Raw genomic sequence first — 144,179 nt, 5'->3', positions numbered from 1 at the left:
AGCACTTACAATTTCAAATTAATAACATTTTTTTCCAGTCCGCTAAATATTTTCACCTAAGTACAGGTAGAGTACACGACACTAGCCACCTGACGCAAAGTGAACCTTTGACAACAGACGTTGCTAATGCTAGGGGCATTCGGTTGGCCCCTAAACCCAGCAATATTACTAAAGCGCTACCGACCGTGAGACATGGGACATAATGCCCCTCCTGCCTGTAATTACTGACTCACCCTTTAATAATGGAACACAATTACACGTACACGATCATACATCCAGGATTTAATTTTTTTCGATTCTCATAAAATTGAGGTCACGCAATATGTAAGAGCTTGGGAACCGATACAAGGGAAATTGAATTAGGAAAGTGAAAATTAGTTTGAATCGGCAAACAGTTAAACAGCGCTGAGTTGAAAAGGACATTAATATCAAAGAAATTGTCGAGATTATATTAAATATAAAAACTCCACGCTTTCTTATCTTATATATTATTTTTACTGAGCCTAATATGCCTTAATTATTAATGTTTTATTAACACAATTTGAATTTAGTTAGTTACAAAATAAAATTTATTTGCGCCTTTATCACAATAAAAAATTCTTTGCCACAGAATACGGCATAGTTATCACAATAATTATTTGGCTTTAAGTTTTTTTTATTTTCACTCAACTTTATAATAACCCATTACTATAAAATATAGATTATAATAACTAAATAACACACTATTGTTACAGTAATGTACGAAACTCATTAAATCTAAGCCCAACCTTGACGGGCTCGCATTACAGAGTTTCACTTTCCACTGACTACATCAAATCAACACGATGGGACCAAATTAATGACGTAGTCATATAAATAACATACACTTGAAAATTTTTGAATCAATATTATAATAATAAAGTTTCATGAAGATTAATTGCAAAGAGATAATATAAAATAAAATGATGCAATAATAAAACCGAACATTCTTTATATACATATAGCAAAATAGGTACCTGAGCCCTTATTGCCAAACGGCGAGAGATAACTAGAATTATTCGGTGCCTCCAAAGCATTCCCTTCATGGAGCGACTTTCTCACGAACCCTTTAACAAGATTAATTTATTGAAATTTTTCCACCGTCTCCAAAGATTCTGCTCCATAAGCAAAAAGAACGGGTTTTTAGATTATCATCTTGAAGGGTAGGAAGGGGACGAACGACGTTGAAACATTTGAATAAACCTCACGGATAATTTTATTTCGTGTTTTCTCAAGCAATGATAAAACGACCCTTTGATAGAATTGGAGTTCTTTCATTTGAGACTTTTGGACATGAAAAGAATATAATAAGACAAAGACCGAACTATCCATCACGCTAAGTGAATGCATTTAATTTATATTTTAGTGTTCGCATAAATGGGGACAGCTGATTTATTTATAAAGACATATTGTGTTTATATATAGCAGAGCTTATATCCTTATAGCTTATTATCCCATATAGATTTTCACCTCTTTCAACAACAATTTGCCAATTTCGAGAAGAGAGAATTTATTGAATTAAAAATCGAATCTTCAACAACTGCAGTTAACCAGCCAGTAAGTACATAGATATTCGTAGATAATATTTAATATTATTATAAATGTTTGGTATATATATATATATATAATTCTATAGTACGTCGGTAGGTACCCTTACTATGTTCCCCTACCATTTGATATAAAATATAATACTATTTACGCACGCTGTATTGGAGTCAAAAACTCCACACATATCGCCATGAACCGGAGAAAAGCTATTTAATAATTTACTATAGAGGGTCGTCAATGTATGACGGCGCCGACAGAATAACTCTGGCTAGTTTATCGATCCCCGCTCTCCCCGGGGGTCCGATTGACCCTTTTCTCCTCATTCCTATTTATTCCCGGGGTTAGGTTTCTTCGCCCCATGGTTGTGTTGTTGGTCTGTTGTTTGCGATGCGATTGTGCGACAGTAAGTTGCCTTTTGTTGTTTTTTAAACCCTTCAGACTTCAAGGGCCGTCACTTGTCAATTAAAGCAGACATAAAGAACGGGAAGGTCTCAACTATTCTTATAAATTAAAAACAACAATGAGGACGCTCGGCTTGTTATGGAAAATGATTTAGTTATGATATTGTAGAGCGCGGAAATGTTTTAACGAGCAGGAGAAAATATGCAAAGTTTTAAAAATCTCATTACACTTTGTTTTTACAAGCTTTTATTCTTCATCTGATAATATGTTTGAGTTAAATCTTACAATTTATTTTAAGCAATTTTCATTCATCCGATTGATCTGTAATAGGATGCTTTTCGACTGATAGATAATGATATAGTACATGTCATAATTTTTTCAAAGTAACTGCTATAGAAAAGCATTAAAATGGGTTTAATATCTCTTAACTTATTTAATTAAAGTGTTATTTGTATGAAATGTTTTTATTCAATTATAACCGTGAAATGCTATAAAAGATTTCAAATTTCACAGAATCGGAAATGTGATTCAGCAAAAATGCTGCTAACAATCGTGCCACCATTCCGAGCGGTCATTATTTAACTAGAAGTTAAATTTATACGTCGGCATTAAAAATAAAAATGTATCTTGTTCAAAAACTTATTGTACAATTTAAGAGCCGAGGCTCAGTGGCTAGGACACTTGTATCTAAGCCGAAGAGTGCGGGTTCAAACCTTAGCAAGTAGCACTGAGTTTTCATGTAAATATAATTTATTTGGAGCTAACCGACAGTGGACGGTGACGACTGCCTGTGTCGGATGAAATTTTGCTACATGCGTATCACCCGCCCTCATTGGAGCTTTATGGCGAAATCAATCAATCAATCAATGAAATCAACTCAAGAGGAGAGGTTTCCTCTGTTCGCAGCGGTCGCCAGCAGAGGGACATTTATACCCTGTGTAATATTTTAAATCAAACAATATATTTAGTTGTTGTTGAAGAAAGTTCAATTTTCTTATATCTCTGAAATAAGTTGGAGTTAAGGAATGTTTTTAGATTCTGTTTTATATCACAGTTAATATAACGTAAACATTTTTATTTTTCTAAATAATGTATGTAATGTATTTTCTAAATATGTAATAATAGAAGGTTTCTTTCAGACGACGACAGTTGATAAGAAACTTCACGTCAGTCAACCTTAATCATTGCACGAATTATATTGTTATTTTGTGACTCATTTGATTTTATGATTCGACTTTTTCATAATAAATTTCTTATCGCATTTCTAAACTCCAATCGTTTACGGCCCCGTTTGTCGTGTTTTGTTACATTTTATTGACATAAGCCTGTAAATGAACGATTGTAAAAAAAGTCGTTAACCTACTTCAATAACAAGCTTTATGTTCAATAATTTTTTTATTATTTATTTAACTTCAATATTGTATTTTACAGTCTTGCTAAATAAATGTTTTGTAAGTTCCGACTCTCTGATTAAACAACAATAATTTTAATAATTGGCTTAAATGAAACAACCATCCGCTTCGTTGGTCTATCGTTGGTCTCCTACGTACCCGGAGCCGCGAAAATGTTATTTAGATTTTCCGTCAGCAAGCTCTCAGTAGCAGCTAGGTATGTAACTACGTACATAATGCCTGGTCCTCCCCTCGGGTGCAAATAATGGATTTATATTTGCACACACACACATATATATATATAACAAGTGTGAGTGCGCAAATAGCCCGTCTATTATAATTTCGATCAGGAGAACATTATTCTCTAGCTGAGTGATGTCTCGATCAACATGCTTATAAAAAATTTATAACATAAAAGATAGATAATTAGGTAGAATATCCCATATTTTTCTTTATGCAGTTTTATTATGTGGAAGGCAGTCGAGTTCTCCAGATCGGTCTCTGCGTTTTCACAAACGTCGCTCAATCAAGACATGCGTCACTGTTATTATAATATTAGAGAGATATATTAGTGTTAGAAACGAGCTTATCGAGTTACAGTATCACCAGTCACGTAGATACGCGAACAATACGGGTCTCGGCGTGGGCGACTAATTGGTCCATTCATAGTCACAGGCTCCGGATCACGTGTGATGTTTGTATCGAATATCTAAATAATACACTAATGGGTAACTCTTACATGAATGATCAAGGGTATAAAACACATTTGGTGTGTCCCTTTAAATTTCACATGTTACTCTCATGTGTTACCTGTAATAATGTAATGATTATGTATCAATCAACAGCCAATCGTTGTCCACTGCTGAACATAGGCCTCTCCCAAGGTGCGCCAAAGCTCCCTGTCCTCCGCCTTCCGCATCCAGTTGGTGCCCGCCACCTTCTTAAGGTCGTCGGTCCACCTGGCTGGAGGGCGCCCTACGCTGCGCTTGCCGATTCGCGGTCTCCACTCTAGGACTCGTCTGCTCCAACGGCCATCGGTCCTACGATGATTATGATGATTATGTATGTATTATACTTATTCTAATAAACTTTGTATTTAAAGATAAATTAAGCATATGAATTTAGAGGTGCCTGGGTTTGAACTCAAAAACTTATTGATAAGTCATAGAAATGTATAATAGTAGTTTTTGACCGCGGTTTCGTACTCGTTTTGGGGGTGAGCAGATGTTAGGTTTAAATAAGTAGCGCAGCGTTGTAAAGTTTTATCAAAATCAATTTAGTGGTTCAGCTGTGACGTAACAGAGAGACAGTTCCTTTCGCATTTATATTAATAGTATTCATAGAGAATTTGTAAGGAAATGAGACATAGCCAACATCCTACCTTTCAAGTATTTGTCAAAGCTTGACAAGTGTCGGGTAGAAGAAAGAAGCTACGTCAGAGTGATCACGACATCCTCAAGCTCACTTTTGTGCGGGCGGTTGCGAGCGGCAGTCGTTAGATAGTTGCTTTTACAATATTCATGGTCGTTTTTATTTTATCATTAATTATAATAGTTTCATAATTCGTAATAAGTGCCTAGTTCTAATTAGTTAAACAGTTGTGATGGTTAGATGTGTCCATATTGGTTATAGTAAGTGTAAGATAAGAAATTATTAATTTAGGATTGACTGCGATATTATTTTAATTAAGCCGAGATGGTCCTGTGGTAAGAACGCGTGAATCTTAACCGATGATCGTGGGTTCAAACCCGGGCAAGCACCACTGAATTTTCATGTGCTTAATTTGTGATTATAATTCATCTCGTGCTTTACGGTGAAGGAAAACACCATGAAACCTGCATGTGTCTAATTTCACTGAAATTCTGCCACATGTGAATTCTACCAACCCGCATTGGAGCAGCGTGGTGGAATAAGCTCCAAACCTTCTCCTCAAAAAGAGGAGAGGAGGCCTTTAGTACCAACACCCTCCTCAGCTCATTGGCTTGTAAATTGGACAGTCACTTCTGGGAACACTGGAATGGTGTACATGTGAAGCGGGTCTAATTCTAGGATTAAGTACTAACATAGTTTAAGCATTCGTTACTAATCTATTTAATTTTAATTATTTATTTTAATTTATTTGTTATTATTTTTTAATTTTATTTGAATTTAATGTTAATTTTAATTTAATATGGATTGTTTAATCTGAAATAAAGTATTATTATTATTATTATTAGCCCAGCAGTGGGACATTCACAGGCTGTTACGGTTATTATTTTAATTATTTAATGGTTAATGCTTAATAAAGGTGCATTTATAATTTTGAATTATAAAAAGGAGAGTAGTTGAGTGTTGTTAATTTTTTTTTTAATTAGTCTAGCTCTGGTTTTTAATAATATATATAGAAAAAATTAAAATATATGATATATAAACACAGAATAATGAAATCTCCACAGGTGTGTTCCACATGTCTTTGGTGTATCGTTGTATTTGTTCAATCTGTTCGATAGTTTGATGTTCCTCCATGTTTTTATTTCCATATAACATCACAATATAAAGATGATTTTATTATTTTAAGAAAGTTTATCTGTGCAAGTGAATAAACTTAATTAAAATTATATACTATATATCCAAAGCTTACGTGAGATCCGTCATAGTAACACGTTTATCACGTAGGCATTTAGATATATGCTAAATTATTTTAATAAAATAATATGTTAAAACTGATAAAAAGTAACCAAATAAAATAATTTGGTTGCACATGTTTGGACACAGCTTTACAGACGATTCCGAGTCAGCTTCACTTCCGCATCGCTGGCTCGCGTGAATATTGTCAACTCTTTCAGTCGCACTTAGAACTTAATAATAATTATAATCGATATGAAAATTTGTAAAAGAAACCATTACCTTTATCTTCGTTATGTACTCGTATAAATTAATTTATGAGTGATAAGGCTTTGTGCAGCACGTCTGGGTGGGCACTACCCAACTACCAATTATTGTACCGTCAAAGGCAAGCGAGTCAATGTAATTACAGGCATAAGGGATAACGGTTGGCGGTACTGTGATGGTGTAGATAGCGGTATACACTTTACAGTGCATATGTCTCTAAGGGAGGTGCATTAAACAACAGGAATTCGGTAGTTCATTTTCTCATCTACCATTCTATAATAAATTAAAAAGAAATATTGTTTTTTTTCGTAATATTTCATACGTCCGTTCATTTAATTCAAACCGCGTCTCAAAATTCGGAACGACACTGAAGTATTCCTTTGTTATTGTCAATATACGTTCCTAAAAGCACTGAAAAGAAATGAAAAATCGATTTACGGAATAACAATCTACCCTCGATTATTTTACGTCACATTGTAGAATAAAATCCATCCTGTTTTGTACTCTATTACCAAACGATAAGGGTTCGTTTTCGCTCAGCTGAAGTCAGCTTTAGGCAAATAGGCCACTTCAACTTGTTCATTGTTATTGCACCTTTCGTGGGGAGAAGTAAACGTTTTGTTCGTATGTATTGTCGATATCAGATAAAAATATATTTCAGTCATTTAAGGTTCGAATTTATTTTTTATGGAACTAATCTCGCTTCAATGGCATTAGCACGGTTGTATGAAGAGAATAGATGCTATATAAAAGCTTTGTTTCAATCTATGAATTATAAATTGTGTAATGTACTCGTAAGTTGCATAATTATATTCGCCTTTTATTTAACAAAACATTATTAATCTTTATTTAGGAATACATGGACTGATGAATGATATGCAGTCATTTTTATAATCGTCGATTTTAATTCTCATGTACATTAAAACAGTCATTATCGGATTTGGCACATTGGAATGTAAATAATATGTATTACAAAGTAACCAAAAAACAACATTTAAATAAGTAATGTGATGTTAAAAACTACATTTAAATATGTATACAGTCTGTTAATTTTCCATTTGCGAGCAAAGTTCTTTCTATATAGTATAAAAAAAACTTGTTATTCAACGCCATATGAATCTCTTCAATGCAAGTTGCCGGATACGTATGTCTCAGAGTTTCATTCTAACATATGCAGGTTTCCTCGCGATATTTTCTTACAATCGATCTCGATATGAATTATAAACAATCGGAACCCGAACAAATAATAAGCAACAATTGCAAAATTTTAAACAACACGATAAATTCTCGATTCCTCTGTTTCCGCGGCGCAGTCCCACGTTACTGCTGTAATAAATACCTATATGCTATAAAGAACAGCAGTTTCACCATATAAGTTATCCCATTACATCGCCAACAATGCAGACGCTAATAAATGTTCGCCTCATTGTTTGTTCACGAGCATTTGCGAAGGCCGACAAGCTAGTGTCTTATAACAATAGATAAACCATTTTTTTCGCGTTGCGCTACACAATAAACTAACGATTTGATAATGTCCTATTGGTTACTAACACTAGGTTACTGTCGCCGCCAAGTCGATCCGGATCGAATATTTTTTAGCGAATATTTTTAGCTTTTCTACAAATCTCAAGTTAAAATGCTACCTATGTGAAAACATTCCGAACACATTTCTCGATCTTTCAACACAACTGTCACAGCCAAATTCCAGACTCCAAGCTGCTACTGGGAATTTCTGAACTCAAAAAAATATTTTTTTACTAGCTCGACCAGGGTCTTGAACCTAGGAGAATTTGCGGTTTACGCTAGCCTAGATGACAGAAGCAGTTAAACTAATATAGAAAATAAGCAATATAAAGCTTTAATGAATAACAAAAAAAAAACGTTACGAACCATTTTTTTGTCAACTATAGACTAGAAATCTTAGTCGGCTTACTGACTACATATATTTGGGGAATGACACATAACATGAGACAATACAAAAACAAAACAAATGCTTTTAGTTTTGCAATCAAAAAAGAAACCCTCATAATATTGTTATCTCTTTCTATAACGATGCTTCAGATTGTTTTACGATAATGTAAAAAAAAATGTTTTTTGTCCCTTTATCTATATACACCTATGAAGAACAACAAATCAAATTTAGGGGATCTGTCTTGCACGTACTTAATCAAAATTGATTGATAAAAAATGTTTTTTAAAATCAATTTAACTTTTTCCTATTATTGAAAATGATTCAATAAAAAATAAATATATTACAATTGAATAATTTTAAAATCAACCGAACGAATGTATTGTTCGCATAATTGTTTGTTTAACGCGATTCTGAATGATGCATTTATTTGCATATAGACACTCACCCTAATTGTAAAACGTTGCATTACAATAGTCGCTTTTATTCCAGCTATTCAGTCGTGTACTCTTATCCGCTCCTCCTTTGTATTTGACAGTTGAATCTTTATCCATCAGTCGTCAATTGAAACGATGTTTTACAATCGAACTATCTCGCTGAATCGGCAACAGCAATCAAATAGAAAGCCACAGCTGACTACGGTCTACAGCTTCGTCAATCGTTTACGTAGCATCAATATATTTGTACCTTGTGCTTACTCACACAAACATGGAATAGAGCACACATAGTTATTATCTTATTTGTAGATTCAACGAATAATATAAAATTATAGCTATGATTAACTAGAGCCATTTTAAATTAGTCGCATTGCAGGATCAACGGATTTTAATACTGCGGGCTTAGATTCGTTGCAATCGTTAAAATTATTATCGAAGCAATAGAAAACTTGCTTGCGAATAAACAATTCACAATTGTCATGTCATATACTCCGATTACAGTTGATCACGTGACATATCGCATACAGATATCGGTTCCATACATTTTGCTATAATTGATAAACTAATTCGTCATGTGACTTCGCCTGGAATCGTTGCTGCTGTTTTAGTCTGTGAGCTGATATAAAGTTTTATGTATCGTCAAAGCGAAGTCGTTAGTCGAGTTTTTAATTGTTGGTCGTAAAAGCGGGCATAAAGTCATTGTGGCTCTTGCCAGTCGGGATGGAGCCTAACATCTTACTATTGTTTTACGATTTGCTTGCAAAGAACCTATTTCATAGTACCAGTTACTCACGGTATTCTCACACAAAGACTGCCCATAAACATAACTATATGGCCAGTCCTAATACTTTTAAAGTTTAATTACTAGTATAACGTTAGTCTTAAGTGTTTTCAAAGGTAACAAAGAGTTTATAATTGGGTATATATAAGCCGATGTAATATTTATACCTGAATGTATGGAACAGCCCGTAAATGCTGGTGCTGAGTGCGGAATTCGTACCATTTTGTACTCACAAGTTATCAAACTAACAAATAAATTTAAGGTAATAATTAAAAATATACTTTTACTTAATGAAAAACACGGAATAATTCAAACGAGCACAACCAATTAGTTCTGAATATTGTTGATAATCTACTGGTTGTGTCTGGGTGATTATTTCTTGAGATAAAAAGCGTAAGCGTATTTATTATATTAGGTAAATAGACAGGAAGGGGGCAACCTGATAGTAAGTGATGACTACCGCCTATAGACATTGGTATTGAGACAAATATTAACTATCATTTACTTCTCCAATGCGCCATTAACCTTGGGAATTAAGACATTATGTCTCAGGCATGAGAAAACACATTGGCTCACTCACCCTTCAAACCGGAAAAAAATAATACTTAGTATTCCTGCTTGGCAGTAGAATGTCCAATAAGTGGGTGGTACTTTCCAGAATGGCTTTCACAAAGCCCTACCACCATATATATTACATTACATTACATAGCTTACATAATGTAAAAATCCTGCATCGATGACAATGAATATTACGAGAAATTCATTTTACACTTACAACATACACACGATGCTGTGTACATAGATAGAGAGTAAGTATATATATAAATCTTCTAGTTCAGTTCAGTTCTATAATAAAACTAAAATCCCTTTTATAATAGGGCAATAACCCAGGAGCGCCTAATGACGCATTGTGACGATTTCGCACAAAAAAACATGCAATTTGCGCCCCGCGCCGGCGCTTGCGGGACGCGGCTTTGTTGCCGTTCACGGGGTGCCATTTACGATATAGGGTTCCGCAATCTTTTTAAATATATTGGGCAATAGAAATTTTTCTTTTAAGCGTTCTTTTGTCGAACTAAAATGACTGACGAATCGGAAATGGTATTGTAATAATATGAACATTATTTTTATTACTTTAAAGTGCAGCTAGCGGAACGTCAGTTTTGAAATTGCTTCGACTATAAGAAAATAAAAACCTTGTAATTTACAGAAATGAACACATAATTAGAAAACAAAAGGTGAGTAAAGACAAATTTATAAAATTTGATTTCTAAACATATAACAAGTCAGCTTCATATGAACACGTCCAGTCCACTATGATAGAACCAAAGTCTTCTCGTAGCATAACATTTTTCTGTATGAAGTCCTCATTCGTTAAATTTATGTAGATATAATTTTTTTTTTTAAATATTGTCCGTCTGGTTATATACACGAATACGTCGTACTATCTGGCTTCTTTATGATATACTGAATTAACTTTTATTCAGAACGATATAGCGAAAGTATATAATATTTGTACCTCCATTTTATTTGAATGGAAAAATATTATAAAATATAACCATATTGTATCTAAAATATCAAATTTAAAACCCCTGTTTTAATATTGTTGCATTGGAACCCTCAGTCAGAATAGACTATGAAATCATTTTTTATCCGAAGTCCAAGAGCAGAGCAGAGCAATGTGTTCGGGAGCATCAATTGTCATAACGTTTCATAGTTTTTTATACAATAAGACAATAAATTATTCTTTTGCTCGATTCTCATATTTCACGGAATTCTGTAAAGGTTGTGAGCAGCTGTCTCGTCGCTTATTTGAAAGTAGGTCGGTGAAAGATTTATGGATTTTCAGGTATTAGATTAGATTAATGTTACGAGAATTGTGTTAGCAACTAGAATTTTAATCGATATTTTTATTTATAGCCTTGCTTATAAAACAATCTGTCTTTGTAGCACGAAAATTACATTGAAAACAAATGAAACTAAAAATAATAATAAATGCCACAAAGGGCACAATCCTTGTTTTTGTTTTCAACGTATTTGAGAAAAACACTTGACATGTTTGTCACTTTTGCCAATAGACTGACAAGTACACACCTTTTTATACCGCAATGCGCTGCCAATCGCGAACCATGAGAGACAGGATGATCACATTTACTTTATTGTTTGGCGGTAGAATATTTAGTGAGTCGGTACAAACCCACACCGACAACCTCCTGAGAGGTGTTATGGTTTATTGTATTGAATCTTGTATTGTTTAAAATATAATTAACAAAATCAATGTAGCCGCAACAGCCATGTGCTCCATATCCGTAGCGGTACGCCGGCCGTCTATTTTCTCATCTCACACCGACCTAGTAACAATACAAATCCATGTTATGGTTCTCACATATTTTTTACGTAACAAAGTTTATATATTTTAAAAACCTGCCAGAACCTTGCTTATATTCTACTAATAGACTATTTTAATCATACACCATAAACTCGTTAACTACGAATAGAAAATTAAAAACTCTTTATAATGTATTTAAAATGATATACGCTTTGACGTAAATAGAAATATTCTATACTTATATTTGAATAATGGGATCGTTACTCAGTGAAACTCATTCCATTCATCAACCGTTCTTTGAACGTTTCTGAATGTATGAATCGACACATAATGCTTTATATAATCAAAGAACTGTTCCTGAATGAATTTATTTATAACTAATAGAATTGCAAAAAGAGGCTATATGCAGCTTAACTTTATAACTCATTAAATTACATTCGAGAAAGCTTTTGTATTCACTTGTGTGGTGTTAAACATATAGTATATAATTATAATTGTGTTATATGATACTCAAGATATATTACACACTCAGGAGTCGTTATATAAACTCCTATACCCGACTTCCTACTACTATTGTCGAAGCTTGGGAATAAATTCATAAATAAAATAAAGTCGCAGCTAAGTTGGTCTTATACAAAAATTAAACAACACAATAAAAATTAAGTAAAACTGTAATATATTCATGTATATTATAATTAAAGATTCTTCCACCACACCTGTTTGTATGTATGCTCGCACTAGTTTCAGGAACAACTGTGTGAACTTTCGTTCCATTTTCATGAACTGACATGTTGGCTCGAGTTTCAGTATATAGTTTCCTAATATTTTGTACATATATTGTATGCGCTATTTGCGGTTATTGTGTAAGCCGGTGAAATTATATGAAAATAATGCATAGTGGAATTGTGTCTTTCAAAACAGTTTTCTAACGTCTTCTTCGTATTCATGCAACTATTATTTATCTTAGAACACGCTACGTTTCCACAGCCAGCGGAAAAAAATCTGACGAGTACTTGTGTTTTGTATTCGTAGTGGAAATAACTACCTCGTCAACACACGGCGCGTCTAACGACCGAATAATGCGTCACAAATTATAATATACCTGTAAGTTACTAGTTTTTTATATAGAATAGGTAGGCAGACGGGCATATGGGCCACCTGATGGTAAGTGGTCACCAACGCCTATAGACATTGGCATTGTAAGAAATGTTAACCATCGCTTACATCGCCAATGCGCCACCAACCTTGGGAACTAAGATGTTATGTCCCTTGTGCCTGTAATTACGCTGGCTCACTCGTCACTAATATGTATACAGTAACAGTAACAGCCTGTGAATGTCCCACTGCTAGGCTAAGGCCTCTCCCTTTTTAAGGAGAAGGTTTGGAGCTTATTCCACCACGCTGCAATGCGGGTTGGTGGTATACACATGTGGCAGAATTTCAGTGAAATTAGACACATGCAGGTATCCTCACGATGTTTTCCTTCACCGTCAAGCACGAGGTGAATTATAATTAGAAATTAAAAATTCAGTGGTGCTTGCCCGGGTTTGAACCCACGATTATCGGTTAAGATTCACGCGTTCTTACCACTGGGCCATCTCGGCTTATTCCATTCCCATATGTATATCTATATTATCTACTCTTTAGATATATTAATGTAAGCAGATAATAAAAATATATTTTGATTCATTTGTATTTTGTAATCTCGCAGACGACGTAATTACAAGAAATAGGAAATATTAGACTTTTTTTTATGGTGCAAAATGCGGTGTCTTTTGCTATTAAAGCAATTTAAACCAGGTAACCTTTGGATAGGTGACTTAATAATATAATGAAATGTTTGCGGCTCCTAGCCGACGGTGTAGGAATGTTAATCAAGATAACTTAAATTGTAGAATAACATACTAAGTATAGTGACAGTGGACTTGTATGGGATGGTCGTCATCAATGTACATATATTCACACGACATGCTGGCAGACGATGGGCTGATGACTAGGGACTGTTATCCATAAACATAAAATACTACAATAAAAAATTATAATGAATACGAAATTAAATTAAATATTCCTTTTACTTGTCCCTTGTCCCTCTAATTATACTTGCGTTTCTAAACACAGTAATAGGAAGCATTAACAGACTTGTCTTACCGTCATTTTTTACGTCACAACCAAGCTCGGAAGTAGTATGCGGGACGTGATGGCCAAGTTTTTAGAACACGTTAATCAACCGATTATTACGGGTTCAAACCGTGTGTTTTCAATGCGTGCCGTCGGCGGCAAAGAACAACACCGTGGGGAGACCCGCGTGTGTTCGACATATATTTGCAGCACATTTGAGAAAATCTATTGGCTATTTTTTTAATATAATAAAATATGATGTTGTCGTCGTGTTGTCAGTCCTGATTCTGGCTATGCTTGTGAAACAACAATTTAATTATTTTTGTCCGTTCGATTGTAACCAACAGTTAAACTATTAGCCCCGGGCCGATATATATTTGTAACTATTTATTCTTGCGGTACAAACATCCAAAATTATGGTGAAAAGCGTATCAAAATCCAAGAAAATCGTAAAAAGCGACTTTCGGTTTTACATTACAACTTTCTCTAATATTGTGTTAATTTTTGATGACAACTTATCTACGTTGCCAACTCGTGTTGGCTCAACTCACTCAAACTCACAAGTTGGAATTATTTTCTTATGTGAAGATGCCTGAACAAAAAGAATATCAAAGTAAGTTACAACACCTCGTTCTAGACGCCGAGGTATCGGGGTCAGGCCGGAGGCGACGTGTTTAATTAACTTAATACGTTCGGGTACTATTATCTAAAAGATAATTAGTCTCATAATTCAAGCCTACTTTGCTTCAAGCAAGCAATTGTGTGCAATATATCTACGCACAGACAGCTACTAGGAGTAAATTAACTTTAAATGTAATATTCATCAACACATTATGTATTTTAAATCTTAATTAATTCGAAATAATTGCTGAGTTTGTCAATTCTTTTTGCTAGATTTCAACAACCAGCTTCCTATCCTTATAAGAGCCTACTTAAATAAAACATATTTCAATTATACATACATACTAACTAACATATTTTAATTTAGTTCTCCAGTGATCGCAACGAGCGCCGAATCTTGAAAATGCCTAATGCACATAAATAGCACACGTTTGCGTTCGTCTGTAATGATATTAATGTGCGACACAATAGTCGCATATATGAAAAAGCTCTTTGAATGCGAACTTTGAAGCCTTTGTTGCTATTAACGCACGTAGTGAACGCATGAAAAGGTAACAGTGAGCGTTCATACTGTAATAGCAGCAGAACTAGTTTCACGCAGATAAAACAACAAGAAACAAGAATTAAAAGCTTTTGATTTATGTAAGTATTTTTTTACATATTGAATATAAGTTATGTACGCAAATTTATCGATATAACTAAGCAATCCAGCATAAAACGAAACGTAATTTTAGTTAACGCCCATTTGTTATGAAGCCCTTTATATGCTGCTTTTGAAATTTGATTCTTCTTGGCATTTGTTTCTTGCAAAAAGGGTTTATTGTTGTCATTATTATTCATTAAATAGGAACTGAGCTGCAAGCCGACTTTACGAAACACGATTGTATAACTGTGTAAATTGAAATAACGACTACTTAAGGTATTATATATATTAAGCCTGTAGAGTTATTCTACAAACCATTGAAGGTTTAAAAGAATATGATACGCACAGAGAACAGACGCTCATTTTTGTGTGGGCTTTTTTACCATATTGTATAAAAAGTCACTTGTTACATTACTCGTGTTAAGATATTACCTAAACTCGGTAACAATGAAGTAACTGAAACTGATATCGATGCAAAATATTAGATGTCAACGTGACGAATCCGCATAAAAGAATATTTATTCCCTTTTCTTCGAACAAGAATAAGTTTAATCAAAAAGAAAGTTGTTTAAATAAAAGCCGAAGCCGGAGACAACATCGCGAAGAGCCATGCCGAGAACACTAGACATTCAAAATGCACCAAATGAAACTTTTGAAGCGCAGACCCTTTCAACAAACAGACAAGTAACTCGTAATAACAGACCGTAATAAAAAGCTGAACGTCAATCCGAGATGAAAGCGGTTTTTTTTAATTTTATTTCTCTATAAGCCTTTGTGAGAACCGACCTGTCTCGCCGGCTGCTAGCATTGTGCTGTTGAATTGAAACGCTCTTGTACATTACATTGTACACTCAACGACCTCGTTACAATTTAAAAAAGTTTCACACCATTGTGTACCTTCTTAACACGCACTTATTATCAAAATTGCTTGTACAGTTTTCCCTTTAATATTGGATGGTTGAATGGTGGCTTGTACATAATTATGTAGTAGTGGTGAAACAATCCACTTGCCTGGTACCTCGACACGACTTGCGCAGATGTTACGACGTCACGGCACGTTTATGCGACCCAATATCGTGATACTCCATAATAGTTACCCTGGCGACTATGCAAAAAAACGCTGAGCGTAGATTATTCTGATAAATGAACGAAGCATAATCAGATAACTCATAACCATAGAAAACACTACAATAACAAAGCCATTAAATTTACAAGTACTTAGTTATTTCGGTTATTTATTATTTCAAAGATGTCGTTGATCCAATGGCTAACTTATAAGGCTGCAAATCTCGGAGTTCTATGTTTAAATGCCAAGAAAGCACTCGTAGCTTTAATGGCTTGGTCAGGTTGGGGACGGGGTGGAACGGCGCTGTTGACGTACTTGATATTCATCGTCTTCCCATCCCACCCGATGTCTGACCATATCATTAATCTCATCGCTGTTCCATCGAATATCCGTAATCTGATTGATTGAATAAGTAGAATAAATAAGTGCATCTGTGTTCGCACATACCAACACACAGATACACACTATAATATATCTTGCGCAGTTGGCTAGTCTCCATATAAAATGACTGTTATGTATGAATATTTTATGCAAGCTGTGCCCTGCGGCTTCATCCGCCTTTAATTAAGATATACAGGACTGTTACATATACTTAATGAGTTCATTCCGTGTATCCGTGTTAAGGAGGTGCCTTAACTATCAGAACTATTGCCAGATCGGTGACGTTGACGGCAACACCTGGCGGTTGTAGTGTGATGTTATACAAACAATTTTAGCGTTAATGCGCTTTCATAGATAGATAGATTCTAACTTTTCACCTTTGTTACGTACACAAAGATTATGGTGTATAATTTTACGAAATATTTCCAAAAAATAAAGACATGTTTACACATCTGATAAGGCCTTGGAAACATACAGGTTTCCTTCAATATGATATAAGTTGTAATTACACACAAAATGCATAACAGACTGAATGCATACTCGGATTTTAGCCCTACGTATTTATTCTATTGAGCCTCAGCTGTAATACGGGAAAAGCTAATGAGAAGTATTTAAAAACGCGCGTTACAAAGAACGTATTGAGACAAAACGTCATAAAATAAGTAGACAGACGGAAGAATGTCTTCACTGGTAAAATATCAATTTTTCTGGTTCCCAGCAGTGACATTCTGAATAAACTCACACATTCGACTTATGTTGATATACTATTTTGATGCGTGTATTCTTGAATTTTTATAATTATTATGGTCAATGTCGCATTTCACTTTCAGTAATTTCACGACCGTTTTCTGTGGAGCGTCTCGAGTTTGTTCATATAGATTAGTAACAGCCTGTGAATGTCCCACTGTTGGGCCTCCTCTCCTTTTTTTTTGAGGAGAAGGTTTTGAAGCTTATTCCACAACTCTGCTCCAGCGCGGGTTGGTGGAATGCACAGTTGACAGAACTTCAGTAAAATTAGACACATGCAGGTTTCCTTACGATGTTTTCCTTCACCGTCAAGCACGAGATGAATTATAACACAAATTAAATACCTGAAAATTAAGTGGTGCTTGCCCGGGTTTGAACCCACGATCATCGGTAAAGATTCACGTGTTCTTACCACTGGACCATCCCGGCTGCATTAGCCCTACATTATTGTGATACACTGGCGATGCATGATATAACTAACTACCTGAACCCCCGACTACGTTAACTTTGAGTATTATTATTTTGTAGTAATAATGTCTATTTAAATTTTAGATATAAAATATTAAAATGATTATTTCATCTTGGTCTTAACTTTTTCTTTCGGCATGTTTTACAAACATCACTATTTCAATTTGAAATCATATAATTACTGAAATAAAATATAATCTATATTACATTTAAATATTTTAGCTAGCTTTCAAATGGTGAAAGAATTATGTAAATTTATTCACTAGTTACTGAGTTTAATACAAACAAACAAATCTTTCGTCTTTATAATATTAGTATAAGATTTTATAATAAGAGTAAAGATACGAAACTCTGAAAATATATTGACCCTTAATTTTTTCATATAAAAAGTATTTTATTTATATCATCAGCAATAAAGAATGAGAGGTCGATGAAATAAGCTTTGTATTCAAATTGAGTCGTATTTAGAGTAATCAAATACAGTGTGTACGATAAATACGTAACGTCAATAGTACATTGACCCGAGTCGAAGGAATTACTGCTTGCTATTGACGTGTGCAGAGGTCAGATGGTAAACACTCCCTACACTCGCATACTGTAACACATACTATGTTTATATGAAATAGAAGCTGTCTCGACTTTGGTTCTCGGATGATTGATGTGAGAATACCGCTTGTGTTACTATCTGCTGAGTATCATGACTATGTTATTAAATAATGTAACTAGCCGCGATAGTAGAGTGGATAGAACAATCTTAGCGGGTTCACATCCAAGAAACATTTCAATTGATTAATTTATATACGCAGAGTAACTTGTTGGAAGAAGCTCCTAGCCCTCTCCCTTACACTAGGAGACGTCTCTCCATAGCAATGGGACAATTAATTATGTTATTTTTACATGTAACATGTTCACTCCTTATGATTATTATATTCTTGTCTTGTTGTTGTAGAATTGGCCAATGTCCGCTTACAAAGCCTCTTTAAGTAAAAAGAAATACATTTGTTAACTTATCTCACAACGGTATTTGCCGTTTATGAAAAATTCATCATTTTTCCTCAGTTTTTCGCCTTTACGAACGGGATTTTAACTTGAAATTTAAATATCGATATTCTAAATATATAATCTATTCATTAAAATTATCAATGAAGATGGGAAATATATAATATTGTAGAGTAATGAGTACATATTTTTTCAACCAACATTTAGATCATTCAGTTCGATCAAAAATTTAACGATACGACAAACGCGCAATCTACCAATAACAAAATGTACAAAGTTTCAACAATTCAACAACCGAATGAACGGAATGAATCAAAACCAGCATTACCGATTTGTGAAGAGCATAATTAATTTTATAAGTTTAATAGAAATAATATCAACGTTTAACAAAAGCAGCCAGATCTCTGTACTTTATAATTGCGATAACGTAATACAATTTAACGAATGCATTATGCATTTATATTACTCATAAAGAGCAATATATTAACATTATGTATAATAATATATTGCTATAGTATATTATGCAGTCGGCCCACACAGCATGCGCCGCAGGCAAGCCACAGTCGTGATGAAAGGTTTGTTTTTCGATGGGGAACAGCTTATACGATCCCCAAAACTATTAAAGCATGGGCTTCTATGCGTGTCATCTGTGGATGACGGCTTGTAATAGAAAAACTTACTTCAGGATATTTGGTTGGATTATATTTACTTAAGCCCACCCTTTCTGTTTCCGTGTTATTGAACGCATTTCGTGCGCTTGTCATGTGGATGACGTACATTTCTCTGTTTGTCTTCACATCTCAATATTATATACATATATATATATACACTAGCGTAAAGTGGCATTGGGTAAAGAAAAATATAAGGATCTCAGGGTTAGTTGTGAGTAGAACAACACAATACATCTTTGTATGTATGATCGTGGTATGTCTATTCGTGATCGTTGACATGTGAACGGTGGAAGTCATATTCACACATTATATTGGCTTCAGCGTGAAGATGTTTCTTAGCTATGCTAAGATCCGACAGACAGCGCTTTATACAAGTAATTAACGAATTCTCATCAAACAAAGTTACTTACACTCACATTGTGTGTGTTTTATTCGTTATAAATTAAATTTCGGTAGAATTCTCTCTGTTTCTTAGGATCCGATAAGAGTTATGCAAATTTTAAACGATTTCTATAATTATAAACCACAATGACCCGTATTGTCATTGTAATATGATCGTTTATTGCAAAGAAAGAATAAGTATGTCCGTAAGAAAATCCTTCCTTTAATTTATATTGCTTTTTTAACTTTTTATTAAGTAGTCTTACCTCAGTCGAGATGGCCCTGTGGTAAGAACGCGTGAATCTTAACCGATGATTGTAGGTTCAAGTCCGGGCAAGCACCACTGAATTTTCATGTGCTTAATTTGTGATTATAATTCATCTCGTGCTTTATGCTCAAGGAAAACATCGTGAGGAAACCTGCATGTGTCTAATTTCGTCAAAATTCTGCCACATGTGTATTCCACCAACCCGCATTGGAGCAGCGTAGTGGAATAAGCTCCAAACCTTCTCCTCTAAAAGGGAGAGTAGGCCTTAGCCCAGCAGTGGGACATTTACAGGCTGTTACTTACTAGTCTTACCTTCGTGGCCCATTTAGTGGAGAATATATGATGAATGGGTGGTATCTACCCAGAAGGGATCTCACAAAGTCCACTACACTACACTACCACCAAGTAAAAAAAATGAAACACATAAGAATACATAAGGATGATTTAAAAATATATGTACTTACATATAAATTTACAATATTTCTATTGCAATAAGCACAATGAAATACTACGCGTCGTGTTAATCCGTTATACTTAATTTAATATTTTATACGGTTTAAAAAAATTGTATGAATCCTTACACAATATGGGCTATTTATACTTTTACAATAAATTCACATAAAGGCAGCCCCACACTAATCCTGCTATAATTGAGTGTAGAGGGCACCTCGACATATTTCATCGCAGGAATCCACCCCACGGCCCATTTGTATGCATCCCATGCTCCATGACGTGACTGGTTTTTTAATTATGAAATTTATTTAATTTAAATATATTGAAGTCAACAAAGCGATATTAGGCGTCTTAAAAGTGACACGTGAGGTTTAGTAATAATAAGTTGTTTTAACGTCAGCGGTCGCAGGTTGGATTCCTTCTCGTAACACGACACTCGATCCGTTATAGATCATGCTGGATGTATTCGTTTAAACTACCCGCTTAAGGCAAAACTTTTGTTCACATTTTACAATGTTACATTAATTAAAGTATTTTTAATTATTGTTTTTATAAAAGTTTTTTGTGTGATTTATTATCGCCATACTTATCTTAATTGAAATAAGAGAGCAGTTTGCCAAGAAACTGTATTGCAATTTGGCATAGTAAGTTAAAAGCAATAAAAAATACCCAATTAAACTTAAATAAATAATTAAACCAATTAACACACATAATGAAAAAAAGTAACCGTTGAGGAGAAGAATTGGATGCTATTCCACCACGCGGGTTGGTGTATACAGATGTGGGAGATCTTCAGTCAAAACATCATCATCATTTGGAATGATCAAATTGTAATTCACATTAAATAAACAATAGTTTTTAATACATGTAAAGTTTCAAAACAATTTTAGCACGCTTATTATTTTAAGCACATATAACCAAAACTTTACATGTTTCTTGTTATTGCCTTTATAACAATAATAAAACAGTGTTTCTAGGCCGCCAATGTAACAGTATTCTTTTATAATTTTAGTTCAAATTGCAAAATACTTCACATAAACTTCTACATTATTTCTTGTTCAATAATTACCGCGTTCTCTTTGTTATAACAACCGTTAACAATAAAAGTTTTCACGTCCATAAAATAATAACGAAAAAGCAATAAATAGGCAACTTTCATTGTGCGCATGCGATATCAGTGAGTTTTGTAACAGTTGATCGATTATGATTTCTAGTTAATAGTATTTTACACAACACAAGGGACCAACCTTTCATCTGAGCACGAATCAATGCACAAAGAATTAAATCAACACAAAATTTTCTTTATTGAAGTAAATTTTTATCAGCAGTTTGATACGGAATGCAGATTCTATCGGAATATATGCATTCGTTACTCAGTCACGCTTAAATGGACCGGAGGGATTTATCCATAAAAGCCGATTTTATCTTGGAATAGAAAAAGAATTTATTTTCACTAAGCAAAACAGGCTTAACAGCTAGTTTTATTATAAAACAAAAACTTACCAACACAGGACGCCGCATGGTTCGGCAATTTTTTTTTTTCAAAAATATTTTTTGATATTCTGTTCTATATTCGAATGTGAATTGCAGCCAGTATGACATCGCGACAGTGCGGAGTCGCTTTTATTTAAAAACACTTTTAAAACGTTCGAACAATAACTTTTAATTGTTAATACGTAACGACTACTATTTCATTTTAACTTATTTAAATAATACAATTGTATAAATATTCAACGTTCAAAAACACTTTAACAATAATTTAAATAAATGTTCCAGATTATAAATAAAAGAAAAATATAAAAGGGAATTAGGAATTTAGGCTCCAATATTTTACAATACAAATACTCTTTATTGTACACCAATAAACAAAGACATAAATTACATACAAGAAATATGTGCAAGAGGCGGCCTTATCGCTAAAAGAGCGATCTCTTCTAGGCAACCTTAAGGTAGAGGATCGAAACAAAGGAAAGATAGGGTTGTACATAGCATACATAAACGTAATGTATATATACATTATAATTAAGTTACAATAACTCTTTATGCAGATAGACATACATACTTGTATGTATATTGTTAGATACAATCAATGTATCTTAATATTAATCTTATTCTCGCAAAGCTCTAGAAAACAAGACAGTGTTGTTTTAATATTTTTTTTAAATCGACGTCACCGAATCGCTTACGCATACAACTGCGAGTTGCTGAGTTAATAATGATTTGATTTGATGCTGCACTGGAACAAACAGAAAATATAAAAATAATGATATTCGATATTCGCAAGGACAGTATCACAAATGCGCACTACATCGGAAAAGGCCAACGGCGCAATGTAACCTGAATCTGCTCCAAAGTACATAAGATAGATAAGTAAGTAAGTAAGCCATCTATCAGTATATCATATAGCTATACTAACTTATCGCAACACGTAATTCAACAAACATCAGAACGTAAATTTCATCACGATTTTTGCATTTACATACATACATTAAATATAACCACAAGTTTTGTCATAAATAAGTCAAGTAGTACTTTCCCGGATTTGAACCCGCGACCTTCGACTGCACTACTGCAACTCGTTTATGCAAATCGCACGGAAAACAGCCATTGTATGTTATCTGACAATGTGTCTTTTTACTGTTGTCATAAGCCAATAACAGCGTTATATAATACATATAACTAGCTAAGGTTCTTCAAGCCATTTTATCAAACTCAATCTGTACTGATCCAATGATTGAATGATTTTGTCCACGCGAGCTGGTTCTCGATGTCACCGCCTAACTGTGACATCAATTCCATCGCGCACAAAGAAATTTGGCAACTCCTTTCTTTGTCGCACTACCAAAGAATGGAATTCCTTACCAGCTCACGTGTTCCCCTCCTCTTACAACCCGGGTTCCTTCAAACGAGGCGTGAAGAGGCATCTTGCGGGCCGGCAAGGCGGGGACGGCTAGTACAGAACATTCTTCCCGACTGTACTGGCCGTCGTCGCGTTTGGACTCTACTACCACTTACCATCAGGTGAAGTAGAGTCATTTGCCATCCCGGGGCATAAAAAAAAAAAAAAAAAAAACAAAAAAAAAACCACTCGTAGGTCGTAAAGTGATGTTTTTATTTATTTAGTTATTTCTCAATAAATAGGTCATCTACTAAAAAATACACACGTAGTAATCGTGCGTGCAACTGCAACGAGGCTGCAGATCCATAAAAGTATTTCCCATATTTTTTTGTACTATCGCGTCACAGCAAAAGCTGTAATTATTATTCAAACGCGTCTGACGACGACACTTTTGCTCAAGATAAGATTGTAATATTAAAATGGCAATAAAAAATACAGACTTAAAGACACCCGACGCACTTTCCTGAAGCTAAGGGGGCGACAATTACATTGCAAAACACATGTTGCTTAGTATCCACAGCTGCTCAATATATATTTGTAGAAATAAGAATGTACTATGATATATAGTTGTAGTTAATGTCTAAAATTTAACCATAAATCGAATTAAATACTAACATGAATGTTAGTTAGTTGTTGAAAGACAGCGGATGTGCTGAGTACAATATAATAGTTATTTAGTTTGAGTTTTAAATCGGAGCAGACATTTAATACACCGTACGTCGTTCATAATATAGTCGAGACGTCACAACGAATAGAACACGTAGCTCCGATGACAGCTGACGTTTGACGTGATTGATTTCTTAAAATTTATCTCATGCTGCCTCCGAACCCAAAGGATTATGAGAAATCTTTGCAAACGGAAGCAATTTCACTGTATACTCAATACCTGCTCAAGAGTGTTCAGAATTTCCGAATCGTTTCGTAACGAAAGGTTACGCTTTTATCCAGTAACGTAACATTTACGACGTTGTGAGTTTTTTTTTTTTATAGAATAGCTATTTATTCTATAAAACACAGACGGGCAAATGGATCACCTAAATAAACCTGGTAAATAGACACCACCGCCTATAGACTTTATATATAAATATACGTACTTTGCCAATTTAAAGATCATTTATATTTCCTTTAATTGAATGCGTGATGAGTGATTGACGTTTGACGGATTTGAAATTGATTTATATTTACGACAATAATAATGTTTCGCACATTGTTATCAAACATAAAACCAAATACTATTTTAATGAAACTGTACACGATCCTCAATAGTCAGATATTAAAGAACTTTCCAGGGAATACTCAAATTGTAAATAAATGTCATTTTTCAAACGTTTCCAATTACAGAGCGTCCGCGCCGGAGCTAACAGCCGCTAGTTTTAATTGCGCCGCCAACACGAAACCAGATTTGATTGGATTTTTAACGACAATCGAAATGAACGCTTTGTGACGTACCATTCATAATTTTATGTTTGTAATTGCGTGGTTTTAGTGCGTTAAAAAAACTGTAACGAATGTTGTGCGGTGCCATAGGGGTGAGTATCCACTAAGGGATTTTTGCTTGGAATGTTAGAAATAGAAGTTCGATCGTCGATATATGCATGTAATGCTTTGTACTGTTGTCCAGATTTAAAGGGTGAGTGAGCTGATATAATTACAGGACATAACATCCCAAGTTATTGGTGCATTGAAAATTTAAGGAATGGTTAATATTTCTTACAGTGCCAATGTTTATGGGCGGAAGTAGCGACATACCAGGTGGCAAATATGCACGTCCGCCTAAAGTAACACTAACAGTTACAGCCTGTTAATGTCGCACTGCTGGGCTAAGGCCTCCTCTCCCTTTTTGAGGAGAAGGTTTAGAGCTTATTCCACCACGCTGCTCCAATGCGGGTTGGTAGAATACACATGTGACATAATTTGAATGAAATTAGACACATGCAGGTTTCCTCACGATGTTTTCCTTCATCATCAAGCACGAGATGAATTTTAATCACAAATTAAGCACATGAAAATTCAGTGGTGCTTACCCGGGTTTGAACCCACGATCATCGGTTAAGATTCACGCGTTCTAACCACTAAGCCATCACGTCCGCCTACTGATTTAATAAAAAAAACCAACCGCTTATAATGTAATTGAAGATTCTACCAAGAATAGACAGAAAGTAATACTTTTTTCCAGTAGTTACTTTTTTTGTTAAACCAAATTAAAATGATAAATTTGAATAATTTAAATATAGCTAAATAATTTCTACGCGATATCCAACAAGCGATAATAAAATAAATCCTTGCATTGCATCAAAGGTGCACTTTCGGATGAATAAAAGCATACATTGATTGTCCCATGTCATTTTTATGTGTATTGTATTCATAAAAAATATATTAAAGTCCAAAAGTGACAAGCTCAACGGTACAAAAGCTGCATAGCGATGAGAAAGATGCAGGTTCGGTCCCGACCTTTGGGCTATTGTCGTCAACTATTTACACAGGCTTTATATTTTTTAATAATCTTTTTAAAAAAAAACCCATTTTAATCCGTCCGTATCGTGTTACATTACCCCCGTACTCACTACTCAATTTGTAGCATTACAAGTGTGCACACTAATATGCGCAGTTATGTTGTATTTACGGATGTAATGCTCGTTTTTGAGAGTTATTTTATTACGAAATAGAATATAGTAACGAAGATCAAAACACATTGAATGTTCTATTGTGAGATTACAGGAACGTAATCGTTAGTAAATAGTTTTCGAAATGCAATAACTAATGTATAGGGAACATTGATTCCATTTTATCTGCCCTGATCTCAAAACTCATTTCTGTGGGATTTAGTCTATTTATTCCGAGCTGCGAGCTGAGAGCTCGCACAATGGCGCAATCAAAGACCATATCGGCCGACACGACTCACATAGAGCAGGGTTTCATTCCTATAATGAACAAAAATAGGAGACTTACGTTGTACATATATACATATATACCTACTCACTACTTGTTAAGTGAACATATACTTTTAACGCAGTCTTCGCGTTTAGAAGTGATACTGTATTTTATTTCACTCCTCGTAACGATAAATTTGTAAAACAAAGTTTTCGACTTCGGAAAGTCAATACATCCATCCTGGAGCAAGATTTCAATAAAATTCCCGCATCATTCTATGTTTACCATTAAATATAAATATATATATACATATTATATAAGATATATTATATTTTATAGTATAGTATAGTTTTCGTTGATTTTCATACAGGTTATATAAATTTAATTGTAATCATAATTACACGTATTTATAGTATATTCAAACCACAGGAAATAAATAAACAACTTTGACATTGAAGCGATATCAGTTTAATAGATTATATTATCTATGGATTCGCAAAACAATGGCGTCTTGAATGTCTTCGAAGTTATTATCGGAATTTGGAAGTACAATTAAAGTGGATATATATAATTATCTTGAATAATGTCATGTTATAAATAAAGATATATTATTGAAAAAGCGTCTGTAGTACATAACATATCAGAGATATTATCATATTTATTAGCAAATCGCATGGAAGATGTGAATCAAGTGTTTCTTTATATCTACACTTCCTCAATTCGAATATGCTAAACAATGTGATTGGTGAAAAAGAGTAAAAACCTTTGTTTCGTGTCGGTTATTATTAGTAGAATCAACATTACGAAACGGTGGCTTACTTTTTTAATATTGTAAAATTGCGAATTAAACGTGCATGTAAGATTCTATTTGAATAAAGTATATTTCGATTTTGAAACTAAGCCAATCTAACTTAACATATAACAATATGGTGAAGATTAGGATAACTTATCATTATATTGCTAGGAATGTCTTCTGACGGGGCGTAGCCTAGCGGCTCGACTTGATCACGTGATAGTCATCGTGGTGGGGACCGGCCCTGCCGAGCTCATCGGCCGGTCAGGGTGGCTTCAGACACTTCTGCTTGGACTCTCGGTTGTGGCGGATATCTCATAAATAATATTTCAGTTGCTCAGTCTTGATTCCTTTGTTCTATTTGTGTGTGTAAATTGTACGTGTCGGTCTACGTTTACTTTATTGTTGTATAGTTGTATTGATTTCTAATATTATATATATATATATATATATTTCTATATCATAAGGAACTGCATATAAATTTCACGTAGATGACAATTGTCTTTAAGGGATCTTCTACTATAAGGATAAGGACAAGCGAATGATCACGAAGGTTCTCTCATATAAAATTATCTATACATATAACAATACATAAAATTTGTTTGTTTGAATGCGCCAATCACGATCTACCGATTCGGTTTGTAACGATTGTTGTATTGATAAACAATTTTTTTATAAATATACGAGTATATACGAGATCACGCTACGATCCACGAGGGTTGTTCAGTAACGTCTATCATATCTACTATAAATATTAGAGTGAAAGTTATGTAAAACATTTTCACGAATACTATTAAAACCGTTACAGAAATTTGCAACGTAAATCCTTTAAAATATCATAAGTTAATATAAGAGTACCCTCACAGTCGCAGCCCCATTACGTGCTCATGAAACAACATAGTGCAGTAATAAAGCAGTGCTATGATAGCTCGTAAACAGCACTAAGCCTGCAATCACGAGCTTGCACAAAGGGCTTTGATGTCCCCGGCTGAGACACCCCAGCCCGGCGGCGAGACCTTTGTAAACAATATATAATTAAATGCCATTGCACGGTACATGAAACGGATTTTAAAGTAATGCGTTTATTGCTCAGAAAAATCAATGAAACCGAGCTACTTCGTACTGTGAGTAAATATTTGTAGCTCATTTTAAACTGCCAACATTTATATACTTAAGATATTTTTTCTTGTCTTAGGATTTTTTTTCTACTGCACCTATTTACAGTATACCTAAGTCTATTCACATCGCAATAGAAATGGAAATCATTCAGAATCACCAAAAGCTAGAACAATATAAGGGATATAAACGATTCTTATCTAAGAAGCACAGCTATTCATTTCATTACCTAAAGGTGTAGAACGTGTAAACGTTTTTAGCGTTACTGTGTATATATACGTTATTACTTACATACGTTTTTTTTAATTATTTGATTTTCCTAATACTAAGTGAAGCATATTCTTTTTTGGAACTAAAATATATTTAAGCCTTTGTCTTTGACAAAATAGAAATTTAGTAGCTGTAGCTGGTCGAAGACGTAATTTACATAGGGTATTTATGTATTGGAAAATGAAAGGGGTTTTATAAGGGGAGCATAGACTTCATTCAGGGGAATTATCATATCAATTGCACTGACGGACTCACTCTACAAATCCAATCGAAGCAATTTAATAAATATTTAGAAACATTTCCTATTAATATATTTAAAAATTTTATAAATTATATTTAAAAATCAAATCGTCACATAATTCCAGATACATTTTAAAGGTACCTTTCGCTATCCAAAGCTTTATTTTGTTGTTAATGCATTTTGCTTTGCAGGTACCCGGCAAAGATTCCAAAGAATACGTAATAAATATTTCAATACAATGTTAAAATAAATCATGTAACAGCTGTTAAACATATCTTTTTGTAATTCTTTGAAGTATTAAGGAAGAATACATGCCCGTTACATTTGAATGGAAATTTAAAAAATCACCGACGCCGTTTGAATATACTAAATCTTTAGGCGGATTACAGACTTAACACACGACAGCTCTCGATAGTGAACTGACAAACAATTTGCAGTCGAATGTTTTACGTGCACGTTTACGTGGCCGAATATCAAAAATTCGGTAAAAGCTCTCCTGCTATATTCAGCTAAAAATGTATGCATTTTGTATTGAGCGGATTATATACATACAAAATAAGATAACGATAAAAGGTCTATTGCATTTTAAATTTATTTTTTGCAAACTAGACAGAGTTTTATACATTTTTAAAGTATTAAAATAAAAAAACTACACTCTCTCCGTTATAAAATTATTAGTAACAGCGGTAATATTGCAGTGAAAGGTTTTCGAAAGATTGTATTATTTATATGTATATAATGTATGTATAATAATTATAGATATAATAAATCAGAAGTCAATATATACTTAATTAAGACTATGTAATTAAGTATATTTTAACTTCTGATTTATTTATAATAAACTTGACTATTATAATATACATAACTATATAACTTAACTATTATATATAATTAGGTACTATTGAATCGTCAATTTACAAGATTGTTTTAAATATATTCTACCGAGAACAACTGGTAAGAAACTCATACGTATCTTTTTTCACCAATTAAATAACGTTTTAGCTTAACGATGACTTTCAACAGTAGTCGCTGGCACGGCAAGAAGTATGAGGTTGATGTACTCCTGATCGATTTCTGTCACGTCGGCCTTTGAGGGTTTAGCCGACTGCGCAGCACATATTATAGTGTACAAGTGTGCGAGCTATACAAACACGACGATAGATGGCAAATTCGGCACGACCAAAAACAGTTCAGGCGAGAGTGTACGCGTTTCCAACTTTCAGACTTCGAGCTGCTATGGAATATTTTTCGTCAGAAAAACCTAAAACCGAAACACAGCAGTGCATATTGATTTTTGTTGGAAGAATAAGTGATCATATTGGCGACACAAAACCAACTTAAGCTAAACTAGACTTCTAGACAAAAGTCAAAGTCATATGGATCTTTAATTCTCAAACATAAATATATAATCGATATTGTATATTTAAAAAGGCATATATTATGTAATATTGTACTTTCGAGAACGCCTACGATTACTTCTTCAAACAAAAAATTTAATAAAGTTTTTATACGTCTGTCTTACTTTAATTCCACGCTTATCTCAGGGTTGTCACAACTCATAACACCAATTATTAAGATTGTATTGAAAAATATATCAGAAACCCTTAATTTTATAATGACTCGAAAGGTGTTTTAAAAATTGTACCATTTTTAAGTTGTTGAGTATAAAAATAACACAAATAAACAGATATTTTTGATATATAGTAAGCCCTTTCAAACATAATTGTACTGGCCTTTCCGCGATAATGTTCTGATCTTAAAGCGAAGATGGCAACCCTACTTAACTTAATACTCTTCAAATGAACGAATGGAATTGCCATCGGAATGAGCTTATCGTGAGATTTGTCTTCGGAACTGAACAGCCGCGTCTCAGTAATTATAAGTTTTAGAAATAAAAAACCAATACGAATCACTATTTTTTTTATCGATGAAGTAACTTTTAATCCGCTTTTTATCACTGGGAATAAAGAATTGAGTTTCTTTTGTTAACCGAAGTAAGATGCGATCCGTTACTTACTTGTTAAGTTTATCCAACTTTATCCAACTTTGCTGAAAGAGGACTGTGCTCGTTACATAAGCTTAAATTAATAAATAATAATCAATCTTACATTCAGATATTGAAAGACAAAATAACCTATTCTAATAATTGTTGGTGTCAACTACATTTCATATTTTTTTAATTCAATACTTTATTCTTTATCTTTATTTATTATTCAATATGATGCATCACATTAGGAGTCGGTCAGTATGTTATTTGATTATGATATACCTATGCATTCTCACTTATAACAACGTCGGTAGTACAGTAACAGCCTGTTAATGTCCCCCTGCTGGGCTAAGGCCTCCTCTCCCTTTTGAGGAGAAGGTTTGGAGCGTATTCCACCACGCTGCTCCAATGCGGGTTGGTAGAATACACATGTGCCAGAATTTCAATGAAATCAGACACATTCAGTTATCCTCACGATGTTTTTCTTCACCGTCAAGCACGAGATGAATTATAAACAAAAATTAAGCACATGAAAATTCAGTGGTGCATGCCCGGGTTTGAACTAACGATCGTCGGTTAAGATTCACGCGTTCTAACCACTAGGCCATCTCGAATAGTAACGTCGGTAGATCTAACACTAAATCTTGAAACATCAAAATTGGTCTAGCCGTTTTAGATCGATGAACATACTTTAACAAACGAAAAATACACGCGCAAAACATAAATGGTCCCTTTTCAAAATTAGAATTTCACAAAAAACTTTTTAAATGTAAAACGTTAAAACCTATAAAACGAAGGTCTGAAGCCTCTGTGCCTTATACTCTTGTGCGATGGTAATCACTCATATAATATAAGGACATTCCCTTTATAGCCGATTTGTATGGGAGGAGTAAAGATACATAAACTACTTTGATCTTGAATTAATATGTCATGACGTATTTGGTTAGTTATTCGAGAATAAATAGAATTTTGAATGTGGCGTTGTTGTTTTTGATCGTTTAGAAGAAGTAAAACTAAAGTAGAAACAAGTAGTAGAGAGTAATAACGATGCGCTATAAATTAAGTTATATTATATTAATTATCATTCAAGAACTGTTTGTAGCGTCGCTTTTATTTATATTACTGAATATGTATTTATTAAAATATACAAACAAATTAAATATTTAATAACAAAAGTAAATAACTAAAACATTCTTTCCATAAAGATATTTATAATTCCATATGTAGAGCCGAAATGGCCCAGTGGTTAGAACATGTGAATCTTAACATGTTTCGGGTTCAAATCCAGGCAAGCACCTCATGTTCTGAATTTGTGTGGCTGAAATTCTGCCAAATATGTATTCTCTTGGTGGATACTTCAGCCCAACAGTGAGGCATTTACATTTTGTTACTACTTTATATATTTCCATTAAAATAATTGGCAATAATTGCCGTCACACCATCTTAAATAGTCGCTTATAAAACCTTAGTAAAACAATATAATTATAAAGCTTTGTGTGCCGGCTATTCGTCGTAACATTTTAATGACCTCTTCAAAGCGAAGGCCAAATTCACAGCCGCCAATAAACTTATTTGCTTTCCATTTAACATTTGTATTACGTTTGTTAGTTTACAACTTTTCTTCATAATAGCTCTCATTGTTAACTAAGTTTGAATGGCTAAGTTTCAAAACATACGACCCCTTGTTGTGTGTCTAATGGTTGTGTATGTGTGTGTATGTGGTAGCCTCCAGTCTGAGTTTCCTCGGATTTGTCCTGTTTGTACATTTATACAACATCTGGTGTGTATTCTCGGGTTGTGTTAACAAGGTACCGGCAAGATCACTATCAAGTTTAAATTGAAAGCCTAATTGGGACTAAAAAATGTGTGTAATCGTATGTTAGCAGATGTATCTTATATTTTATTTTCGGTGTGCGTTTAAAAATTAAAAAGGTTTTGGACTCAATGTGATATGATTATTTTATATTCCCGGTCCGTCTTGCTCCTTCCATGAAATAGATAAATATTATTTTATTCATAATTCTGAACTAATAGTTTTGAGATATATATACATAAATAAATTAAAAAACATAAATAATATTTTTTACTTTTTTACTTAACGATAATCAATTAAAGTAAAAAAAAGCAGAAAAACAGCCAGATGTCGTAAGTTGAATACGTTAAGTGCGCGATAAATGATTAATGAATAGATAAAAAAACGCAGCGATTGAGTACAAGATACCGCCACGTGTATATCTGACGGGCTTGAAGCAAATCAATTGTCTCGAGACTGCAGTGACTCAGTGTTCACTGTTCCTCGAACAGTTCGCGTAATTGACGATCACTTATCAATTTCTTTAACATAATTACATATCTATTGTTAGCTTTTATTACAACTGTAAGCGCTTATCTTTTTAAATAAGATGGATCATTATGTATTTTTTTCTTGTAATTATCGAGTAGGCCTCGGGGGACGGACTTTATACCTGGTTATACTTGAGACGTAGCCTGATTGAGACTCGAGATGCTTCGCTTGAAATCATGCAAGGTTGTTTAAGTAAACTCCAGGGGTTAAATAAGTTTAGATTGGAGAACACTGAAACTATACGGCAGTATTATCGAGTACATGATTTCAGTATCAAAATATATTTTAACGAAGTAAGCGTACGAGCACTTTTGAGTCGTCAATTAACAAGAAAACCAGTTTCGAAATGTAGAATCTGCAAATAATTATTTCAAGAAACTCAGTAGTTAGTTATTGATGAATCGTATTTCAATATTATTAATTTTTGAATGTAATGGGACTTGTTAGCCAAAATGTTAACAGAATGTTATCATTATCTAATGAAAACGAGTTCGCTTTTTAGTTACATTAGGTTCTTTTGATTAAAAATTATTACTTATTAAAAATAATTCTCAAGTGATTACGATTTACATCGAAATTAAAATTAACGAGGCTCAATGGAAAAATACAATCTTTTTATTACTTAAACACATTTAATTTCATAGTGAAGTAGAAAAGGTGAATGGCAGAAAGACTTTTAGACTATTTATAATTGTAGCCATCATTACATTTTTTATGTGATAAAACGGATTTAATTATAAATTTAATTTGGCAATCTTATAAGTTACTGATTTCTAAAATTTTAAATAATGTAGGATCGGAGTTATGTTGAAGGGAATTCCCATATATTAAGGCTTGTCGACACATTAACTACTGTTCTAACAACACTCGCCCAAGCTTCAATTTAAACTTATAATGGACTCGCAGATTGTTCCAATTTCCCTAATGCCCTTAATATTCCGGTTGATCATTGATGCTCTCGGTTATAATTATTTAATATAGTTTTAATGACAACAGTTCTTTTTAACTTATCAAAACACAGCGCAGAATGTTTTATGTACTCGTAGCATATAATCGTCATGTTATTAACTCGCCTTCAGCTTTAAATACATATTTTTATACTATTTTGAACAATTTTACTCTTTATCTATGTAAAATCCCTGTGGCTTGGGATGTAGATTCTCTGAACTACATAGACAAGATTATAGAATCGTAAATGTCAGTTTGATTATGTTTTAATAAAAAAAGGCGAAAGCCGTCATATTATACAGCCTATAATAAAATCACCCGTACATCAGCTTTTTTTATTAGAGGAGATCTTGTCGTAGGGGATTAGTCTTGTAGCGCTCTTATAATGTAACAACTATTTATTTTTTGAATACAAAATTTATATTATCAACGAAAGCAAAAATTTTCGCACGATACCTCTCGACCAATTTTATTTTGAGAATACGTTTCTTTAAATAGAAACATAAGATTTTCTATACAAGATCTATACTCGTTTTAATGTCACATATACATAAAGCCGATATTCTTATGGTTTGCTCCGCTTCTTCCGTCTGTCTTCATTCGAATAGTTGATGTTAGAATTCTTCTTCTGAGTCCGTGTTTCCTTAACTATTTAATTTAGGTTCTTTCGTGACCAAGATTCTTAATTCTCTGAAAACCCAGATAAGTTTTTTACAATGGCAAAAATATCATCTTATTGCGTTTCATTTTATTTTGTATATATGCAGCTATACTATAGTACATAGTATACTCTTCACGGGCTACTCTCACGCAGGGTAGCGTTTCTTGATATTACTTGATAATATATTATTGTCACAGTACATAAGCCCTTGTGTGCTGCAAAAACACAATAGAATATTTAAGAAAATGTTTTGATAATCGCCCAATGATCAAATCAATGATCAAGTCAAATCCACATACTTCAATTTTGTTGCATTTACATGAATATCTGATATAATCTGATTTATTTTGCGTACGGGTGGTAAAATTGTCGATAATTAATAACCGGGCATTAATAAGTACCAATTAATCTCAACAGATTAGAAGTTTGTGACGAGGGTGTATGAAGTCTAGGCTCCAAATTATATTTATTTCTGAGACGGTAATACGACACTCAGAACTAGATGGGACAGTGAAATTAAATAGAATACTCCGCTTCTACCTTTGTTCTGAATCGCCTTTGAGGGCTTAGGGCGAAAGTTTTCCGATCCGGCAAACTCGACAGTCGACATTTACACAATGTCCCATTGTCGTTTTTAGCGTAGAATATTATTTTTACAGTTCTTTGTCGTAACAAAAGCTTAGAATACATTTTTACTTGTCTGTCTGTTTGGTGTATTCTGAAGCTTAACCAAATCGCTGCCCACGATAAAGTTCTTACGAAACTAAACAATAATAAAAGTAAAATAGAATCACGAAATCTCCATGGTATAGCTTAAGCGTATCAAAAATCATAGGCTATGGAAAACCTTACTTCTTCGTCTTGGAAATAAAACGATCGCCTCTTGATTATTTATTTCTTGTATTGAAAATAGGAAACGATTTAAAAATTTGGATAAAAGTGAATAGAAACCGCAATGTTTCTTTCTTCTAAGATCTGTGTATTTTGATTTTCTGAAACTGTGATAGTTTTTACTTTAATTATCAAAATGGAAGGTAATTGTAAGAAAATTAAAGTGAACGAATTAAAAAGCATACGGAAACTCCCCGCCGAAGAAATAAATAACGTAGTGACGTAATGCTGTTTATTTATCCAATATAAATGGATGATTTAACTCCTTGCCCCTTTAGTAACGATCACATGAGTGATTAGCGCCTCTCCTCTAAGTACTTAGATTAAATAAAAGAATATAAAAAAGATAAATCACAAATCGCATTACTGAAATTTAAATTATTGTCCCTTTCACCGACAGATTAATCATCATACTAATTTGTTTTAAATTAATATTTAGAAAAGCAGAGCTGGCCCAGTGGTAAGAACGCGTAAATCTTACCGATGATCGTGGGTTCAAACCCGGGCAAGCACCACTGAATTTTCATGTGCTTAATTTGTGATTATAATTCATCTCGTGCTTTACGCTCAAGGAAAACATCTTTAGGAAACCTGCATGTTAATCGTAGATTGATTATAAGAAAACCAGCAACTGCTTTTGGACTGTGTAGGTAACTCTGGAAAACTTCGCTGTAACCATTTTTATCATAACGTATTTTATAACTCAAAAATGTCAAATGATATACTTATAACGAAAACTTTAAGGACAATTAAAGGTGTTAGTAGACTAATTAATAACAATTTATGTGAATTCAAAACAATATTCAACCTAATGGCAATCAGCATAAGATTCAAAATAAACAAGAATATAATCGTACCTGCAAGTTATACGGGTTACATTCGCCCACGGCCCTGTTTAAAATATTTTATGTTAATTGTAGGTGTTCAAATAAAATGCCGCTTCATTCCTACGGACCTCTATACTACACTACAATTGTCTGCCTTGCTGTTGAAATTTCAATCTTATTTGCATAACAATAAGGATCAATATTTTCTACTCTTTATGAACATTACATTTGTTAAAGAAATTGTGTTGTTCCATTTTAGGGCTTATATATAAAGTGATAAGGTCCAAGTTCTGTCGGTTCATTTTAGTGTCCATAGGATGGTAGATTTCGTTTTATACTGTTAGCTTACAAAAGTTTCACGGAAGGGTTTTAAATTGTCTTTTTTCCTTGCGTATATTATTTATAATTACTCAAAAATTTTACGTTTTTCCTAGTGAGTGATTTGTTGAGGGCATTGGCTCTTTAATCGCGATCGTAGAGCGTTAATAATGTTATTTTAAATGAAATTATTTCTTACTAGAGTACCTGACATTTTTTTATTCATGTTACAACGCCAGAAACGTTTTTGAATGAACAATTAAAGAATGTCTAAGTGTCATTAATTTGGAATGTGGATTCCATCGCGGAGATCCGGCAGCAGAAATGAAAAATGGTTTAAAGGTTCCCATTTCATTTGGCGTCGGCAATTATCTCCCAACTTTGACCATGCTATCGATCTTAGTTGTGAGTGGTACGGAACCATGTTTCTATAGTTCTCTTTGTCAAGGAGGATCGTGAAGCCGACAACAGTAATTTGTTAGCAATGGACTTTGCGAGGGTTTGAAATAAATTAGGTTATGATTACGTGTACGCGGGCGCGGAAGAGGTAGCGGTCAGCTTGTGTTTGTAACTTTGTATTTTGTACACACACTTAATTCCAAAGTTAGAAAAGTTATTTTTCACTTTGGGATTAATTTTACTCGGAAGTGCCCCAAGAGTATCGATACGATCGGATTATTTCTTTTTAATTTCCTAATGCTGCCCCTGAGCGACACGGGCCTTTTAGGCAGTTGCCTATTTAGCCTCGGGTTAAGCCGTTCCGATCACACGTGTAGGAGGGGTGATACATTACCTGCTTATTATTTAGTACTAATCAATACGTCGGCCTTCTTTTTGTAATGTGTATATAGTAATGCTATATTATATATGTATTTTTTATATAATAGGTGTGTGTTTTTATACCATTTACTTTAACAATTAATTAACAACATTGCTGATCATTTTTTTTGTACGTATTTACTTGTCAGTTTAAAAATGTATTTGTTAACGGTAAGCAAATATTTTATTTCTAAATGTAATGTATTATTATAAATGATTATATTATTTTATATTTTTAAAATTAATCAAATTTTATACTATGAAAACATACTTTGTAGTTATTCAGACGCATGTACATACATAGTTACACCTCGTACACAATACGCGATATAGATGAAGTCCTTAAGCAACGAAATATACAATACGATTATTAATAAAAATAATAATTTATTATTTCCAAGAAGAATTAATTATGCTTTATAACAAAATAAATATAACTTAGTTACCTGTGTTAAAATAAACTTAACATTCGCGTGCCCGTCCGTCGGACACTAAGATAAAAAGAAAAGAAAGAAAAGAAAAGAACTCTAACCTCTGTTATACAACTACACGTGTAAAAATAATTCATTCGAAATTTAAAATATTATATATATATTTTAGTTCTTGTAATTAAAAAAGTCGCGAGTCTCGACACAATGCCCCACTGAGTAGCTAACATTCGTGAATTCTCGTCCGCTTCCGGTCGTGCTCGGCAGCCGGTGATTACTGGCTCATTACTGTAATCACACCTTATCTCTCATATTAGGGGGACTGAGGGAAATTACACTCGTATGTCGCGCCCTCTAATACTATCTGTATCCCTTTAATGATTTAATTGATTTTAAAACTTATTTCTTTCGTATAGAGTCTAATTTACAATTCAAACTCTTTTTAAAAACATTATTTTTTAATTATTACATCTAGATCGTAATAACGAGGCATATCTATGTAATAATTGTTTTTGTATGTGTGGTTTGTAATATTGTTTCCTTACTACAAAGTAATACAAAATATTGCGCACTCTGCGCTGCGTCCTTCTCTCTCGTCATCTGTCTGTCCAAACGCGTTAAACTCAAAAACTACCAAACGAATTGTCATGCGTTTTACACCAATGAACATAGTGATTCAAGAGGAAAGTTTAGGTGTATCGTCCGCTGGTGTTTTGTGTTAAACTATGTAGTCATTTTTATTTATATATAACTAAAATTAAAATAAAAAACAAGAAAGGCCTTACAAATTTATAGAAAAACACGCCGACTAAAATACTTTCCTGTGGCATTGTACCCCAAACGCTGGCACCTCTCTGTACCGCTAGACTCAGCCTTTGGGCTAAATAAGCGCCAGCTCTTGGAACACCAGAAGTGTGGACCAGTTTACCACCTATGTTAATCAACGACAATGAAAATCAAAATATGATGTTTTCAACTAGAATCTTATAAATACTTTTCATTGATCTTGTTATATCATTTAATTAAATTTGAATCCGCCACCGTTTCGGAATGTAGATTCTACCGAGAAAATCCACCAGTAAACTTCGTAATTACTTTTTTTAAGTCAAAACAATAACATGAATATTTATTATTTATGAAAATTAAGGAATATTTACACAACGTTTTCTATATAATCTACTAAATATATTATCGAGTAATTAACTTTATTCTCCAATGTTTTTTACATGAGATTTCAATTTCTTGTTAAGCAAAGATAATTTGTAGGATATTTTTTTCTACTCTTAATTTTACTAGCTTTATAAATTTTGTATAGAATAACACGAATACACGAAATAATTAATGAATACTATCTTCATCTCCTTTTACTTTTAACTAGCAAAGTACGTTTGAAGAAATTCAAAAAGTCAATACAACTTGATACTTAATGTATTACTTAATCATAAGCTTTGTAAGTATAAAGCTGTGTATCGACAAAAGAAACATTGGAAAAAATAAAAAACATATAATTAACAACAATATATAACTATTGTGTAACTTTATAAAGAACAGAAAAATATTGCAGACACAGCAAATGCGAACTGCTTCTGCGAAAACGTACCACATACATTGGTGTATATAGTTTAGTACTCTGATATATATTTTTTTTTTATAAAATAGGAAAACGGACGAGCATATGGGCCACCTGATGGTAAGTGGTCACCAAACGCCCTTAGACATTGGCATTGTAAGAAATGTCAACCATCGCTTACATAGCCAATGCGCCACCAACCTTGGGAACTAAGATTTTATGTCCCGTGTGCCTGTAATTACACTGGCTCACTCACCCTTCAAACCGGAACTCAACAATAATAAGTACTGTTGTTTTTCGGTAGAATATCTGATGGTGGTACCTACCCAGACGAGCTTGCACAAAGCTCTACCACCAGTAATATTATATAATATTTAGTGTATAAGAAGTACTTTCTAATAATTAAGCTTACATTTACACTTATACTTCTCCTCAAAAAAGGGAGAGGAGGCCTTAGCCCAGCAGTGAGACATTCACAGGCTGTTACGGTTACACTTATAATTAAACTAAAATGTATAATAAGTGTATTTTTACAGAGCAATATTACTACCGTATCAATGGTAGTAGTAAAGTTACAAAGTATTTGATCATGTTTCTTATCTATACCTACTAATATTATAAATGCGATGAAAACTCTTGTCTGTCTAAACATGTCAGTTAAGCTTTCACGGCTAAGCCACAGAACCGAAATTGATGAAATTTGGTATGAAGCAAACTTGAACCCCCAGGAAGGACAAAGGCGTTTTTAATACCTAAAATATTAATTGACAAAATGGAGTTCATAATTTCAATTAAGCTATATTCTTTAACATACAAACTTTAAAAATTACAAACAATTTTCAATGTCTTGTTACCATATTATGTACATTCAGAAATATATTTTTTTCACGCAGTTGAAACTTTTTGAAAGGTGCCCGGGTTTCATGGGAGGAGGAGCCGGGTTCCATGGGAGGAGGAGCCGGGTTATGTGGGATTCTTACCCACTAAAACTACTGCAATGGCCGTTCTCGGCACGGATAGTAAAGGCTGAGGAATCGTGGTGACATAACGCATCTGCGGCCCCTCCAATGCTGTGCTCCGCCCCCCGCACACTTCGCTAGTGCGTACGGCAGCGCAAGGCCATCCCGGCTGCCGTCCTCCTCAAGTTCATCTGAAATAGGACACGTGAGGCCCCCACCTCACGTATCCTCGGCCCCAGAGCAACGCCCTATCTTTTAATCCCCGGGCGTCGGGGCTGTGGAATGGCCGAGAAGATGCTGACATCATCTTCGCCAAGCAGGATTGGCTCTTTCCCGTTCCCGCTCCGCCATCTCCTTCTGGACCATGACGATTTCACAGAAGGAGTATTCTCCAAAACAACCGTGACCGGTCATTACCTGCGTAAATCGGAAGGTGACTCGTCGCTTTCGTCTCGAAATATTATTCTATTCCAACCTTATAATTAAAAAAAACGAACAAAACGCTACGTTTGGAACGACACAATTAAAAACTGTTCTATTATTATAAGAAGCAAATGTTTTTTTAAGATAAGTTCTGTATAATTTTCACCCTCAAGCTCAGCCTCTCAAAACCTTTGTCATCTGATAATAGTTCTTTATATAATTTTATCTAAAACGACCCTTTACAGTTTCTTTTATAACGGGAATGATGGGGGAATTTTTTGGTGTATTTTTGTTTAATAATTTTTTTTTGCACGGAGCTTAAACGAATTAGTTCCCGCGACTTTGTTTTTGTGAACATCTGTCGAAATACTTTACTGCTTGAGTTAATTTTTGAGCTGCCTTTTTAGTTCAGTTACTTATTATTTATTTTCGATGTTCGGGATTCAAATCCTATGTCAAGCCGACAGCGGTAGTCATTAAGTTATTAATCTAAAAATTGAAGATTTCTGAAGTTAGGTGTGTAACACTTCGGTAGAAGATCTATTGCAAATCTATTATGATTAGATTGATGAAATCAACAATGTCAACGTTTAAGGTAAGCACAGCACTTACTTAGCGGTAGGGCGTTGTGCAAGCTCGTCTAGGTCCACTCACTCATCAGATATGATACCGCAAAACAGCAGTACTAAGTATTATGGTGCTCCGTTTTGAAGGGTAAGTGAAGCTTGTAGTGTAACTACAAGCACGAAGGACATGACATCTTAGTTCTCAAAGTGATTGGCGATAAAGAATGGTAAATATTCATTAGTGTCTATGTTTATGGACGGGGGTGTCACCATCAAGTGGCCTTTCCGCTTACCTATTCTATAACATAAAAGAAAACGTTTTTAAATTTTATATTATTATTATTTCTATAATTTTTCCAACATATAAAATTAAAATTTATTAAAAGAAAACCACAACAACCTGTTCGTATTATGTCCTGATTTATCCTAAATGGAATTCACAGAGCTTCAAAACGTATATCTTAACACTTGGATACTTTGGATGCTGAGACGACGTTAAAGTTATTTTATACCAGCAAATACGTGACGTGCCCTCGAGTATGTCCGAAAATAATAATGTTGAACATGAAACACCGTTGACACAGTGTATAATAAAATCTTTATCCAAGCAGTAAACTCACTGTATGAGTTTAATAATCTCCAAAATATGGTAGTTAAATTCAATACCACCAATTGGGGGACAAAAGGTGAACGAATTAAATGGAAAAAAATATCGTTTTCCGATATAATTCGGAGCGCGCAAGCCGCTAGCCGTCGTGAGTTAGTTAATACAATGCTCGCCTCGCACCGGCTCCCGGCGGGCACCGACGGTCGAGATATAAAATTGAAATGCCTGAAACGTGCTTCAAAATATAATTGAGTCTTTGTGCCTCACCCCGCTTGTGCATCGCCTTATACAGGAAATTTTATAGGGTTATCGCTCGTCATGTTACGTAACCTTGAAAATATTGTGAGTAATTTTGTATGACAACTCATTAATTAGTAAGCATATAACCCGCTTAATCACATATGCATTATGTATAAAATCGCAACATAATAAAAATTTCAAGGCGGTTGCAATGTTCATTATCCAATCACATCAACCACAATAATTATTTACATTTAAAGCAGGTATTAATTTGGTTTTAATTACGTATTCAATTTATATTAAAAAGAAATATGTAAAATAGCAAAAAAAATATCGCCAACCCTAGGCAGGTACAGACGACCAGTCGCCACGTTACTACTAACCAACTATGATCCCTATGGGAATAGTTTTAAAGTTTACAATAGGTGTAGATCGAGCGAGGACACAACATACATATGCATGCGTCCCCACTCTGTTATTCCAATACTTGTCTATTTATGTTCCATAAAAAGGTTTCTTGTGTATGGAAATACTCGGGCCGGAGTACATTTATCATCATCAATACATATTATGTAAAGTAAATATGGTTAAAGCGTGCAATGTTCAATGTCGGGAAAACTGTTTCTATAGTTAAAGTGTTACGGGGCCGTATCTGCTTAAAAGAACTATCTAAGCTGAATCACCGCTTACAAAACTAATTATACAGAAAGAAAAACACACTTTGATAATATTACGCTTTCCTTTTGGTCTTTTGTGTTTCCGAATCAAGAAAAATTACTTTTATCCCGAGTAATAAAAAGCTTCAAAGGAATTTATGAAATACCTAGTGCTTACTCGTCATAGCTTGATGCTATTTTTTTATAGTATAAGTAGACGGATGAGCAAATGGGCTACCTGATGGTAAGTGGTCACCAATGCCTATAGACATTGGCATTGTAAGAAATGTTAACCATCGCGTACATCGCTAATGCGCTACTGCTGTTTTGCGTTAAAATATCTGATGAGTGAGTGGTACCTACCCAGACGAGCTTGCAAAAAGCTCTACCACCAGTGTTAAATATATGTATGTCTACTAGTTTCCGCACGAGGGGGTCATTTATAAGATATCTTAAATCCTTTGTGGTAGCCCTGACAGCATCCATGTAAAATTTTATGATTATCGGTTCAAACAGGTTCACACTCGCTTTTATAATATTAGTAAGGGTAACTTTAATAAATGGGCTATCAAACTTAAAAAGGTTTTTCCAAATCACACTGGCAGTTCCAGTGATTAGCGCGCTCGAGAAAATAAACAAACGAATGAACAAACTCTTCAGCGATTGTAATTTCTTTCTCCACAGACTTCGGCATGAAGCATTTTGAGTTTTCTTTTTTAATATGCCTACATTATTTGATCTTTTATGTCTCCGTAATAGCCAAATACTTATTAAATTCATCAATTAAATCTTGCTTCATGTGTGCCCACCTATGTGTAATAGTCCGTAAATGTCCCAACCCCGCAGTGGAGCAGCGTGGTGGGGACATTTACGGACTATTACTAACTCCATATATAATAAAGTATGTTTTCTGTTTTTATTATACCATGTACGTACTATCTACAATCTAAACACGCTATCAGATTTTGAAGTTGTTATAAATAGTAAAAGTTAAAGGCTATCGACACGAGATATCAAAAATGGCTGTCCTTATTGACTTTACTTCATATCTTTATATAAAAATATATAATACTATCTAAGTTTGTTTTCAAGATATTACTAATATTCATATTTTCTTATATATTATAATAGCTAAAACGGCATGGAAAATCGAATATTACAACCCACGACCTTTACACCGCAAGGCCGCTCGTATGCCAATGAGCTATTGACATCTTACAACAAATATTATTATCATAAAATAATAGTTAAAGTCAATAAATTTGATTAATTACTAATTGAAGTTTAGTCTATTATTTATTGCATGAATATTATTATTACTTCACAAAGTTTAAAAGACATTTATTACTTCCATAATAAACTGAGGATACAGAGTATTATATAAGAAAAACAAGACATATCATATGTATAGCCATCATAGCTATATTATTATAATGAATTATTTATAGTCAAAATAGCAAAATGAGTAGAACACGTGACTGTGAGCTGGGTTTTAACCTAGGCACGTACAATTTAGTTTTCATGTGCTTAATTTGTGTTTATAATTAATAGATGAATACATCGTGCATGTGTCGAATTTTACTGTGCCACTTCTGTGCACGACCCGTATTTTATTAAAGTGGTAGAGTTTCGAACCTTCTAATCTAAAAGACAGGAACCTTTCATTCAGCAGTGGGATATTTGCAGGCAGTTACAACACTATTATTATAACAGTAACTATAAAGAAAATACCGAAACTTAAAAGCACAAGGATCAAATACTGGGAAGTAATGTTGAACTGTTGTTCATTAGTTTACTAACTAACGAGAAGCGCTCATTTTCAAGCAAACTCATTCATTAACAGTACTTAAGTCTGTAATCATTCAAATTGTACGTACTACTATTTATAGAGTATTGCTTTTTTATATCCAATATCGCTTTCTACTTTTGACAAATCAACTGTTACAACCTCGCATCACAGCTAATTAGAAGACTAATTAATATCAACCACAATCTGTCAAGCGGTAATCTGTAATTACAGATACAATTCGTTACGCAGATGTGCTTCCTTATAATTATGTAAATTAAACACCTTTGAGTGTCACAGAGATTAGATTATCTCTGAATATTTAGTTATGTCATTTTGTAAAGCAATTGAAAATAAAAGGCACCAGATATCTGCACCACACCTGCACAGTCATTTTATATAATAAAAAAAATAAAAAAATAAAACTAATAAAAAAAAGCAGCTCAATCGGTTGAAGATATCTGCTTCAAAATTGAGTTGCAGGATTCTACCCGAACAAACATTGCAAGTTAGGTAAATAAAAGGTCGTAAAATATGAACATAATATGATAAAAGACGATGATCTCTCCCTGTCAACCCGACTGCACAGGAACACATTCTAATGCAAAAGTGTGCGAAAACATAATTTGAGTAATTCCTCTCTTATAATCCGATAATATGGCAAATCCGACTCGATCGGAAAGATTTCAGGCGTAGATATAATATATATAGGCGATAATTTCTCAAACCTCTTTATTAGCTCTTTGAATAAAGTAAAGCTGACATATTTTTAAATATAATCTCCTTTGTAATAAAAATAGCAATATTTATCTACAGGTGAGTAATTAAATTATTTCGACAGGCTTATATCAAAAATTATAAGTTTACGATCGTTTTCGATTATTTTCGAGTTGGTTTTACCAAACTCCTGTTTGTAAAACTGTATCCTACATTAAATACTGATAACATCTTATTCATATTAATTCATTAACTAAACTATTGGCATTGGTAGCAAGTGAGTTGCTCGTACAAGAACACGATACATAGTAACTTGTTGTTTTGTCCTACTTCGGATTAAAAAACAAGAAAAACGACTATCATACCTCCGACTTTTGAATCTTTCTCTTTGTTATGCTAATCACAACTAATAATTTAAAAAAAAATTATTCAATTTTCTTTAATATATGGAAATGAAATGAATGAAAAGAATATTTAGGACAAAACCGCTTTGATTAAATAAATAATCAGCACTTTTTAAAAAGCAATAGAAATATAACAACATGTACATATAGAAGCCGACTGGTGGTAGGGCTTTGTGCAAGCTCGTCTGGGTAGGTACCACCCACTCATCAGATATTCTACCGCAAAACAGCAGTACTTGGTATTGTTGTGTTCCGGTTTGAAGGGTGAGCCAGTGTAATTACAGGGACACAAAATCTTAGTTCCCAAGGTTGGTGGCGCATTGGCTATGTAAGCGATGGTTGACATTTCTTGCAATGCCAATGTCTAAGGGCGTTTGATGACCACTTACCATCGGGTGGCCCATTTGCTCGTCCGCCTTCCTTTCTATAAAAAAAAAAAATATAGAGAATATCAACATGTACGGATCAATGTATTCATAAATAATATAAATAAAGTCGCAATCTGTTCCAAATACCCATTTGGACATAACTACCTATATATATAAACAATAATAAATAAATAATAACATTATTACAAATTTAAATAACGATTAGTAGGTACGTGTATACATAGGTAGTTATTAGGTATTAAAATTTATGTGTACTGTGCCATTTTGCTGCGGTGAATCAATATCATTCGTAATTTGAACCGACGCCAAACGAAATGGGTAAGATTTATGATCAAGCCGATCGTACCGACAGTCACACGGTCAGTCACAATGCGACAGGAAACGGTTAGACGTGCCCATAATCCGGCGAAATACTCGGATGTACCTAGCGGTGTTCGGCTCAGCGAATATTTGTGGCCGCAGTGACGGCGAGAGCTATTTTCGATATATAAATATATCAAAATCGATGGGATGATAGTGATGGGCCCTTACAGTGACCGCCACCGGCATGAATCGACGATCTGCGGCATCGTGCACATATGCATCTGCCTGCCCCATGCCGTGCTCCGCTTGTAGCTCGTTGAAACTCTTCAGGGACGTTGGTGACACATGAATGCACACGAGTATTATTTTATTTATTATTTTAAATGTTACCATTGATGTTATCTACACCTATCATTATGTGTGTTTCAAATCTTACTATTGAAAAAGTGTTGTAACACCTCCATCCAGTTGGTTGTGCCGAAATTTGCAACAGTTTGTCCTATACTGACGGTAACGATACGATCAATATAGGTTTAATATATACATATAAATATACTTAGGTTTCGCTCGTCGAGAATTTTATTTCCTCACAAAAAGGTAATCTAAGCAATATTAATAAAATATGTAATTTAATTTGCAAAATTCTCCGCTCAGTTGTTACTGTGACCACAGAGCTCTCTGGTCGCAGGCAGTGGCCCCGCCTATGATCTCGCACCATTAATCTACTGTCCGCCTGTCCTTTACACGCTCTGTGTATTTAAACTTATTCAGTACATAAGCCAGCAATATAATGCATTTTGAGCTTTATTGCTGAAGCGATAAGAGATGTACACGGATGCATCGGATGTTTCTAAAAAATATACACAAACAATAATTAATTTCGCTATTTAATACCCGATTCTGTCTAGTACATTTGACAGGCCATTACGCACTTTATAGTATGTAGGTATTTCTTAGTAAATAGTCGTAAGTTCGATGTCCGCTCGATGTCATTGTACGCCTCTTTATAGTGTTCTGGAATTTGGAGGGAGATCAGGATCAGCGAATACCTATTACAAAAGCTATATGATTTTAACAATGAATGGTCATTGTTGAGCTGTGCCAACGTCTGGTCGTTAGTGTATTTTCAGTAGAGTAGTGTGCGCACAAGTGTGTGCGCAAACACAGGTGCACTGTCTATTCTCTAAATCTCATAACTCGCTGGGACGGCTATCCGATAAGACCGGAAAGAGTTCAGATGCAGGACCAACGGCTTTACGTGCTTTCCGAGGCATGAGAGTGTAAACACTATCAACTTCCAGACTCCGGGCTGTTACTGAGAATTATCGACAGAGAATCTCAATAACATTATATTGGCCCGACCTGTGATTTGAACCCTGAACCTCCGGGTCTGCGGCCTTACACCACTGTAGCCACTACACCAATCAATAAAGTCGGTCAAAAGGTAGTCAATTAATGAAATACATACCGTAACAGCCTGTGAATGTCCCACTGCTGGGCTAAAGGCCTCCGCACTTCTTTTTGAGGAGAAGGTTTGGAGCTTATTCCACCACGCTGCTCCAATGCGGGTTGGTGGAATACACATGTGGCAGAATTTCAGTGAAATTAGACACATGCAGGTTTCCTCACGATGTTTTCCTTCACCGTCAAGCACGAGATGAATTATAATCACAAATTAAGCACATGAAAATTCAGTGGTGCTTGCCCGGGTTTGAACCCACGATCATCGGTTAAGATTCACGCGTTCTTACCACTAGGCCATCTCGGCTTGAAATACATAAGTATACAATAACTAACTAGAAATTATTATTAGAATAGATGTTGGTAATTTAACGAAATTGTCAGTCCAATATAGAGTAGAATAATAATTAATCGTAGCAAACCCGCAAGCAACCCTCAGCTTAGTCGTACCCTTACAAAGCGTCTATTACTCTGTCCGAATTCATTTTCATTTAACTTTTACGTTTGTTTCATAAGTCTTAGTCTTTTCACAAAACAGAAAACATTTTTTTGAATTAAATCTTTAATCTGAGGCGAAATTAGTATTAGAATTATTGACCTCGTGCTGGGGTGCGAAGAAAAGTAAGGCATCTCAAGTAAGCTTGTGTACCTTGTTGGAGCGGTAATGAGGTATTTGCAGCAGCGGGACATTGCCACTTATTTTAATGAATTCAATCACAAAATGAAGATTCTACATATTTCTTAATGTTTATTATGTAATAGGAAGATCAAATGGCCCACCTGACGGTATGTACCACAGACACTTAAGAAGTATTAACTAATACTCACACTATAAATGCGCGACAACAACGGGATTGAAGTATGTGACTAGTGTCTGTTATTAACACAGGTTCACTTGCCATTATAATTAAATATCAATTCATATAATTAATAGTGTTCGACGGTAGAATAATTGAGTAGTAATGTTACCACAATTCTTCGTTTATTTTGATCGGATTATTTAACATTTCATAAGTAGGTTTTATTCGATATATTAGTTGTGTTTAAGCGCCATCTAGTTTATATGTCTAGAACTATAATGAGCATTACGAATGTCATTTGTCAGAAACAAATATTAACAATTTTCAAATATTTATACCAGATGGCGACTCTTTAAAATATCTGACTTCTCCATTAGAATGGAACGTAAATGAAAGACGATTTTAATAAATACCCCCATATTATACAAAGAGAGAGAATGACGTTAAAATTTACTGGCTTATCAAAAATTCATGACTGTCGTCGTGCAGGAAGCCAGATCTCCGGTATGATGGCGATATAAGAGACTACTTTGTAAAGTACCACCCAAACAAGCTGTCAAGACTTATAGGTGCCAAGAATAAAAGTAAAGATTTCGATGTTATAAATAAATATTGGGCAAAGATCACCTCCCGCTGAACGAGACGGTTTAGAAAGTATCCCACCAAGTTGTTCCAATTTCATTGGTATATACAGAGGTGACAGTGTTTCATTCAATACATCCGAATATCTACACGATGTTCTCCATCACCACCGACCACATGAATTATGAACAAAAACTGACCATATCTAATCTTCGGTCAAACTCATCGTAGTCTATCCACTGCGTCATCTCAAGCAACGATAGGAAACGGTAGTCTGCATCTCTTTTATTAGTTTCTGGCAAAGGATTGGGCGTTGAATAAAGCCTCTCATTCCATTAGTTTATATTATTATAAATCAAACATATTAAGACAAAATACACGCCGCGGTCGTTACAGGTCAGTGTGACTACAACTTTATATTAAACCATGCGTCGCGGTATCTCCAGGTTTATTTCTTTGCTCATTTATCATATTCACGCGTAAATGTAGTAGAATCAATCAAATATAATATTTAATATCATATTGGCCGATCGTATGGCTTGACAGTCATTCTGCCGCCGTTTAGAAATACTTTGTAATATGTGTTTGAAAAGTAAGTGAGCCTATGTAATTACACGCACAAGGGACATCAAATTTTAACACCGTAATAAATGATCTATATTTCTTAAGCCAGGGTCTGCGATCGAAGGTGACGTGTTACTAATAAGTGGAGCTTCCTTTCGTTAGCCTTTCAAAAAAAGGTTTTTTTTACATATTTGTCAAATTGATGCTGCTTTTTTGTAGCATAGTAAATGTAAAGAATAATAAGATACAGAACTAATAAGATACAAGATTTACTGGTGGTAGGGCTTTGTGCCAGCTCGTCTGGGTAGGTACCACCCACTCATCAGATATTCTACCGCAAAACAGCAGTACTTGATATTGTTGTGTTCCGGTTTGAAGGGTGAGTGAGCCAGTGTAATTACAGGCACAAGGGACATAAAATCTTAGTTCCCAAGGTTGGTGGCGCATTGGCTATAAGCGATGGTTGACATTTCTTACAATGCCAATGTCTAAGGGCGTTTGGTGACCACTTACCATCAGGTGGCCCATATGCTCGTCCACCTTCCTATTCTATAAAAAAAAAAAAAAAAAATATACAGAACAATAGAGTAACAGATACACAATTTATTATCTTATTATTACGTATTAAAAATACTTCACTTGCTTCAGAATCTCCGTTTAAAATAAAATAGTTTATATAAAATTAATAATTTATTTATATAATGCATTAATATATGTGTACAATAAATACAACACAGAACGTAAAAACCAGTATATTTGTATCACAGTCAAGATTAAAACTAAAATACAATAATTATTAAAATCGCTATGTTCAATATACTTATATATAGTATATTATATATAATATATATATATATATATATATATATATATATATATATATAAGTGAGCCGACTTAATCAATGAACATACTTTTACCTATAAGTTCATAGGAATACTTTAATATCATATATGTACTCTTCCCAGGAGTATATTTAAAAAAAGGCCATTCAAGAACTACACAGCCGATTTTCATGATTTTTCCACTAAGAAAATTTATCAAAACTGAAAGTGTAGTTTTTAAGTAAAGTCGCACTCATACGAACATGATGGCCTCCGTACCGATGTTCGATTATAGTGAACAAATGTTCTATAATTGGACATCGATACTACTAAGTTGCATAATCCGATGGGACGGCAAATCCGACACGAACTGAAAGAAAGTAAGAAAGTTCAGGCACCCGTGTATGGGCACATCAGCGGCATTACATGCTTGCCGAAGCACGGTAGTGTTAATTCTGTCAACTTCCAGATTCCAGACTGCTACTGAAAATTTCTCGCCAGAAAATCCCAATAATTTTTAAAGTAGCCCAACCCAGGACTTAAACGTTCAATACTTACAAAGCAGACGACTTTGACGAATCAGAGACCCTAACTTTTAAATTCGGTTAAATAATATTCTTAGAGTATTCGACACTTTTCTTATAAGTACGTGACAAAAGTGTAAACACCATTTTAATGAGGAGTATGGTTCTGAAAGTCATGATATGAATGCTACTTGATTCATTACTTTAGAAAATGATGACTGGAAAGCAATTTTGAATTGTACCTTCCTTAATACATTACAACGGTACTACTGTACGTTTCCTAGATACTCGTTCTGATTCATATTATATTAATACTAATTGTCTATTAAATATTATAAATTTCTAGAAATTGTTTAGTAGAGAATTGAATAACTTGAAATAAAATTAAAATGTTTCCTAAAACCATCATACATCTGCTAATGAGGCTTCTCTGTCATACTCTGCATTAAACATTTTAAAAAGATGATTTATTTATTTAATTAAATTGATAAATAAACTTCTGTCATCTTGACCACCAAGTTTTTATGTCAAAAGGATTAAACACTTTAATCTTTCGCTCCACTTCTTGCGACTTGTGGAGGAACATACCGCGAATGTTTACGTTGCATTCGTATCCCACGGCGGTCTCGTTCCCACTGCAATGGTCACTGCTCAGTTCGTTCCAACTTTTGCACTTTCGTCCAATCAACGAACGTTCATTCATTACGGAAGCCGAGAAAAGTTTCCAAGACTGTGCATGATCGCATTCCAAACTAACGGCCTTCTCTCGGCACTCCGGTTGTGGAGCCGAGACACCATTGACGTATACGTCAGTGTGCCCTATAGGCTGTTCCAGTCCCAATACTCCAGCACTTGTGTGTATTACGTGAACAAATTTGGCATCGCGTTTATCGAGTCTATACTTAGATAAGTGGGTAAAACACGGCCTAGCTGGATCTAGAGCGGTAATCTTACCTATTTTCCGATTTAGGCGCCTTTGCGCAGATTTTCCCACCATTCCAGCAACATGAGCTCCTAAACTGAAGCCAATCAAATGCACTGATCCTAAGGGATAACCATCTAAATGTAGGTTCTTGATTAATTTGAAAACCTTTTGGGCAACACTTTTGACGCGCGAAACTGATGCAACGTATCCTCTACAAAAGGAAACTCGTGTGTCCAAAATAAGGATGAATGAATTTTTATGCAGTAGAGCTTTGGCTAGAGATTGTGAAGATTCGTCGGTGGGCGTGTTCCACCAGCCGGGGATGTAGATGACGAGCACTTGCGGCAGGCGGTGACGAAGGGCTACATGAGTGTTGGATAACTTGTGAGTTCTCTTGCCCTCTCGGGAGTACTCCATTATGTCCAAATCAGGGACGGATGGCCAGTCGAATATCATATCCAGTGGTAATGCGTCACCTGTAAATTAATATTTATCTTATTAAAATTTGCGTTATCAAAACAGTGACGTACAAAAAATAGCGAAAAGAAAAATATATGTAAATGTTGAATAGTAATAAAAAAGTAATAGATAATAATATGTATATATAATAAAAGCTTAACCTTATTTGGTTGACCGGTTAACTTAAAGAAAATTTTAAGCAAATGAATGAAAAGTAAAATGTGTGTTAGTCCTTATAAAAAATACATAAGAAATCGTATAATTCATATTTTTAATTTTTTAATATATATAATTTAATTTAACGTAACGACACAGTATAGCACAACCTACATTATATCTTAATTATGAATAAATTAAAGTCGCTAGTATTATTTATTTTATAAAAATATCGTGAAAAATAAGTATCGTGTTTTATAATGATTACTAACAAAGCATTTTTATTTTAAATGAACTCTTGTCACGATTATTTCATGTTAGGTTAATAATTAAATATCATTCACATCAATTAATTACATGGAACAAGATAGTCGTTCCGTGGAAGACATTTTTAAAGGTGATGACATTTGAATTTAGATTGACACGTCTGTACCTAGAAATATTGTTTAGTGAGTTATAAGTCAAACAATGTTGTGCCTTCATCTTTCGAATGACAAATATATCAGTTAAACTAAACATGTTTAGTGAGACTGATTTTAAATTTTAAACATTTATAAGAAATTTAATTTTGAACATTTATAAGAAAGTCAGGCAATAATTCTGTCCGTGCAGTGACGGAAAAAGAATACATTTCACTGCCCCTCTCTTTCCCATGGGTGTTGTAAGAGGCGACTAAGGGATATCTGAGCGACCATCTGCTCATCTGGTGGTAGGATGCTAACATCCGCCTGGCTTGTTACCACCGTACGTATGGTGAAAAACTCGTGAAGTGGCTTGCAGCCGTGTTTCGAGATCAGCCAGCGTACAGCCAGTGCCCGAGCGAGTATTGCCGCGATGGGTGTTGGTCCAGTGGAGACGGCTGTTGAACCAATGCCGGTATTGACCTGCCGGACAGGGAGACCTGAAGAAACGGCTGTTCCGCTGGCCGCCCGTGGCATAGTACAGGGGCCCGAGCGTGCCTAACCAGCTCGCGAGTCTGCCCCACCAGGCCACGCATAATCCCGGCGGCCACTTCCGGGGGGGTTCGGGGGCCCTTCCGTCCGGCGGATCAGTATATTTTCCCTTTTGGCAACCATTTGGGAAAACACGCCTCCATAATTTGCCCATCCCTATCGTGGCAATACGTCGCTCGCTTCACGTCTCTTTTCCTTATTTTTCCAAATGGTAGCGCAACTAAGAAATAACGGTCGTTCAGCGCTGCACACCCCCACCATACCCACGCTGTTTGAGGTCGAGTTCTCTAACATCCGAGGACTCCACGCTAACCTCAACGCTGTCCACCACCATCTCGAGACAGCACGGCCAGCAATGTTGTTTCTCACGGAGACGCAAATACTCCGCCCCGCCGACACCAGCTACCTTAACTATCCCGGCTACATGCTTGAAGAATCTTTCAAAGCGAAAGCCGAAGTATGTATGTTCGTCAGGGCGGATGTTTGTTGTCACCGATTGCACTGCTTAGAGGACCCCTCCTTCTCCATGTTGGTGGTACGTGTGGACCTGGTTCGTCAGAGTCGAGGTGTGCCTCTACAGATCCCACAATGGTGACTTGGAGACAAGCCGATTATTTGACCATCTTAGTCGGGTGGCAGATGCTGCGCAAGAGCAATTTCCTAACGCGGAATTGGTGTTTTTGGGGGATTTTAATGCTCAACATGAATCATGGTTGAAATCCCTCAAAACTGACCATGCGGGAAGAACTGCTCATGCTTTTGCTCTCACACACTTATATCTACCAAAGTGCCTCAGGCCAAGCTGCCGCCATCAGCGGTATGCAAACGTCGCGTTTGGCACTATAAGTCGGCAGATTGGGACGGTATGCGCGATTACTATGCGTCAGTCCCTTGGAAGGAACGTTGCTTCAGTGGGAATGACCCGACAGCTAGTGCCGCTGCTGTTGCTGATGAGATCATGTTAGGAATGGAATACTACATTCCTAGCTCAGATCTCATCAGTAGGGGTACGCGTAACCGTTGGTTCACTCGTGAATGTGCCGACGCTGTATCATCTAAGCAGGCGGCATATCGCACGTGGATCAACGGCTGCGTTAGCGGGGCATCTAACATTGACTCACTGATAGCAAACTACAATAAAAATTCCAAGTCCTGTAGGAAGGCATACACGAGAGCGGATGCACAGCGCATTGTACAGATTGGTCATGACCTTTTTCGCATCCTAGGGGCTCCCGTAGCTTCTGGCGTCTGACCAAGTCTGTGCAAAACAATTTCTGCCAACCTTCGCTGCCACCGCTCAGAAATCCGGACGGATCGCTAGCTCACAGTCCGCAGGAGAAAGCCGATCTCCTGGCTAAACCTTTGCCGACAACTCCGTGATCGATGATTGTAGTGCGCTGCCACCAACAATACCTTCATGTGGCCACACGATGCCTGACATCAAAATCAGGCAACGTGATGTGCGTGCGGAGCTGCAATCACTTGATATACGGAAAGCTAGCGGTCCCGATGGAATACCAGCCATTGTGCTAAAGAAGTGCGCGGTGGAGCTGTCTCCTGTGTTAACGCACCTGTTCCAACTTTCTCTCTCTTCGGGATGTGTGCCGGAGGCTTGGAGAAGAGCTAATGCGCAAGCGGTTCCCAAAAAAGGGGATCGGTCTGACCCGGCAAATTATCGACCAATAGCTATCACTTCAGTACTTTGTAAGGTGATGGAACGGATACTAAACAACCAACTGATCCATTACCTAGAAGATCACTGTCTAATTAATGATCGTCAGTACGGGTTTCGATCAAAACGGTCCACAGGTGATCTTCTAGCGTACGTAACACACCTCTGGGGTGAAGCTATCGACAAGCATGGAGAATCGTTGGCTGTAAGCCTCGATATCTCCAAGGCTTTCGACAGGGTCTGGCACAGAAGTCTTCTCTCCAAGCTACCGGCATATGGTCTGCCTGCTTAGCTATGCACCTGGATTGCCAGCTTCTTACACAAGCGTAGCCTTCGTGTTTTAGTAGATGGTTGCGCTTCACAATTCTATGTAGTGAATGCTGGGGTCCCCCAGGGATCTGTGCTATCTCCAACACTCTTTCTTTTGCATATCAATGATATGCTCTATCTTGGGAACATACATTGCTATGCAGGCGATAGTACAGTGCATGGTGGATACCACGGACGCGCAGTGGCTGGGCGGGCGGAAACTGAGGATAATATTCGTACCTATTTTGCCTGTTCCGATAACAAAAGGATTGCGAGATATCATCGGTAGATATCTTGAATAATTAATCTATTGTATTATGAAAAAATGGCGTTTTGAATCATAGCGAAGCTATTACCGAAACTGGAAGTAAAATTAACTTGAATATATGTAAGTAGTTAAGTAGAAAAGTGTTGTATTATAAATAAAGAATTAATCTCGATCTGTTTGTAGTGCATAATATAAAAGAGCTATTAGCATATCGCATGCAATTTGTAATCTATCTTTGTTTAGCTTTACTTCTACTTCGTTTTGTTTAGGTATAAATGATTGCGGGTTAAGATCCGTGGAACTACGTGCTTTTTTAAATTTATCCAACGCTGGGCGGCTATGGAAAACATGAAGTGTTGGGTGACATATATCATCCCGGAGCAGCGTTATATATTTAACAAGCCTTCTGATTAAACAGGAGAGGCACTTGCACAACAGTGGAACATTAACGGGCTATTTATTATACTAAAAATATCAGCCATATTATATTTATGATAGACGAGATGATGAGAGAAGTGAAGAATCATGTCATATAATTAAGTTTGACACTGGTATGTTGGCTGTAGCTTATAAGGCTGCGTGCGGCAGATCAGAGATCGAATTGAAATACTGAATCGATCCAATAAAATAATTGATTAGTAATTAATAGTTAATATTAGTTATTATTCAAAAATAAAATTACAGCTCGCAGTTAGGAAGTAAAGAAGTGGGCACATTCCACACTTACATATGTGTCTTGGAAAACACGTTTTAATGCTGTGTCTGACCTATTTCCTGTGGTGTCGAAGGGACTGTGAATGTGATGGTATAGAAAATTACACACACAGTCAATAATATTGGACAATGTGGTCGAAATTCGGTTACGAGGACATTAAATAATTTACATTCTGACAAACTACAAAATAAATCGAAATGTTCGTGTCCGTGTCATCGCGTGCGCTGCGCCCGCGCAGGTGTTGCAAAAACAAGTATAATCTGTACTGAACCTTACAACACAGCTGTCGAACTACTAAATAGCAATCATTGTAGCATTTTTACATTTATTTTGTATACTTTTTAAAGCATGCTTGTTTCTTACGTAATTTTATAAATGCGAAAATTAATTTCTTCGAATGTTTGTTGCTGGATGACGCACGAAGAACGATTTTTAATGAAATTGAATAAACTGTAGATGTCAGTCATGTCGTGAAATAGGGTTACACATTTTATTTATTTTTAGTAAGAAGCGATTGTTATAAATTATGCGGGCTTAATTTAGTACGACACGTATGGGAATGAAGTGTTATCTCTTCGGTTTCAATCCCTGCGGGTCCTATTGCTTAAAATATAACTTGTTCTGTCAGAATAATAAACCTATTTTCTTTATATTATAGGTTAGCGGACGGGCAAATGGGCCACCTACCGCCCATGGACATTGGCGATGTAACAAATATTAACCGTTCCTTGCATCGCCAATGCGCCACCAATCTTGGGAACTCAGATGTTATGTTCCTTGAGCCTTTAGTTATACTGGGTCACTCACTCTTTAAACCAGAGTACATTAATACTTAGTATTGCTGTTTAGCGGTAGAATATCTGATGAGATCTACTATACTACTGAAGTATATAATTAGAACATTATTAGGATATTATACAATAGTCAAATTTGACCTAATCAATTTTAGCTTCAGTTAGTCACGGTGGTCATTCTAACACAACACAGGAAACATTATAGTATACAAGCTATGTATATGTGCTAACAGAGGTGCATTCTCTATTCTCTAACTCTCATTGTCCGATGAGACGGAAATCCGAACTGCTGCACTGAGGGCTTCGCAAAAGAGAAACTTGAAAACATTTAATGACCCGAAATGGGATTTAACAGCAGGATCTCGAGACCTGAACGAATCATTTAAAACGATACATTTATTTATGATGAAATAAAAATTGATAGTAATAAAAAAAAAACTTATTCTAATTAGTAAGAATATAATATAAATTTTAAATATGTTTGATCTCTTCTCCGTTTTTTATTTTGTCACCATTTACATTCTACATGTTAACAAATATTCCCTTGGGTTAAAAACTTAAAATTATTATCTTTTGCTTGGCTCGATTCACAGACAGTTCGATCAAAGTTTTAAACATGTATGAATTAAAGATTTTATCCGGCTTGTAACAATTTTATATTTATTATAATTTGTATATATGCTAATCTATGCAGTTAATAGCATACTGACGTAAATATTAATCAGCTTTTTTACTCATCTTTAAAGGAAACAAAGATACAATATTATATCTCAAATATCTTAAAATGCAAGTTTTAATGTACCATAAGACCTTGGAACAGCTGACATTATTTAACCTTAATAACTACAACTTTAAAATTTAACCCTCTATAACTACATACGAAGACAATAAAACTCAGTATTGCTTGCTCGGATATGAACAAGAGAGCTTCGGTTAAAATACACGTGTTCTAACCACTGATCCGTCTCGGTTTTATTAAATGTTTACCGGTTACTAAATTAAATATAAATTTGACAAGCGATTACTCTCCCTCATTCAAATGAAAAAGTTAAAAGTTTTTTTTATTTCCTGAATTAAGAAAATATTGCATAAACAATGGCAGACTGAAATATAATCATTCCTTATTCCTTAATAGGAAAAATATTATTATTTCTTTTGTATTACGACATACGGAAATAAAACAGTAAGATATTTTTTCTGCTGTGTGCTTTTGTGACTTAAAATAATTAAGCAACCATTAATTTATTTTATTATTCAAAGGAAACAAAAAGTCAATTTAATACCAAGGTTAATAAATCAATTGTAATCCAACATATATGCAACTGCACGAAAAGTAAAAACTTAGAACTGCTACCGGAACTAGAACTAATATATTTTTATTAGATGTTGATATATATAAAGAGACAGTTCTAAAGTTGAGTATAATTTATATTAGTTCGTCTACGTTCAATGCCGCCTGGGACCCATACAAGAGATTTTATCATCGAACAACAATGCTTTGTTGTATTACAATACAGTGTGTTAGTAAGCCATGTATTTTATACAATTTACTTAAAGTGTGATGTACATAATATACAGCTCTTTCTTGCATATTTTTTAACGTATGTTATGATATAATCGTACTGTATTTGAATGGATATTTCAACTCTAAAAAGTAACAATCGCTTAAGAACTGTTGAATAAATACAGTACAATACATTTGTATGTATGCATTATTGCACACTAAGAAATACATGAAATAAATGTGAGAAACTATTTACAAAAGGCGATCTGAAGATGGCGGTAGGGTAGACTTGGAGTTGAATAAGGCGGCGAGGAGTCCATATAAATTAGTTAAATATAAACTTTTAATTTCAACTATACATAATACAATATACACAATATAAATATACACGACGTAATGTGATATACATACAAATATATAGTATTACAAATTAATTGCTTTTATATATAATTTAATTATATTTTAGTTATGTTTGTCTAATTTGTATTTTAAATTTATTATTATAAATCTATATTAAGCACATGACGAGACCTATAGAGTTGTGTATTTGAACTCGCTTTTTTCAAAAACTGCAAAGCACTACATCGGATAGGAACTAAATAGCATGTTCCAAGGATCAAACGATACAGTAAAAATAACAATAGCAAACTGCTGAAGCTGTATATTGCATAATCCAAATAATCGCAACGTACGTTTATATAATGAAAAACTAAACTATAACTTTAGACGCCAAAGCGGTTGAATAACTGATGGTGTTGTTTACATTACTCCAAAAGAGAAACATTATCGATCGACCTGCTGAGATTTAACAATTTTAAAGCTATTTTTGAAACATCTTCGGCTCTACCATTATTGTTAAGGAACAAATTATTCGACGAAGCAGGTCTCCTATTTGATGGTCATAATATTATAATTTATGAAACGAATACTATTCTCAATTTGATGGATAAGTTTAAATATCATCTACAGCCTTAATGGGATGTCACCTACATGTAGCGGACGCGACCTTAATTAGCTGATCCAGGCCATTATTGACTGGCGGCAGTAGTGCTGTCACACCTGAGAGAAGAACCGTCATTACACAGAACGATCCCATTACTAATCTGTTCATCACTCATAACGTTTTCGCTGATGAAGAAGTAAAATTCTATAACTTTTTATCGTATCAAACAACATCAAAATTAGTACATCATTTTCACTCGAATGTTTTTTTTATTTTTTTTATACATATCACAAGCTATTTGTTAAATATCTTACTAAACATTTCACAAATCATGCAGTTATAAGTCACACACATTTTTTTTTCTAAAGCACGTATTAATTAGTGGTACCACACATCACGTCTGGCAGAGCTACCACCGGTCACTATCGCTGGTCGCGTAACAACTGCGTCTAAACACAACGCAACTAACTATATAAAAATATATATAACGGTTAGAGCCTTGATCTTGAAACTGACGTGTAGCTGGTCCATTAACCTTAATAATTTCTTAACCGCTTTTTAAGGAAATGAGAAACGAAGTAAACGGTATTATTAGATGCACTAATCATCTCAATATTTTTATTATAAAAATAGCAATAAAAGAATAATAAAATTAGCGCACATTGTAAATTTATTCTGTATTTATTATAGTTGAATAATTTCTTGTGTTATAATTTAAAGAAATACTGAAAAACTATGTAGGTCATAATAAGTGGTAATGTAAAAATTCGCGTGCAGCACCGTACGGCATGTGAACCGTACGGCACCGGAAGTGAACTTTTTAAATATTATCTCTCTTTCTCCTTCTCTTTCTCTATTGCATATCTTTCTACTCTAACGATTATAGAATCACCGGCCCAGAGTTTTTCTTAATAAATATATTTATTGCACACTAAATATATAAGACAGCATGATGCAAAGGGTGGATTAATCAATAAGTAGCGATCTCATACAAGGAACTCTATATAAAGATGCTAACGAAGCATATATGTATATATGATTATAAATATATAAATAATATAATAGTATACATACAAGCTTACTCAAAGTATAAGCAGAATAAAATAATCTTATATAAGTAAATATTATTTGCATCTTTTCAAGAAAACAATATCGCTATTTTAATAAAATTATAATACATGTATATATATTCGTATTCATGTTTGGAACGAGTCAGCTATTTTTCCTGATCAATAATTTATTATGTTATTTTTCACACCTACGAGTTTTATTTTCTGCACTTCCTTAAGTTTAGGAGAACTGCGCCAGACGGCCTCCATTTATTGACCAAAAGCATGTTAATTATTCATCTGTATTTCACAAACGAATTATAAAATATATGATAATAAAACGTTAATATAAATCTTATAAAATATATGATATCGTTTATTTAAATTATAATGCGTTTATATTTAATAGTTAATTTATGTGACCTTACGCGACGCCATGTGAAATATATTTTTGTTGTACATAGGTCGCAGTGGTTATTTAAATAATAATCAACATATCTTCTTTTAAATACATACATAACAGCGCGACGCGCCGCAACATCGCCTGTGGTAATTTTAAAAAATGTATTAAATTTTAACAACAGTTTCTTTCTGAATAATATCTCATATGCTTTATAGGATGATACTTTGAAAAGTTGGGTTTTTCTGAGAACTAAGAACAAGCACGAGATTCACCGCAGAAACCGATCGTGAAAAATCAAAAAGTTATATATATATCGCATTATTGATTATTATACTTAAAACATTTCAAGAATACAAGCATCATATAGTATATCACCATAAGCCGGTTGACAACATTGCACGGGTAAGTAATGAAGTGAGTTCTTACAGACTATCAAGTTGAAAACAGAGCCCACACAGAATTACAGCTTTTTTTAAATATTTTCTTTGACCTAAAGTTTTTCATGTTTAACGTTGGTAGTATTCCAGACAGGTCTCAGTGCCCTTTAATAATATCCTGGGTCATTATTCACACACGGCTATCTGATACCACACTATGCAGAGCTTGTGCTATGAAAACCAGACAACTGATATACTACATATGCTACTTTTCTTTTGTAAATACATATTTATATAGATAATTACAGCCAGACTTAGGATAAATAGACGTGTTGATGCACACAAATGTCTGTCCTTTGTAGGAATCGAACCCACAACCTTCGGTGTGAACCAACCACGCCAACCGTCCCGTTTATACATATATATCAGCTATTGATCCAAATTCGTCGCAATGACTCTTAATTTCTTAAAATATACAATTATATAAAATAACGTCTCTCTATCTTCTTTATTTTAAAATCTTATTGCATTATTATTTAAGTATTTAAATAAAATTAAATTCTAAATAATAAATGTGATAGAAATATAAATTTAATGTATTTTTACTGCAATTATAATATGTATTTAATAATATAAAATGACTAGCACTACTCCCGCGGCTTCGCACGCGTTATAATTCAAAATGGTCCATTAATGAACAATTACCACAGCACTTTCTTAAAAAAAATAAGGATTTTCATACAAAATTACATTCCCATTATCACCACCTTAGGGGTTAAATTTTCAGAAATCCTTCTTTAGTGTTAGCCTACTATGTACAAAAAACAATATGTAAATTTTCATGATGCATGCTCTAGTAATTTGGGTTATGTGTTGATATTATTTTATATAAATTGATTCAAGTGATAAGACCCTCCACGAATAGTTTTATTTTGATCGATATGTGTGTCTGGTATCGATGGTCACCATCGATACCAGACTGTACGCGACACAATATCAAGAATTTCGCCTTGAAATTAAGCCTAAATTATTATTTTAGTAAAAAGTTTAAATATATCTCCAAAACGCGCTTCTAAGACAAACAGACAAAGTTCAATTCTAATATAGCATAAAGACGATTCTTATTCAGAATACTTTATACAAAAATGAAAAATATATCAAATTACATTTTATTTTCAAACATTCATTCGACATAAATACTGTTCAATCAGGTATGTTGATTCATATACTTTATAAAAAAAGAGGTTATAGTCACGTTTGTATTGTATTGCTTACGAATTTACAGACACGCAATGTCCGCTTCGTGATACTTTATCTATAGACCTTGCACGTTTTGGTATTTAGAGATTTGATGATTATTGTTTAAAAATGATAAAAGTTTTTTAATTAATAAACTATTGTTTCGTTTTTAATGAACAGTATTGTTGAAGGCTTAAAACACTTTGCTTGCGTTAATTGCGGTACGGAAATGACGATTATCGCCCGAGAACCAAGAATTCAAGAATGATAGAAACATTCACAAACATTGTATAAATGCGAGAAGAAAAGAGACTTGTAACTGTTATCATTCCTGGGGCAGGGAGTTCGATTCTATAGTAAATTCCCGTAATAATTTTATATCAACAAATAAATACTAGATTGTGTAAGTTTTCTTTAATTTTCATACAAGATATATAAATTTAATTGTATGTGATTATTATATGAATATCACTGATGAAAAATAGTAAGTACTGAGTTTCTTGCCGATTCCATTTATATTCTAAGCCGGTAGTTATTGCTACAGTATCTTAATAAATAATTTTCATATTTCACTTTAATGGGTAAATAAAATATAGTTATTTAAGCAAAATATAATCTTAAAATGTCTAGCATATCTTTTATTAGTAAAAAACAGTGTAAGGTGCTTGAACTAGTTAAGTTAATTTTGAATTGTTAGCTTTTTGTACTAGTAAGGCCAAGAAATTGTAAGTAACGCCTTGAGAGGTGTGAAAAATTACAAATTACACTTATGGATCGTCTAGGAGTAATTCGGTCCGGTAAAAATTCAACAGCAATATTATGTATATTGCTATAGATAGATACTACTGAAATAAGTTACTAACCTACCTTTATTTAAGGAAAGTAGAAGACTTAATGGGCTTCGTCCATAAACACCAGCACTACAAGAACACTTACTCTATCATTGCTGCCCTCAACGGTACACTGGCTCTCTTGCACTCTTTTAATCGACGAACAACAATAGAGAGTATTGATACTAGCCCATAGAATACTTCGAAAGTATCTACATAGACGGATCAAACACTGATCTGAATCGGTCCAACTATAAATCTATTAATGTATCTTCAAAGTAATAAAACTGGTAGACAGACTGGCAACTCGGCCACCTGATGGTAAGTGGTCACCACCGCCCATAGATATTGGCACTGCGAGAAATACTAACTATCCCTTACATCTCTAATGCGCCACTAACTTTGAAACTCAGATGTTATGTCCCTTGTGCCTGTAGTTACGCTGGCTCAGTCACCCTTCAAACCGGAACACAACGATATTAAGTTTTACTGATTGGCGCTAGAATATATGACCTACTTGAGTACCTACCGAGTAAGTTACACAAAATCCTTCAATACAAATTCTATATCATACAGTTCTGTAACCGTTATATATAACTTTAAATAAAGAAAACGCAAGACAAGACTACCAGTTACGTATTACCGCAATAGAAACAATCAGGCAGTATCGCCTATAACATCGAGCTGAGCTTTAGAATTTTTTGCTTTTCATTTCATATCAAGGCTATTTTTTTTTCCAAATATAATGCGTGCTCTGTTAGGTTCCTTCATCAATAATAATAAAATATTCTGGTTCTTCTCAAACCTGTTGTATTTAGAACCGATGTTATATATTTAATGATAAATCAATAATTTCGTGATTTTTTTTAATAAATTTCTTTTGATATTGACTTTGATTTGAATAAATTTGAAAGTGATATTTTATTTTAATTTGCGTCCGTTCTCGTTTCTAACTTGGTCATCTTCAATCAACACACGGATAAACACAAAAACTCACAAGACGTTTTATACAAACATAGAAACCAATACAAAACACAAGTATAGGACGTAATAAACCAAAGAGCAGCTTAAAAAGAATTTTATTTGCAAGTGACATTATTTTCGTTCCAATTACAATCGCGGATTTATCTTCACGAAGATTCGCGCCGTGCGGTCGTAGCATCGGTTATCACAACTGTCTCTGGCATTTTCACGATCGGACGCGCCTGTCTGCCGCCTCTCTGACTTCTATACATTGCAATTTGCTGTTTGATCAAATCAAAATATTTTTCTTCAAACACACTTTAACAAGTACTTTTGAATCATATAGCGTTACCAGATTGTAATTTATTTAAACTGAAAAGAACCGAAAAGATACTTAGTATTTATTTAAAGGACTCCAAAAAAGCAGTTTTAGTGTCCGATGCATATATTTTTCTTTGTTCATTGTTTACTCGGAAACAACTTGACCCATTTACAAGGTTTAAACTTTATTATTTTGATAAATGACCCCAGGTGGTCCCGAAAATATTTATTATATATATATAAGTAAATTTTAAATTCAAGAAGCATTTATTTCTGATATTTATATTCCAAGTCTAAACTTATAATATTATGATGTTATTTATTTTCTTTAAATATAGAATATTAAGCTATGTATAATTTGTACCATTTTTTATTGCATTAAAGATATTTATTATAACTCACTAACGTAATAAAGTAACGTAAATACGTTTTATCAAAAAAGTATAATTATTAGCAATACCGGTTTCGCTTACATCACTTGATGACGTAGACTTTATCTGACTTGTCATAATTTGGGAAGACCATGGTTTTCAAGAGTATGGATATACGCGTCGAAATAAGTCAAAATAAGTCAATTGACTGCGAATAGTTATCAATACGACCTTATAAATATGCGTATTTTAAAATTATCATATATTGTCTTCCTCGAACGAATAAATATGAACCACTAAAAATATTCTAATATGAATGAACAACATTGAACAGCTAGAAATTATACATGTGTGAGCGACATGCGCCAATGTACGTGTGAAATTTGGAATAGAGATAACTTACCCGGACCTAAGACATGAGGTAGTATATATATACTATATACAATGCACAGCCTGAGTCGGCAGGTTTAGCGCTCGAAGCATGAAATTTTGCACAGGATTTCATTATACATATTATTTATCTACATTACGCCATAACATTATTTTTTTAAAATGTATCCGGTAGGAGCGTTTTTTTTTAAGTTACCAACTTCCATAATTCTATTATATAATTCTATTATGGAAGTTGGTATTTAGGTTTGTTAAACATATATTCTGTCGGCTTATAATAAGAAACAAGTTTATTTTAAAGAAAGATTAAATTGACTTTTTTAATGAAGCCAAGATCAAGAGAAGCTCAAGTCACTACTAAAATTAAGAACCAGATTCTTGACTGTAACTGTACTCGATCTTAATCGGTATATGATTATATACTACAGGACGAGTATTGTTACATAATGGGTGCTGATAATTACGGTCTGATATTTTAATGAATTAACTAGAAATTATCTCCCCAGTGATTACAAAACCGCAAAAGATCTCCGTAACTGCTGAGGATAGCAGATGCGAACAGCAGCCGATGTTATTTAGTTAGAGAAATAGAGAAATACTTCAGATGTATATGTTTGGATAAATCTGGAATCGTTTTTAATTTTATTAGATCCAATCTGAAAGGAGGATTGACAAACAATTATTTAATGCGTTATAACGTCAACTGAACCGTGGGCCTTGATAATTAGAAAAAGCAAAAGTTAGATGTCTTTTAGTTTACTTTATTATGAGAATTTTTTATACAAATTACTTTAGAGTTACACTTATTTTACCTTGATATCAATATCTAGGTTTCTATACTCCAATTAAACAGCATCATGGTACAACTTTGCTTCACAAATATACGTACATTTACGAATAAAACAGCAAATAATATATCAAATAATTAAAATTAATAATTTGATTAATAACTTTTTTACGCTTTATTAGCCTTTAAGTGATAGTACGCAATTCTAAACAATCAAACTTAGAATTACAATCACATTTACATGGTAAATCGTGTTTGTTATCTAATCCTGTTTATTGTGTATCTATTTGGCATCCTATTAAATAAATGAATAATAAATTATGTATGAAACAAATAATAATAACTAAAAACCTCAAAGCTTCTCATTATACATTATAAACTAAAATAATATGACAGTTCTACGTCATTCAGATAAGTAATTTTTGCGTAAAACTGGAAAAACCAATGAAATCTAAACCCACCTCTATAATCTTAATATGATTTAACAACAGCGATGTACCCAGTCTCACGTTCGCGAGGTCAAACGATTCACCTCACTCACAGCTGCTCAGACATTTGTAAGTTTACATTACATGTTATTTATTAATCGTGGTCAAGTTCATTTCCTACATCACGTTAAATATTTCTGATTGACTTTGTGGTGGCACGCTGGATTGAACACGAGAATCTTTAACGAAAATTATGGTTTAATTATTTCAGCGAAATGTTAAAGTATTCACACTTCTAATTCGTTTATAATTAAACTCAAAGTATATACTTTACTCAACTAGGCTCTTATATCCTTTTTAAGGATATGTGTATGTAGATTCTACCAAGAAGAACCGTCGGGAAACTCAGTAGATATTCTTTCTACCAATGAAACAAAGTACATTTAAACCACTGAAACAAAATATAGAAAACAGTGAACACATCGCGAGGAAAGCTGCACGTATTGGATCTAATTCTACCTCCAGCGCATTTATATATCGCCCGCAATTTATCAGTGTACTGGCTACTACTGCGTACTGGAATAATAGTAATCTTTCAGTAATGGGATAACATTTGCTTCTAAGGATAAAATAAAAAAAGAATCGAATTAAACAAAATAGCTTTATAAATATTATCTTTTATGTATCCATCTACTACACGAATAAAATGTAGTTATTCTAAATTGTTTTGTTCTCAGCGCCAAGCGTGTGCAAAATTGGTAAATTCCATTTTCTTCAAGTTTTATTTGCAAGGTTTTAATCGAAACATAGACTAACAGATAACATTAAATAAAAGACTATAAAGACAGACTACGACTTTCAACAAACATTTTACATTTATTGATTAGAATTGTCCATACTGCTATTATTAGAATTGTCCATGCTGAGCTAATACGCAAATGCGCCGATAGAACGAGTCTCTTGAACTGATCTTAACACTCACTCACCCTTCAAAGTGTAAGACAACAATATAGATATCTTTACCAACTACCGATAGTTACCCTAACTTATACATGAATGGATTATCAGGTGATCTTGCAGTAACCCCTTTACAATAATAATAATTTGGGTATATTATATGGTATTACAATGATAATACTTTAACCTCAGTAACGCCGTTCGGTCGTATTGAAGCAAATGCTAATAAATCGTTATTGCTTCGCTAAGTCGTACAGGTATGCTTGATTTATTTATTTGGATCTCCAACAGTTGTACATAACACACATTTCAAAAATTAACACGCATTACATTAACTTAAAACTAACTATGCACAACCGATCACTGCAGAACACACCATTCCCAAACACAATTACAAAAAGTGGTAACAAAATATACAAATTAAAAATAAAATAATAACAGAAATATTTAAATAAAGAACAAAAACAAAAGGGTAGTACCTAATTAAATTTTAAAACAAATTAAAAGTTTATTTGATTTGTAAAATACACGTAAATAATACATGAAGATGCAAATGTTTAATAGAATTGACATCTTATACTTATCTGCAAATTGTTCAGAACTGAGGTCACACAGTAATTTGCGACGATCATACAAATTGACTATTAAGTTGAAATGCTTTTTTATACACTTATTTCTGGCTGATGGCCTAGAAGTTCGAGCGTATGACTCTTAGCTGAAGTCTGTGGGTTCAAGCCCAAATCAGTACAACTGAGTTTGCTTGTTCTTAATTTCTGCCGAGTTCTGTTATACAGTTACTTCCGACTTCTTTCAAGTTCGATTGATATGATGGCATTTTTTATTATAGCTTTTATTAATATAGGCAAAATATTTATACATTTTAGACAACTATTTGGACAAGACTAATCGAGTACGAAATGGAATGAAACTATCAGGAAGTCTATCTGAGTACATACATATAGATGTACATGGGATATAAGTGGTTGTATATTCATGTATTTCATCACCAGCCGAAAGACGTCCACTGCTGGACAAAGGCCTCCCCCAAGGATTTCCACGTTGGCCAATCTTGCGCTGCCCGCATCCAACGGCTTCCCGCGACTCGTTCTAAGTCGTCGGTCCACCTTGTAGGGGGCCTGCCCACGCTGCGTCTTCCGGTTCGTGGTCGCCACTCGAGAACCTTTCTGCCCCAGCGGCCGTCGGTTCTGCGAGCAATGTGCCCCGCCCACTGCCACTTCAATTTAGCAATTCTTCGGGCTATGTCGGTTACTTTGGTTCGCCTGCGGATTTCATCATTTCTGATTCGATCTCGCAGAGAAACTCCGAGCATAGCCCTCTCCATTGCCCTTTGAGTGACCTTGAGCCTTCTTATGAGGCCCATTGTGAGCGACCACGTCTCTGATCCATAAGTCATCACTGGCAACACACACTGGTCGAAGACTTTCGACTTGAGACACTGCGGTATTTGGGATGAGAAGATATCGTGTAGCTTCCCGAACGCTGCCCAGCCGAGTTGAATTCGACGATTGACCTCTTTCTCGAAGTTGGACCTACCTAGTTGGATGGTCTGACCTAGGTAGACATAGTTGTCTACAACTTCGAGTGCAGAATTTCCAACCTTGACTTGAGTGGGTGCAACATGGATGTTCGACATGATTTTCGTCTTGTCCGTGTTCATTTTTAGACCCACTTGTTGGGAAACCCTGCTGAGGTCATCGAGCATAGTGCCGAGGTCTTCCAAGGTCTCGGCCATAATTACGATGTCATCGGCAAATCGAAGATGAGTGATGTACTCGCCGTTGATATTGATGCCAAGTCCGTTCCAGTCCAGAAGCTTGAAAACATCTTCCAATGCAGCGGTAAACAGTTTCGGAGATATCACGTCTCCCTGTCTTACACCTCTTTGCAGTTGGATAGGTTTTGAGTTCCGATCCTGGAGTCGGATCGACATGGTGGCGTTCCCGTACAAGCACTTTAACACCCTGATATACCGATAATCAATTTGGCACCTTTGAAGAGAATTCAGCACGGCCCAGGTTTCGATCGAATCAAAGGCTTTCTCATAGTCCACAAACGCTAAGCAAAGTGGCTGGTTATACTCCTCAGTCTTCTGTATAACTTGCCGCAGCGTATGTATGTGGTCTATGATGCTAAAGCCTTTCCGGAATCCGGCTTGTTCGGGTGGCTGGAAGTCGTCAAGCCTTTGCTCGAGACGATTCGTAATGACTCTCGAAAACAACTTGTAAACATGACTCAGCAGTGAGATGGGCCTGTAATTCTTCAGAAGGGTTTTATCACCCTTCTTAAAGAGAAGTACCACCACACTTCTGTGCCATGCTTTTGGCGTTTGACCTTTGGCAATGACGGAGTTAAAAAGCCTCTGAAGAGCCCTGAGGATCGGTGTACCACCCGCCTTCAGAAGCTCGGCTGTAATACCATCATCACCAGGTACCTTGTTGTTTTTGAGTTGTCCGAGAGCCATTCTAATCTCGAAAAGACTGACGTCCTGAAAATCTTCAGTGTAGTGTCGGGTTAGTCTTGCTCTGGGATCTGCAGCATGACTACTGACAGGTGATTGAGCTGTCGTGTACAGCTAACCGTAGAACTTCTCAACCTCTTCCAACAGCTCAGATCTTGACGTGACTATTCTGCCATCCTCAGTTTTCAGCCTTGTCAGTTGACTCTGACCAACAGACAGATCTCTGGCGAACACTTTAGAGCCTTTGTTCCGCTCGATAGCCTCTTTAATGCGCATTGTATTAAATTGGCGAGTGTCGCGAGTTAGAGACTTTGAAATCTGTCTGTTGATCAGCCGATAGCCGGCAGCATCAGCTGGGGACGTCAGAATCATTTTCCGTCTTTCCTCCATAAGCCGTAGGGTAGAGGCAGAGATCTTTTTGGTTCCTTTTGTACGGCTGGTCTTGAAGGTCTCAGACCCAACCGTACGGACAGTTTCCACAAGCCTGTCGTTGTATGTGTCCACTTCCTCGCAGTCTGCTAGGCAATCGAATCGGTTTTGGAGTTCGAGCTGAAAGGCTTCGGGATTTCGGATTTGAAGAGGTGATGGTCGGAGCGTAGACTTCATCAGTCGGGACCTCTGGAGTTTAACATTGATATTAAACGAGCCTCTTACGAGTCTGTGATCGCTCCCAGTTTTGACTGCATTGATCACGGAGACGTCATTAAATATTTGTCTTCTCGTCGACAAGATGAAGTCTATCTCATTCTTGGTTTTCCCATCAGGGCTCACCCAGGTCCATTTACGCTGACCTGGCTTCTTGAAAAAGGAGTTCATCATAAAGAGTCCCTCCTTCTCCATAAAGTCGGCCAACATCTGGCCACGAGGGTTGCGGTCTCCAATTCCACGAGGTCCCACCTTTAACTCATCACCGAATCGTTTGCCCAGCTTCGCGTTAAAGTCCCCCATTACAACAGTGAAATGAGTCTTGTTGGTATGTATGGCTTTAGATAAATCCTCATACATGACCTCAACCTCTTCGTCGGAGTGTGTCGAAGTCGGCGCGTATACCTGTATGACCTTCAAAGAATACCGCTTGGTGATTCTGAGTATAAAGTACGCCACCCTAGCCGACACGCTCTCGATTTTCACAACGTTGTTAACGAGGTACTTGTGGACTATGAACCCGACACCACCTTGAGACAGTTGATCGCCCTCTCGGAAATAGAGAAGGTTACCGGATTGCAGGATCATCGTATCCTCCCCCTGTCTTCGGACTTCGGATAATCCGACGATATCCCAGTGTAACCTGCTCAATTCTTCCTCCAGTTCGATGATCTTCTCGTCGGTCCGCAGTGTACGCGTGTTATATGTTGCCAGGGCCAGAGGTCGTCGGTGTTGGTAACACAAAATCTGCCGGGGATTCTTAGCACCCCCTGCCCCGCCGTTACCACAGCTGTTACCAAGGCTAGGAATAGCAGGGCTGCCGGGGACTAGGGGCCGTGGTTTAGTTGCACGAATCATGAGGGGATATGCCATAATCGCCACGCTTGGCAGACGGGTTGGCGATCGCAGTAAGTTAGTCATAGTACTCAGAGAGACGCTGCTGCCCGTTCTCTGGTGTATATTCCCTCGGGTCGACTTCTACGCCCCCCACGGGATGAGGTGGGGTGGTGATATTCGTCGTCGTCACCACACGGCAAAAATAAATTCATGTATTTATTTATTTTATTTACATCTTTATTGCCCACCACAATATGTCTTTGGAACAAAAGGCAACCTTAGTGCCTGAAGGCAATCTCTGCCAGTTAACCTTTAGGCTGAAAAAAAAATCCGTAAAGGCGGTAGTTACATATGATACAAAATATAGATAGATATGTATACTTATTGTATATTATATACGATTTTTTTATTTCATTCAGAATCATCATTAACCCAAATTTCTCCACAGCTGGACATAGGACGCTCCTTTCGCGTTTGTGAAAAATTACGCTTATCTCTGCAACGGTTATCGGTTCCGCGGTAGAAGTGATTAGTCCACTGCCACATTGAGATTTTTAATTAACTGGTTTATGTTAATTACTTCAAGCGCAGGACTAACGGCTTTACGTGCTTTCCGAGGCACGGGTGTTTTCACACTTCCAACTTCCAAATTTCGGGCTGCTACTGAGTCTTTAACAGAAAAACTCGATAACTTTTTATCGGCCCGACCTAAGATTTGAACCCAATTCCCCAAGGCCGCAGAGGCCTTATTATCTAGCCACAAGACCAACGATGCAGTCCTAAGCATAATTGAGGTATTATGTTCATTGAGAATAAAATTAACTTGCAGTTGAAAATACAATTACAAACAGTTACAGCAGCTATCTACAGTCGATTACAAAATGTACAACAGGATTGTTCAGTCTCCGATCGTACTCCTCTCCGTGCTATTCATTGTCTCGGCTAAACCAGTAAGAATATTTTTGTTCGTAATAGAAAAACATCGACCTGGTCAAATTTAAAGGAACGTATACGCAATCGGTACAATTGTTTTTGTCAAATTAATGTTGCTCTGCGATAACTGTCATCAAGTTTTTGTTATTATTTATAGCATGCTAGCAGCATTTCCCCATTGAATTGCGAATCCGATCCCCTGGGTTAAAGCAAATCAGTTCTCTTGTAGTAACCAGTAAAGGCAATAAGACGGGTATATGTTGTAAATAAAGATTATTTATTCCGTAATTATATTAAGAAGGCATATGAACAAATGATTAAAACTCAATGATAATTGGTCACTTTTGCTTTATATTCTGGCACTGAAAGGAATATAAGCCATTCTCATACCTATGGTACCTACCCAATTAAGTTAATATTTTTATTATTACACATTGATTTTCTGATGTGTTATTTCCAGTTGTCCTTAATACAATCGGATCACCCGCCGTTAGCAGCTGAACTGAGCTCTCGTGTGGCCGCACACGCATCTCGCTTGCAGGAGCCCAAGCAAGACGCGCGTCTCCCCATACCTACAGCGCAGGATCTGGAAGCGGTCAGAAAGATCGCACAGGTCTTAATCATGCTAGGTGAACAGGTACTTGGATAGGGTATGTCTATGGTTTTCAATTGAAGGCTCTAAAACTGTTTCGAAAGAGAGATTTGAAAAAAGAAATTCGAAAAAGATTATTATGGTAAACAAATACATCAACATGTAACGCCATTTTGATAAGTAGAAATAAAACATAGTAAGTAATTTCTATCAGGGCGCTATTTTTTATAACAACATTCAGCTATAATAAATAAATATTTGGCTAAATATTTTAGTAGTATCACGATCGAATTAAAAATAATTTACTTTAATATCTAATTTTTTTTCAAATATTTCTTTTAGTTAATGTCTTTTCATCTATTTCATCATCATCATCATTTTCTTGCTGGCGTATCGTGAAACTATAAGAAATACCTAGATATATGTATGTACATAATTAAGAAGGTACAGTAATATATTATTTCATTAGACAATAAGGAATGTTTATAATTTCAGATAATACCAGCGCTTATCAACGGAACAGGAGCTGGGAATGGAGGCACCACGGCCACGGAGATACCCAACGATATAGTGAATACCGATTAATATAAAAAATGTTATAATAAATATGTTAAAGGGGAAAGGGTTATGTGTAGGTATTATACGTAAGGCATGAATGATGTATGCTAAGAAATTAAACAAATAGCTGTCAAAGTTCTCGAAGTTTATATACTGAACGGATAACACGCTTTATTTAAAATTATGTAATCTGACTACTTACTGGCAAAGTACTCCACCTAAATAAAGCACTTCAACCCAGACGATTGAGGTGATGTTTTTATTGTGATTATAAAAATTGGTAGTGTTTTTTTTTTAATATAATTTTTTTAACTATCAGTATTTAGGTACAATTAAAATACAAGAAACAGAAAATATGATTGTGTATTTTGATTAATTGCTGGCAACGAAAACTAGAAAAATTTATATCAATTTTAAAGACTCCATTAATCTTGTTATTCAAAAAAACTTAGCAAAGATGAATAATGTATATAATATTAAATAATCTTAGATTTTAAGTATGTACAATGGGAATACCAGGTAAAAAGCGACTTTCGTAATATATATGAATAAAATATTAAACTTAGACGCAGTTTATTTATATCATCAAGACGTATTCTACTGTCAAACAGTAATACCTACTTAGTATTATTGTGTTAGGTTTTAAAAATAAGTGCGCTAGTATAAATCGATGAACAAGTGACATAACATCTTAGTTCCCAAAGTTGATGATGCATTGGCTATATAAGGAATGGTTAATATTTGTTAGAGCACCGATGTGCGTATATACGCACATTTGTGCGATGGCGGTGATCGCTTACCATCAGGTGGCCATTTATCCGACCGCAAACCTATTTTTACGAAAAAAATAAACAACAAAATTTATGTAACTTTATGATGATGATGTCCTCCTGACCGATTCCGACCACAGTGGCCTCCAAACTCAGGGCTGCTTCCGAGAATTAAAAAAAAACCAATAGCTTTTATATTAGTTCCAGTGTGGTCTAACACATAACATTAGAACACTTAAAAATTATTAACCGATAATAATCGATTCATTTTAAAAAGTGCTTGTGTATTCCTGTATTAATTAAGTAGGTACATTTTAATTTTGATAGTAAAATTTGATAAGCAACTATACATTACTACGTCCTACGTTTTTATAGGCTACAAAAAGGCATTTTAAACATTTAAAAGATGTATCTATATGATCTTAGAGAGATATGTAGATCGTATGAAAGGGATCACCTGTCCATCAGCAAAATAATCATGTCAAAATCAAATCAATAATGCTTTCAACAAAAAACATTATACCTACGTGAAATTTAAATTGTAAAATTTCTTTAGTTCTGTTATGTGGAGCAACAAATATTTTCTTTCGTTCTAAATTGATCATCCCACACAAAGTAGGGATCTACTGAAGTCTGACTTAAGCTAGCGATTTGACCTTTAGACAGCGGTAGTAATAGTCTTGAATAAAGATGACGCCAAGTGATCACTCAAGTAGTACCAAAGAGAGGTTAAAATAATAATCGCAGAAGGTTATTATTGAACATAAGGTATTAAGCAACGATTCGGAGTTATTTTAAACATTTTGACTAACAAATGGCAAGGTCAATAACTTTATAATATACATACAAACATACTCGTAAATCAAAGCGTTTTGTTTAAATGTCATGAGACAGACAAATACATGAAAATGTGCACTATAATATGTTACAAAATATTTGTTGTCGTTTATTTGAATAATTTGTAATCCTTACTGTTACTATAAATGAGAATGTGAGTATGTATGTTTGTTACGCTTTCATGTCGTAATTTCTTAACCAATCATAAAATTTTGCAGACACGTTGTCAGGGGCACAAAAAGGACATAGGGTAGACACACACACACACACACACACACACGCACACACACAAACCTTCCCCGTATACATACAGTATAAGTGCTACGACTTCCTCGTCTTTTGAGCAGACGGTTCGTAACTTATTCAACTACACTTTTTTTTATAACGCTGGAAAAACGCATTACGCGTTTCATCTACGGAAACAGTTGGGGGGTATGTGGGGCTCGCCGGTGTACAAGGCGCCGAGTGTGCCCCGAACATCGGAATACTCACTAAAAAACCTTTCCGTCTTAACGAGGAGCGTCACGGGATCGCTTTCGCATGCTACCGTGTTATTCAACAACACTACTCCAGCCTATAGTATAGAAAGGTGTGGCGATTTTCAACCTAAAAATGCAGTCTCCTTCAGGATATTTTTCTTCACCGTCGAGCTAACTGAACATAGTTATAATTATTCGGATTCGATCAAAATCAACCATTAATTTAAATATAAAATAAAGTAACAGCCTGTAAATCCCACTGCTGAGCTAAGGCCTCCTTCTTTTTGAAGATAAGTTATGGAGCTTATTCACATGTGGCGGATTTTCATCCGACACAAACAGGCTACCTCAAGATGTTTTTCTTCACCGTCGAGCATCATATGATTAGAAACATAAATTAAGCACATAAAAATGTGTTCTCCACCTGTATTAACCACTGGGTCATCCCGGCTCATTGATATAAGACAATTCCCCACGAATCAAAGATACATTGTTTATTCGCCAGTCCATTAATATTTTCGATTTAGTAACGAACTGCTCAACTTGCATTAAGTTATCGACTTGTTATTTCTATCTACTAATGCTTATTAATTCTTCTACATAATAATAATGGTTACTTCATTCAACTTGACCTCTGAAAGTCACGGAACAACAGTCCGACGTGTCGGTGACCGTATCGCCGTAAATGTCAAGGGTCACCATTTTAATGTTTGACATTACCATACACCCTTGGCACCGATTTTAACTATCCTAAACTATGAGTATCGATTACTGTTGGTGGGTGGAACTTATGTTTTGGTGATTAACCGTCAATGTGTTTTTTTGGCGAGAATAATAAATATAGTATATGAGAAACCAAAATTTTTAAATTTTATTTTAATCTTGTAAATTTACGAATCAAGCTCGGCTCCTAAGATGCTACTTGAGTAAAGTGCATATATCGCGATTTGTGTTATTAAGTAATAAAGAAATATAATTATATTGAAATCGTATTTTTTTAAGTTATATAGGCAATATTTCAGCCAAGGTATTGTGTAACGAATTTCAACTAATGTTATAGCTCATGAGACGTAAATTTACTTGACTTTCTAGATAAATTTATCAAGTGATTTTAATGTTTCACTAAACTAATAATTTTATATATAGCGAAGACATAACTATTAATGAAATTCGGAAATGAAGACAACCGTCTTCAAATTACATGAACTGGTACAAATGACCAGATTTTTTTTTTATGCAAGTGGGGCAAACGAGCAGCTGATGGAAAATGACTACCACCGCCCATGGACATCTCATTTTTGAAGTGAAAATTTCTTTAGGCGCGTTGCGCTGGTTTATTGTAGGGGGTAGACTATGTATAATGAAATCGTTGAAAGTACAAATAATTTAAGTATTGTGAAAATTAATAAGGTTAATGATTATTAAAATTTATGTAAAATACTAACAGTATATACAAATAATAAAAGTGTAATTTAACTATTATTTATTTAAAATAAGCTAAATTTTTATTTTTTTACCAAGTTTGCGACATACTGTTTATTTGATAAATAAAAATAATTATTACTTGGAGTGCCAATATATGTGGAAATTGGACAAATATATCAGTTTCAAGTTTTAATTTCTATCGGCAGTCCCTATGACTGCCTATTTTTTTTATTTTTCAATGAATGTATCTATTCATATTTTGCATATACGAGTATGTTAACTGCACCTGCATTTAACCAGCCTTACTGATTAACGTTGCTTAGCAACTGTTTAGTTATACATTGATTTCTCTTTTTCTTTAATTATTGAAACATTCGAAACAAGAATTGTTTAACTAACACGCTAAAAAACTTTTATAAATAAGTCCGCTATATTTTAATTATCAATTATGAAAAAGATAGTTCGGAGATAATTCGCCAATGATTTTTATAAATTAAGCATTAGCCAGCTAGATATAAATATTTTTTTTAATTAAAAAGGGAACATATAAAAATATAAATAAATAAATAATAAAATTAGAGTAAACTAATAATAAGAATAAGCATACGTTCACCATGTATAACAAATGCCATTAAAAAAACATATTTTTGTATTTTTTATTGTTTTAATGCCGCTTAAATTCACATATAATCTTACTTTTTGTTTATTATAGAAAATTATCATTATGTTGCGACTTCTTCAACTTTCGCAGCCGTCGGTCCTGCCGCCAGTGAAGCATATAATAATGGTACCACCTAAAACTCAAGTGGTACAAGAACTCGATTACACTCACCACCGTTAATCCTACTACAAATATACTTTGACTGCTAATGGCGGCTGTAAGGTTTCAAAAAATTACACGATTAATAAACATATGAAAGTATAACAAAGTCTTTGCTAGATAAAGGCAAAAAATAATAACGTCCAAGTAATTATATGGAGGCTTTCTGGCTGACTTTTGCTAATAGTGGCGACAAGAACCAAATATGCAAAAACAGACCGATGACACTTCAATCAAAATTGGCTTTACGTGCTTTCCGGGGCACAGAAGCAAAACACAGCCAATTGATATTTGCTTAACAGAAAAACTCAATAACTTGTTACTTGACGAACCCAGGACCTTGGGAGTTAAAATCTTGTAAATTATAAAATGGCCAACGAGGCCAAAACAACTTCATAAAAAAGGTCATACAAGATACTCAAAATTGTAATATTTACCAAAAACTTCGTACCAGCGCAGACCAGTGTCTAGCATGTAGAGGAGCTGGTGTTCTTTGTCGTAGTAAATTGAAATGATCGTGGTGTTCGTCAAATCCAGCCCTTTACTAGACAAAAAAAAAAACATACAAACGGCAAAATTTACATGATCCTAAGACCAAGTATACTGAAATAACTGGCTATACTGAAATAAGTTTAGATGTATGTATGATAACTATATCTAATAATAATAACTATATAATTGCTCCAATAAATAATTTAAAGGATTTATAGTAAGTCTTATATTAAACTCAACGTGGTCAAATATTGTGAGGTAATAAAAATATTTTTCAACTTTCATATAAAAGCCCCGAAGGCGTAGAAAGATTTTCACAGTAACACTAAACTGACTGGCTGTGGTTATTTGACTGGTTGTGGTTGAACTTCTCCTCCATATCAAATCTGTCGTATGTGTTACCAGTAAAGAATATGTGTGTATGAATAACTCACAAGAACCTATTGAGGAACAGGTGCGGCGTGTGCGGTGACGTGACGAGCTCGGCGGAGTAGCGGCGCCGCTCGCAGCCCACGCGGCAGTGCAGGCAAGATACTGAGTCCTGCTGCTCCTCGCTCAGGCTCTCGTGCACGCTGTCGCCCGGATAGAGGAAAGTGAACTTCTCTGGGGACAGGTGTAAGGGGAGAAACCAAGTATTCAAAGAAACATTAGGTGTTTTTTTTATTTTATAAATAATAAAGTTTCTTCTGGTGATTCGTCTTAGGTCTGAGACCCTATTTAGCGAACTGCTGGTAGATTTTTGAGTCAATAATACTATTATATATATTGGTAAAAAAAATTGAATTGGCATAGAAATAACAGTACCTTTGTGTTTCGCCAGACAGGCGAGGTGCTGCAGCGAGCAGGTTTGGGCGGTGCGGTGCGGCGACGGCAGCGTGTGCGGCGCGCACCCGCACAGCGCCAGCGCGGCGCGCGCGCGGCACCGCCCCACGCAGCGCGCCCACGAGCTCTCCGCCGCCGGTGCGCCGCGAGCCATGCTACATCCCAGCTACGTGCAATTTGTTAGTTTACACTTGCGTAAGAAATTTAGCTGTTAATATTCAAAATAGACTGCGGGTCTTTCGTTAGGTTAGCTGTATGGCATATGTATATTCATATATTTTTGCTATGAGATATATATTGTTTTTGTTTTTTTACAGATACGAATGTAAATTAAGATAAAGATACTAAAAAAAATATTATTAATGTTTAATAACAAAATGTTACCGAAACGGACATACTATGATACGACACAATGCAAGCTGTAATATTCCAAGTAGGTAAGAATTATAACAGAAAGCTAATTGAAGCTTACCCATCGATCACTGTGGTACCGCAGGCTGCTAGCAGCTTCCTGTGCTTGGACATTGAGCTTGAGAAACACAGACGCATTTCGAGCGGCAGCATAGAAACGTACTATACCAGCTTGTACTATCGGGAACTGCATGCCGTCGAAAATATTCACCTACCAATAATAATTATGGTGATATATGTTTACGTGTTATATATAAGGTATGTTAAAGAAGATAGTGAACACGAGCAACCTCAACATTGTCACCAGGCCGTCTAACTAACGTAAAGTCATCGTCATTCTCCCTCACCACCACTTTGAGTCCGGCATCCTGACCCATGATGCTTATTTTTTGAGGTGGGGTATTGGTATCTGCTGTACTATAAAGAAATATTACATTTAAATATCGTATATACCAAAGCATTAACACACTTATATATGAAAATAGCTACTAATATCTAGAATTGAAGATGCAACAAAAGCCGGAGCTAGTGAGGCGCGTGGCGAAAAGTCGTTGACAGTCCATGCGATGCGCTCGCCAACTGCAACGCACCAGCATCGACTCGCACTTCGGCGACAACTAGAAATAATATAAAAAGAAATAACTGAATCTAGAATATAGGCATATTATATTTACACTCTTAATAATAATACGTATTATACATTAAATAGTAATACTTAAAATGTACTTCTTAGTACTTTTCTTCTTCTTACTTCTTGTACTTTTAAGTATCATATCAAAAATCACACTTAAAGGTATTTTAGTTTTGAAGTATAAAATAGTAATTTATTTATATGCTTAATCACTTTGTATAAAATATTAGTGACATTTGTCTCTCGAGCGACGTCTTCAAGATAACTGACGAAGTGAGGTTCAAAAGTCGCTTCGCTTCGGGAGTGTAGAGCGCCGAATGTTAGCAAATTCTGCTTAATTTCTTTGATTGTATAGATGTCATTTGGGTCTAATGAATATCTAGAAAAAAAGATTATAAAATGATTTTATATTACATTGTTATAATGTATTGCACTGAATATTTTTAAATTATTTATAGCAAAAGCGATGATATTGTAAATATAGATTTGTTGCTTCTATAATTTCAACAGGCGCTAAGAAGTAGTTTTTGTATTATTAAAAGCCAATCAAAAAAAATATAACTTTATTTTATGTAAGTATATGGAAAAAAGGGAAATGCTACTAGCATTCTTGTCACACACGGTCATGATTTATACATCAGCTATTTTTAATTTCAATTTGTATTATATTCAAGTCTCTAATGTAAATACATATTTAAAATGAAGGATTAAATAATACAACAAATGAATAAAAATGTATATATAGCAACGGAATAAATATTTTACTGTGTAACTCACATATATTTTGCGTAGTCGTCTAGGGCAGATCGACTTATGATATTATAGCTGCAAATAGCAACAGCAGGGAAGTCAATTTGCTGCACAGGATGCTGCACAGACTGCGGATTGACATTCAATCGAGGACGAAGCCAGAACCAACGAATGTTCCACGTGACCACAATAAGTCCACATATCATTGTAACTAAGAGTATAATCAGGTAGAGCAACCTGAGGATAAGAGGATCATTGTTGTTGCTGTAAATCTTGTATTAAACTCAAATGATCATATAAGAATTAACAATACGGACTTGTCCTATACGGAGATAATTTCCAATTTTTTACGTCTGTGGTTTGCTCCCTGGCCAAGAAAATTAGGAATGGTATATTTAATAAAAAAGAGTAAAAGTAAAGTGACAGTCTGTAAAGTCCCACTAAAAATCGGTCTAGGGCCTACTGTCATTTTGTTTCGGAGCACATTCTAATGCGGTGGATACTCATGTGGAAGATTGTCAACTGACGTTTGCAAGTTTCCTCACGATGTTTTCCTTCACCTTCAAAATGTAGTATTACTTGCCCGGGGAATGAATCACAGGTCTATCTCAGCTCTATATAATTGCGACTTCCAAATTAATTAGAAATATATGTATATGTGCTTAAAGAACAAGACCTTCTAGTGCTTTATTCGTAAGTCAGTCTCCTGTAACTGAATACGTAAACCAACAGCGATCCTCAGAAAAATAAATAAAACGTACCTCACTGGCTTCGGACTTCGTCTATCCAGTATAAACCCGAATCCTTTTAAGGTACTATTTCTGCAGTACTCTACCATTGCTTGGTGAAAACTTTTTCTTAATCGTGTCTCAACACCTGAGAATTCATTCAGACCGAATTTGATCGGTCGAGACACATTTAGGATCGGCTTGTTAACATTTTTAGACCACAAGTCCGGATCGACGGTGCGCATGATGAGAAATCGTGAACAATTGAAATACAATTGATTTTTTTACTGCATGTAGACACTTCGTGACTGCAGTAATTGAGTTTACTATTTAATGGCGAGAATGTATTCATAAATACCGACACAAAACAGTCAAAGCTGCAATTAGGAGTTAATTATTATTAATCAAGTAGATATGGCCCAGTTGTTTAAACACGTGAAGCTTAAGCGGAGATTGCGGATTTAAACCCTGGCTAACCCTCTAAATTCTCAAGTGCTTAATTTGTGTTTATTCATCTCGTGCTCGGTAGTGATGGAAAGCATCGTGAAGAAACCTAAATGGGTCTGAGCAAGTAACATACGCTGTATTTTATTATCCTATAAATATCTACTAAGTAAGATATTTGTTCGGGCAGCTAGTATATTTTCAAATAAAATAACAATTGTGTGTGTTAACTCATATATTTAATTTCTTTATGACACAGTACCGATTGATAATTTAAAATACATCAATTTAATAATATCTCATCATAATTTTTATTTAATTCATATAATGATTACTTTACTAATAGAACATGAGACATCAGAGGTAATAAATTTGATTTATTTTTAACTGAAATTCAATTTTTATTAATGTTCTAATACAAAAATATATATATTTTTTACAATAAATATTATCTTTTATAGCATATACAATATAATATATGTGAATTTTCTTAATTACATAAATACTGATTAGGTACAGTTAGGCTAATCACGCAACGGTCCGTTTTACAGGTTCGTTTTGTCATATACGCTTTTTTTCGTCGATGGCGTATGTAATCGTACGATAAATAAATAAAAATCGATCAAAATATGCAGCGGTTAAATTGACAGGTCCATCGATTCGTTTTAAAAACGGTTTTCTGTTAATAAGATGTGAACCTCCACGAAGGATCTGATAAAACGATCCTGTAAATACGGACCTTCTATGCGAATGTGCACTTAGGTCGCATAATTAAAATGATATTTTTTCGAAACACCAACTTCATTGAATGAAAGTCGGAAATAATTTAACTGGTAACTTAATACTAAAACACCTTTGGCGTTGGAAAATAACAATAAATAAAATCAACAATTTACATACAAAACTTACTAACTTAATTAGAAAATCATTGGTTTGTCTGCAAAACAGTGTGATATAGCAATTTTTCGGTTGGTGACGCAGAATAGAACCAATCGCTAAGCAGTTTTGGTAAGAAACTTTTCATGACAATCATAAAACTGGCCATAATGTTAACTGTGTGACAGAAGGGACTCTTTCTTAAGGGTTAAAAACGTTTTACTTTTCATGAGCGTTACATATATGTAGAAACGTTGCATTTTTTACATATATATGTGTGCACAGTTTTAATGTATAGTTTCTTGTTGATTCTACGTGTAATATCTAGACACTGGTTGTATATAGACACGTACTTAAGACATTTTATTTTCATCCTAAGCGTCATACATATGTCATACATCGTAAGAAAACTTTATAAATCCATAGAGAATTGTGCGTGCTGCAGAACGCTGAATATATATATATATATTCAGCGTTCTGCAGAATATATATATATATATATATATATATATATATATATATATATATTCAGCGTTATATATATATAAAGCGTTGCTTCAACGTGAAAGTGCATATAAATAGTACTAATATTATGTTTGTTTTAAAATCATTTCATTCATTTCTTGCATACTCCGCGATTCTAAAAATATATCACATTGAGAAAAAAAACTACAACTAACACGGTAAAGTTTCTCAGAGAGAAGATTATAACGAGCTACACCAGTCAGTAGAACGCGTTAATCTTAACCAAACTGGTAGTAAGAGTAAACTTTACTGGTGGTAGGGCTTTGTGCAAGCTCGTCTGGTAGGTACCACCCGCTCATCAGATATTCTACCGCAAAACAGCAGTACTTGGTATTGTTGCGTTCCGATTTGAAGGGTGAGTGAGCTAGTGTAATTACAGGCACAAGGGACATAACATCTTAGTTCCTAAGGTTGTTGGCCCATTGGTGATGCAAGCGATGGTTAACATTTCTTACAATGCCAATGTCTATGGGCGTTGGTGACCACTTATCATTAAGTAGCCCATATGCTCGTCCGCCTTCCTATTCTATAAAAAAAATTTGGGTTGTAATCCAGGCGCTACTGAATATTCATGTGATTAATTTGATTATTTATCACGATCGTTACAACACATCCCACGAATCGGATAATAATCTGTCACCAGCTCATACTGGGGCAGCCTGGTGAAAAAAGCTCCAAGAACCGCTTATTTAAAAGGAGAGACCTTCGCAGAGCAGTGGGATATTTACAGGTATTGCTTTATGCATTATTTTACACTTGAATGGATCTATAGTATAACTCTAGTAGATAGAAAGTGTTTGTCTACCCACAAAATACTACAAAACAGCAATTATATATATCGCTGTACTTATAACATGTCATATTCTTAATTAAAAGCATTTATCTAATCGCTCATATTGCAACTACAAGCATACGCTTAGGCACTTTCTAAAATTTTATTCAAGAAGTAAAACTCTATGTATACAATATTCAACATCAAGAAATACAAATGTAAGCTCATATAATGTACTATAATAAGTTAAAATTCGAAGTCCAAGTTTCATTTAAACGAACAAATATTTGCTTTTTAGTAGATTTTGAAAATGATTTAGCATAGCACATATACAGAGCTACGAGTAAATACATTATAAGTAATAATCTCGATATATTTGTAATTTATATCGATTGATTTTGTTGACATTTTGGATTAAGTCAACCTTCATTCAAGTCAAGTCTTCACTTGTAACGGAACAACGGATGCCAATTCTACTAATTTATAACGATTATGATGCATTACCGATTCAAATTTCAATCCATCTTCGACTATTCTATATCCATAGGATCGAGACCAAATCGGTTTGATATTACCATGTACCGTAAATTAAAAACCAGATTTAACCGTTAACTTTTATTTTAATAGTGAATTATATTAAAGAATATGAAAACGGTTAATAAGCAAATATTATATTTTGATTTTGTTAGTAGTTTTGGATCCCATTATGTTCAAGTCTCTGAACTAACAGACCGACACAGGCAGGTATAATAACAGCACAGTCATACTCGTACTTTGACGTTTGACTTTTGACGTTTGACTTTGACGTAAATTTGGATTTACGTGTTCACGTATGTTACAATAATACGTGTCGTTATAGTTTCCTTATTTTGAAAAACGTATGGCACCGATGAAGCAGACCCGAAGAACGGTACAATTGATTTCATTAGGCCTTTTTGTCGAAATAGCTTAGTTTCACATTGGATGTAGTTTTTTTTTGATTTCTGCTATTTTAAGCTGTACATCATTCGGTTCTTGGTATTGTTTGGTTGAAAATGAAACAAAATACAATGATACATGTACATACGACATAGGAATTCGATCTACGTCAATAGTCGAAGTACTCCGGCGGCGCGTGCGGCGCGTGCGGCGCTCAGAGCGGCGCGGGCGGCGGCGCGCGCGGCGGCGCGGGTCACATGCGCGCCGCCAGCAGCAGCGCCGACAGCAGCAGCAGCGACACGCCGCCCACACTCACGCGAGACGACTTCGATAGGATCCCTTTCCCTGGAACAACGATTGCATGTTGTCGAATTGAAAGGCTCTTCGCGGCTTATCGGCCAACTCGTAGTCTCGAATTCGTAATCGTAAATGTATACAAAGCTAACCATTTACTCTCCCTTAAAAATAAAATGTCGAAAAAAATTATATATGATAATCCTATGTTCCAAACTTAAGCTTTCTAGTGCATTGATAGTCAGAAGAAACTATTTTAGAAGTATATAGATATTTAAATTAAGCCTAGGTGACGAATTATAATGTTCTTGGAGTTTTCTTACATCGTTCAGCGAGTTTCTTGTAGCAGCAGCAGTCTCTGAGGCGAACGTAGCGCACGCAGTCGTGAGCGAGCGGGCGGCAACGGTGCGGGCCGACGTAGCACGTGTGCGGCAGCCAGGGGAAGGGCTCGGGCAGGTAGTGCCGCTCGCAGCAGCAGTGATCAGCGAGCACGCGTGTCTCGCAGTACTCCAATTCACGACGCGTGCAAACCCCACATCCTACCCTCGTCTCTGGAACTGAGTAAATAAATTCAATAGATTAACTTACGCAAAGGGAGCGGTGACCTTAGCCCAGCTGTAGAATATTTACAGGCTGTACATTACAGTACAGTACTTTTCTTTTACTAACTTATACTTCTATTGTTATAAACTATATGAAGAAAAAACTGTAGCATCTCCATTACTGTTATTTTCATGAACAAATCGTATATGATAAATGACCCTCCAATGACAATTATATTTAATTTTATTATTATTAGTTGTTCATTACATTTTATACATAAAATAGCTTTAAAATTTCTTAAAATCACACACGTTTAAAACAGTAATAAAACTGTACATATTTTTCCATATGTGTAAATTTGGGCATATTTTTTTTATAAATATTGCTAACAAATGCTAAAGTGCTGTTTACATTTAATCTCGTACTGAACTGCAGTAGAGAAATTGCATAAGTGTAGTGCCATAGATCTCTCATCCTTATTCCTTATATATACGTCTACATGATTACGTATAAAGAATTTCATGTCATAAGATATATCAGGAAATTTAGTATGTAACAAAAATTAAAAAAAATTAAGGATGTGAAGTTAATTTCGGATTCTTGTCAGTCCCCGACGCGGCGACTTCTCCCCACCATTCGAATTACATAAGTATGGCATATCGCGTTGTGTAACGCGCGTCATCAACAATGGGTGTCTTGTCATACGCGCTAAATTAATATTGCAAGTTGGTAGCGATGTGAATATTTTGCAGTTCATGTTTTTTATTTGATTAGATCTTTGCATTTTTTAAATATGAATAGTAATCATTATATTGTTTAATTAAAGTCCTTATCCATAAGATTTGATCAAACTTTTCTAAAATGTGTGTATTCGGACATACATACTTATTGGGTTGGGCAGTGGCCCCCTCCTCTTGATAAGGAGAAGGTTTGCTTAACCCCCACGCTGTTCTAATGCAGGTCAGTGGAAAATACACATTAATCAAAAATTCAATTTTGATTTTGACGCCGTGTTAGGCATTTTGTGTGGCACCACGTACAATTCAAGTTGCAGTCGACTTGCATTCGTGCGGATATACCAACAAAACTCAAGCATAGACAGGAAAGGGAGACGAAACCCGAAAATACAACCCCCAACCCCTACTAAAAGGTCATTCGTTATATACTGAGAACCTGTATACTAGCGCTGATATGGGACGAAACCTCTTGGAAGTAGAATCAAATTGTCGTTAAATTCTTTAAGAGTACAAAAAATTCTATACATAATTCATAAAGGTAACACAAAGTCCAAGACAGTAATAGTTGAATATAGAAAGAAACTGTGCAAATGCTTATCAGATGTAAACAAAGATAAGGCGGAAGCATCGTCTAATAGAAAGAGATGGCAAAGGCATGAGCTACAAGCTAGTATGAACCGAAATATATAAAAGTAAAATCTAAAACGGAAACAGATCTCAAATTAACAGCTATAACAAACTTCCAATTAAAAATTATCGAATTTCCTTTTTAAAACACTAGTTCACTCTGCTTGAGAAGCTATCTAATAGCTTAAAGCGACATCGCTGATATGGTATTGATTGAATAGACCGGGTTGGTACGCATGACAAGCGCAAGGTGTGCAGTATTGATTGGCTGCTCCATAAAAACAGGCATACACTATGTCCAAAGCGGACAACACCGACGGGCGTATTTTTGATTCAGAAACAAATACGAACTATACCTACCGGCGTAAAACGTAACGTCTTTATAACTTCAAATAAAAGTTTATGAACCTATTGTTTGTTAAGTCAAATGGCACACAGTCCGAGTCAATGAAGAAGTAAACTGGACTCTACGACGTCAAATGAACACGACATTTCAAATGAATAGGTACTGTATAGCGAGTTTTTTTTTATCTTGAAACGTAAATTGTGTTGCTGCCTGATAAAAAACATACAGGCTCATTAAAATTACGTTAATATGAATTAAAGATGAGATACACCAGAGGCATGGACAACACACAACACAGACACGTCTGTGGAGATACAGATAGAAGAAAAAAAGCTTTTTGTTTAAAAGGAGCCCATATAATATCAAGAAATCGACCATCGTAGTGATCATGGTTCGTGAAATGCATCTTTTAGAAATTATGCTAATTCATGAGTGGAAATTAACGATGAGTGTTTGCATGAAAAACGACCTATTTTAATACTTTTGGTTAATTTTGTCGCCGCATTGGCGATGTAAGATTTATATTTTCATCGCGAAAATCTATGGACGGTAGTGACTACTTACCTTCAGGTGATTCATTTGTCCGTCCGCCTACCTATAACATTAAAAAGTAGCGTAGCGATTGATTTCTCTCTTTCGGTCGTTATTGATTTGACATTCGAAAGAAGAAGACGCAGCATTGCTTAACTAACTAACCGTTTAACAACGTTTTTAACTGAACACAGTTCACCTCATTGAAATATATTCAAATCATGATACAAACAACTAAACAGACGAATTGAGAACCCTATAACTTCTCGAATTCGGCTAAAACTATCATATTTTTGTAGATAGTAGATCATGATATTTCTTCAAGCAACCCTTCAATAAGCCCTTACTAGTATCTTACATCCTGAGAAGCTTATCTTAAGCTTTAAGGTTGGCGTCGTTGGTAGATACTTGCTTTTCACACCGAAGATTGTGCGTTCGATTCCCACACAGGACAAACATTTGTGTGCGTGGTCATGTCTGTTTGTCCTGAGCCTGGGTGTAATTATCTATATATAAATATATAAGTATGTATTTACAAAAGAAAAAGTAGTATATGTAGTATATCAGTTGTCTGGGTACCATAGTACTCTGCTTAATTTGGGATCAGATGGGGTGTGCGAATGTCCCAGGATATTATTATTATAACATTTGTAATGTTTATATAGTATTCTCATTGCGGTAGTATCGGTCTGTAAGCGTCCTTAGTGTAATATTATTTGTAAAAAATATTCAAGGCAGCAAGAAAATGTGACGCGACCAAGACAAATCGAAGGCTGCTCGATTTTTAGCAAAAACTAGAACCAATCGTGCGTGAAATAAAAAAAAATGGGGAAAATAAATCATTCGAACAACTAACTGCTTACAGCTCAAGTGATAACAGATTTTATCCTAAATAAGTCTTAACATTAATACGTTAATATCTTTAAAGGAACATCGATAAGTTTTTTCAACAGCCTTGATGTTATAACCGAATATAACAAAAAGTAAAAGCCGTAAATATCCCACAGTAAATCTAAAGTCCCCTCTCCTCTTAAGAAGAAGGTGTTTGTAGCTAGGTGAAGTCACCACGCTGATGAAAAGCTGGTCGGTGGATACACATATGACAGGATACAACACATCCTCACGACGATTTGCTTCACCAACGAACACTAGATGAATTATAAACACAAATTAAGCACATAAAAACTTAGTGGTGCTAGCCCAAGTTTGAATTCGGGATCTTTGTTTAAGATTAAGTTGTCCTAGCCACTAGAAGCTAGGCTAGAAGAAATAATCTTCTTTTTTGTTGTAGATAAACGGATGGGCAAATGGGCCACCAATGGGAGGCTACTATCGCCTATAGACATGGCGTATGTAAGAAATTAATATTTCTTTTACGATACCATTTCTTACATCGTTAATTCGCGACCGACCTTGGGAACGATGATGTTATGTCTCTTGTGTCTCAAGTTAATCTGGCACACTCACCCTTTAAACCGAAAGGAAACAATACTAAGTATTGCTGTTTAGCGGTAGAATATCTCATGGGTGGGTGGGGTACCTATCCAGACGAGCTTGCACAAGTCTTGTAATCAGTGATTTGAAAGAAATTTTCAAATGATTTAATATTACATAAGCCTGAAATAATAATATCGGCATTTGTTATATTAATGACTGTATAAATCGTATACGCCAGCAGATTATTTATTTTGCCGTCAGGTTGTCTGGAAGAGATCGTTCTGTAGCGATAACTCCGCCTATTGAAACATACATTAAATTTGTTTGTTTTTTACTTAATTGTTTTGTCTTGTAGTGTTTTGTTATTACATACATTTGATCACATTAAATTATGTTAAATAGGAGCAAGAAACAGAAACATACTTATATAAATGTCAAGAACATACTTTTCTCCAGAGTGCAGCTTATAATACAAAGGATAAACTCCAAAAATATTATTTGAGTTCATAATCACAAAATAATATAGTGAGTAAAATTAGGTATGTTTTTATACTTGAGTACATCCGTCCGTAACAGCCTGTGAATATTCCAGTGCTGAGCTAAAGGCCTCCTCTCCCTTTTTGAGGAGAAGGTTTTTAGCTTATTCCACCACGCTGCTCCAGTGCGAGTTGGTGGAATACACATGTGGCAGAATTTCAGTGAATTAGACACATGCAGGTTTCCTCGCGATGTTATCCTTCACCGTAAAGCGCGAGATGAATTATAATCACAAATTAAGCACGTGAAAATTCAGTGGTTCTTGCCCGGGCTTGAACCTACGATCATCGGTTAAGACTCACGCGTTCTTACCACTGGGCCATCTCGGCCTTCAGTACATAAACAAGACAAAATGTGTGGTAGACTTATTTAGAAACTTAGAATTTATTCAATATTTAAAGTCACTAAAACTTGTTTTTATGTTTGCTATACGATTAGTATATTATTTATTAATACTATTACTAAAGACAAGAAAACTTGACGTTTTCTTACATTTATATGTTTATTGTTATCATTATTTTATAATAAAGCATATCCATAAATCATTAAATAATTCAAATTATATTTATTAGTCTTAATTATTAGATATAAAAAAAAACTTTATTATAACAAATTTATTTAAGTCTTAGGATTGGAAATTATTACAAGGATTTTGTTTATTATTTGGAATTTGATTTTTGTTTATTGTAATGAATGTATTAAATTATTAAATTTTATAAATCATGGAATATAACAGTGAAAATGTGACTGAAGTGAACAATCAGACAATAGTTTCACGGCCGCACGACGGCGAGCGCACCACGCCCTTCAACCTTGGCCACCCCGTTTTGTTGAAGCCTTATAATTTGCAACTGCTCACTGTGACCCTCGAAAATATGCAAGTACGTAACGACATCGTCACAAGTTATGTAATATACTAAAATCGCATAACTAACACGACAATACATTTTTTTTATTATAATTGTGTTTGATAAATAAGTATATTTTAAATGTCTATCGATTCCGTATATTTACGATATAATAGTTAAAAATCAATTTATCTAGCTTATTCCAAAATTTGTAAATATGGCATAAACTATATTCAACTGACAGTAAAAAAATAAACTCCTCGAATTAACATCATCTAAACCTTTAATTTTATTTAAATTGAAAATATCCGTGTTTTAAAGTAAAACCATATTATCTCCTTTAATTTAAAATGGCGTCGGATCTGTGGAGTCGGGTCGCCATTTTGTATTGACTATGGCTATGTATTTAACTAACCCGATTTAATAATATTACAGTATATAAAATACTTAGTAGTGAAACAACGAAAGTCAAGCAACCCGACTAACTGTATTCAAAGAAAGTTACTCCCGCAGTCCCAACAGTTGTTTAGAATGCACGCGACAACACAAATGCATTGGAAAACGGAAACCACACACTTTTACGGACACATATTGAGCCCTAGAATAGAGCCCCTAGCCTATTTATTGTACTGAGGAAACTTCTTTAATTGTGTTCAATTGAAATACATTTATATACAGTGAAAATTTGTTTATTTAATATTTTTATTAGATTCCATATTATAAAAGGCAATACATAGTATTGCTGTGTTACCAATTGAAGATGAGTGAGTCAGTGCAATTACACGCACAAGAAACATAGCACACGTCGACATGGTACTAGCTTAAACCGTTTTACCTAAGAAGATGCACACGCGCGCATTCAGCAGGACTTTTTTCAAGACACATAATTACTTTTTGCATAAAAGATTAAAATAAAATAGATACATAAAATTAAGAAAACAGTTGAATAATTTGCTATTGACCGCATTAAATGGAATAAATTGAAATCTAATTTTTCTCCTCTGATATAAATAATTTATAACGACAAACACGATCACCTTCAAGGTGGATCCCCCAATCATGCAACTTCTTTGAAAGCAAATACAAATCATTTTCTTATTTATTTTTATGTTACTTTTTTCTTGTCACGATTATTAATTTATGTAAAAATTATAAATGATTTAGATCTATTTTAAGTGTTCAGGTGAAAAATTTACGACAAACATTAGGCTTTGTTAAAATTATTAAATTTATTTGTGTTTTATTTTTATTTCACCAATTATGTTTCACATCTTAAGCAGTGGGCCCAAGAACTTCCAAGTTGGTTCCCAGTAGAGAAACCTAGCAATCAATGGTGGAGTTAAAGGCTTTTCAAGGCGTGAAGAAGCATCTAGCGGGCCGGCAAAGCGGGGACGGCTAGTGCAGAACATTCTTCCCGACTTTACTGGTCGTCGTCGCGTTTGGACTCTATTACCACTTACCATCAGGTGGAGTAGTCATTTGCCATCCCGGCGCAAATAAAAAAAAGAAAAAGGCTGATGGCTGAATGGATAGTTCAATAGAGATAGAAAGCCAAGATGGCCCATTGGATAGAACGCGTGAATCTTTACCGATTATCGCGGGTTCAAACGCAGGCAAACAAAGCTAAATTCTCATCCATTACGCTCTGCGGTGACGGAAAACATGAAGAAACCTGCATGATATGAATTAATTTCACTGAAATGCTGCCAAATGTGTATCCACCAACTCGCTTTTGATCAGCAACATTTGCAATATTTGGGTTTAAAATCAATCTAATCAATGCGTTTTGTATTAAATCCGAATAAACATGTCATCTCTTTATTAATATTAGTATGATTTCTCGCTAACCTTGGTCACGTTGTCGTATTTAATGAACGTTTAATTAACAGAGCACACATGATTGCGGCATGATTGCAGGGCGCAGCCCGTAATGATACGACGAGCCTCGACAATGTGATACAGATTATAACGAACGGTCGACTTTGCCTAAGCAATAGATCATGCTAGAACTAAACGATCTTCAAACTCGACGACAATCACAATTATCTAAAACATATTCCCGTGCGAGCTATTCAATACTGGGTTATGCTGTAATCGCCATGCTTAGCAGATGGATTGGCGATCAGTAAGATGGTCATAATACTCAGAAAGACGCTGCAGAAAGGTTCTCGAGTGGCAATTACGAACCGGAAGATGCAGCGTGAGCAGGCCCCCCAAAGTCCCCCTACAAAGTGGACCCACGATATTGTAAGGGTCGCGGGAAGCGTTTGGATCCGGGTAACGCAAGACCGGCCATGATGGAAATCCTTTGAGAAGGTATATGTCCAGCCGTGGACATTTTACAACTGATATGATGATGATTAGCTATTCACAACACCTTCACGATCATTCTGACAGGACTATTATGGCTACTAAGGCGCTAGGAAGGTACCGCGCAGAAGGCCCTGGTGACTGACCCGTTGGACCAGTTGGCAGTAACCCTTGCTTCCGCTCCGGGGTTGTGTGTTCAATTCCCGCCCCGCGTCTGTGTTTATTATATATCTATAGTTTTAGAAATAATATAAGTAAATATATAATATCAGCTGTTACATATATAACAAAAACTTTAAGCTGCCTACCATAAGTACAGACGAACGTGTGTGTAAATTAAAAAAAAAGCTTAAACAATATATGACTCATTACACGTATTTCGATCAATTAAAATAGCGTGCATACAATACAACTTTTGGTATTTATCTTTATTATAATAGCAATTTATTTATTGTAGCATTTAACTTAATATAGTATTATTTCCGCTATCTCTATCTAAACCTACGCATCAAACGCTTAATATTAACCGCCGCTCTCTAAATATATTTATAAACATAAAAAAGTCATTCAAACGCGAACTTACAACACCTCAATGTGTCAACTATAGAGATTAGGATGGTATGTTTTTTATGCATGTAATAACGCTGGCCCACTTACCCTTAAAACCAGAACACAGTAATATAGTGTTAATGTGTAGCAGATAACTAGCAGATTGTGTACTTTGACTGGTTGTAGGGCTTTGTGCAAGCTCGTCTAGGTAGGAACCACCCTCAGATATTCTACCGCAAAACAGCAGTACTTGGTATTGTTGTGTCCGGTTTGAAAGGTTAGTGAGCTAGTGTAATTACAAGCACAAGGGGAATAACATTTAGTTCCCAAGGTTTGTAGCGCATTGTAGCGCTACATAGATAACAATATATGCCAATAGCCCAACAGCCAACGGTGTGACATTGCAGGCTCCAGTGCTATTCTGTAAGAACTCACTTCATTACTAACTCGCGAAATTTTGACAACGGACTTAGGATTGTATCATATTTTGATGTGTGTATACTTAATTGTTTTTATAATGATCAAAGTCGCATATCACTTACTGACATTTCACGACCATTTTCTGTCATTAATTTTGTGTTTGTTCTTACTTGTACTTTACTAAGGGTTTATAGCACATAAAAAGAATACCTAGTATTATCCATTGCAGGTATGTAATTCCATGACATTGAGATGTAAATTAAATCTCGTGAAGGTCCTCGGTGCTAATTAGTAACTACGACTAACTACCGTAAGCCAATTGTAGACAGTGATGTGCACATTATATGCACATGACACGAAATATGATTAAGAGTAATGTCACTATACTAATCGCGTATAAGAGCTACCGGTATTTTTCCAGATATAAAAAAAAAAAAATTATGTCCTATTTACATAAAACTGTTTGAAGTGAATAGAAAAATATTTGTTAAACAGCTTTTTTAATTAATAAACATAACTTGATTACCTCGTTTATTAAAATTTATTAATATCGTATTGTAAAATAATTTAAATTATTTTACTATAATAGTGCGCACTATTTGGATTAAATTCATTAACCAGACGCGAAACTCGGAGCTTTAAATTAATACGAACTATTGCATCTATTTTATGGAGCTGACTCACTCAAATGCCACTCAATCTAAATTCTCTGATATGGTGTATTGTTTTAGTCTTCCGTACTGTTCTTTGAAACTTTAGAAATATGAATCTCATTCCTTTGCGCGTATTCATATTAATTTGGTTTAAATTATCACTCTCAGTTCTGGCAGGCTACTGACCACCAGCATTAAGGTAACATCCTCAACAGCGAGGTGGTAGCCAATTTGTTGCGTCACGTTACATATAATTTATAATGCACAGATATAACTTATATTATTATTTTTCTTGTTTATTTTTTTATTATACTTATATTTGAAAACGTTATTAAATGAGCCAATCATCGCGTTTCCCTAACTAACACTCCTTTGAAATGTCTGATTTTTGTAATATAGATGGATGGGCAGATGAGCCTCCTGATGGTAAGTGGACACCAATATGCCACCAACTTATTAGTAACTTTTCAAATACCAAATTAATTTATTATTCTGGTACATTTTCGTATTTTTATATACAAAAAAAAAACGAAAATATACCTACTAACAGGAGTATCAACAATGTATTTTACATAATCATTCGCGACACACGCACACCACAAACAGACAAACAATTGCTAACATTAAAAAAAACGTATTCATATGTTAATGCGGTATACAATTTCACACGAACGCCGTAGGCATTTCACGCGTTCACAAAAACAATACGCGAAAACGTGATTATTCTTTAACTCGTGTAAAGTAGATAACTACGAGGAACAGATTAGATCCTTATGTCTATTTTAGACAAATGGCCACTTCGAACTGACCTTGAGAACAATTGCCTTAATTCTTTTAATCCACCGTCCTAATTCTTCACTAGCGTTCATAAATTACGTTCAGTTTTGTAGTTGCGACATACTGTTTACGAAAGCGGCGCTTTTGAAATTTTATGTGTAGAATAAAAGTGCTGTGGTCCGATCAAATCTATAAATATATTGTATTTTGAGATGGTTAAGCTCTAACTCTGGTTGTAAGGATTATGGCGAGCCGAGATTGCCAACGCGTTAATCTTAACCGTTGAAACGCGGAAAATCATCGCAGAGTTTTCACAATCTTAATTTGTATTTCTGATTTATATCGTTTTCAACGGCGAAAAAATTTATTGCGAGGAAAGCATTATGTATGGATGAACTTCTTACAGACTTCACTAGGGCTTTGTGCAAGTAGGTTCAGGTAGTTACCACCCATTCATCATATATGTTGTGGTTGGGTTTGATGTGCGAGTGAGTCAACTACAGGCACAAGGGAAATAACATCTCAGTTTTCAGATCCACCTCATCCACCACAGTTAATATTTCTTAAAATGCCAAAGTGTGTTACTATACTTCTTTTCATGATTATGATGAAAATATAATTCGACACATGTATTTAATTGTATCTACCGACTTGCTAGTTGCACATTTAGTTTTGAATTTCGCCAAATATATATACAACAATAATTATATATATATATATATATATATATATATATATATATATATATATATATATATATATATATATTGTAAATCAATTCTACAAAACTGATCGAGTTAAAGATTTCAAGTAAACGGGACATAACGTATTTTCCCCATGGTTGGTTAGTAACAGGTCACTAGTTACCATCAATTGGGTTACCAGGTCGTTCGATCATATTTTATAAAAGAATACAATTTAAACTCACTGTCCTCCAGTTTGAGCACCGCGGCCGCCTGCCTCGCTGCAGCAGTGGAGACCTCGTGCTCTACGAAATATTCCTCATACTGCACTTCCACCACTGTCTCCCCCCAGCGATCCGTGTCGTTCGTCCGACTGCTGTTCCCTGGACCTATGCCCACTGACTTCGTGCCCGATATGGGACGTACCTGAGTAAAATATTCGATATAAACTAAATTATTTTAAAGGGGATATTATTTATCTTTATTAACATAATAATTATTTTAATTAATGTAACCTTCCACGTTATATTACTATAACTTTCTTCTTAAATGTGAGTTGGTGGTTTTCTTACAATTGAATACGAGATTAATTATAAAAACAAATTAAACATAGTGGTACTTGGCCAGGTTTGAACCTTCAATAACGATTAAAGCCTAGCTAGGCTGCGCTATATTAGCTGAAAAAACGGCCCTAGTAGAAATTCTTACCAAAACTTCTGGCACTCTGAATATGACATCAGGTCGCGCCGGCACGACAGGCAGTAGAGCGAGCGCCAAGACCCGCAGCGTCCACGCGAGAACCACGTCTCGCACTCGCCGCATCCCATCTCACTCCCGAGCCGGGCACGCTCGGATACGCTGTAATTAAATATTTAATTAGAAATAAAACAAAGAGCATTACATTATACCGTGGCTTTATGATATAATTTATCGATGCAAAATGTAAACTGAATGTGAACTATGCACAGATTGATCCGGTCATTGTGGGCTCAAATATTGATTATGAACTATAGCCTCTGGTTTCTAAAATTCTAGTCAAAACCATTATCTAATTTGGCTTTAATCTGAACGCTCATTGGTCGCTAATAGCGCCATCGTCTGGCACGGACCAATGACCACTCACCTTAAAATCAAATTAGTTGATTTAACTTTGACAGCGCTTCAGAAACTGGAAATCTCGAAGTTATAAGTGATGAAAGTCTGACGGTATTTCAAAAAAATTTCAACCAACTGACAATATTATGATTATTTTATACAAAATCGCCATAAAAAGCGATAACTAGAATTGGACCTTATATACCTAAATGCTCTTAAAACAAACAATCAGGTGCTAAGTTATAGTAAGAACTATTTTTTTAATTTCTAGTTCTTACTCGCTCAAGCTGTCCGTTTATGGAACAAAGTACCTGCACATATTAGAAAAGCTAAATCTAAATTTACTTTCAAGACTTGTCTTCGTGAGCATATTTTGTCAGAAAATTCCTACTTCTTGTCATCTATAATACACTATTATTCATGTGTATATACTATATATATATATATATATATATATATATATATATATATATATAAGATATAATACTAATATTATATGTGTATGTATGTAATTTTTGATAACTAATTACCGCCTTCACGATTGACTGGCAGAGAATGCCTTCAAGCATTAAGTCCACTTTTTGTTCCAATTACATATTGTGGTGGTCAATAAAGTTTTAAATAAATAAGAACAATATGGACCTGCCAGGCTTTCGATAGTAGAAAAACGAAATTTTAAAATATAACATGTATAATGAATACAAGTTATTCAGGAGTGAAAATGCAATATTAACCTGTTTGCCGCTAATTATTAAACACTAGCAAAACCCGGTAAATGTACCCGCGTCGCCGCGGCACATATATATATATGTAGTACTAGGTGACCCGTGCCCACTTCATTGGGCGGTAAACATTTTTACTTGTGATGAAATTATGATTTTGGTTCGGTTAGTACTGAGTGCTATGATTTATTTTCTGACTGCCGAAACTCTCGTTGGCCGAACATTAATAAAATGATCTCGCGTATTTGATATTTTAAATTATCTCTTAAACTATACAAGCAAAAAACATATTGTACAAAACGAATTTCATCTAAATAAAAATTTCTTGTTGATTTAGGAGATTATTTCAAAACGTCAATAGTACTCTTGCGAAGTTGAAGCTAGTATGTAGCTCTGGTAATAAAAGTACCGATACAGTCTAACTTTACGTTTTACGACAATCAGCCGTCGATATCCGATTTCCAGTGCACCTTGAAAGCGGATATTGCAACCAAGTCCACGGCACGATTGAACGATTCTTCCAACCAACATCAATATGCATCGACGAGGCTAATTAGAGCTGCACTTCGGAATCATTACTCTAAGTATAAGGCTTTGAATTAAAAATTTAATATATCTAATTATAGCTATTACATAGTTACATAAGATGCTGTGTTTCCTATAATAGAGGGAGCAAATAGACATATATCTAGTGTAATGTGTTATGTAAGCTTGTTATGTGTATTCCTTGTTGGAGATCCGAATAAAATAAAATAAATATATATTACCGTTTTGAAATTAAAAAAAAAACAATTGCTGGAATAATTTAAGTCGAATTTGATTAAAAACATTTTGAAGATGGCAATTAAGATAATTATTATGAATTCTATAAACATGTAGTGAGTCGAACGAACGGAAACTAGTTCTAATGATATGAAATATGAAACGTGAGCGAGCAATCTGCAGCGATCGGTAATAGTTTCACCTCCATTACGGATGGGTGATGGGAGGGCGCATTGAATACAAATACCAAATAATGGAGAACCCAATGACATCGTCACATTCCTGATCAGGTTTTGCGAATGCGATCCATGCAACGCTTTGTTATCGATATATCAGTTGGGGTTACATTGAGTGTAGGTAAACTCATCAGGTATTGTTTTTTTAACGAACGTAATACTCATAAAAGTTTACTATTCTCTGTACGTTATGTAATAATAAGAAACATGGCGGACGTTATCCGTTATTAAGCTTCTTATTAATTTGAAAATAGAATATACATATACATTATATTGGTATCCAATTGTTTTTCTTTCTGGTTTTTTGCCTGCTTAAGAGATCATTTAACTAATCGTGCTTTAATAAATATATATTATATATTATATTTTTACCTATAACATAAATCATCTTCATAATAAAGCTTGTTGTGCAGCTCACCTTACATACCATCCAAGATGAGTAAGACACGCACGCGCTGCATTAGCACGCCGGTAATGCGAAGTCATTCGCCAAGTTAAAAACTATATAACGCTTATATACTTAACGACTATAAGTACTAAGTGTTACCAGTCAGGTGTAGATTTATGAGCCTTCGTGGTGGATCGTCCACCCACAGCTAAGTGCTGATAATGTTAAAAGCTATGCTTAACACAATCATGTAATCGGCTCCCACGTCACCCAGTAAATGTCAAACTGCCTGGTTAAGAATTCATAGCCTTTTGAGGGGAAGATTTGGAGCTTATTCCACTAGCACCAATGCTGTTTGGTGGATATATATGGCAGAACTTGTAATTTCCTCGCGACAACACATGCACGATAACAATAATGAACACAGATTAAGCGAATGAAAATTTAGTAGAGCTCGTCCGGATTTGAACAGGAAATCTTCGGTTAAGTTTCTAGTGTTTAAGGCACTGGCCATCTCGGCTCTTCGGAAGTTACGAAGCTCTTTTATTTTCTACCGGTAATAAAATAGCTTAAATTAAAATATATATTAAGAATGTAAACAGTATTTATTAAGTTGTATGTTATAGTCTTTATACAAGAATTTATTCGTACGTATTAAACGTACAGGCAGATTGAAATCTAGAAATTAATTGACCTTGAGTTGGTTGTGGTTCCTGCGGTGTAGATATACATAGTTAAAATAATAAAACTATGCAAATATATAAAATAAAAATATATAATCATTTATAACATTTTCTCTAACAACTTAGTATTTTACAATTTAAACATAACCAAGGTCCCCGATATGACTATCGTTACAAAGTAATTTTAACACAAGGACTTGTAATTTTTTACATATTACATACATAGGTTTAAAGAATATTTATTTCCATAACGTCACTTACATGAGAACAATGTTAGACTTAAAATTAATTATTAAATTCGTCGTTCGTTGTTACATTATTCGACACTTTATCAATTCATACTCATTTAACACATTGTCTACTTGTTTAGAAGTGAATGATCTTTTGTATGATAGTCGGCTAGTCATGTCTTAAATGTGTTAAGCGAGTTTACATTTCTTATATTTGAGGGTATTTTGATAAAAGTTGCACTCCTTCAAATGTGATCATTTTTTTGCCATAGTTCGTTCTTATCTTTGGTAGAACAATGAGACTCGCTCGACGCGTGCTGCGTTTAAAGTTAGTTTGGTACGGATACTTTTTTTAAGGGTTTTTTGATAAAAATGCAAATATTGTAAATATATAAATGTCGAATATTCATTATTTTGGTTTCGGTATAGATTTTAATGGTTGGAGTAAAATATGGGTAATTGAAGAGCATTTTGTTAATTTTGTTTTGTGTAGCTTGAACGTCAGCTAGTTTTGTTTTGGCAGCAATGCCCCATACATCAATTAAGTACGAAATATGAAAGCTTACTTATAATGTATTACCCTTATATATATATATATATATATATATATATATATATATATATATATATATATATATATATATATATATAATTTGTACCAAACAAAACTTACAAATTGCAATGTCTATATCTGTCCGACGATAGTGATAAATGAAGTTTTGAATGACGGAGACGGAAGGGCTGAAAATGAAGATATTCCCGAATGAATATGTCAGTATATAAAATCGCATAATGTGCTGTGAGGTTGTTTATTTATATACAATATACTATAGTTAGGAGACTCCTTATACAACAGCGTGGAAGATATTCAAAAAAAAATGTTTCATATCATTAATTGTTTCATACATTTCATTTGATATGAATACGAATATATATTCGTCTCGCTACAATAAACATAAGGACACTTTGACCGGATCGATAACATGATTTTTAAAATGTTTAATTACATTTTCATTTCATTACCCGACTACAAAACCCACTGGGACACTGACAACAAAAAAAATTGCAGATTTGTCGTATCGATTGATCTGATTATTTATTATTTAAAAAAGGCAATGATTTACTTGCCGACCCAATAAACCAAAAACACAATCTTTTTTTTTAATAATTAATATAAGTGAATAAAAATAAACCTAGCCCGCAATAATTCTTCAAAAGTATCTTATAAAAAGCATCACGTAGTACTAATTATAAGTTGAGTCACGGGCCCTTCGGTACACAGGAGGGCGTTCTGTGTCACCGGGCTCATGACGTGTTCGCGAAAGGGCCGACATTCGTTCACGATTTAGTACCGTTAGAAGGGACATGGAAGAATTTCTCCAACTAGGAACGAATAAGTGACCTTATTGTTTAATGATAAATGCAAGCATAAATAGAAAATAAACGAAGAAACAAAATGCTCTAGTTTTTATTATGATTTTGTAAAAAAATTATTTTTATATCAGACTAGCTATTTTTATGGCAACATCAACAGTTGTTTGAAAGTCACTTCTACATCACACAGTCCCTTCATTGTACAGCACATTATATAATTGAAATATATAATAAACAAAGCGATGTAGAAACAAGAGATGCACAATTTACATATGCAATATATATGTATACTAATAACTACAATACATTACTATTAATATACTTTACACATTATGTGATAATACATATAGATTAATATTTTTACTGATGGTAATAGGTTTTTACTGATGGTAGGGCTTGGTATTTTTTTTAGGCGGACGAGCATATGGGCCACCTAATGGTAAGTGGTCACCAACGCCCATAGACATTGGCATTGTAAGAATGAATCATAAAACATCGCTTACATCGCCAATGCGCCACCAACCTTAGGAACTACAATTTATGTCCCTTGTGCCTGTTTACACTGGCTTAATACCTTTCAAACAAAAATACAACAAAACCAAGTAATGCTGTTTTGCGGTAGAATATCTGATGAGTGAGTGGTACCTACCCAGAAGAGATTGCACAAAGCCCTACCACCAGTAACATTATAAACAAAAGAAATTGTGGGTTTATGTTTTGAGCGTAACATCCTGACTTTGATACAATTTGATTATAAATATAGAAAGTGTATTGGTTACGTAACTGTAATGGCGGCTTTATAGATATGTTGTAGACGATAAGCATTTTTTCATTAACGAACGCTACATTTATTTAACACACTTTGTTTTATTATACATTTTGAGAAATGATTTATAACGTGTTGACGGCATAAGTGCTTCAAAAACTGTATTATAGTTTCAAGGACTTTCAAAAATATAATTTATTGTTTTTTCTTTCAAATGAAATATTGTACTTTAAAAAGCTTGGTTTTTTTTTAACTTATTTTAAGAGGTACTCGATCAAATCGGCTGACTTGATGGTATATGGTTAACGTCGCCCAGCTGTTGCGACACTTGCACCATAGGAAATATAAGCCACTAACGCCGTCAATGCGCTGCCAACCATGGGATCTAAGATGTTGACTGTAGTTACACCGGCTCCCTCGGTTCAACCGGAAAAACTGAATACTGAATTATTTCTAAATATACGAGTTAGGTACCATTTCAGTTATATTTATTGTCACCGCCCTAACTCGTATTCAACGAATGTCTTGTCTTTGATAATTGTATTTATAAAAATGGATGATTTAATAAATCAAGTAATCAAAGTAGTTACTATTGCTCTCAAAAAAAATCATAGATAAAGTACTCATGGTCCTATCTTTATTTAACTCAGTCCTATTAGATCGATAAATATGAACTTCACGCTTTTTTATCATATAATATTCTTAACATAACGTTTATATTTATTGATAGCCAATTTTATTATTAGATATTTATATTAATTAAAGTCAAGAAGAACACTGTATAACATGATAAAACCTGTGCAGGTACCCGGAAAAGATATTACTAATTTACATAATGACGGCGCTTCACAGTTAAATGCAAACTTAATTATAAATAATAAATAATATATACGTAAACACAAATGTTACAAAAATATGTTTATATGCCATCAAAGATGACAAAATAACTATTGCTATAATTAAATATTATTCCCAGTAGAATACCTTTTCATTTTGAGAAATCAAAAATCAAATCAACAGCCAATCGTTGTCCACTGCTGAACATAGGCCTCTCCCAAGGTGCGCCAAAGCTCCCTGTCCTCCGCCTTCCGCATCCAGTTGGTGCCCGCCACCTTCTTAAGGTCGTCGGTCCACCTGACTGGAGGGCGCCCTACGCTGCGCTTGCCGATTCGCGGTCTCCACTCTAGGACTCGTCTGCTCCAACGGCCATCGGTCCTACGACATACGTGACCAGCCCACTGCCACTTCAGCCTGCTAATTTTGCAAGCTATGTCGGTGACTCCGGTTCTTTTCCGGATAATCTCATTTCTGATCGTATCCTTCAAAGATATTCCGAGCATAGCTCGCTCCATAGCACGCTGAGCGACTTTGAATTTGTGGACTAGTCCCGCAGTTAGTGTCCACGTTTCGGCACCGTATGTCATGGCAGGTAAGACGTATTGGTTGAAGACTTTCGTCTTCAAACATTGCGGTATAGACGACTTGAGGACTTGACGAAGGTTGCCAAATGCTGCCCATCCCAAGCGAATTCTTCGATCGGCTTCCTTCTCGAAGTTGTTCCTACCGACTTGTATTATCTGTCCTAGGTAGGTATATTCACTAACAACTTCGAGAGGTTTCCCCTCGACGTATATCGGTCCCGGCACGACATGCCTATTGAACATGACCTTGGTCTTGTCCAAGTTCATATCGAGACCGACACACCGGGAAGACTCGCCTAGGCTACGCAGCATTTCGGTGAGTTGTTCCAGCGACTCTGCTATGATGACGATATCGTCGGCAAATCGAAGGTGTGAGATGTACTCGCCGTTTACATTGACTCCATACCTAGTCCAATCCAGCGTTTTGAAAACGTCTTCCAACGCGTTGGTGAACAGTTTCGGGGATATTACATCCCCCTGTCTCACCCCTCTGCGCAGTTGGATCGCCTTCGTCTTACAGTCCTGGATGTGGACAGTCATTGTAGCGGCGTTGTACAGACATCTCAGTACCTCGATATATCTCCAATCGATATGACATCTCTGCAATGAGTCGAGCACTGCCCAGGTTTCGATGGAGTCGAAGGCTTTCTCGTAGTCCACAAATGCCATACACAGCGGCTGATTGTACTCTTCGGTCTTCTGCACAATCTGCCGAACAGTATGGATGTGGTCCACGGTGCTGTAGCCTGATCGAAAGCCGGCTTGCTCTGGGGGCTGGAACTCGTCAAGTCGTCTGGCGAGACGGTTCGTGACGACTCTTGAGAACAGCTTATACACGTGACTCAGGAGGGAGATTGGTCTGTAGTTTTTCAAGAGAGTTTTATCACCTTTCTTGAAAAACGGTACCACCTCACTCCCGCTCCACGTTTCCGGGGTCTTGCCATGTTGGATGACGGAATTAAAGAGGCTTGCTAGCTCTTTCAGGACCGGAGTCCCGCCTGCCTTAAGCAACTCTGTTGTGATTCCGTCATCTCCCGGAGCTTTGTTGTTTTTAAGCTGTTCTAGAGCCGCCCTAATCTCTCCTTGGTCAACGACCGGGAGCTCCTCGGAGTAATGGCGCATAAGAGGGGCGCGCTGGTCATCAATACTGATTCCCACGGGTTTATCCGATCTTGAAGAGAACAACTGCCCATAAAACCTCTCTACTTCTCCGATAATCTCAGGCCTAGAGGTAACGACCCCACCATTTTCAGTTTTAAGTTTTGTCAGACGCGGCCTCCCAAACTTGCGAGCGAACACTTTCGATCCCCGATTTTGCTCAATCGCAGCCTTGATGGCACGGGTATTGGAGCGTCGGAGATCGCGTCGCGTCAGCGTTTTTATTGTTCGGTTTAAGGCCTTATCTGACAAAAACGATGGTAGTTCTCGTCGTTTTCTCATGAGCTCGAGTGTCTCAGCAGAGAGTTTTGGTGCGTTGTCTCTTCTCTGTGGCGGAAAACACTTGCGGGATGTGTTTTGCAGTATTTTGACCAGCGTGTCGGTTCTCTCATCAATGCTGCTTATGGTTTCCAACGCGGTGAATTGATTTTGAAGTTCCATTTGGAACTTTTCGGAGCCTTGAGCAGCTTGGAGCATGGTAGGTCGGAGAGTAGACCTCATCATTCTCGATCTTTCGGCTTTTAAGTTGATATTTAGAGTGCCTCGAACCAAGCGGTGATCACTTCCGGTATTAAACTTGTTGATCACTGAAACATCTCTAAATATGTGCCTTTTATTCGAAATGATAAAGTCTATCTCGTTCCTTGTCACGTTATCGGGGCTTCGCCAGGTCCACCTCCTCTGAGGCTTTTTTTGAAAGAAAGAATTCATCAAAAAAAGCCCCTGCGCTTCGAGAAAGTTTACCAGCATTTGCCCCCTGTGATTTCTGCAGCCCAAGCCGTAAGGTCCGACTTTCGATTCACCGCTATCTTGTACTCCCACTTTAGCATTAAAGTCTCCCATAACAACATTGTAGTGGGCCCTCGAGGTGTCGTTGAGGGCCTTTGCGATGTCCTCGTACATCGCTTCGACCACATCATCAGAGTATGTCGAAGTTGGCGCATATATCTGTACAACCTTCAGGGAGTACCTGTCGGAAAGTTTTAGGACAAGGTACGCTACCCGGTTCGACACACTACTGATTTCCACAATGCTGCTAATGAGATCCTTTTTGACTAGAAAACCGACACCACCCTGGGAGAGGTTATCACCTTCGCGGAAGTAGAGTAAGTTACCGGACTCTAGAGTTATCGTGTCCTCCCCCTGTCTTCGGACTTCAGATAACCCCAGTATATGCCAGTTTATATGACTTAACTCTACTTCTAATTCGGCGAGGTGATGGTCCAGCCTCATCGAGCGTCCATTATACGTTGCCATTTTCAGTCGTTTTATACGGTAGCCTGCCGTGAACCGGTGATTCTTAGCACCCCCTGCCCTGCCGATACCGCGACCGCTACCTTGGTCGGGCCTAGCGGGCTTGCCGGTAACTGGGGGCCTTTTTTTGGGCGCATCTGCCATTAAGGGAGGGGTTTGCCCATACTCGCCGCGCTGGGCAGGCGTGTTGGCGAGCGCAGTAGGGGGTAAGATGTTTATGGGAGGGGGGACGCTGCTGCCCATCCCCCCTTTTCCCCGTCCCTCAGTCGCCTCTTACGACACCCACGGGATGAGATTGGGGGAGTACTATTCTAAGCCGGTACTCCACGGCAAACCGTACACTTTCATTTTGAGAGAAAGAGTGAAACTATTTATATGTTATTTATTTAACCTGTGTATGTGTGGATAATTCGCTCTTTGCTGTGGTTTTAAATATATAATTTATTGAGAGATTTACAAAAAAAAATCTAAATATTAAATAATACAAACAACATAGTTAAATTTTATACGCACTAACTGAATTTGAATGCAAAACCGATTATACTGATCCGCACCAGCCCACTGATTGCTATCGATCCATCGCTCGCATTGAAACACGACACTAAAGCTTCCGCCTGTCGCTTTGCATTCATATTATAATGTGGAATATAATAATCCAGCGTGGCCATATTTATTTATTAAAATCAACGAAAAAAAACACTGAGCTTTAAAAAAGGACACAGATGGAGTGCGACTTGCGTGAAGGTGAACTTGTATGATTTCTTTGTACGGGATGCCAAATCGATAGTCGGAGATAGGAAAAAAGGGAGCAAAATGAAATTTCGTTTGCGAATACTGTACTATATTGTATTATCATTTGCGTCAAGAGTGCTAAATTTCAACTCAATCAACAGCATGACCCTGGTTTAAAATTTAGTAACAATTTCGGCAATCATAGGAATTCATAATAATATTATAAATGAAAAAGCGTATTTGTTACTTCGTGCTTCTTCCACTCAACTATAGAGCAACGTTTCGAGATAGTTTATGGATATGAGGGTGACGTAAGATTTTCATTTCGGGAGAATACACAGGCATAAAGCCGTTAGATCCTAAAATAAATAAATTACACCTAGCAGTTTATCATTGAGAGACCTTCATACTACTAGAACTGGAGTAACTAACTGCAACCCATTATGATGTGTTAAAATAAACATTATGTTTAAACTTATTAATAACACATAACATAGTTAAATATTCACTCTTATAGCCTTAAAAATAGAATCTAAAGTTCTATAAAAGGTTTTGTTACAAATGGCACATGGCAAACAAACTTTGGAAAGATAAGCCGAAGTCTGAACAGTGAAGTTGTATATTGTGTTTACTCTCTGCGTTCTCGCTGATAAGCTTCAAGTAACGTGAAATGTTGACACAGACATCCAGTAAATAGAATCTAGGTTAGTATTATAAAGCTTTTATAACAGAATATTTATTCAACTTATTTTCAGCAAGCATTCTTGCTATCATTCCATTTCTAATTTCTGATTATTTCCGAAATGTGATAACCGATTTTCGAGCCCTTGGCACAACGTCGAGAGTGACTGAGCCAGTGCAATTACAGGTACCTTTTTGACTTGTATATAATATACACGTGCTTAATTTTTTCATAAGAAGTATATTATAAATTGATGCTTATTTGAAGAATAATCGAAAGTAAGTAAGTTCATGAACTTTTAATGTCTAAAACCAATGAACCGAAATCAGTTTGAACATATTTATACATATGTTGAATATGTATTCATTTGCGGGACAATTACTATAGTTAAAATATTCACGGTTCAACGACCGACGGTGTGTCGCAGGGTTAGTTATAAGCCGACAATCTACAATAATCAGATTTAACACAAACGACAATATTGAACGAAATCTTGACCGACATTTTTCATTTTTAAATTATACTTTATTTATAAGCACCCCTAAATGGTCGAGTTACCATGGTGTATTCATCCGAGATAAACTGACAAGAAACTCAGTAGTTACTCTTATGTCTCAAATTAAGTACATTTTGACACAACTTTGACAATTCAATTCCTATTCAATTTCATTAATTATACTCGTATGTTTTGAACTTTTTACTATTTTATATTCTTATATTGTAATTTAAATTTAATTACCAAAATATTATTTAAATATGAATATCATATAAGAAAATGCGAGGCCGCTAAGCCTGCATTTATTAGTTATTGCTTTCATCGGACGCGTGGCCTTTGGCAGAGCATTTTGGCAGACAAAAAATGTGCTAAATAAATGTAGGAAATTTAAAATATATCGTTACAATTTTAAGAGATTAATTGGTTGTGACAAATTGGATGATACCAAACAGTTTAAACGGAACGATAAACTTAAACTGTGCTAATAGAGATTACTTTAAACTATCTTATTTTTGTATTATGCTATATAGCCATATTGAAAGAAACAATTTCAAAATCCGACAGAAAACTCCATTGTAAAACGTAAATAAAACCTACTTTGTACACATACGACGTTAAACACAATAGTTATGGTTAATGGGTAAAAATCTCAATGCACCAACAATTTCCATAGATATCTAAAAATACAGAATAGATTACCAACTCCAAACTATGATTTCAATTTCGGCCAAGGGTTTGATGGCCACGGCGGGCATTCTCAAGGGAGATTAGACGTATTATAGTGCCATTCTCTATTTCTTTATTCTCATATTCCGATAGAACAACATGGTTTAGTTGTAAGACTTTTTCCTGGTTTCCGAGGTATATTTTCAACACGAAACTCCGGGGTGCTGCTGTTTTTTTTAAATAAAATACCCAATGGTAATTACAATTACCATTGGGTATCAATATACATAAAAATCAATGATGCTCTGACATTACAGTTTGATATATCCTCTTTAAGTTTCAAGATTAATATTTAAGTTTTACATATCAGTTATCGTGCATTCGCCTTCGCTAAGTCATTGACCTGAACACCCTTTGATACAATATAGTAGGGGCGAGGCAGGTGGAGCCCTTTTATGCAAAATTAGGTCAGCCAGCTGTGACATTTGTAATGCGTGCAGCGAAAAATACAATTTAAGATTACAAGTATTGATGTCATTAATATCTTTAATAAATCGTTTATTAATATTATTTTTATTGAACTTTAATAAACGATGGAACGAACACGCGTTAGTCTCTTGCCTATTTATTTTAACTAACAAAACACGGCTCACGTTGTTTGTGTTTATTTTCTATATGCTATTATGGCTTTATTCCCAGACAGCATCACAATAGTAATCAATTCCTTAAACAGGTTGTCCTAATACTTAAGGTCCAACCAAGGAATTATTCTTCCTGATAGGTACAATATTGGTGTCTTCAAATCCAGAGTAAACAGGTTTCTTATAGGCAAGCGTGCTACATCCTAGACCGTGTCGATACTTAACATCAGGCAAGTCAACGGTCAAATGTTGGCCTATTAATTATAAAAAAAAAATTGAGAAAAAAATAAAAATAGTTTTTGAAATTTTGTTGTTAATTTAAAATTCATAAAAAATAATATATTTCATAGAATAATGAATGACTTCAAGTAAACAATTTACTAAACTTTATTTACTTTAATTTAATTAAAATGAAAACGTGAATCCTGCAGGTGAGCATTAAGTTTAGTAAGTAATTATTATTTTAAACTGCAAGCAATAATCAAACTGCAATTTAAGGACACTTTGTCCTTAAATTAAATTTGGAAAAAAACTGTTCTCAACACGAGTTGACGCTAAAGATTTGTTGCTGCCTTGACTTGTCAATAAAAATGGATACAATGTTGTGTATTTGTTGGTAACTTTCTGCAGAATTCAAATAGTCCCTAATAGAAAATTCATTGCCAACAATTTTAGTAGAAATTATATATATATTATATAATAATTATTATATAATAATAAAAGCCGAGATGGCCCTGTGGTAAGAACGCGTGAATCTTAACCGATGATCGTGGGTTCAAACCCGGGCAAGCACCACTGAATTTTCATGTGCTTAATTTGTGGTTATAATTCATCTCGTGCTTTACGGTGAAGGAAAACATCGTGAGGAAACCTGCATGTGTCTAATTTCACTGAAGTTCTGCCACATGTGAATTCTACCAACCCGCATTGGAGCAGCGTGGTGGAATAAGCTCCAAACCTTCTCCTCAAAAAGAGGAAAGGAGGCCTTTAGCCCAACAGTGGGACATTCACAGGCTGTTACGGATATAATAATTTATAAACTAGTAGCAACTAATATATATTAGGTTTAAGATAATATTAAACAGTCTTAAAAAATTCAAATGCAGGTTACTTCTTTTTATTTTTATTATTTTTTTTAAGAAAGAAGTTTAATAGCAATGTCCGTTTTAAGGCATTACAAATATTCCTATTTACATCTCCCAGTCGTCAGGATCGAACCTACGACTTTTACATCACTAGGCGCATAAACCATTGCGCTATTGACGCTTTAAATCATTTAAAGAACCTTTATATAAGCAAGTGCACTTTAAGTGTACAATTTTTCAAGAGTGGGCACCCACTTCAGACAGTTTGGTTAATTAATTTAAGAGGTTTTTTTAGTTAACGCTTTTTTATCGCTAACTAGAGCGCCCGCGTGACGCGCCAACATTTGCACTATCAAATTTTCGCTACAAAAAATCCCATACAAAAAAGTACTATCACTTTTTACCGAATTTCCCAATTTAACGAGCAACTTTTTAAATTTCGCTGTCCCTAATAATTTAAAATCGTTTTCAAGTTATACTCTCACAATCGAACAGTATTTAATTTTTAACGCCTGATGTATATAAAGGCGTTTTATAATTATTTATATAGATATCGCTGAATAAGATTCAATAAGCAATACGAAAGAATACGATTCGCAAAAGAATAACTGATACGTAAACGTGATTGTAATAAAGATTTTAAATAGGACTAAACAACGACAAAGCAACATCCGGACAGCTGACAGAGCGTCTGTCACGTGAGCTTAATGACTTATATGTCACATCCACTATCCCACCTGACATCAATATCTTATCTGACAGAGTTTTTGTTTAATAAATAGAATAAGTAAAAGTAATAGTCGTTTCCCAATAATAAGTGATCCACTCCTGGGCAAACGTCTTCTCTTGAAAATAATTCCATCACGTTGGTCCATTGCGGATTGATGAATAAACACGAGCAGAATTTCATCAGACACATGAATATCTCATACCACCAAGCATTATGAATTGTAAACATAAATTAAGCATAATGTAAGCTCAATGATGATCTCTCGGGTTTTGGACCGGGTTGAAATTTACGCTTTCTACAGACCATCTTGCCACTCGGCTGGTTTATAAAAATACATATACTCCAAGTTCACCAAACACCAACAGTTTGTATTACTGCTAATTACTAGCAAAAGAGAAAAACTAAGATTGAATGAGACCTTACTCATTGACGATGTTAGTAATAGATTGTCTACATATCTTACTCACGTCGCGCGTCATTGGACGAAAGAAAAATAGTTCAACACCAGTCTGCAGTTGATAATAAACTTCGAAGGAAATAAATCTTAATTGTTTTCTTATAAAAGCGAGAGAAACGAAAAACATTAACTCGATCACTTAAAGTGTTGAGCCATTACATTTAAACTTTGACAAACCATCGCAGATCCTACGGAAAATAACGTCAGAAACACATCGTATTAAGGTCACACGATGAAGATGTTGGTATTGCGTCAAATTGTCAATTTCAGAACGGGAAGGCCTCAGAAAAGAGGCCTCAGAATTGACACATATACGGAAATCCTACTTAAGGGAATAATGAACAGCATTAAGTACATGGTACTACAACTACGTTTTTTTTTCATGATTGTAAAAATACGTGCTTACTACGCGCAATATAATTATATTAATTAAGGTCTTTAAGCATATTACAATACTATTTATTCAATGCAATTTATATACATATGTAACTAGGTACCCCTTAGCTTTGCATTTGTACAATAAGCGTCTTTATAGAAAGCTTAAATTGATTGACTAACAATTAATTATATTTATTTAGAATATAGATAGAAAATTAAAAAAAAATAATTAATCCCGGAACCCCGGCCTCTGCTGCCTTTTTTTTTTTAACCCTGGAAAAACGCATTACGCGTTTCCCCCACGGGAACAGTGGAGGGATATGTGGGGCTCGCCGTTGTCCAAGGCGCCGAGTGCGCCCCGAATATCGGAATACCCACTAAAAAACCAGCGGTACCCTTTCCTTCTTAACAAGGAGCGCCACGGAATCACTTTCACATGCTTCTGTGACGCTCTGACGGTCCTCTGCTGCCTAGGCCACCCACCAGAGCAACGAGACTGGCTTTATTTGGTGCAGCGTAACATTGAAAATATTCAATTAATCACAACAGTGGTGTTTGGTCGGATTTAAGCCCGCAATCTTTACTTTATTATTTGTTTTTACTTGTAAGCATTAAAAAAAAAAGAATTAAATGGGCATACACGCACTTTGCTGAGATTCAATAAAAATAACTCTCTACCTACTAGACTAAATACTAGATCTATTATAGAAGTTATACATACACATTAAATAGCAAATGATTATTACCAGCAATATAATGCACATTTACAATTCAGACAAATTTATTTAAATGAATTCCGTATTCAAAACTTAAATTAAAACTGTAATTAGAATTAAAACGTATAATTAATTGGTTATTAGATTAAACATTACACGCACTAAGCGGGTTATTTTTATTTAGTTTAAGTATTCTACTTGCTCATTGATAGTCAAAAATGTATCGACAATTCGGTTTTGAAAGAGAAAGCTCAGACATGAGACGAATCAGCGCAATAAGCGTGATTATATATTTTTGTAAAATCTTTAATATTTTTTATCGTTCACACATTTATATGTTTATAGCTTACAACTATTATCTTAAACTTTATAATGATTACGTGAGAAAGCAGTTCGTCGGCACCTGCGCCTGCGCCGCCCAAGATTGCCTCACTGCCTGTTTTCCCGCGCATTGTTTGCTAATGAGCTAATGTCGCGTGTCATTTCTCGGATTAATCATGTTGGGTCTGATGCTTACTGGTGTTTCGGCATCGTATATTTCACTATCGCCTATTTATATGAATATAAATAAAATTAACTTAAACAAAAAAATTACTCTTCATATACTTCTTATAACTAAAAATTAAGCAGTAGATACATATATCTAATCTGTTTAATTTTTTAGTATAACGTAAAGCGAGGCAAAACAAAACTGCTTATAGCCTATTTCTTTCGCAGGAGCAAAGATAAATAAGCAACTTTGATATTTAATTGATATAAATAATATCATGGGTGGAGAATAAACCCTATGAAATTATTATAGAGACTTAAAAAAATTCAAGGGGATTTAAGTAGTTAATGGAATAGTGTTGTTTTATAAATAAATATATTATAATCAAGAACTGTGTGTAGTGTATAATGTAGCTGAGCTATTAACGAATCGCATGGAGTATGTCTCCCTCCAGCCAGGTGGACCGACGACCTTAAGAAGGTGGCGGGCACCAACTGGATGCGGAAGGCGGAGGACAGGGAGCTTTGGCGCACCTTGGGAGAGGCCTATGTTCAGCAGTGGATAACGATTGGCTGTTGATTGATTGATTGATTGATGGAATATGTAAAGCAAAGGTTTGTATATGTTTATCTTTTCTTCAATTGGATTAGCCTATATAATTTTAGATAGAATAGAATAGGATAGAATATGCTTTATTGTAAACCAAGAGTTACAGAACCATTTTAAGCACAAACACAAAAGAAACGAAAACTATTTTGTACAAAAGGCGGTCTTATCACTAAAAGAGCGATCTCTTCCAGACAACCTTTGGGTGAAGGACACGAAATAAATAAATAAATAAAGCGGTAAGGAGGTGTACTAATCATATCAATTTTTATTTTTTAAATAAATATATATATATATATATATATACAGTACTATAGCTAAATATACATACATATAAATAAATAATACATACATAAACATACGTATATAATATATAAAACAAAACATTTAAAAAAATGTTATGATAATAATAATAATAAATAGCAATAAAGTGCGGCAGATAATAAAACAACACTCCCTGATAATTATAAAGATAAATAATACGCCTTGAGTCGGATTTTAAATGTGTTAATAGTTTGAGGTTGTCTTAAGTGGAGTGGTAAAGAATTCCATAGGCGAACTGCTTGGACAGAGAAAGAATTGGTATAAAAAGAAGAAGAGTGAGAAGGAATTTTAAGAATTAGATTATCGTCAGATCGTAGAGTGCGGCCGTGCGAGTCCTTAAGGAATTCAAAACGGTGTTTAAGATAGTGCGGAGAATTTGGATGAAAAAGTATACAGTAAAGAAGAGAAAGAATATGAGTATTCCTGCGAAGACGGATTGGGAGCCACTCGAGTTTTTTGCGAAATTTAGAAATGTGGTCAAATTTGCGGAGTCCGAATATAAACCGAATACAGAGATTTTGAATACGCTCGAGTTTATTTAATTGGTCCTCTTTTAGGTCAAGATAGCAGGTGTCAGCGTAATCAAGGATGGGCAGGAGGATGGCTTGAGCTAACGCAATTTTGGTAGGAATAGGTAGAAAATTACGTAATCTACGAATGGACCCAAATGAGTGAAACATTTTCCTGCTCACTAGATGGTTATATAGATAGATAGTCGTATCTCTAAACTAGTCCTTTAAACATCGTTGTTTATCATTTCAATAAAACTGTATATTTTTGGAGTATTTATCCATTACAAAAATTGAATATTTAACATCACAATTAACGCACTAAAGAAAACGGTGTCGACCAAAGTAACCTATCACCCACTCTATTAACATTCTGTTGGCGTCACACACTCGAGTTAATTCCAAGACTGGACCACATCGTTAATCAAAACAATCTTAGTATCGCTAACTATTAAACGTGAAACGTGTAATATATTTTCGGACGTTCAATTTATTACAATATACTATTAGCTACAATATCAATCAGTTTTAATGTTTCCTTATTTTTAAACGTTAAATAATAGATTTTCAGTATTTAGTTAAGTTAGTACGTACATAAGGGCTTATGGTATAGTGCAATGAAAATGAAATAAACGTCTGAGGCGAGTGGGCTGAACGTGGCTGAACGATCCAGTAATTGCAAATTGTCTAATTGTAATTGCGCTAACCGAGACAGCTGCCAACTGCTATTGTCACGCGAACGAATTACTTACTCATCGTTGTGATCCTTGATGAGGAAATTATTCTGGTAAAAAGTTTATTCGATTTTTTGGGAAGTCTTACTAATATTATAAATGTAAAAGTTTTTGTGTTTGATTGTTACACGATCACGTTTTAACGGCTGTAGTCTGTACATATTCTAATAAGAATGTCGCCCCACTAGGGCAAAAACTCTATCACACTGCTCCAATGCAGATTTGCGGATAAACGTAGCACATCAAAAACATGCGAGATATTTTCCTTCATCGTCGAAAAGGAAAATCATAAACGCAAGCTTAAGAAAACGAAGCGGTGCTTATTTGTAATCGATCTTTCATTAAAATTAATCTTCGTTTATTGATAAAATAAAGATAGATGTCGATGGTTAGGATGTAAGTAATAGCAAACAGTTTTTAATATCACTTTTAAAGCCGAAAAAAAATGTCTTTGAGGAATAAAACTGACTTCAAATTTATTTATTTTTTTTATTTACACAAGTATACCCTCTTCCGAGGTCACAAACATTAAAAAAATACAACTGAATTGCGAAACTCCTGCTTCGTTTAAAGTCGGTTATAGAATATACTGAGAATACCGGTGTGAAACTATATGTTACTCTTTACCAGTCAGTACTTAGTCAACTATATTAATAGTTAAACACACATGACTTATTATGAACGCACACATTATGTCCCTGAATTTAAAACTGCACTTTTCCAATGTCGACAGTAATTAGTTGGTATCGTGTACGGAAGTCATATTTATTTAAGGAAATGTCGTGAAATTATCATTGTTTTACCTCATTTGTAGTATTATGAATTAGATATTTCTTATTTGACTTACGCTTACAGAGGTAATAAATGTGACAGGTATTTATTCTTACACGGCCAGTAGTGGTTTTGCTGTAAGAACTCACTTCATTACTCAGCCGTGAAATGTTCACAACCGATATGGTGTTGTATTATTGTTATAATTATTGTGAATATTGAATATCACTTTCTGAAATTTCACGACCGGCTTACTGATTAAAAATATGATTATAAATTATTATTTATATATATATATCGATTATTTGGGTTTATTTATATTAAATAATAATGCGGATATATATATATATATATATATATATATATATATATATCCGCAAATATATATATATATATATATATATATATATATATATATATATATATATATATATATATCGATTATTTGCGTTTCATGAGCAGGAATGGTCCAGTGGATAGAATACGTTAATCTGAACCGATCGCGTTTTTAAATTCATGCAAATATCCATGTGCTTATTTTGTTTTTATAAATCATCTCGTGCTCGACGGTAAGGGAAAAAAAATATAAGGAAAATTACACACAGACTAAATTCTGCTTCCTACTGTGTATCCCACCAGGGGAAGATTCGAAAATCCCCATAGAGAATGGAGGCCTGCATACGCAGGCCACCCGTCAGAGCGTCGCGGTAGCATGCGCAAGCGATCCCGTGGCGCTCCTCGTTATGACGGAAAGGGTACCGCTGGTTTTTTAGTGGGTATTCCGTTGTTCGGGGCGCACTCGGCGCCTTGGACATCGGCGAGCCCCACATACCCCCCCCCCCCCACTGTTCCCGTAGGGGAAACGCGTAATGCGTAACAAGCAATGGGTCATGACGCGCTGCTACTTGTTTTATCATTTGTTACAACTTTCAAATTAACGAAATTTAAATAAAAATGTATATCATGAAAAGTAAAAGTAAGCAACCCATTAGTATAACACCGTTGAGCAAATGCTTTCACTTCTATACTTTAGTAGAAGTATTTGGAGCTAATTTCATGCACATATACAGCGGGTTGCAGTCTGACATTATATACATTTGTCTTCAACGTGGCTCGATTATTTTTTACAAATCAACCTAAATCAAGATCTATCTACTGAGCCAACTATTTCATACATCATATTATAAATGGCTTGGAAACGAAAAAAATTAAATCAGTGTTCAATAAGAATAGTACGTTTTTACGTATAATGGTTCAATGTCGCCACGCTTGAATGGGATTTAACAAACATCGAAATATTATCATGAGTCGATGATATACTAAAAAAACTGTCAGTAGGTATATCATTGGAGGTTTGTTTACAATTTATAATGGTACAGGTATTGTGCATTTTGAGCTCCGAGTTTTAGTTAATTACATAGTTACTGTCAAAAAATTAATTGATGATAATAATTTTTTAATTCTTCTCGTGAAGGAAACCCTCGTTAGGAAACCCGCATGTGTTAGTTAACGTTCTCCTACATGTGTATCCATTCAGCAGTGGAACCGCGTGGCGGAATAAATTCCAAGCGAGGAGATGAAGTCTTTGCCCGACAATGGGGCATATATCTATTGCTAGTGTTTCTTTTCTTACTTTGGTAAATGACATAAAACAAAGTCACCAGATTTATATTTTTTAGAAAACGCAAAAAGTTTTCATTTAAAAAAATGTATTATATGCATAGATGTGAAGTAACTTGTTACAAAGCTTAAATAAACGAATCTTTTGCCGTTACAAGTAAAGCGTGTTTATATATATATATAAACACATATTATATATATATATATATATATATATATATATATATATATAGTTTATATTCTGTTATGTATACATTATTAATTATTATGTATAATGACTACTATTAATATATTTATTCACCCGAAGGACTACACACGTAGTGTGCTGTTCAATAGTTTATAATATAATCAATTTAGTTTTTAATTTAAATGAAATAAGTAAACCTTATCTATCATTTTTGTTTCTAACAAAAGTACATAATGTATAAGATTGTCTCATATCAGTACTATAGAAGTCAAATGTGATTTCTTATTCAATTACATTGTCCTTGTTTTTGTTTAATTTTAAGCAAAATTGTATAATCATATTTTTTACTCCTTCTGTACATAATATAGATGTTAACTTAATTTTTATAAGACTAATTAATGCAAGCAAAAAATTCCTAAGATTTGTACTTTGTTATTTGGATTTTAAATCTACCTTGACATTATTGTGATTGAATTTAGTAAAAAATATTTAAGTTAATACAAATCTATTACATTTTTTCACCATTGGTTTAAAATTTAAATCGATTTATATCTTACTATTAGTATATATTAAGATAAAAAAATAAACAAGTAATAAGATCTTTACTGAGTGTAATATCCTTAAAGTAACACTATAAAATAAGTTACTTACTTCGTTTCGATATAATCCACCGGTTACAAAGAGATGTACTTTGTATTCACTTAAGTAAATTCACGTAATTCACCTAATTTATAATTTTCAATAAATCAATACACCGTAGACACGCTACGATGTTGAGAACGCGAATGAACGTAAACAAACGAATCCGAGCGCAAAGCACGCATGCGCCTTTAACTATGTCTCTAAGCAAACTGAAGTGACGCTTCGCTTCGCGGCGCGCGACTTTTGCGGCGCTCGGAAAAATGGCGCCAAAGAAAATAAGTTTTTTCATATTACAATAATACTTAAATGTAACTATGTTATGAATATTCTTCAACATTATTGATGTCTATTGGGTAATTTGTTGGACCTCATTTGAAGCATACTTAACATACCTAACTAGTGGTAAATTACTTGGTAGTAACTAGGCTTTTTCCAAGTCCGTAAGGTAGCACCCATTTATCAAATTTTTGTCGCTAAGCAGCAATCCTTAGTATCTATTGTTATGTTGCGGTCCGAACCCTAATGCCTCGTTGCTCCCGTAGTAAGTTTTTTATTTTGTAGCCTGGGTCGGACTTACATAAATGTTGCTCTGTATGTCAGTCTATCTGTTTCGCAGTCACGCAACTCGCTCTGGGCGGCCGGTGACAAAAAGCGCAATATGTTCGATTCGACTGGATTGGTCAGTGTTATCAATTTATTTTCTGTAGACATAAACATTGAGGTATCGCATGATGAAAATGACAAAATCAAAGTTAGAAATATTATATTTCTACAAGCTGTATTTTTTCATTTTATCTATTTTACGGCACGTTCTGTTTCTCGGGCGATTTGCATGATTTTTCATTCGGTAGAGGCGGTCCGCGTTCTCGAATAAGTCCCGTTAGTTTCTTTAACTTTGGTTGACAAGGTTGCTTTTTAGATACCAAGATAGATAGAAGATATAATTGTGAACTTATGTGACAGTCTTATAACTGACAAAATAGGTACCTATTAAATAACAGGAAGTGCAGTATAAATTCAAAGTACAATAAAAAATACGATGTCAGAATAATTAAATATAATGATTTTATTCATTTAATTCGATGTGACGTCGGATAGTGGACTGTATAAAACAATTAAACAAATAATCGTGGTGTGGTAGGAGTGCGGCGGCGGTGTGTTAGCGGACTGGCAACGTCGCGTTAACACGATTTAGAGGCGCGCTGACGGCGACGCAGCGGAGCGGTGACGGTACGACGACGGCATCGCCGCCTTGACCACTATGAGTTGTAAGAGAACTCGATTAGGATGAAAATTCATATTTTCGAATTAAAATTTTTAAAGAAAAATATTGTATACAACTTTTAAGCAAAACCCTCAATTCCTCGCTTCCTTATCCAGATTTCCGACAGTTCAAGATATCGCTTCCGATGTTTTTAATGTATAAATCAATGGTAATTTTAATCATGTAACCAACCTTAGTAAGATGATGCCGGTATAAAGTAATTTTGACCGCTTAGGACTTAGACTGTAACATGCATACATAATTATATAAGATAATTGAAATAAAACAAGCAGTTGCTGTTAATATTTAATAAAACTTACAAATATAAGTGAAACCATAATATTAATCACAGTTATTATTAACAAACTTAAAGCTACATCAGTCTGACTGAACTTATCGAATGGTGAGAAATTATAACTTAATATTAAAAAAGCGACGGCCCCGCGTCGACTTGTCTGAACAAACTACATCATACGATCCATCTGAATACCTTTCTTATATCGCTTTACTGGTGGTAGTGCTTTGTGCAAGCTCGTCTGGGTAGGTACCACCCACTCATCAGATGTTCTACCGCAAAACAGCAGTACTTGATATTGTTGTGTTCCGGTATGAAGGGTGAGTGAGCCAGTGTAATTACAGGCACAAGGGACATAAAATCTTAGTTCTCAAGGTTGGTGGCGCATTGGATATGTAAGCGATGGTTAAGGGCGTTGGTGACCACTTACCATCAGTTGGCCCATATGCTCGTCCGCCTTCCTATTCTATAATAAAAAAAAAAACATAACCAATTATATGAACAAAACGAAAATCTGTACTATTGGAGATTTGGCATAACGTTAAATATGTAAAAATAGTGTGAACGTGTGTTAATACCCCGGTTCATGTAAAATAATCAGACATTGTATATTATATAGAACTAAAAAACGAACATTGGAACTGAACAGTTATCTCTTTCGTTCATATAGTACATGGCGACTCTGACAGACGAGTGCGTACGAGCGCTACACAAGGCACGCAAGCCGTCCACGGAAAAATTATGAAGATTAAAAATTATTGAAAATTACATAAATATAATGACGACAAAAATGAAATAAAATAAAGAGAATATATATTTACTACGGATAAAACGATAAAAAAAGGAAAAAAAATTTTTTTTTAATAATGTAAAAGTACAAACTTGTAAAAAATACCAAGTGCGTGAGAAAATACTGACCTCGGAGTTGGAAACTACACTACAACACTCTGGTCGTATAAGGAATATAAAATCTTGTTTGTACTTATTTATTTAATACAAAAATATATCTCTTTATTTATGATTGTTTCATTTAATTCTTAATTTAAGCTGTATGATATATAAGTGGTGCGCCATTTCAGTTCCCTCATGGTTAAAGAGTTACATGACATTGTTCATTTATTGATTATTACTAATAATGCAAATACTGTTCTTGATACATTCTTGCTTTCTTGTAAATGTTTTGCACGTGAAAACGGGAACTGATATTGCAGGTAACCAGTTTTTTAACACACAGCAAATTAGAGTTTTTGGTGATAATGGTGACACTCGTACAGACACTCTAGGAGGTGTCAACCACGTCCCCGTTGCGCATGCCCTCGACACACTCGTAGCCGTACTTGATGATGAACTGAATCCGAGGGTCCGATACTAGCTCAGCTAGTTCCGGCGCCGTTAGAATATCGTCTAAGGGTGGCAGCAAGAGTTCTAGATCACCACCTGAAATATTTCACGAAAAAATAAACTACAAATAATTTAAAATTTTGTATTTAAATCCTTGTGCCAATTCCTGTCTAGTATAATTACTTTCAACAACACTGTATCTGCGACACATTGAAATGAGAATGTTGAATACTGAAAATACAATACAAATGTTCAAAGGTTTGTAAGGCGTCGTGTGGGTGTGTGGGTTGCCGTGAGCGTGGGCGTGTGTGTGTGTCTCACCCATGACGTGCACGAGGTCAACGAGCCTGAAGAACATCTTGGAGTGCAGTTCGTCGGTGGCGTCCTCGCGCGCCGCGCTCCAGTCTTCTCGCCGCAGACACGCGCACCAGATCTGTTGACAGCTCGCTGTTAGCCTCGCAGTCCATATTTACATATATTATAGTGTATTTAAAATGCTTACTCTTAACCGTAGTTCATCCCTGCGCTCCATATCTTGCACGAAGTCGGTGAGGTCCAATGCTTTTTTAAAGTCATACTCATTTAAACACTTGCTTTCCGAATCTATATATATCTGTGGAACAGTATAAAATACTTTTGTATATAAATTAAATAGTCTCCATATTTAATAAGCACTCTGTTTAACTGTCAGTTCAAAAAAACTTTAAGAGTTCTATGAGGAGAATATTTACCTGCACAAGCTCCTCTGCCTCGAGCAGTCTGCTGTTTTCGTCGAGCCCGTGGTGCAGGCACAGTGCTCGCGGCAGTGCCAGTTGCTGCTCCGCCAGCGACAGGGTGCTCTCTGCGCGACGCATCGTCTCGCTAGCCTCTGCGTCCGGCTCGCTCGCCAGCACGCACAACTTCGCTATCGACGCGAAAGTCTAAAGACACATGTAATTACTTAATTTATTTTAGGCGGAAATTAGCTTGCACATGTTATTTTCGCCTATAGACGAGTGGGTAGTATAGACCCACAACTATCGACGCCGCAGAGCCGCCAAACATAATGTCTAAGTCGTCGGAGACCTTGTGCCTACAATTATTACACTGAGTGACTCACCGTTCAATCCGAAATAAAGCTATCGCTTTATTTCGGAGTGTAGTGGATAGTGAGCATTCATATTTTGAAAATGGGAGGCGCAACCATCTCGGCTCGCTCGCTCAACGACCCAATTACCCGATTCCTACACATTCAAGTATTGCCGGCTCTCGCTATGAGAAGCGACAAGTGTGTTCAGTAACGGAGAGCAGAGAGCGAGGCTACGTACGGTGGCGCGGTCCAGCGTGGGCGCGGCGGGCGCCAGGGCGGCGTAGAGCGGCGCGGCGCGCGCGGGCGGCTCGGCGCACAGGCGGCGCAGCGCCCGCAGCGGCGCGCGCGCCGGCGCCGCCGCCAGCCACGCGTCCGCGCGCGCGCCGTGCCGCGCGCTCACGCCGCGCAGCAGCTGCGCCCGCGCCGCGCCGTCGCGCGACCACAGCCACGCGAACGCCTTCTCCGCTATTCCCTGCGCACGTGACTCTCCTTATGTTATCGATATTTATTATATTCACAAATACTAAAAATGTAATCCGGCGTACTGAACGTTTAAAATAATCATGTCACGCGTGTCATGCATTTTTGAATGAACTGAAGAATTTTGAGAATTTATGAATATTGAATTTATATGTATATTGTCTGATCATTAATTAAAATTCAATGAAATTCATAATATATCGATACTTCAATAAAACCGTACCTCCTCCTTATACTTGTCGATGTACCCGTACAGCCGGTCCATGTCTCCGCGCATCACGCACAGCTCTACCAGCAGGTCGAAGTCTTTAAACTTCTCCGCGAGCACTGCGGCGCGCTCGGTCTGGCCCTCATCGACTGTGAAAATTTTGAATTTAGTACAACGATATCAATGCCATCAACTTACTACAAATACAATTAAAATCTTATAATGTATAAAAGAAACGATTGGTTCAGGAATTATTTGGGAACTGATCTTCTACCTCGTATAAAAGCTTCGAGAGTACTAACTGTAAGGCTGTATGGTGTCGCGACGGAGCTTCTCGTAGAGATGGTCCGTGTCGGCCGAGTGCGCCAGCGGAGCCGCCTCCGTCAGCAGCAGGTCGGCCAGTGCACCCGTCGCCTCCAGCAGCTGCGCGCGCAGAGATGCGTCCGGACACTTGTGCGCGCATTGCCTGCGAGGTTTAACGTTTTTTGTAGATTTACACATTGGCAATCAAAAATAGCTTTATGAATGTCGGTGAAGCTTTTATCGGAACCATGGAAGTAAAATTAAGTAGTTAAGTGGAATATTGTTGTACTATTAATAGAAATATATTTATCTAGACCTGTTTGTAGTGCATTATATAGCAGAGGTATAAGCGAATCGCATGGAATCTAAGGTTTTTTAACAGCTACTTCCTCATCGATTGAAATAAGCTTATACATAAATAGTTAACGAAAATACCAATGTACTCACGATACGGCGCGAGAGTGTGCGAGGGCAAGCGCGGAGAGCGTGGAGCGCGGGCCCAGCGGCGGGGCGGGGCGCGGGGCGTTGGACATCCACTGCGCGCGACACGCGTGCATCTCGCCCAGCACCGTCTGCGGGACAGCGGGACACGTGAGAGCTTAGCCGAGCTACGGTGCGCGCTGCGAGGCAGGCGGCCAGGCTCACCGTGAGCGTGGTGACGACGCTGAGCGCGTGGTGCGCGGCGGCGCGCGCGTCGTGCGCGGGCGGCGACAGCGAGCACAGCGCGCGCAGCACGCGCTCGATGCGCGTCACGCGGCGGAAACACACGTCCGCGGCCGACAGCGCGCCGCTGCGCAGCGCCTCCAGCACCTCCGGCTCCTCCCCCTCCTCCCCCTCGCTGCCGTCGCCCCCGTCGCTGTCGGCATTCGCGGTCACCTGTGTGTCGACGGGAATTTAAATTATCTAATGAGTGAGTTAATGTATAGTAATGATAATAGTAAGCTATTTTACTCTCTCAAGAGAACAATATGTATAGGTAAGGTAGCCGGCTACCTGGTGCAGAGCGGCGTCCAGCAGCGGTGCGCCGGCGCGGTGCAGGCGTTGCAGCGCGCGCGCGCCCGCCAGCCGCGCCGCCAACGCGCACAGCTCCCATTGCGTACTCACGCGCGTCTCCGCCCGCCCTGAAATAAACCATTTACCATAAATGTTGTTATAAGCAGATCGTTCGTTATAGTAATTTTTATTTACATTAAATTTTTCGTTCAAGGATTTCGTAAACGTAATTATTTTCTTTCTATGTTCTCTATTTGTATTGAAAATTCAAAGTTAACCGACAATAACCTCTGGTGAGCGTGTTAAGCCTACGCCATAGCCTGTGCGCGCGCAGGAAGTCCAGGAACAGCGAGAAAGCACGCTGCTTGTCCCGCAGCTGCGCCGCGCCGTGCAGCGCGCACGAGCTGCCCAGCGACACGCGGGACGCGCCGCGCAGCTTCCACCTGCTCACGCACAGAGCGAGTCAGAAGATCGACCGAAGTGCATTAAACACGATGTGCACGAGAGTGTCGGGCCGCACCTGGGGTCGCCGGCGGGCGCGTCGTCCAGCATGTCGGCGGCGAGCGCCAGCGCCGTGCGGTCGAGCGCGTCGCCGTGCTCGCGCGGGAACAGCTCGGCCAGCGCGCGCGCCGCCGCCGCCCCGTCGCCGCGCACGTGGAACAGGAACGCGCTCTTCAGCTTGCCCACCGCGTCCGTGCTCATCGCGCTCACCTGCGCGAACACGTACACCATTTCGTAGATTTAATTACTGTTACACATTTTTCTTAATTGCCAGTACTGAAATATTTTTTAATAATGTCAAATCCGGTTAATATTGTATGATACAAAAATCAAATAATTATAACATTAGATAATGCTCACCTCGTGGGGATCGATTTCGTACAGCGACAGGTTGCCTTCGTACATGTCGGAGGGACACGGAGATCCCATGGGGCTGTCGCATATTGATCTAAAATTAAATTCGATATGTATTAAGAAAGGTAAACAATGTGAAAAGTAAGCAGTATGATGTGTGTATGCGGCAGGGCCACTGACGGCGGGAGGTGCGGAAGCGAGGGCTCGGCGAGGCGCAGCAGCAGCACGCCGTGCTTGCGGCTGAACAGCAGCGGCACGCCCCCGCACAGCGCCGCGCCCAGCACGCGGTCGCCCTCGCTCGACAGGTCCACGTACTCGCTCTTGTCGCTCGCCGACGCTGCGACGGAGAGAGACCGTAACCGTTACGACTCGAACGTTTCATCTCTACGTTAAGTTGTGTGTTCGCGAGGGGTACTCACGCGAGACGGCGGCGACGTAGGCGGGCGCGTAGAGCAGCGGGCGCGCCGGCAGCGGCAGGCAGCGCGGCGGGTCGTCGTCGCGCGGTACGCGCAGCGCGCACAGCGACACCACGCGCGCACCCCCGCCCTCCAGACACACGTGCGCTGTGTGACGCGGGACAGACGGTTAGTACTACGCGACACGCGTCCCGTGACGTGCGTACAGCGGGCGCTTACCGAGCGCGTAGCGCACGTCGGGCGAGCGCGCCACGTTGGCGGCGGCCAGCAGCAGCAGCACGCCGCGCCCGTGCGCGTGCACGTCCAGCGCCATGATCTCCAAGCTGTTCAGATCGCCTGCGGGGGAGATATGTATCACTAACAACTATTACGCTATTTAGATTGATTGACGTAAATGAGTGAATGAGTGCCCAAGCACTTATCTCACTTATATTTTCGTGTATATAAATATGATATGGTATGAATACCCTGTGGAGCAAGATGCGCTCTGGCAAAGGCCTCCGACAGAGGCCTGCGCAGGTGGTGCTCGTGCACCTCTGCACCGCACCACAGCTGCAGCAGCGGCCCGCCCGCCACCAGCACTACGCACTCCGCGCTCTCGGCGCCCTCCGCACTCTCCCAGCCCGGCAACACCACCACGCCTACTAGTTTCTGAAATGACATGACACATATATGTTCAGTGTGTATCTTTCGTTGGAAATCCTTGAACAAATAAATAAATTTACTCCTCAAATATGATCATATGCTGGATCTCTTTTGCACCAATCATGAGTAAGGATGAAATATGTATGCAAAGTATACCGTATCAGCATGCGCAGGCATGGAACCGAAGAAAAGCAGTGACACACGCCGCCCAATACCACCCAGCCAGCCGCTTGGTGGACGCATTGTTTGACACACTACACCTGGACGACCCTCTATGAACAAAGTTTATTATTTTTTTTAAATTACACATAAAGATATTTATATTCAAAGTTATACATAACTATGAGTTATATAACTAAACTAGCTCCAAATCTCAACTTTGTATGGGTAAATTTGTTTTGTTAAAATATATTCCTGGTATCAGATCTCAGCATCAGCTGCTGGGTCCCATCTTAATTATCCAGAGACCCACATCATGTGAGAAATTAATCATTATTTACATCCCCAATGAGTCACCAACATTTACAACTGCTAAGTTACACTGGCTCACTCACCCTTAAAACTGAAACTAAATATTGCTGTTTGGCCAAAGAATTGGTTGAGTGGGTAGTACCTACCCTACAGAGCATCACGGTAGCATGCGAAAGCGATTCCCTGGCGCTCCATGTTAAGACGGAAAGGGAACCACTGGTTTTTTAGGGTATTCCGATGTTCGGGGCGTGCTCGGCGCCTTGGACACCGGCGAGCCCCATATACCCCCCCCCACTGTTCCCGTGAGAAAAATGCATAACGCGTTTTTCCAGCGTTAAAAAAAAAGGGTGGTACCTACATAGACAAAGTTACACAAGGCCCTACCATAAAGTAAATTATTTATTTTTATTATTCTTAAGCACCTACCTTTGCAAGTAGTTATCTTAACAAGTGTGCAAGTTGTGGTAGCCAATAGCAGTCCATCTTTAGCTTCAGTGAGACGGTCACACTCCTGCCCGGCCAACTCACATGAAACATCAGAGTATGCACCTTCAGTGCCTACTGAGGACCAATACCTCACCACACCTTCAGGGGAGACACCAATGCATGAAGGCATCTAAAATTTTAAAACATTACAGATTTCATTTTACAAATCACAATTAATATTCCCTAATAATCTTAAAAAAAAATGGCCGAGATGGCCCTGTGGTAAGAACGCGTGAATCTTAACCGATGATCGTTGGTTCAAACCCGGGCAAGCACCACTGAATTTTCATGTGCTTAATTTGTGATTATAATTCATCTCGTGCTTTACGGTGAAGGAAAACATCGTGAGGAAACCTGCATGTGTCTAATTTCACTGAAGTTCTGCCACATGTGAATTCTACCAACCCGCATTGGAGCAGCGTGGTGGAATAAGCTCCAAACCTTCTCCTCAAAAAGAGGAGAGGAGGCCTTTAGCCCAGCAGTGGGACATTCACAGGCTGTTACGGTACGGTAATAATCTTTTGCCAGTTATAAGCAGCTGAATGTGGATTATATGACCATAAACATATATAGACATATACAAAGAGAAAAACTATATACTGTAGAATTTATATGCATCTTAAATCATATCATTTGTGTTTGCCAATTGCTTTATATTGCATACATTAGCTGCATTATTTATTTTTGGAACTATTTGTAGTGAATCTTAGTTACCTGTGCATCTTCCTCATAGAACAACATAACTAAGTCGGCCTTGTGTGCTAAATCAGTTTGAGGCAAAGTTAACTCTCTGGCAGCTGTTGGAGCTGCAGGTGCAGTTGCCGCTTCCCTCGGCCAGGCAAGAACTTTACGACCAGCCACCACCCAGCACCAACCACAAGGAGCCATGCGAACACTGACATCTCCACTTGCTTTAAAAAATGGTTAAAATCTGAATAAATAATGAATCCGTAAATAAACTATGACAGTGTAAAAATGTTACTTATTGAACTGCCATTTTATTAAAATTTCGATTTTAAATACTTTTAACAAAAATAATATCAAATCAATAAATACTCCTTGCACAATTTTTAACCACAGGATATTTATATGTAAGTTCGCTTTAGGAAAAATTTAGTCTATAACATGTATACTGTATTATTAAAAATGAATAATACTAACCAAATGTGAGTGTTTCTGTAACCATGACTGGTAAAGGCATGCCAAAGGTTTCAATAGTAATCATAGGTGTTTTGTATATCACATCGCCGGCTGGTTGTTCGACTGATTGCATAAAATTACTGTAATTTAAATTAAAATAAGTTTAATCATTTATAATTTAATTGTAATGAAAAGCAGGTTATGTTTATACCATACTTTTGGTTCTTTTTAGACGAAGTTAGTCCGATTGGTCTTCTTCCTGCTATAGATTGTCTAACACGAGGAGAAAAAGGACTTCTCATTCCACCTGTGCTACTAAACTCCATATTTAAATATATTGTATTAATTTACAAAATTTAATTAACGGTTACCACTTGTAAAATATTTTTGGCCCTTGAAAACTGACAGTTTAACGCTTTTTATCCGTCATGATTAAACTGACAGCGTAACAGAAATATAGCCAGTGCATAAAAAAAACATAATATTAATCTTGTAAATATTAGAAAAAAACTATATTTTCTTTTTTGAGGAAAAAAAAAACGTACATATTAAGTAAATTAACGTGAATATTCCACGCTATGAAACGTCAAGTTGAACTTAAAATTAAGATAAGCCCTTAGATAACATGCTTTAAGTAACTTCAACATATTGTATTGTTTGATATGTAAGAAAACATTTGTTATATATTATCTAGCATTTATTATTAATTAAAATACGTGTAATTTATGTAATATTTAAAATATGTGCAATGTACATATTATTATTTAATCTATTAAGTACATAGGCAACGAGTACAGATTTATAAAATTTATATACAGTCTATCTAACGTCGGACATTATTATGACCTGGGATTGTTGACAAATTTGTCAAACTTTAAATTAAACAAAATATCGCAACGGTCCCCGCTTACCTAAAGACAAATTACGAGTTCTTTAGTTGTATTAATAATAATTACATCTTTTATTTGTGATTTATAGATAATTCATATTAATGTGTTTATTTAAATCACAATGTTTATCAAGTCTATAGTGCTAGATGGGTTTAAATCATACGGAAACAGAGTTGAAATTACGGGTTTCGACCCAGAATTCAATGCTATCACAGGTCTCAACGGAACTGGGAAGTCAAACATTTTGGATTCGATATGTTTTGTCCTAGGAATTACCAATCTTTCCAACGTGAGTATTATATTATTACCTACTCAAGATGTTTCCCGCCAATTTTCGGGGAATTAATATAGGAATGCTTTATTCTTTATTTTTTACATTGATTTACTTGTCATTGAGTGAAAAATATTTATCAGTAATTTAACTCTTTAAGGTAAGAGCCGGAAGTCTTCAGGAATTAATTTACAAACATGGCCAGGCTGGAATCACGAAAGCAACAGTAAGCATCACATTCGACAACCGAGACAAAAGACAGTGTCCAATCGGTTACGAGAACCACGATGAAATTACTGTTACAAGACAGGTTAGAATTTAAATAACAAATATATCTTCTATATTATAATTAGAAGCTGTGTAAAAAAAATAACCTTTGTTACTTAAATAAATGAAACAATTCCAGGTAGTGATGGGCGGTAAGAACAAATATCTAATCAATGGAATTAATGTTCAAAACAAGAGAGTCAGCGATTTGTTCTGCTCGGTTCAGCTCAATGTTAACAATCCTCACTTCCTAATCATGCAAGGACGCATCACCAAAGTGCTGAATATGAAGCCACCGGAGGTATTGTTATTGGTTTAAGTTTATAAATTAATTAAGACTTATTTATTTTTATTATTTTTTTTTAACATCATTAATCAAATAAATGTAATGTTGTTGTTGTGTTGTTTCTTATATATGTTATTGTGTTTGTGTACATAAGTACAACATGCACAGTGGCATCTTCAACACTTATTATATTTTGTGCTAGCAAAAGTAATTTAGAATTATCAGTATATATTTTTTTTATATTTAGAATGTTTTCTTTTTATTTTCCTGTGGCTTAATAATAAAGCACAAAATAACCTATGTAACTTTAATACAAAAAAAGTATTAATAAGTGACTAATTGTTTAATCTTACAGTACAGTACAGTAACAATCTGTTAATGTCCCACTGCTGGGCTAAGGCCTCCTCTCCCTTTTGAGGAGAAGGTTTGAAGCTTATTCCACCACACTGCTTCAATGCGGGTTGGTAGAATACACATGTGGTATAATTTCAGTGAAATTAGACACAAGCAGGTTTCCTCACGATGTTTTCCTTCACCGTCAAGCACGAGATGAATTATAAAAATAAATAAATAAACACAAATTAAATTAAGCACATGAAAATTCAGTGGTGCTTGCCCTGGTTTGAAACCACAATCATCGGTTAAGATTCACGCGTTCTGACCACTAGGCCATCTCGGCTTGCTTACTAATAAAAAAAAATTAGTTATATTTTTTATATTATGTTATATGCTGTTCGCTTGAGACTATTGCATATTTTGTTTGTAAACAAAGTCATTGTGTCGATTATGAATGATTAAGATTAAATTTTTGTTATAGATCCTGTCAATGGTTGAAGAAGCAGCCGGGACTAGAATGTATGAAGCAAAGAAGCAAGCTGCCCAGAAGACTATTGAGAAGAAAGATGCAAAGTTAAGGGAGTTGAATGACGTGAGAAATCTTAATTTAGTTATTTCAAATGTCAAAAATATTGTCATAAGGACTTCATATCTCTTGTGCTTATGTTCAGAAACTGGATACTGCCTTTGTCATAAAAGTCTGATTAGAATATACATAGATGATAGAGAGATTAGAAGACTGAAAAGTCTGTTAGACTGTTACTTATTTATTTAACACTTTATTGCACAACTTAAAATATGTATTGTGCAAACGGCAGGTTTAATGCTAACAGCATTCTCTGCAACCCAATTAAGTTCAGGAAAGAATATAGCAGGTGTGAAAATACAAGTAAATAATTTAAGAGAAATAAAGGGTTGATGTTGGTTTATAGGTCATCCAGCGATGTAAACATCGCAGATTCGATCATGACCCCTTGGGCTATTATCATCCCCACTCTTGACACAAGCTTTATGATTAATTGGGAGGGGGAGGTAAAATTGGAATATTAGTAATTGCTTAAACAAAAAGACAGGCTTTACTAATATCATTTTTTTTAAAAGAAGAAAAATACTCATACTCTTACGTACATATACATGAATAAATGCATACAAAAAGTATGTAGTTGATATACTAAGAAACTAATTTTGTTGATATAATGTAAAACCATAATGTTACAATATGGCAAAAGATTCCTCTGCTTTCAAGGAGGAATTTCATTGTTCCACTGTGGTTTAGTGTATGACAATAAAAAAATCTGACACATAGAAGTCATCACTATGTCTCCATCATCGATAAGTGTAAAGTAGTAAGCTGCAACAAACATAAATTATGTCATTTTTTATTAAAGGAAAGTTTTGTTTCAGATAATCCGAGAAGATATAGCTCCTAAGCTGCAGAAGTTACAGGACGAAAGAGCACAGTTCCAAGAGTATCAGAAAGTTGTCAGAGAGCTTGAAAACCTCACGAGGCTTTATGTGGCTTGGAAGTTAGTTTCGATATATAATTTATTAGTATAGAAGGGTTATGCAAGTTTTTAATCTATTGAAACTTTCATGAGTAAATTAACCAGCTGATTGTTAGTGGTCACATTCATTTATAGACACTTTATAAAAAAATTATGTATGTCAGAGATCACAGAATAATTTCTAAGTTATTTAGATATGGTTTATTTATTTTGCCATTAATAAGCATTGCCTTAAGACAAAGTCTTCGTTCGAAGCAAATAGGTGTAATAAAAAAATTATCAAAATAAATAAGACGAAAAAAGTAAAATAAAAATCAATATTTATAAAATAGTATTTTTTTTTTTTTTTTTTTTATAGAATAGGAAGGTGGACGAGCATATGGGCCACCTGATGGTAAGTGGTCACCAAACGCCCTTAGACATTGGCATTCTAAGAAATGTCAACCATCGCTTATAGCCAATGCCACCAACCTTGGGAACTAAGATTTTATGTCCCTTGTGCCTGTAATTACACTGGCTCACTCACCCTTCAAACCGGAACACAACAATATCAAGTATTGCTGTTTTGCGGTAGAATATCTGATGAGTGGGTGGTACCTACCCAGACGAGCTTGCACAAAGCCCTACCACCAGTATAATACTCGTATTATTTTAAACAGATATGTAAAAGCTGAGGAGGGTGCCGAGGAGGCCGCGAAAAAAGTCACCGAAGTGCAGGACGAGATCAAAGCCAAGAAGGAAAACATCAAGAACAACGAGAAACAAGCCAAGGAACTCGAGAAGCAAGTTTCCGAACTCAACAAAAAACTAGACGAGGTACGCAGGCTCGACATTAGAGTATTTAATATTCAAATGACAAAGAAACGTAACTCACTGCACGAGTTCGATTCGACTTCGACGGCAAGTGTGGTGTATATCGCCGAGCGAGGCGCCCGCGACACTAAACTAAACACCGCGTGTGACGCCAGGAGAGCGGCAACGTGCTGCGGGCGCTGGAAGCGGAGCTGCAGGCGGGCGAGAGGAGCGAGGCGGGCGCGGCGGGCGCGCAGCGGGCGGCCGGCGACGCGCTGCGCTCGCACGCGGCGCGCGCCCGCCTGCTGCGCCGCGCGCGCGACGACGACGGCGCCGCGCTCGCCGCGCGCCGCGCCGAGCTCGCGCGGGTACCGCATAGCGCTTCTGATATATTTTGCATCATTTTCAAAACCCGCAACCCGCTTCACTAGAATTCACACAGCGGATCAAACGCGTTCGGAATCGTGTTTATCGTACCAGTAGTGTGTAGTGCAGTGAGTCGGCCCGCAGACGTCGTCGGAGTTCGGCGCGCTGCGCGACGCGAGCGAGGCGAGCGCGGCGCGGCTGTCGGCCGCGCAGCAGCGGTTCCTGTCCGTCAGCTCCGGCCGGGAGGGCGCCGCCGACTCGCTGCAGGACCAGCTCATGGGTCAGTCCGCTGCACTCCGCACTTCCGATCTTACTCCATCGAGCTGCTCCGCCGTGGGTCGCTGGATACGCATACGCGACTGATATAGCAGAAATTTATCCAAGACATTGGCAATTTGCTCAAAATATTTCATTCGTTGTAAAGCACGAAATAAATTATCAACACAACCTTAGCACGTGAAAAGTAAGCAGTGCACTCTCAGATTTCAACCCATGATATTCACAAAACAGTGTCATTTTATCAGTGATTTGGATAGAAAAAGGTTTCACTTCTGTAATGAGTAATTCATTTTACTTAAAACCTGACATTTGACATTGCATTTAATAAGTACAAAGTTTTAACTTATGCATATACTAATCCAAGACCAATACCAGGTCTTATCAAACAGGAAATTACATCTTTTTGGATAGCATAGAATCCATTAAGACATTTAGTAAAAATAATGAATTCACAGTAACTAACGTTTACTTATTAGTTAGATTATATCTCAATTTGCAATTTTTCAAAAAATCTGATTCTTCATAAAATATGCACTTAATTACTTAACAAATGTCTACTTTCGCAGCGGCCAAGCAAGAGGCGTCCGAAGCATCGACGCGTATATCGCAGAGTATGATGGAGAAGAAACACGCAGAAGAAAGGCTCAAGGCCTTGGAGAAGGAGTTCCAGTCCAGCAGTTCGCAGTACGAAAAGGACAGAGAAAGTATAGATAAGCATCAGGCGGAAGTCAATAAGTTAGAAGTAAGTAAATCAATTTTTTATATTTATATAATGAACTGCCTCGTCGTTCTAGTGGCTAGATATGTCCTGCACATTTGATTGATTTCTCTCGAGATTTGCCGTCGTGGGCGAAATCGGTCAGAAGGACATAATGCTAGAGCAAAGACGATAATATTTATATTCGAATGTAACTTTTCGCAGGCAGAATTATCAGGTATGAATTTCAGTGAAGACCGAAGCAGAGAGCTCAAGGAGTCGATCCGCTCGCTGCAGACGAGCATCCGCAGCCAGCGCGACCGCGCCGACCAGCTGGCCGCCACGCTGCAGCGCGCCGACTTCGTGTACACGCCCCCGCAGCGGGACTTCGACCGCGCGCGCGTCTGGGGTAACCGTCCCAACTGACTAAACTAGCGGAGACCACTTCAATATTAATAAATTAAATTATTGACTAGGTTAGAATACTTTTCTTGACTTACATATATGCGAGACTAAGGAAATGTATTGGAAGTCACATACACAGAGATACACACACTCGCCCGCATGCAAGCACGTACACATGTTTGACACGTTAGTATATATTAGAATAACGGTGTGACGTTGCAGGCACGGTGTGCCGGCTGATCCGCGTGCACGACGCGCTGCACTGCACGGCGCTCGAGACCACGGCCGGCGGCAGGGTGAGCGCCGCAGAACTAGATTATATATCACTTCAATTCGTATTTTAGTTGCATAATATTAAGGCAGTGCTCGATCTTGTTTCATTATAATTTAAGGGGATGAAACGATTGTACGTTGCGAAACGATTGTTAATAGCCATCTACTATTTATTAATCTAAGTGAATTTTCTCATTAAATGAGGCTCAAACAAAACTCAAAAAGCCGTAAAAGCGAGTACTGCCAAAAGTTTGTCTGCTATATTGCAACGACACGGTTTTCCGCAGCTGTACAACGTGGTGGTGGACACGGAGCAGACGAGCAAGCTGCTGCTGCAGCGCGGTCAGCTGCGCACGCGTACCACCATCATCCCGCTCAACAAGATCTCACCCAGCGTCGTGCCACCGGACGTCGTGGCGCTCGCGCAGGACATCGTGAGTGCTCCGGCCGGCCTGCCCGACAGGGGCGCATAGGGAGTGCGAGTGGGCGGTGCGAGTGAGCTTTGTGTGCGCAGGGCGGCGGCGCGGACGCCGTGCAGCTGGCGCTGGCGCTCGTGGCGTTCGACGAGGCGGTGCGGCCGGCCGTGGCCTGGGTGTTCGGCTCCACGCTCGTGTGCGGCGAGCTGGCGGCGGCGCGCCAGGTCACGTTCCACCCGCGCGTGCGGCGGCGCTGCGTCACGCTGGACGGCGACGTGTTCGACCCCGCCGGCACGCTGTCGGGCGGCGCGCGCCAGCAGGGCGGCTCGGTGCTGGTGCAGCTCGCGCAGTTGAAGGAGCTGGAGGACGAGCTGCGTGCGGCGGAGGCGCAGCTGGCGCAGAGCTCGAAGGAGTACAGCGCCTTGCAGCATGCCGGCGAAAAGTATACGGCTCTCCAGCAGAGGTGAGTGATACGAAAAATATCGGCGACCATTAGGTAAATGTAAAGCAGTACTTAATGTGTATGAGGTTTCATCGTAATATAAGCGCGTAGTGTATTGTCGAGTGTCGGTCCGCAGACTGGAGATGTCGCGGCACGCGCTGCGCGTGGCGAGCGAGCGCGTGGCGGGCACGGCGCACGCGCAGCTGCACGACGAGATACGGGCGTTACGGGAGCGGGTGCGCATATTTACTTATTATTATATTATTTGATTGGAGAATAACAAACAGCAAATAAAGAAACAGATAAATAAAAAAAAACGCCTCCTTTGTTGTCGTTACTTAAAGCAGCTTTATTTATTTATTTTGTTGGGATCTCCAACATTTGTACATAACACACATTCAAAACACTTTTTACATTAACTTAAAACTAACTAACACAACCGATTACAGGAGAACACACCATCCTCAATAAAGACAACTTTACCTCTGAATATATTATGAAAACTAATCAATGAAATAAAGTTCCTTTTAATATATTAAGAACCATGATTTTTTATCGAAATGAAATCATTTTAGATAAAAGAAATACATAAATATAATTATTAATTTGGTAGTTTAATTGTATTTTTTGTTAGTTTTTATATGCTTATATTAATTGTAGGTAGCGGAATTGACAGCAGCCGTGGAACAAGACAAACGGACGCAAAGTGAAACTGCAGCTAAAGCGAGGGATTTAGAAGCCAAAGTGAAGGATATCAAGGGACATAGAGAAAGGTTTTTGATCATTTCAAAGGAAATATCAGTTAAACTTATAAGTAGTCATATGTTCATAGAAAACGTGAAATTAAATTATTATTGTTTTACAAAAATAACAATATAAGAACGCAATTATATAATGGGACTTATATGAAATTATTTGCCTTGTTTGGTTAAGTCAAAGTTATATACATATTTTTTCTAATGTACTATATAATCGATTATTATTAATTCCAATTCCAGGGAGTTCAAGAAAGCGGAGGAGGAACTGAAGAAGGCCAAGAAGGAGGCAGAGCAGAGCAGCCGCCTGTGGAAGCAGCGCGAGCAGGAATTCGAGACGCTGCGCCTCGAGGTGGACGAGCTGCAGCGCGCCGTGGACGCCAGCGCCGAGCAGCTCGCCGACGCGGACGGCGCGGCCGAGCGACTGCGCGCCGACTGCGACGCCGCCGCCGCCGCGCTCGCCGCCGCCGCCGTGAGTGCGGGGGGGGGGGGTTGAGTAGGGAGCGGTCCAGTGCACTTGCTAGCATGGGGATCATACGTCTAAGCTAAGGCGAAAGTATTAGTTAATATTACAAACGGTGCCTATTCGCTCTCTCATTATAGATCAAAAGTTCACCTCAACGTCCTCATATAACACTCGTTACAGGACGTCGTTAAAGAATTGCAGTCGAAAATAAAGAAGCAGAAGGCGGAAATCGCGAGCCGAAACGGTGATATAGCTCAGCTGTTGCAGAGGAAGGATCAGCTCCTTGCGAGCAACAACGACCTGGAGCTTAAGATCAAAGAGTTGGATTACAAGATCAAGGAGCTGCAGAACGAAGCGTCCGAGTGGGAAAAGAAGGTTAGTTGTCGTTTTCGAACAGACTATTTATTATATAAGAAAAGAGTTAACTTCTTGGCGAGGGTCAGGGTAGTGTTGCTCCATAGAAAGAGCATAATGATAATTGCCAGTTTGGTGCATTTAACAGTATTTGAAGTAAGTAAACTTCAACTGCCACCATACCAACCTACTAACTAATATACCTACTAACTAATAACTAACCATAATGATGATAATGAATTGTTTCTTATTTACTTCAAATAAAGAATATATTTATGCGCACGACGCCACTCTCAGGATTGAACACTAATCAATGTTTCAGACCAAAGCGCTGGAGACGGAGAACCCGTGGATCCCGTCCGAACGTCAGTACTTCGGGCTGGCGGGCGGCGCGTACGACTTCGAGTCGCGCTCGGCCGGCGTGGCGGGCGCGCGCGTGGCGCAGCTCCGCGAGCGCCGCGACCGCCTCGCGCGCGGACTCAACGCGCGCGCGCACACGCTGCTCGGCAAGGAGGAGGAGCAGGTCCGTCGCACCCGCTGACCCTCCTGTAGTGAATTCATACATAACGACACTCCTTCGAACCGTTTGCCTTCAGCTATTCTGTATGAGTATCCGAAACTATTAACGATACGTTATTTTCAGTATCAAGATGTTATGCGTAAAAAAAAGATTGTCGAGGCCGACCGAGCTAAACTCGTGCAAGTGATGGCGGAGCTCGATGAGAAGAAGCGCCGGACGCTGGCTTCGGCCTGCGAGCAAGTCAACCGGGACTTCGGCTCTATCTTCAGCACGCTGCTGCCGGGCGCGCAGGCCAGACTGACTCCGCCGCCAGGACTTACCGTGCTGGATGGTCTGGAGGTAGGATGGTGGCTTCCCACTTTATGGGAAAATTTTGATCAAATATTTAATTTGTTTATAGAAATATCTAACAGTCTTACATATAAGCGTTAAATTATATATAAGCGTTAAAATATTTATCTACCATAGTACTTCAGTACTATGGTAGATAAATATTTTATAGATAACGAAATTTAAGTTATAATGAATACAATTAACTGTATTTTTCGTAATTGTTTTTGATATGATCATTCGAACAGGATATTTGAAAAATCAAACTTACGTTCGCCGTTCCTTTTCCAGGTGAAAGTGGGCTTCAACAACACGTGGAAGGAGTCTCTGGGCGAGCTGTCGGGCGGCCAGCGCTCGCTGGTGGCGCTGTCGCTGGTGCTGGCGATGTTGCTGTTCAAGCCGGCGCCGCTGTACGTGCTGGACGAGGTGGACGCGGCGCTCGACCTGTCGCACACGCAGAACATCGGACACATGCTGCGCGAGCACTTCCGCCACTCGCAGGTCTCTCGGGTTGCATGATACATGACACATTTTGTTTTAAAATTTTTAATGAACTTTGACTTCATATGTAACAGCCTGTTAATGTCTCACTGCTGGGCTAAGGCCTCCTCTTCCTTTTGAGGAGAAGGCTTGGAGCTTATTCCACCACGTTGCTCCAATGCGGGTTGGTAGAATACACATGTGGTATAATTTCAATGAAATTAGACACATGCAAGTTTCCTCACGATGTTTTCCTTCACCGTCAAGCACGAGATGAATTATAAACACAAATTAAGCACATGAAAATTCAGTGGTGTTCGCCCGGGTTTAAACCCACGATCATCGGTTAAGAGTCACGCGTTCTAACCACTAGGCCATCTCGGCTTCATATAATTATCAAATAATATTTTAAGACTATATTTAGACAAACGCTTATAGCCGATTATAGACGATATAAGCGATTATATTTATTTTAATTAAATATTTACCTTGTCTAAATATATACTAATATAAGAATACTAAACGATGTTGTTTTACTGTGGTTAACTAATAAATAAACGTATTAATTTCCAGTTCATAATCGTGTCGCTAAAGGACGGCATGTTCAACAACGCGAACGTTCTCTTCCGGACTCGCTTCGTGGACGGCATGTCTTCTGTTCAGAGAACCGTCAACCAAAGGAGATAGAGGCTCCGTCCGACTGCAACCTAAACCAGTACAAATGTTAACACAAAAATACGAAATGTATATTTATAAGTTGATAATGTCTTATTATAATTAATAATTTTAATTTTTTTTATAAGATTTTTCAACAGAGTGTTTTGCTAGTGTTTAATAATCGATCACTTGTGATTTTAACGAATAAAGTCAACAAACTTAATAAAATAATTTGAAATTTATTTCATTAAGAATATAAATAAATTAATATTATAGCGTTTGGACTTGGACTTCTTTGGGCGTCGTGTAAGATATTAAGATTTTTAAAATTAAATTGTAAGGTCAAAATTAATCATTTCTGTACGATATCCGCGCGACACGTGTTCTTAGTCAAGATAGTTTTTCGATTAATATTTTTATCATATAGGTTTGAAATACATAAGGTCCTCACTTATAAGTTTTGCATAAGATGTTTAATGATATTTTTATATGAGAAGTGATTTTTATAATAGAATAATGATTCTATTTCTTCTAGATATTTGATGTAAGATGCACAATACAATAGTATTTTTAAAGATAATGGCCATAATGCCTTAGCGGGACGTAGTTCGAAGGGTAAGTAAGATACGAAATATAATGGTTTGTCGTGATTTTTTTCTTTTGCAGTCTTGACAAATCGAGAAAGTTTACCTTTCAGTTGATTTCATAATAATTTAAGGTTTTTCTGGGTAGGACGGATTTTCTGAAGGAAGGAATTGTGAACACCTGGGGCTATAGTCGATTTTAATGGCAAATAAAATAATCTACGGTACATTATGTATTCGTGAAAAAAATTTATTTGGAATGTCTTAACTTTAGGAGGTTGTCAGAACTTTGAAAGTAAAATTAAAGTGAATATTGTGTATTTTTTGTAATAATAGTTCTATGGATGTATTTTAAATCAGAATTTCTTGATTAATAAAGTATTTTGGCATACTTTTATTGTGTTATTTATTATTCAATATTACAGTTGACTAACCCACAGTGGAGCAGCGAGGTGACATAAGATCCGAACATTCTTAAGCTTGTTTTTACTTTAACTTTACTTTTTCTTGAAAATGTCACAAAAAGGTAAGCTAAAGGCGCGCGTACATGTAAAGAACCTAGCCAACAGCAAAACTGCTAATGTATCTACAATTAATAAAATTGGAGTGTATGTGTTCTGATTTAAAAAAAAAACTACCTTTTTTAAAGTTAATATGGCTATTTATGAGTTTTCTTTTTTTTGAGTTACCAAAACAATATTTTATATTATTTTTGTCAGTCTGTTCCGGGTAATCTTTAAAACGTCTATAATTACAAATTGAAACAACTGAATTATTATACAATTATTTAGCCTTTATTTCATCAAAATCGGTTGAGTATCAAAAGTTACAAAAAAATTAATTTTTTTGTTTACGTATTTTTATTATATGTTGCGGCCACTAACTAGCCCATAGACGATGTTCTAAATACATCAATTTCTGTTTTTTTGTTTTCGGATTGTGTATTGCTTTTGGCCCAAGTGGCCTCTACAGCGTCACCGGGCAAGATGGGTGAGTTAAAATCAAGCCGGAAGTTGTGAGCCCACATAAGTGGCTCAAGGGAAACGGAGTCCTAAGGGTGCCTCCTGTCATACGCCTAAACGTCGACGGGACGTAACGAACGAGGGTCGTCGACCCCGCCGGTGGGGTCGATGTGTGTATTATTTGTGTTTCCTAACAGATGTATGTTGGCATTGCGCTTAGGTCGCTTTCGGGTCGGATAAGTTAGGTCAATTTCTGAATCGCGGTGTCCAGATTTTGAATTGTGTTTCAAACTCGCCCTGTGTTACAACTGTCAAATATTAATTTATAGTAATATGCTAACTCATAATATAATATCAATTATTTATTACTTAAATGTTTTTATCTTAGGTTGATTGTAGTCTAAGAAATGGAATCGATTGATTATAGTCATTGAAAAAGTAATTTAAAATAATAAATAGTATTGGGCTTTTTTACTATAAGTTACGAGTATAACCCGTCAGCGTAATTAATGTGGACTGACTGTCACGTGAATTCTGAGTTTCGATAATACTATTTAAGTACTTAATAAACAAATCGAAGCTTATGGAATTTTAAACGTCAATACGCAATTTACGTTGAACCAATACAATGTATCGACTCTATTATAAAAAAAATGTTTCGTCAACGGCCCACTACTGGGCAAGTTTCAGTCCTTAAGCGTTAACGATTTGGAGTTTATTCTATCTCGCTGCTTTATTGCATTTTGAATAATCAATAAATGAATTTTGAATTCGCGTAACAAAAAAACTCGGTCAGTCAGTGGTGCTTGCCCGGATTTTAATCCGCAAAGTTAAGTTCGACGTGTTTTATCTAGTAAGCCATTTCTGAATATTGATTTTTGTATAGAAAAATATTCAATTCGTCGCTGCATGTCGTCGTTTCGTTTTTCACATTTTTGCTCTTCTCGGTCAAATTGAATTTCGTATAGTTTTGTCTCACCGACAGTATCGACCCTAGTCTTTTATAAAGGTAAATAAAAAATACAGTTTGGAGGCTATATTAACTATTTTTTTAAACTTGTATATTTAAAAAAGTATAAAATTATTCTTCAATACCTTTTTGATGTTAGAGTCGGCAAACGAGCGGGAGACTCACGTGATGGAAAATGACTACCACCGCCCATGGACATCTGTATCATCCGAGAGCTTGCAGGTGAGTTGCCGTCCTTTAAGGAATGAGTATGTTTGGTTTCTTCCGAAGAGTTGAATTCATTATAAGTTACTTGCCACCAAATGCTGAAAGGTCATTTAAATATTTGCCGTTACACAGAAGAAATCGTGTTTCTTATTTATTAATTTACATGTAATTTATTAATTGCTACGAGTAATTTTAGAAAAAATAGTCATTTTAAAAATAGCTTTTCATTCCGTAACTATAATAATAATAATTTTTTTTTTTTTTTTTTATATTCGCCGGGAGGGCAAATGACTCTACTCCACCTGATGGTAAGTGGTAGTAGAGTCCAAACGCGACGACGGCCAGTACAGACGGGAAAAACGTTCTGCACTAGCCGCCTTCGCCTTGCCGGCCCGCAAGATGCCTCTTCACGCCTCGTTTGAAGGAACCCGGGTTGTAAGAGGAGGGGAACACGTGAGCTGGTAAGGAATTCCATTTTTTGGAAGTGCGACAAAGAAAGGAGTTGCCAAATTTCTTTGTTCGCGATGGAATTGATGTCACAGTTAGGAGGTGACATCGAGAACCAGCTCGCGTGGACTTAAGAAGGAAGGGGGAAGCAGGAATTAGAGAGAATAATTCCTCAGAGCACTCGCCGTGATACAGTCGATAGAAAGCGCTCAGTGCTGCTATCTCACGACGCAATTGTAAAGGTTCAAGGGTGTTTGTGACCTTTACGTCGCCAATAATGCGTACGGCACGTCGCTGCAAACGGTCCAAGGCCTCAAGTAGGTACTTAGCGGAGCCATCCCAAAGGTGCGAGCAATATTCCACGCAAGACCGTACCTGTGTTTTATACAGCAAGCACAGTTGTTGTGGCGTGAAAAAGCGCCGCACCTTGTTCAGAACTCCGAGTTTCCGTGAGGCTGTTTTTATAACAGCCTCGATGTAATCCCTTGGACTAAGGTCGCAGCGAACGTCAATCCCCAGCATGGCGATTTTGCTTTGCATCACCAGCGGAGTACCACAGAGGGA

The 144,179-nt window shown here is 36.2% G+C and overlaps 5 protein-coding genes across 5 annotated transcripts; 2 read left to right on the top strand and 3 right to left on the bottom strand.

Annotated features, from left to right (window-relative positions):
* Positions 1–24,791: 24,791 nt before the first annotated feature.
* Positions 24,792–74,587, top strand: LOC126776127 (uncharacterized). The gene is made up of 3 exons (XM_050498427.1): positions 24,792–24,930; positions 73,456–73,632; positions 74,083–74,587. The coding sequence occupies exons 1-3, from the start codon at positions 24,910–24,912 to the stop codon at positions 74,170–74,172; spliced, it is 288 nt and encodes a 95-aa protein (XP_050354384.1). The 5' UTR covers positions 24,792–24,909; the 3' UTR covers positions 74,173–74,587.
* Positions 74,588–78,362: 3,775 nt separating this feature from the next.
* Positions 78,363–79,944, bottom strand: LOC126776192 (pickpocket protein 11-like). Its single transcript, XM_050498493.1, has 4 exons — positions 79,773–79,944; positions 79,403–79,571; positions 78,914–79,020; positions 78,363–78,532 (listed from the first exon to the last, which is right to left on the bottom strand). The coding sequence occupies exons 1-4, from the start codon at positions 79,942–79,944 to the stop codon at positions 78,363–78,365; spliced, it is 618 nt and encodes a 205-aa protein (XP_050354450.1).
* Positions 79,945–84,171: 4,227 nt separating this feature from the next.
* On the bottom strand, positions 84,172–119,879 carry LOC126776120 (uncharacterized). The gene is made up of 5 exons (XM_050498411.1): positions 119,702–119,879; positions 97,846–97,995; positions 97,383–97,563; positions 86,463–86,696; positions 84,172–86,190 (listed from the first exon to the last, which is right to left on the bottom strand). Exons 2-5 carry the CDS (start codon positions 97,957–97,959, stop codon positions 86,099–86,101), a joined length of 621 nt encoding a protein of 206 aa, XP_050354368.1. The 5' UTR covers positions 97,960–97,995; positions 119,702–119,879; the 3' UTR covers positions 84,172–86,098.
* A 1,400-nt stretch (positions 119,880–121,279) lies between these two features.
* Positions 121,280–130,042, bottom strand: LOC126776191 (nuclear pore complex protein Nup133). The gene is made up of 22 exons (XM_050498492.1): positions 129,875–130,042; positions 129,680–129,798; positions 129,233–129,429; positions 128,459–128,648; positions 127,718–127,833; positions 127,384–127,567; positions 127,136–127,252; positions 126,920–127,063; positions 126,681–126,837; positions 126,507–126,594; positions 126,166–126,356; positions 125,934–126,088; positions 125,646–125,773; positions 125,298–125,528; positions 125,100–125,224; positions 124,652–124,815; positions 124,365–124,498; positions 123,900–124,133; positions 123,324–123,512; positions 123,095–123,205; positions 122,914–123,025; positions 121,280–122,688 (listed from the first exon to the last, which is right to left on the bottom strand). The coding sequence occupies exons 1-22, from the start codon at positions 129,982–129,984 to the stop codon at positions 122,531–122,533; spliced, it is 3,354 nt and encodes a 1,117-aa protein (XP_050354449.1). The 5' UTR covers positions 129,985–130,042; the 3' UTR covers positions 121,280–122,530.
* Positions 130,043–130,549: 507 nt separating this feature from the next.
* Positions 130,550–141,350, top strand: LOC126776129 (structural maintenance of chromosomes protein 2). Its single transcript, XM_050498430.1, has 21 exons — positions 130,550–130,837; positions 130,980–131,129; positions 131,226–131,387; positions 132,190–132,300; positions 133,113–133,234; positions 133,873–134,029; positions 134,182–134,373; positions 134,516–134,651; positions 135,217–135,392; positions 135,573–135,756; positions 135,975–136,048; positions 136,313–136,459; positions 136,540–136,904; positions 137,020–137,119; positions 137,544–137,656; positions 137,882–138,110; positions 138,285–138,479; positions 138,781–138,981; positions 139,102–139,317; positions 139,600–139,809; positions 140,362–141,350. Exons 1-21 carry the CDS (start codon positions 130,670–130,672, stop codon positions 140,473–140,475), a joined length of 3,522 nt encoding a protein of 1,173 aa, XP_050354387.1. The 5' UTR covers positions 130,550–130,669; the 3' UTR covers positions 140,476–141,350.
* The last annotated feature ends 2,829 nt before the right edge of the window (positions 141,351–144,179 follow it).

This window comes from Nymphalis io, chromosome 19, assembly GCF_905147045.1.
Source record: "Nymphalis io chromosome 19, ilAglIoxx1.1, whole genome shotgun sequence".
Classification (NCBI taxonomy): domain Eukaryota; kingdom Metazoa; phylum Arthropoda; class Insecta; order Lepidoptera; family Nymphalidae; genus Nymphalis; species Nymphalis io.
The sequence above is the reverse complement of the archived record's forward strand: the minus strand, read 5'-3'. Positions and strand labels throughout refer to the sequence as shown.

Bases quoted from the DNA above. Each gene is read 5' to 3' on its own strand.
- LOC126776127 (XM_050498427.1), top strand. From the start codon at position 24,910: ATGTTGTGCGGTGCCATAGGG. The intron at 24,931-73,455 runs GTGAGTATCCAC...TGTTATTTCCAG, and splicing joins TGTTGTGCGGTGCCATAGGG to TTGTCCTTAATACAATCGGA. The intron at 73,633-74,082 runs GTACTTGGATAG...TTATAATTTCAG, and splicing joins TAATCATGCTAGGTGAACAG to ATAATACCAGCGCTTATCAA.
- LOC126776191 (XM_050498492.1), bottom strand. From the start codon at position 129,984: ATGGAGTTTAGTAGCACAGGTGGAATGAGAAGTCCTTTTTCTCCTCGT. The intron at 129,799-129,874 runs GTATGGTATAAA...TTTAAATTACAG, and splicing joins TCGTCTAAAAAGAACCAAAA to TAATTTTATGCAATCAGTCG. The intron at 124,134-124,364 runs GTACGGTTTTAT...TCACGTGCGCAG, and splicing joins TCGACAAGTATAAGGAGGAG to GGAATAGCGGAGAAGGCGTT.
- LOC126776192 (XM_050498493.1), bottom strand. From the start codon at position 79,944: ATGGCTCGCGGCGCACCGGCGGCGGAGAGCTCGTGGGCGCGCTGCGTG. The intron at 79,021-79,402 runs GTGAGTTATTCA...TTTTTTGTCTAG, and splicing joins CTGTTCCTCAATAGGTTCTT to TAAAGGGCTGGATTTGACGA. The intron at 78,533-78,913 runs GTAAATATTACA...GAAACCTTACAG, and splicing joins GCGCTGGTACGAAGTTTTTG to CCGCCATTAGCAGTCAAAGT.
- LOC126776120 (XM_050498411.1), bottom strand. From the start codon at position 97,959: ATGCGGCGAGTGCGAGACGTGGTTCTCGCGTGGACGCTGCGGGTCTTG. The intron at 97,564-97,845 runs GTAAGAATTTCT...TATTTTACTCAG, and splicing joins TCAGAGTGCCAGAAGTTTTG to GTACGTCCCATATCGGGCAC. The intron at 86,697-97,382 runs GTGAGTTTAAAT...TTATTTACTCAG, and splicing joins GGTGCTCAAACTGGAGGACA to TTCCAGAGACGAGGGTAGGA.
- LOC126776129 (XM_050498430.1), top strand. From the start codon at position 130,670: ATGTTTATCAAGTCTATAGTGCTAGATGGGTTTAAATCATACGGAAAC. The intron at 135,393-135,572 runs GTAAGTAAATCA...AACTTTTCGCAG, and splicing joins CGGAAGTCAATAAGTTAGAA to GCAGAATTATCAGGTATGAA. The intron at 138,480-138,780 runs GTTAGTTGTCGT...TCAATGTTTCAG, and splicing joins CGTCCGAGTGGGAAAAGAAG to ACCAAAGCGCTGGAGACGGA.